Source organism: Ascaphus truei, chromosome 6 (genome assembly GCF_040206685.1).
Source record: "Ascaphus truei isolate aAscTru1 chromosome 6, aAscTru1.hap1, whole genome shotgun sequence".
Taxonomy (NCBI): Eukaryota; Metazoa; Chordata; class Amphibia; order Anura; family Ascaphidae; genus Ascaphus; species Ascaphus truei.
The window spans coordinates 46,527,242-46,671,420 of record NC_134488.1 but is presented as its reverse complement, the minus strand read 5'-3'; the positions used below and the strand labels follow the sequence as shown (position 1 = coordinate 46,671,420).

Below are 144,179 nucleotides of genomic sequence, written 5' to 3'. Positions count from 1 at the left end.
TATGTGTTGGTGGGGTATATTCAGTGTGCGTTGGTGGGGTATATACAGTATGTGTTAGTGGGGTATATACAGTATGTGTTGGTGGGGTATATGCAGTGTGTGTTGGTGGGGTATATACATTATGTGTTGGTGGGGTATATACAGTGTGTGTTGGTGGGGTACATACAGTGTTTGTTGGTGGGGTATATATAGTGTGTGTTGGTGGGGTATATACAGTGTGTTGGTGGGGTATATACAGTGTGTGTTGGTGGGGTATATACAGTGTGTGTTGGTGGGGTATATACAGTGTGTGTTGGTGGGGTATTTACAGTGTGTTGGTGGGGTATATACAGTGTGTGTTGGTGCGGTATATACAGTGTGCGTTGGTGGGGTATATACAGTGTGCATTGGTGGGGTATATACAGTATGTGTTGGTGGGGTATATACAGTGTGTGTTGGTGGGGTATATACAGTGTGTGTTGGTGGGGTATATACAGTGTGTGTTGGTGGGGTATATACAGTGTGTGTTGGTGGGGTAGATACAGTGTGTTGGTGGGGTAGATACAGTGTGTGTTGGTGGGGTAGATACAGTGTGTGATGGTGTGGTATATACAGTGTGTGATGGTGGGGTACATACAGTGTGTGTTGGTGGGGTAAGTGTGTGATGGTGGGGTATAAACAGTATGTGTTAGTGGGGTATATACAGTGTGTGTTGGTGGTGGGATATATACAGTGTGTGTTAGTGGGGTATATACAGTATGTGTTAGTGGGGTATATACAGTGTGTGTTAGTGGGGTATATACAGTATGTGTTAGTGGGGTACATACAGTATGTGTTAGTGGGGTATATACAGTGTGTGTTAGTGGGGTATATAAAGCGTGTGTTAGTGGGGTATATACAGTGTGGCAGGTTATACGTGTCTGTTATTGGGGGCAGAGGGAGAGGATAATGGAAATGGGAGATAGAAGAAACGAGCCTGACACAGTAAGGAGAATAGGGCCCGCACTGTTAATAGGACCGCACTGTTAATAGGACCGCACTGTTAATAGGACCGCACTGTTAATAGGACCGCACTGTTAATAGGACCGCACTGTTAATAGGACCGCACTGTTAATAGGACCGCAATGTTAATAGGACCGCACTGTTAATAGGACCGCACTGTTAATAGGACCGCACTGTTAATAGGACCGCACTGTTAATAGGACCGCACTGTTAATAGGACCGCACTGTTAATAGGGCCCGCACTGTTAATAGGGCCGCACTGTTAATAGGACCCGCACTGTTAATAGGGCCGCACTGTTAATAGGACCCGCACTGTTAATAGGGCCGCACTGTTAATAGGACCCGCACTGTTAATAGGACCCGCACTGTTAATAGGGCCGCACTGTTAATAGGACCCGCACTGTTAATAGGACCCGCACTGTTAATAGGACCCGCACTGTTAATAGGGCCGCACTGTTAATAGGACTGCACTGTTAATAGGACCCGCACTGTTAATCTGAGTGACGTCTCATGGAATCTTTCCAGAAATAGCTCATTTTTTCCCCAGGAAAATGCACTTTTTATCCCTCTTTCTGCTGTTGTTGGGAGCATTCTCTGGAAGTCAGACTGTGGCTCGGTCCCAGCTGGGCTGTAATAGAGAGGTCCGGAGGAGTGACGCTCTGCAGCACAGGGAGGGAGGGGGAGGGGGGTGCAGTCATTTCATCGCTCATGTGATACTGTGAACGCTTTGAAGTTTGAGTTAACCCCTTCGCTGCGAGACGCACCATCCAAATACTGGCAGCGTGTCATGTCTCTCTCTCGCTGAGCGGCACAGGCGGTGAACGCAGAACAGGCCTGAGGTGTCTTATGTATTAGCACCACTTAGCCAATCTGGCCCATAATATACTCTCTATTAACCACGGTCCATATGCGCATTATTGCATGATCGCCGTCTGGTCAATTGGTGTTTGGGGTGTTACAGTATACGCAGGGAACTTGCACTAAATGTCTCACAAGAGAGCAATGGTGCTATAACCCAGGAGGTGCTCAACTCCAGTCCTCAAGCCCTCTCCCCCCCCCCCCCAACAGGTTAGGTTTTCAGGATATCCCAGCTTCAGCACAGGTGGCTCAATCAGTCTCTGCTTCAGCACAGGTGGCTCAATCAGTCCCTGCTGCAGCACAGGTGGCTCAATCAAAGGCTGTCTTCAACTCCTGAAAACCTGACCTGTTGGGGGTTGGGGGGGGGGGGAGGAGGGCTTGAGGACTGGAGTTGAGCGCCCTGCTATAAGTAAAACCTCGGAGCATCCCTGTTGTGTGTCAGTGCAACATTAGCAGGTGGAGGAACCAGTGAAGCTCAGGATGATGAGATAAAGCACCAGTGCCCGGCTAGTGCCACACCGAGACCTGAGCCCGTGCTGTCACACTCAGGTCCCAGGGTATCCTGGCTGGCAATAATCTTGCACTTCTGTGGACCGTGGAGACTTACAGAATCTGATATTTCTCACTGAAAGTCTGTTTTTTGGGCAGTCTAACTGATTTTTTAGCATCTTATAGACTTCAGTGGAGTCTTCTAACCCGATGAACCAACCTGCTCTTTGCTCTGGAACTAGAAGGTCCCCAGAGGCTGCTCTCCACTCTGGAACTAGAAGGTCCCCAGAGGCTGCTTTCCGCTCTGGAACTAGAAGGTCCCCAGAGGCTGCTTTCCGCTCTGGAACTAGACGGTCCCCAGAGGCTGCTCTCCGCTCTGGAACTAGACGGTCCCCAGAGGCTGCTCTCCGCTCTGGAACTAGAAGGTCCCCAGAGGCTGCTCTCCGCTCTGGAACTAGAAGGTCCCCAGAGGCTGCTCTCCGCTCTGGAACTAGAAGGTCCTCAGAGGCTGCTCTCCGCTCTGGAACTAGAAGGTCCCCAGAGGCTGCTCTCTGCTCTGGAATTAGAAGGTCCCCAGAGGCTGCTTTCCGCTCTTGAACTAGAAGGTCCCCAGAGGCTGCTCTCCGCTCTGGAACTAGAAGGTCCCCAGAGGCTGCTCTCCGCTCTGCAACTAGAAGGTCCCCAGAGACTGCTCTCCGCTCTGGAACTAGAAGGTCCCCAGAAGCTGCTCTCCGCTCTGGAACTAGAAGGTCCCCATAGGCTGCTCTCCGCTCTGAAACTAGAAGGTCCTCAGAGGCTGCTCTCTGCTCTGGAACTAGAAGGTCCCCAGAGGCTGCTCTCTGCTCTGGAACTAGAGGGTCCCCAGAGGCTGCTCTCCGCTCTGGAACTAGAAGGTCCCCAGAGGCTGCTCTCCGCTCGGGAACTAGAAGGTCTCCAGAGGCTGCTCTCCGCTCTGGAACTAGAAGGTCCCCAGAGGCTGCTCTCCGCTCTGGAACTAGAAGGTCCACAGAGGCTGCTCTCCGCTCTGGAACTAGAAGGTCCCCAGAGGCTGCTCTCCGCTCTGGAACTAGAAGGTCCCCAGAGGCTGCTCTCCGCTCTGGAACTAGAAGGTCCCCAGAGGCTGCTCTCCGCTCTGGAACTAGAAGGTCCCCATAGGCTGCTCCCTGCTCTGGGGGAAACTTTAATTCAGTGGTCAAATAAAATCAAACAATAGTGAGCCGGCAGGACAGCTACTTTATAATACCATTTATTTTAGTTCAGAACCCCAAACTTCACTGATTTGTGACCTTATATGTCACTATATCTTTGATGACACAGAATGTAGGGGTGCCAGGTGTCCAGTATTGAACCACACTGTCCTGTATTGGGACACCCAGTCCAGTAATTAGAGATAATTATTACGTATGTATTACGTTTCTAGACATAGTGACCTGAATATGGATTTCCACAAGCAGGGCTGTTGCTACGGCATTGGGCAGCTTCATCCATCTTGATTGGCTGCTGCGTAATGCAGCCAATCAGGAGAAGGTGTCAGGAGCCTGGGGCTGGGGCCAAGGAGAGGAGGAAACGGCATGGAGCAGAGAGGTGAGAGGGGGGAGGGGGTGTTTGTGTTGAGTTCGTTGCACCTTTCACCATGGTGACCAGTATTTTTGGAGAAGCCACCAGGCAACCCCTACATAGAGGTTGGTTGACAATTCTGCACAGATTTAAAAAGGTAGTAAGTTTGGAATAAGTTGACCGAGCGCATTGGGACCATCTTGTGTTTTGTGAACCCTAATAATACACAGAAAAGACATACTGTTAGCTGAAATCTTTTTCTAAGAAATACAGTTAGGCCGGAAAACGCGTTTCATTTTCTGTGTTTCTGGCTCACTAGTGACCTCCATTATTAAGGGTCAGCCCCACGTAGCAGGTAAAAAAAAGAAAAGTGGAACAACGTATTCAGTGTAACAAGCTCCGATTTATACCTTACTTAAATACGTGCTCTTTTCTGCTGAATAATGCGCGTTTTGCTTTTCTCCGGGAATTCACCCATATCACTGCCTTTGTTTACCTGTCTGACTAATAACGCCTCCTTCATTACTTTGCAAACATCGGAACAGAGCTAAGCTAGCAATTTTCATGAGTGACAGGCTTTTCACCAGAAGACATTGGATAAAGTATGTAAAAACCCAACCAAAGCTTCTTTTTTTTTTTTTGGTCACCATGGCAATGTTACAAGTTTCAAATATTATTTTCAAATATTTATACTTGGTTACTGTGTTTATATGTGAACTAATTTATTCTGCACTATCGCAACTGGACTAACACAGCTATTTCCGTTTTATTCATATATATATATCCTGACAATGTTGGTATTATATGAATGAGATGAAATTTCTATACCACCATATCTAGTTCACGATATTTTATTGTGATGCTCTGAATGGGGCCTTTATATTTCTACGAGGAAATAAGAAATCGTAGACCTTGTTCCTCTGATTATCTGTAATGAGCGTGACTTCCTGATGAAGCACAAGGCCATGCGAAACGCGTAGTGGTCGTGTTTCACCACAGCTGTTCTTGTCCGCTTTTCCACGTAGCTCCATCAGACACGTCAGCGCCTACCACGTCGGAGTTTCCATCGCTGAAGCACCCAGGAAGAGCTGGATTCGTCCCAGCGCACGGGAGGCAGAGCCGCTCAGCGTCGCACCACCCTGGATGTCTAGCCGGCCCGGCGAGTAGCGAGCAGTGACTCGCTCTCCACACATTACCCCATTGGACGTGTCCACATACTTTTATCACTGTCGATACAATGTTATACTTACCTCCCGTGCACTTTGTGTTTCTTTTCCATTTATACTTGTCTGATTAATTTTTTTAAAGCGTCGGTCAGCTGCCTTTATTATTAACCCTGTCACTGTCCTACGGTTACTTTTGTACAAGAATGAACGGCTGTGCTGCAATATGTTGCAGGCCTCTGTGGCTGCGAAGGGGTTAGCTGAGGGTAGCCTAACTGCTGAAGTGCCTTCCCACAATGAGCTTCATTTCTTAAGGTTGGTCTCATTAAACTGTAAGCCTGTCTTAAGACCTTGTGTGTATGTACAAGCCCCTCTGTTCCCCCGGCCTGAGCTGTCTGTACACCCCTCCCCCCGTGTGTGTATGTACAAGCCCCTCCGTGTCGTCGTCCCCCCCAGCTCTGTCTGTACACCCTGTGTGTATGTAGAAGCCCCTCTGTGCCCCCACTGGTGCTGTCTGTACCCCCTCTGTGTATGTAGAAGCCCGTCCGTGCCCCCAATGGCACTGTCTGTACAGCCCCCCATGTGTATATATAAGCCCCTCCCCCACCCCCCGGCTCTGTCTGTACCTCCTGGGTGTATATAGAAGCCCCTCCATGCCCCCCCCCCACATTGTCTGTACCCCCTGGGTGTATATAGATGCCCAAACGCAACCTCCCCCACCCCCTCCCCGGCGCTGTCTGTAGAAGTGTGTCAGTGGGACCGCTCCCCGGCCCCACATTGGCTGTTCCAGGAGGCAGGACAGTAACGTGTTAGTTTTTAGCTTGAATAACTCCCTTTGAACTCGCTTTGAATTAATGTCACCATGGCAATTGGGACTGCAAGTCCTGTCTCATGTGGCCTCAGTCTCACCCTGCGCCGCCGTGAACTTATCTTCCAACACGGCCCCTTTAGTTGGATAAAACTCTTCTCTGCCAGAGTCCAGCAACACTTAGTTCTGCGTGTTCTTATATCGCTCTGCGTGTTCTTATATCTCTCTGCGTGTTCTTATATCGCTCTGCGTGTTCTTATATCTCTCTGCGTGTTCTTATATCGCTCTGCGTGTTCTTGTATCGCTCTGCGTGTTCTTGTATCGCTCTGCGTGTTCTTGTATCGCTCTGCGTGTTCTTATATCTCTCTGCGTGTTCTTATATCGCTCTGCGTGTTCTTATATCTCTCTGTGTGTTCTTATATCTCTCTGCGTGTTCTTATATCTCTCTGCGTGTTCTTATATCGCTCTGTGTGTTCTTATATCGCTCTGCGTGTTCTTATATCGCTCTGCGTGTTCTTATATCGCTCTGCATGTTCTTATATCGCTCTGCGTGTTCTTATATCGCTCTGCATGTTCTTATATCGCTCTGCGTGTTCTTATATCGCTTTGTGTGTTCTTATATCGCTCTGCATGTTCTTATATCGCTCTGTGTGTTCTTATATCGCTCTGCGTGTTCTTATATCGCTCTGCGTGTTCTTATATCGCTCTGCGTGTTCTTATATCGCTCTGCGTGTTCTTATATCGCTTTGTGTGTTCTTATATCGCTCTGCGTGTTCTTATATCGCTCTGCATGTTCTTATATCGCTCTGCCTGTTCTTATATCGCTCTGCGTATTATATTATATCTCTCTGCATGTTATTATATCGTTCTGAATGTTATTATATCGTTCTGAATGTTATTATATATCTGCATGTTATTATATCGTTCTGAATGTTATTATATCGTTCTGAATGTTATTATATCTCTCTGCGTGTTCTTATATTGATCTGCGTGTTCTTATATTGCTCTGCGTGTTCTTATATTGCTCTGCGTATTATATTATATATCTCTGCATGTTATTATATATCTCTGAAGGTTATTATATCTCTGCATGTTTTTATATCTCAGTTATTATATCTCTGCGTGTTATTATATCTCTGCGTGTTATTATATATCTCTGTGTGTTATTATATCTCTGCGTGTTATTATATCTCTGCGTGTTATTATATCTCTGTGTGTTATTATATCTCTGCGTGTTATTATATCTCTCTGCGTGTTATTATATCTCTGCGTGTTATTATGTCTCTGTGTGTTATTATATCTCTGCTTGTTATTATATCTCTCTGCGTGTTATTATATATCTCTGTGTGTTATTATATCTCTGCGTGTTATTATATCTCTGCGTGTTATTATATCTCTGCGTGGTATTATATCTCTCTGCGTGTTATTATATCTCTCTGCGTGTTATTATATCTCTGCGTGTTATTATGTCTCTGAGTGTTATTATATCTCTGCGTGTTATTATATATCTCTGCGTGTTATATCTCTCTGCGTGTTATTATATCTCTCTGCGTTTTATTATATATCTCTGCGTGTTATTATATCTCTCTGCGTGTTATTATATCTCTGAGTGTTATTATATCTCTCTGCGTGTTATTATATCTCTGCGTGTTATTATATCTCTCTGCGTGTTATTATATCTCTGCATGTTATTATATCTCTCTGCGTGTTATTATATCGCTCTGCGTGTTATTATATCTCTCTGCGTGTTATTATATCGCTCTGCATGTTATTATATCTCTACGTGTTATTATATCTCCCTGCGTGTTATTATATTGCTCTGTGCGTTGTAGCTCTGTGTGTTATTATATCGCACTGCATGTTATTATATCGCTCTGTGTGTTGTAGCTCTGTGTGTTATTATATCGCACTGCATGTTATTATATCGCTCTGCATGTTATTATATCGCTCTGCGTGTTATTATATCGCTCTGCGTGTTATTATATCGCTCTGCATGTTATTATATCTCTACGTGTTATTATATCTCCCTGCATGTTATTATATCGCTCTGTGTGTTGTAGCTCTGTGTGTTATTATATCGCACTGCATGTTATTATATCGCTCTGCATGTTATTATATCGCTCTGCGTGTTATTATATCGCTCTGCGTGTTATTATATCGCTCTGCGTGTTGTAGCTCTGTGTGTTATTATATCGCACTGCATGTTATTATATCGCTCTGCATGTTATTATATCTCTACTTGTTATTATATCTCCCTGCGTGTTATTATATTGCTCTGTGCGTTGTAGCTCTGTGTGTTATTATATCGCACTGCATGTTATTATATCGCTCTGCATGTTATTATATCGCTCTGCGTGTTATTATATCGCTCTGCGTGTTGTAGCTCTGTGTGTTATTATATCGCACTGCATGTTATTATATCGCTCTGCGTGTTGTAGCTCTGCATGTTATTATATCGCACTGCATGTTATTATATCGCACTGCATGTTATTATATCGCTCTGCGTGTTCTTATATCGCTCTGCGTGTTCTTATATCGCTCTGCATGTTCTTATATCGCTCTGCCTGTTCTTATATCGCTCTGCTTATTATATTATATCTCTCTGCATGTTATTATATCTCTCTGCATGTTATTATATCGTTCTGAATGTTATTATATATCTGCGTGTTATTATATCTCTCTGAATGTTATTATATCGTTCTGAATGTTATTATATCTCTCTGCGTGTTATTACATCTCTCTGCGTGTTCTTATATTGCTCTGCGTATTATATTATATATCTCTGCATGTTATTATATATCTCTGAAGGTTATTATATCTCTGCATGTTTTTATATCTCAGTTATTATATCTCTGCGTGTTATTATATCTCTGCGTGTTATTATATATCTCTGTGTGTTATTATATCTCTGCGTGTTATTATATCTCTGCGTGTTATTATATCTCTGCGTGTTATTATATCTCTGCGTGTTATTATATCTCTCTGCGTGTTATTATATCTCTGCGTGTTATTATGTCTCTGTGTGTTATTATATCTCTGCTTGTTATTATATCTCTCTGCGTGTTATTATATATCTCTGTCTGTTATTATATCTCTGCGTGTTATTATATCTCTGCGTGTTATTATATCTCTGCGTGTTATTATATCTCTCTGCGTGTTATTATATCTCTGCGTGTTATTATGTCTCTGAGTGTTATTATATCTCTGCGTGTTATTATATATCTCTGCGTGTTATATCTCTCTGCGTGTTATTATATCTCTCTGCGTTTTATTATATATCTCTGCGTGTTATTATATCTCTCTGCGTGTTATTATATCTCTGAGTGTTATTATATCTCTCTGCGTGTTATTATATCTCTGCGTGTTATTATATCTCTCTGCGTGTTATTATATCTCTGCATGTTATTATATCTCTCTGCGTGTTATTATATCGCTCTGCGTGTTATTATATCTCTCTGCGTGTTATTATATCGCTCTGCATGTTATTATATCTCTACGTGTTATTATATCTCCCTGCGTGTTATTATATTGCTCTGTGCGTTGTAGCTCTGTGTGTTATTATATCGCACTGCATGTTATTATATCGCTCTGTGTGTTGTAGCTCTGTGTGTTATTATATCGCACTGCATGTTATTATATCGCTCTGCATGTTATTATATCGCTCTGCGTGTTATTATATCGCTCTGCGTGTTATTATATCGCTCTGCATGTTATTATATCTCTACGTGTTATTATATCTTCCTGCGTGTTATTATATTGCTCTGTGCGTTGTAGCTCTGTGTGTTATTATATCGCACTGCATGTTATTATATCGCTCTGCGTGTTATTATATCTCCCTGCATGTTATTATATCTCTCTGCATGTTGTAGCTCTGCGTGTTGTAGCTCTGCATGTTATTATATCGCACTGCATGTTATTATATCGCTCTGCGTGTTGTAGCTCTGCATGTTATTTTATCGCACTGCATGTTATTATATCGCTCTGCGTGTTGTAGCTCTGCATGTTATTATATCGCACTGCATGTTATTATATCGCACTGCATGTTATTATATCGCACTTAATGTTATTATATCGCACTGAATGTTATTATATCGCACTGCATGTTATTATATCGCACTGCATGTTATTATATCGCACTGCATGTTATTATATCGCACTGCATGTTATTATATCGCACTGCATGTTATTATATCGCTCTGCATGTTATTATATCGCTCTGTGTGTTGTAGCTCTGCATGTTATTATATCGCACTGCATGTTATTATATCGCTCTGCGTGTTATTATATCGCTCTGTGTGTTATTATATCGCACTGCATGTTATTATATCGCACTGCATGTTATTATATCGCACTGCATGTTATTATATCGCACTGCATGTTATTATATCGCACTGCATGTTATTATATCGCTCTGCGTGTTATTATATCGCACTGCATGTTATTATATCGCACTGCATGTTATTATATCACACTGCATGTTATTATATCGCACTGCATGTTATTATATCGCTCTGCGTGTTATTATATCGCACTGCATGTTATTATATCGCACTGCATGTTATTATATCGCACTGCATGTTATTATATCGCACTGCGTGTTATTATATCGCTCTCATGATCCTTCATCGGATAAGTTGAGGATCCCCCCACCGCAGACCCATGGACGGGGCTCGATTAGAAATAGACAACTTGGCCTTTGGACTGCAAATAAGCCAATGGGCCTGGATTGATATTTGGGGGATTTATATTTTTTTATTCTTTTTTGTCTTTCGAGCTTTCGATTAATGTAAAGTTTCTTTACATTTTTGTATTTATTGGCCATCATGCTTTGGCTTAATAAATTGTTATGGGTTTTGTATGGATGGATATCGGCCCTTTTTGTTGGATTGTCTCCGGGGGTCAACGGGCCCTAAAGATGGGGATGACCTTGCTCATGAATAGGGTGTGTCAATGTTTTATTACTGGCTGCCATTAAGTGCCAATGTGGCGTTCTAGGCTCCCGTTGAGTGGTCTAGAACATTTGGACATGGACGTTTTGTCACAGCAGTTCATAATGCTGCTGCTCCACTGCCGGGAGATTTGGCTGCCACAGGTAATGTGTATTCTAACCCCTTACCCTAACCCTATTAACCTTAACCCCTTACCCTAAAAACCTTAACCCTATTGCCTTCTTATCCTAAAAACCTTACGTGTTAGCCCCATATCCTAAGTACTTATCCTAAAAACCTTACCCGTTAACCCCTTACCCTAAAAACCTTAACCTGTTACCCCTTACCTAATAACCCTAAGCTTAACAGAACTCAAAGCTTTGACCCTCATCCTAGCGCTAATCACCTACCTTGTGCCGAAATAACGCCGGACAAGTGTCTAATAGTCCCATTCCACCATAGGTAACCACAGTGACAATCAATGTGGTAATGTTTACAATGCTTTTTTAAATGATGCTTATATAGTATATTATTCATGTTAATATTTGATTGTTGGATGTTCAATTAATTGTTTTGTAATTCTAATGGCCACAAAGCGCTATTAGCCACATTTGGTGTATTACTCTACAAGGGGGAGGGGGTTTTGTCTGTTGAGGGATGAGTAAGGGAGGGGGGTGTTTTGTGTAGTTGCCCCGGAAGGGTAATTAGGACCCTCGGGAGGTCGTAGTAGAAGTTAACCCCTTGTTTGTCTCTGCATGTCAGAGCTTTGCTAGCCACTGGGGGGTAAGTAGTATAGTTTAACTTGAATTGTAACCCCTTTGGTGCCTGTGGTATGCCGTGGGAGCCAGAGGCAACTGCCACCCTACATACAGTAGACAACCTTAGAAAAGGTGGGACTTCAGCCCATAAAAGTTGAACTTTGCCATTTTGTTCCAAGAAAGCCTTTGTATGCTCAGGCAGACTTCACAATTCCCGATAATGCGGAATCTCCTGAACTTTGTCCCTTGAAACTCAGCCACAAACGTGACTGTGTGGGATCGTTTCTAACGCAGCAGCGGAAAGGCAGATACAAAACACACACGTTACAAAAACACACGCAAGACACAAAACACACACAAGATACAAATACACACACAAGTTACACATACACACGCAAGTTACAAAAATATACTAAAGATACAAAAACACTCAAGTTACAAATACACATGCAAGTTACAAAAATACACAAAAGATACAAAAACACACGCAAGACGCAAATACACACACAAGTTACACATACACACTCAAGATACAAAAACTCACAAGATACAAAAACACACAAGTTACAAAAACACACAAGTTACAAATACACATGCAAGTTACAAAAATACACAAAAGATAAAAAACACATGCAAGACACAAAAACACACACAAGAAGCAAACACACACACAAGTTACACACTCAAGATACAAAAACTCACAAGATACAAAAACACACAAGTTACAAATACACACGCACGTTACAAAAATACACAAAAGATACAAAAACACAATCAAGACACAAAATCACACGCAAGACACAAAAACACACGCAAGATACAAAAACACACGCAAGTTACAAATACACACACAAGCTACAAAAACACGCACAAGCTACAAAAACACGCACAAGATAGAAAAACACACGCAAGCTACAAAAACACGCACAAGATACAAATACACACGCAAGTTACAAATACACACACAAGTTAACCTGCGTCTCTGCCGACCCCTGTAAGAGCCCCAAAGTGATGCAGACTAAGGGACATAAAATATAGAAATATAAAAATGCTGAAACACGCACGGGAAAATACTATTAAACAAACAAATAAAAAGCATTACTGGTGCTCAAAATAATAAAAGCTCTTCACTCATATCAAGACACCTTTAACAGCTAAAACACCCAATTATGACCTAAATAAAATTAACAGCCTTATGCAGACAGGTAATAGGAAGGGGTAAAACCTTCTGTCTGTCTCAATCATATTGGCTGAAACATGAAACCTTCAGCTTAGGGTATTATATATACTGTATAGGAATGTATTGTACATTTGGGAATTTATCACCATTCCTACATACTGTATATGTACTTTCCCAGAAATAAAGCACCTTCCTTGGCCAGGGATTGGTACCGGATAACAAGGGATATCAAAAGACCAAGATGACGACGAAAAGTAAGATGGGAGAAAGCAACATGGAGAAGAGGGGCGGAAACCACAGTACCCGGGAGATCATTGGGGGGGCTTCATCCAGCATTGGGGAGACAGGGACTGGGGATGAGATATATATACAGTATATACACACACAATATGTTCCCACCCGGAAGAGCGTCAAGGAAGAGACGGCACACAGAAACTGACGTTTCAATCCCACAGAGGGATCTTCTTAAGGTGTGTGTGTGTATATATATATATATATATATATATATGTTGCATGTCATTTCCCAGAATCCCTTCCTGCAGTGGAAGTGCTGTATGCTGGGTGATAATGGGGAAAGGCGGGGTTGCAGACCTGCCTAAGACAAGCAGATGAGCATACAGTTGTATTTGCATATATATATATATATATATATATATATATATATGTGTGTAACTTTTTGGACTTTGTTACTGTCTCTGGCAGGGGTCCTGCAAACTTGGGAAGCTGTTTCTCTCCCCGACGTGGGAGGGATTCGCAGCTGGGACTTTCTGCTGGAATGTGAGATGCTACCTCCAAACAGTTCTTTCTGAATCAAAAGAGCCAGCGTCATCCGTGGATGAAACTGTGGGAGGGGAAATGTGTGCAGCAGCGGGGACAGACAATAACAGTGTTCTACTTATATAACAGAAAGGTCACTGGGTAGGGGAGCAGGACTTTGTGCTAGGGAGGGATACACGGTTTGTAGAAACCAAGGGTGGCCAACACCAGTGCTCAAGGGCCACAAAGAAGTCAGGTTTTCAGGATATCCCTGCTTCAGCACAGGTGGCTCAATCAGTGGCTCAGTCAAAGACTGAGCCACTGATTGAGCCACCTGTGCTGAAGCAGGGATATCCTAAAAACCTGACCTCTTCGTGACCCTTGAGGACTGGAGTTGGCCAGTTGCTGACTGAGCCGCTGATTGAGCCACCTGTGCTGAAGCAGGTATATCCTTAAAGCCCGACTTGTTGGTGGTCCTTGAGGACTGGAGTTGGCCGCTCCTGCACTACGTTATCGTGACTGGGAGGCCCGCGACGTCGTGACAAAGGAGGGATTTTTGTTCCGCTTCGGTCATGTCCTGAGTGACCCACGCAGTGCCAGACGTGACCTGCCCACTGAGGAAACAGACGAAGAGTCTTCTTCCATTTCCTGACAAAATGGCCACCGGGGTCACATGACCACACTGTGCCGGAGGGGCGTGGCGTACTCGGGTACTGCGGCCTCTCCAGCGCTCAAAGGGTTATAATTCACTAGCCGTTCTCCCATTAAAATACAATCTCTGTTCCATAGCCTGAAATATATATTTTGTTTTGTGGAGGAGAAAGCTCTGTTACGTCCGAATATAAATGCGCTGGGGAAATCCCCCAATTTTGTTAGAACTTAGGCAAGTTCCTGCAGCAGTTTCCGAACGTTTGGGCCGAAAAAGTTTGAGGGAACGTCTTGCGAATTTGCGAACTTTTTGAAAACGCTTCAGTGGAAAGGAATCTCTGCCAGGTCCCCCGTCTCTAAAGATCCAATCATCACATATGAGATATCAAGAAAATATAATGACTCAGAGCCTTTAAATAAAATATATTAAATGCTGGGCCTTTCTGATAGTTTGATGCGGAAAATGAGCTTTTGTTTCGCCAAACATGATGAACGTCACAATGTTTTGGAGTTGAGATGAGTTCAGATTTCAGTTGAGATAAGCGTCGCGATCCGAGTTAAGATAAAAGTTAAGATTTCAGTTGAGATCCGAGTTGAGATAAGAGTTGTGATAAGAGTTGAGATTTCAGTTGAGATCCGAGTTGAGATTTCAGTTGAGATCCGAGTTGAGATAAGAGTTGAGATTTCAGTTGAGCTAAGAGTTGAGATTTCAGTTGAGATCCGAGTTGAGATAAGAGTTGAGATTTCAGTTGAGCTAAGAGTTGAGATAAGAGTTGTGATAAGAGTTGAGATTTCAGTTGAGCTAAGAGTTGAGATAAGAGTTGTGATAAGAGTTGAGATTTCAGTTGAGATCCGAGTTGAGATAAGAGTTGAGATTTCAGTTGAGCTAAGAGTTGAGATTTCAGTTGAGATCCGAGTTGAGATAAGAGTTGAGATTTCAGTTGAGCTAAGAGTTGAGATAAGAGTTGAGATAAGAGTTGAGATAAGAGTTGAGATAAGAGTTGAGATTTCAGTTGAGATCCGAGTTTAGATAAGCGTTGAGATTTCCGTTGAGATTTCCGTTGAGATAAGAGTTGAGATTTCAGTTGAGATCCGAGTTGCGATACAGTAAGAGTTAAGATTTCACTTGAGATAAGAGTGAGCTAAGAGTTTTGTACTATGCGCGCTGCATTGATAGTTAATCCTTCAAAGAGTTCTCTTCTGAGAACTTTCTGCGCAGTGTTGAACATGTGGAACGGACGTGAGCTGGGATTGCCACATCAGCAGAACACTTGTCACTCACCCGGCCAGTGTCATCTCTATAGGGAACACATTGTCTCCTGGCCGCGTGACAAGCGGTCCCAACATAACAAGCGAGAGAGCCAGAATCTGAGATAATAAAACAGAGAAGTGCAAAATTCCACCACGGCAAAAGCTGGAGGTGTAACTCCTGCAGTGCCTGAGGGACCGTGCAACCCAGTAGTACTACCTTATATGATACAGCAGCCTCTAAAAGAATGAAATAGCAGGAAGGGTATTATTGGGGCTGAAGGGCCAGCATTAGGGGTGAGTGCCCAGTGGCTGCCCGTCCGAAGCCAGAACTTTGGTCAGACAGGAAGTAGGTTGTGATTTCTGGGACCTCTGCACAGTCCCTTCCTCTGCTGGGAGAAATGCTCCCCCCACGCTGAACAAGCTGTCAGCCCCCTGCGCTCATTCATTGGGGGCTCCTGGCCGGTGGCGGGGGGCATTTTAGATGACTGCAACATATACTGTATAATCATGTATTTTTTCTCATGTAATGATGTATTAAGATTTTGTTACTGGCACAGTCAGTCTGCCCCACAGAGCGTACAATCTAACATATGAGACACAGAGGAGTAAGGGGACTTGCCCAAGGTCACAGCGAACTGAGAGGTTTCAAACTGGTCTCACCCACTTCAAAGACAATGGTATTCCTGCTGCGCTGCTCCCCTGGCCATACATGTTACTAAGTAGCAATGCTTCATAACGCCACCCTGATCACTGCATCTTTGGGGCGGTTGCTAGAGGTAGGAAAAACATTCCTGCACCTTCCCAAAATGTGTGACATCATGTGACCGCACAGGATGTGAGATATATTGCGCTCCAGCCCGCTGCGGATTGTCAGACATCTGGGAAGCTAAATCCCCTCCTACAGCTTTCCATGCAACGGCCAAAGCAGTATCCTACAAGTACCAGTATCCATGCTACAGCCAAAGCAGTATCCTACAAGTACCAGTATCCATGCAACGGCCAAAGCAGTATCCTACAAGTACCAGTATCCATGCAACGGCCAAAGCAGTATCCTACAAGTACCAGTATCCATGCTACAGCCAAAGCGGTATCCTACAAGTACCAGTATCCATGCAATGGCCAAAGCAGTATCCTACAAGTACCAGTATCCATGCAACGGCCAAAGCAGTATCCTACAAGTACCAGTATCCATGCAACGGCCAAAGCAGTATCCTACAAGTACCAATATCCATGCAACGGCCAAAGCAGTATCCTACAAGTACCAATATCCATGCAACGGCCAAAGCAGTATCCTACAAGTACCAATATCCATGCAACAGCCAAAGCAGTATCCTACAAGTACCAGTATCCATGCTTTCCTAGAATGGTGTATGGAAAGGACCACATGCCCTGGAGCGAATGCACTGACCCCATAACCTTGCCCTAAGAAAGATACAACAGTATGTTATCTATGCAAAGTGCTGAGTACACTGTCCGACACTATATCCATAAAAATACAATACAACTGTAAGTACTGTATACAGTATTAACTGTGTCTTATGTGAGGGTTTGTGCAGAAGCCGGATTCCTTGGCATGCCATTTAGTCAGTGATATGCGGACAGATGTGAGTCTCTGACTTCACTGCTCAGCAATGAGACCACCGCCCCGCCATGAGACCACCTCCCCACCATGAGACCACCTCCCCGCCATGTGACCACCTCCCCGCCATGAGACCACCTCCCCGCCATGAGACCACCTCCCCGCCACGAGACCACCTCCCCGCCACGAGACCACCTCCCCACCATGAGACCACGAGACCTCCTCCCTGCCATGAGACCACCTCCCCGCCATGAGACCACCTCCCGGCCATGAGACCACCTCCCCGCCATGAGACCACCTCCCGCCATGAGACCACGAGACCACCTCCCCGCCATGAGACCTCCTCCCCACCATGAGACCACGAGACCACCTCCCCGCCATGAGACCACCTCCACGCCATGAGACCACCTCCCGCCATGAGACCATGAGACCACCTCCCCGCCATGAGACCTCCTCCCCACCATGAGACCACAAGACCACCTCCCCGCCATGAGACCTCCACCCCACCATGAGACCACCTCCCCACCGCTCATTCTTCTGTTTGGGGGGAGTTCTGGGAATAGAAGATTCTGTCCCTAAGGATTTAAAAAATGCTATAAAACAGCTTCTTCCGTGCAGGGTTTCTGTATATTTTTTTGTTGCTTTTCTCATGCTGATCATCGCAGTTTCTCTGTAACACAACCATGATCACTGCATCACTGGAATAGCTGCCGCGTCATTTCCTCTGGGAACCGCAGGGTGAGTGCTGAAAACGGTTGTCTGGTTACAAGACCAAAGAAAAAAGTGCGTTTCTAGATTTATTTATTTTTAACGCGTAAAACTTTCTACTTTTTGGCGAAACTCACAAGGAAATATGATGTACGTTTGTACCGAAGTCGGCGTTAAAAGTAGCCCCCGCGGGTCAGATATTCGGGGGTTGGCATTTTTCACCATTCTCAAATGACCGTGATTCACTGTTAGTGAGACTCTGCGCAAATCCTGTTCACGCCCCGTTTTAAAATAGATCAATCTGCCGTTAAAAATGTCAGAAAGAAGTTGTTATTACATGGGTGAGAATGTTCACCTCTTGTCCTGAATGGGTTCTCCGCTCTGCACCTCCCAGTCTCCCACACCCCCTGTCCCAGGGCAGTTCTCGCAGGACACAGCACAAAGGCTTCAGCTCACTGACTCAGTGCTATGTGAGGCCTGCCTGCTGTAGTTAAATCCAGATGTGAAATGCAGAATATGATTCAGGTTTGGCACAGCGAGAGAGAGAGAGAGAGAGAGAGAGAGAGAGAGAGAGAGAGAGAGAGAGAGAGGGGAGGGGGGCTTGTATAAGTTAAAGGCGCAGCCCCTCCTAAGTGACCTAATGGTAGTACTGTGTTTCATGGGGTGAATATGGCTTAAATAGTCCTCAAGACCCACCAACAGGTCAGGTTTTCAGGATATCCCTGCTTCAGCACAGGTGGCTCAATCAGTGGCTCAGTTGAAGACTGATTGAGCCAACTGTCCTGAAGCACGGACATCCTAAAAAAAAACCTGATCTGTTTGGGGGGTCTTGAGGACTGGAGATGAGCCCCCCTGGCTTGAAACGTCTAATTTTTTTATTTTTTTTGTGGGCTTCACTGCAAACAGAAAAGGCATCTGCCGTATTTATTGGGACCTGCACATAGTATTACCCCCCCCTGTCTGCCTCCGGGGACCTGCACATAGTATTACCCCCCCCTGTCTGCCTCCGGGGACCTGCACATAGTATTACCCCCCCCTGTCTGCCTCCGGGGACCTGCACATAGTATTACCCCCCCCTGTCTGCCTCCGGGGACCTGCACATAGTATTACCCCCCCCTGTCTGCCTCCGGGGACCTGCACATAGTATTACCCCCCCTGTCTGCCTCCGGGGACCTGCACATAGTATTACCCCCCCTGTCTGCCTCCGGGGACCTGCACATAGTATTACCCCCCCTGTCTGCCTCCGGGGACCTGCACATAGTATTACCCCCCCCTGTCTGCCTCCGGGGACCTGCACATAGTATTACCCCCCCCTGTCTGCCTCCGGGGACCTGCACATAGTATTACCCCCCCTGTCTGCCTCCGGGGACCTGCACATAGTATTACCCCCCCCTGTCTGCCTCCGGGGACCTGCACATAGTATTACCCCCCCCTGTCTGCCTCCGGGGACCTGCACATAGTATTACCCCCCCTGTCTGCCTCCGCGTGTTGGTGCTTATCTGGTATATTATGCCGTTTATGTAACTGAAGTCGCTCTGTGTCCCCACGGACTGCGCTGCGGTGATAAGGAGGCGCTTTGCAAACAGACGGTTATAGGAATAATATTACTATAAGGTGCACTGCCGGGTGTGAGACCGGCATCGTACGGGCACAGTGTTTGTACAAGGATTTCCACTCCATTATCGTGGGTGCAGTTCCCCTACAACACGAGGAGTGGAAGATTTCCCATTAGGCCCGATACTGGGCACAATGATGAAAGGTGCCACGCCATGGCCGCGCCCCCACCACACCCCCCTCCCCCCCACCGGATCTCCTGCTCTCCACTGCAAGCGCAGCCACAGACCACAGGTCACGGCTGAAACGCGTGCATGCGCCGCCAGGCGCTCCGGCCCGTGTGCACCTGCGACCACTCAGGCCGAAGCCTAAGGCCACGTTATAGTGCCGACGTCACCACCGGCGAAAGTTGCACTTTAGTTTTGAGCGACGTCGCTGGTGACAAGGCCTGTGATGTCACGAAGGGGGCGGGCAGAGTGCAGTATGCGCTCTGTGATTGGTGTAGAGACAGTCTCATGTGGCGACTGTCTCTCCCAAAATCACATTTCAATGGCTTCCAAATTTTTTGTAGCTCCGTCGTTCCGTCGCCGTCCCGCTTACTATAAGCGCATGCGACGGATTCAATGTATTTGTTTTGGCGCGACGCGGCGGCGCCGTTGCAAGGCACTATAAGCGCAGCCTAAAACTTTACTATTCTATTTGTAAATTGTATACAAGCGCGGTGTATTTTCCTATTGACTTATTTACAGTACACCCCTACGTCAATATCCTGTAGAGTCTCTATTTAGAAGTAATAAACAACCTGAATATTTCACAGAACTAAGTACATTTTTTCCATGTTGATTCAATCACTTGAAAGAAGCCAAGTGCTGTGACTACTTGTATATATGTATGTGTGTATGTATGTATGTATGTATGTATGTTTGTGTGTGTGTATGTATGTATGGATGTATGTATGTGTGTATGTATGTATGTATGTGTGTATGTATGTATGTATGTATGTTTGTGTGTGTGTACTGTATGTATGTATGGATGTATGTATGTGTGTATGTATGTTTGTGTGTGTGTGTGTATGTATGTTTGTGTGTGTGTATGTATGTATGGATGTATGTGTGTGTGTGTGTGTGTATGTATGTTTGTGTGTGTGTGTATGTATGTATGGATGTATGTATGTGTGTATGTATGTATGTATGTATGTTTGTGTGTGTGTGTGTATGTATGGATGTATGTGTGTGCGTATGTATGTATCTATGTACGTACGTATATATATATATTCTTGGTGTATTCTGCTAAACCAGACCAGTCTCGAAATGTTCCGCTTGCAGCATAATAATAAGGTGGTGTCTTTTCTACATGAATTGTTCTGAAAACCTTTGGAGGAAGTCGGGAAAAAGCTTATTTTCTGAGGCTCGTCCACAAAACCTTATTGTTGATTAATTCTCTTTTGTCCGACGCAAAGAATGAGTTTATTGAAAGAAATGGCGGAAACCTGACACGCACCGAAGAGGAAGAAAAGATCCCGCTCGTGTATACAGGATACTCTTTGCACGTAAGGACACCGCGTTGATGCCAGCACCGGGCGCAGGTGTGTCACCTGGCGCCGCAGCAGAGAACTCAGTGAGGAGCAGTGTGAATACAGCGTGTGACTCTGTGAGTTATGTGTATGTCCCTTAATACCCCTGCCTGGGTATGTCTAGTCCTCTCACACAGAGTCTAGAACAGGGCGGCCAACTCCAGTCCTCAAGGGCCACCAACGGTATTAGGGATTTCCCTGGTGGCTCAATCAGTGGCTCAGTGGTTTTGCCTCTTTAAATGACTGTACAGTACATTATTGTACGTTTAAACAGGCAATCCAAGCAGCTTACATTTTTTGTAAATGTTTGTTTTAATATATGCAACATTTGATTATGTTTATTGAAAACTAATTACCTAAGCATGCCGATCAATCTCCGGGGGTCAGCACAATCCTGCTTCCCAGGGTTCACTAAATGGCTGCATTTCAGTTTCAAATCAATCCTTCAGTCAGTGTAACTCAGCAGCTACAATGTATTCTTATATTACTAAGCTAACATTATCTGTTACAGTTTGCAGCTCCAACTGCGGGGAATATTGGCAACAAATGATCACAAACAGGAAAGTGTTGCAAAGATCTTGCACTGCTGGGGAGGTGGGTTAAACCTGCTATAGAAATCAAAGGATGCTCAGGGTGTTAAAACTCATTAAAAATGTAATTAAGAGTTGAATTTTAAAATAAAGAATAGGTAGCACGTATTATCTAATACTACAGAACGGATTTATTTAAAACACACATGTAGGATACTGCACGGATTGTTCCTCTAATACACATTGGTTGACATTACTAGAAAATCCTATTCCTTAAATTATACACGTCCTATGTAAATGAGAATGTCTCAGCATTAGGGCCTGGTGGGATCGGACAGAGGCACCCTGGAGTCACATTCCAGGGCAGGGACTGTAAATGGAGCAATATTCAATAATTAGATGCCTTAGGGGTACCTGCAATAGAATGCTACCCCTAGAACTATCCAATATCTAAACTTAGTTCCCAGCATTCAAAACAAGAACATTTGCTTTAGCAAAAATATCTCTTTAATGCAAAAAAAACCCATATAATGATACAAACAGATACAGAGGATGGACTAATAAAATAGGTATATCAATAGCTCCATATTCCCAAAATGGAATATCTCCTCCATCCTCAGGCACCCACCACAGGAGAACAGGAGGAAGAGGGGAAGACTTCTTCTGCAGAGAGAAAAAATAGACTGGTGCCTTAACTATACAAGTGTGCTACGATTGCATACAATTCCCTGAAGAAGTAACCTAGTGTTACGAAACGCGTTGGAAGAGAGGTGTCTATGCTCTTCTCCCCCCATCCTGAGTGATCGTGGACACTGTTTATTAGCCGCCTGCCAAGTATCCCTTCCCGCTGCCAAGCACTGCTGAACTGACACGCACGCTGTGCGTTCCACGAGAAGCATCGCGGAAGCTGCGGAGCGACTCGTGACGTCATCGCCGAGCGCACAGTGAGGAAGTGGCGGCAAACGGTACAGAGATCTACGGACGCTGAATCTTGCGGCTCCATTACCATCCAGAGAGCTGTGTGCTGTGGGGCTTTCTTTACAAGAGACTTACCCACACTACCCCCAAACGGAGGATGCTGCAAAGGGACAGATAAGACGCTTCCTGATCCTCTGCATGCTGAGATCCATCCGAGGGTGCTGCACAGTGTCATCTTCTGGTGTGGTAAACCAATATACCAACTGCTTGTTGATTCATACTTGATGTACGCAGATATATTTACTTTTAACCATAAAGTCACTATTTTAACCGTATTACACTATGTGCGTTGTGCGCCTTGTCTTTTTGTTTTTTGACAAGTGTGCTACACCCTCTCTCTCCTCCCCCCTCCCCCCCCCAAATAAGGCTGAGTCCATGGACACATATACACGGGGAGGGTCGTGTTTTGGGGAGAATCCCGTCTTCTTGCCTGTTTCCACAGTTCTAAAGGTGAGCGTGGTTCTTCTCGTACAATTATTACAGGGAAAAGGTGTCCAGCAGACAAGGCGCGCTACTCTCTGCTCGTCTGAAGGGAACGTCCTGTGCGGGGCGCGGGACGTCCCGGGAGTATTTATTAGCCCTTTATTAAGAGGTTGTTGCCCTCCAGAACGGATGGCAGAAGTAGCTGAAGGAGACAGAATCTTGCCTATAAAAGGCTGCTATAAACCCGGGGTATTTGCCGGCGGTTTCACGGTGTTTGGGCCCCTGGGTCAGTTTGCTGGAATAGAAAACAATCAAGGAGAAGATGGAGGAACAAATTCACTTTATCTCAGTGGGACTCGGACACCAAGATTAGATTGTAAGCTCCGCAGTCCCGGGACTTGTGCGTGCACAATTCTATGTACACTGTCAGCCCTAAATAAGAGACAAATGTTCTGAATATAGTGATGGGGGATGGGAGGAGGGGAACTCCAGTCCTCAAGGGCCACCAACAGGCCAGGTTTGCAGGACATCCCTGCGTCAGCGCAGGTGGCTCAATCAGTGACTCTGTCGAAGAGCCACCTGTGCTGAAGCAGGGATATCCTGCAAACCTGCCCTGTTGGTGGCCCTTGAGGACTGGAATTGACCGCCCCTAACATAGAGTCTGCATGTTACTCAGAATCCGCCTCCTCGTGATCTGGGAGAAACCAGCTACAAGCTTTCCGCTTATTTACACAGGTGCAGCACAGCTCCCTTAAAAGAAAGCTTTTTCCGCTGTGCAGAACGTGACATTATGGATGTTGTACAGTAAAGAGCGGCAAAAAAATGTTACAATGTAAAATGTTCCTGGAGCCAGACAGCTGTTTGTAGCTTCTAAGTGCACAGCTGTAAATTCCCCTGGAGTAGCCTGCTTCTGCATTATATTCAGGTCCGCAGAGCGCTGGGGGACAAGGGGGAATTAGGGGCACACACACACTGACACACACACACACACACTGACACACACACACACACACTGATACACTGACACACACACACACACACACACTGACACACACACACACACACACACTGACACGCACACGCTGACACATACATACACACACTGACACACACACACACATATACACACACTGACACACACACACTGACACACACACACTGACACACACACACACACACACTGATACACTGACACACACACACACACACACTGACACACACACACACACACACTGACACGCACACGCTGACACATACATACACACACTGACACACACACACACACACATACACACACTGACACACACACACACACTAATACACTGACACACACACACGCTGATACACACACACACACACACACACACACACACACACTGACACCCACACTGACATACACACACACACACACACACACACACACTGACACACACATACATACACACACACTGACACACACACACACACACACTGACACACACCATACACACACAGTGACACACACACACGTTGTTTATTTCCCTGAAGGAAAGGAATGTTACCAGGTGTGTATATGTGGACAAGAAGAAGCATAAATAAGACATGTGGAAGTCAACAACAACTTCTCAGAATGACACATCCCACCCTCGCCCCTCTAACAAAAGGCCGCACCACCATGAGGCCAGCCATAGAGCGCGCTACTGCGCGGCAGATTTTTTGCAAGACGAAAAAATTTGTTTCTGTCGTGCGATGGTCGGGTCACGTGGGCGGTTCAGCCAATGAGGGAGAAGCAGGCTCGTGATGTCATGGCCCCGCCTCCGCCCCTCCTCCGCTATGCCTCCCCACCGTGCACGTCATAAAAATCCCAAAGGCCACGAATCGCTCAAGCTATAGGCTTGACAGGGAATTACAGGGAAGCCCTGAGGAAGCATGATAGCGAAACGCATAGGATAGATCCTCACAGGCCACCATACCTTTGTGAAAGCGCTCCGAACTCAATCTGCCTACCCTGCTCTGACGCCCGGTGTAAACGAAGCTGACGCGCACCCCTCCGGAGGAATCCGACACCGGTCAGACCGCCCCCATCTGTGCACGAGCTGGGGAAGGAGAGACAAGGTGAAGGTAATCCCCACCAGTTACATCTGGGAGGAACGGGAGACGCGAGACAGCAGGATCGTAGTAACCCAGACAGAGCAGCTCCCACGAACACTGACCGAAGGCAGGTCAGGAAGAAGGGAGATTTGAACGGCTCTCTGGCAGATTAAGCTATTTCGGAAGCGCAACAACAATTAGGTGGCTGTGAGTGTAACTCATTTTATATAGTTTTATATTTACAGTCTTTTATTAAATATGCAATATAACAAGTGGTGTTGTAGTGCTCTAAGGAATCAGATGTGGCTTGTAATAAGATAAATCAATCCAATAACTGTCCAGATGGTGATGAAGTGTTCATACAGTATAATGCCACAAATAATGACACACACACATATATATATATATATACCCAAGTACAAAGGAATATAAAGAACAATGTCCAAGTAAGACAGGAATAATTACATGGCACTGATGCTCATTACCTGTACAATGCTGGAACACTCAGCACATCCACAGCGTGCAGTCTGTAGACAGTAGAATCCAGAGAGTAGTGTGCCAGACAGAGCACAGCCAGCGACGTGCAAACCTGACAATGAAGAAACCCCAGGCAAACTCCAAAAATAAGCAGATTAGCTGTTTATTGCAAGCTTCCAAAAAACATGGGTTACATGAACGCACCTACGCATTTCATGCCGAAGCACTTTACCAAGGGTTATTGAAGATACGATCTGGCATTAAGTATACAGAAGAGAACACTGTGGAAATAATTTTTTATTATATTATCACTTTGTCGTTTCTCTTCCTTTCTTCCGCATATGCAATTTTTGATGAACTGAGTCTACGGGCTGGAGGACATCATTGTCTACCACTGTTTCTATTTTGGAGGGACGAGGAACCCCCCTTTTGGACTCTGGCTTCTGGACTTAAGTATCAATCTGCACTAAGGTTGCAGCCCCAGTGCCTGCACTGCACTCGCGCCTGCAAGGCTGGCGGCGTGTGCAGCTGAATTCTCCGGTCTGCAGGGGGAAAGACAAGGGGGGGCGTGGCCATGACGTCACCCGGCAGGTTCGCCCTCATTGGCTGAACCGCCGGGGGCGTGGCCTAGCGCTCTGTCGCCCGTGGCCATCTCCATTTTCAGGTGTTCCAGAAAAACTCGGCGCGCGGCGGCCCCCCCTCGCAGCCGGCCCGGCCCCATTGAGGGGAGGGCTCTTGTCCCTGCAGCGTCCTCCACAGCGAGGACCTGGCCTAACACTTTCATACGACACTTTCTATCCAATAACGTTTGGGATTTTGATTTTAATTTATTTCAGTATATTCTGCTTAGTATTGTAATTTACTTATTTATTGAGATTATATACACTAATCATTTTATTTAATTGGTAGTTGTGGCTGGTGCAGCATATTTTTCTTTTGCACAGATGAATTAATGTGTATCTCTACCAAGCCAAAAAGCAAAGAAGGGATTTGTTTGGTTAAACCTTTTTTGTTTACCTGTAAATGTCTCGTTCTAGGGGGTGATTTTAATTGTTTGACCTCGAATCTAGACCGGGGCAGTGGTAGAGATGTATTGGAATATGATATTGTGTTCCTAATGATATTTGTGGGAAAAAGGCTGATTTTAGGGGTGTATATAGACTTTATAACACAAATACCACAGGATACACATATGTTTGTGGGGAGAGAGAAACCAGAATAGACAGGTTATATGTTAGGAGCAATGTAAATACTGCCAGCTGCAGATTATCAGCTGTAGAATATTCTGATCATACTATTGTACAAATAACCCTACACTTAGGGGCCTATTCTAGTAGCTTCGGGAACCAACTCATCGAGGATTTTGCGCAGTTCTCACGCAATTTGCAGATTTGCTATTCAGAAAGCCTCGATGAGTTGCCAAATCGTACGGGGAAGGCATTTTCCCGCGACTTTTTGCTCCTATCCAAACTCACCGAGCGGGAGCTTCAAAAATCAAAATAGCGCATCAGATTGAAGCCGGAGGTCTCCGGAGATGATACACATTAATATCAGCTCCGGAGACCCCCGCATTAATACCAGCTCCGGAGACCACCGCATTAATACCAGCTCCGGAGACCCCCACATTAATACAAGCTCCGGAGACCCGCGCATTAATACCAGCTCCGGAGACCCTCGCATTAATACCAGCTCCGGAGACCCCCGCATTAATACCAGCTCCGGAGACCCCCGCATTAATACAAGCTCCGGAGACCCCGCATTAATACCAGCTCCGGAGACCCCCGGCTTTCACCCGATGCAATAAAAAGACATTTACAGGCATCTTCATTACCTGAGCGGCTAACCGCTAAGGCAATGAAGGAATTAAACACTAGTGTTCGGTTTATTGTGGGTTGCATGGGGTGGGTGAAGGTGGTATTTGGCCCATGGTGGGTGTTTAGGCCTTGCGGGTGGGGGTGGCTGGCTGCGGGAGGAGTTATCCCCTTCATTACCTTAGCGGTTACTACTAAGTAGAAACATTGATCCTGTAGAAATGGGCAGTTATCTGGAGTCTATCAATATCCATCAGTTTCTGTGGATGACGTGATAGGCTTGGACTCCCCAAGCACAACAAATGAGGAATGCAATTAAGACCCTCTCAGGTAATAAAACCCCCGGGGCAGATGGAATCACTGCTGAATCTGATAACGTTTTCAGTGAGGTTTTAGTGGAAGAATTGGCTAATGTTTATAATTCTTCTCTCAGAGGCATAGGTCTCTCTCACTCTCAGCGGGAATCACCTTTGGCCTTATTATATAAGAAAGGGGATCCGAAATATTTAAAAAGTTGGCGGCCAATTGCCTTACTAAATAATGATTATAAAATCTTGGGGACGATCCTTATAAATTGAATGAGTAACATTGCAGAGAAGGTGATAACAAGTTCCCAATCCTGTGCCATTAAGGGAAGGAACATCGCTAATAATTTAGTTAACATCAGGGAGATGTTTGAGATGGGCAGGAATGGAGGTCTGTCGGGGTACCTGTTAAATCTTGACCAGGCCAAAGCCTTCGATAGGGTGGATCATGTCTATCTTTTTAAAACTCTGGAAATATATGGTTTCCCAGATACATTTGTGGAGAAACTGGCTCTGCTGTATGAAGTAGTTTATGGAAGACCGGTCATTAATGGCTGGGTGGGGGAATCTTTTCCCATAAAGTCGGGTGTTAGACAGAGCTGCCCGCTGAGCCCCCTATTATACATCTTCTCCATAGACCCCTTTTTAAGACACCAGGAACAGAATATTCTCATCCAAGCCGTACCCTGTGAGGGTTCCTAACACGAGGGGCGAGTTAAGTGCCAGGCGTATGCAGGCGATGTTTGTACAGTATATATGTGACTTTTAAAAAGTCCTTTAGAAGTATAAGCGGAGAAATACATAAATACTCAAATGTTTCTACTCCCTGGGGAATCGGGAGAAGTCTGTAGCTTGTTGGTTGGAACAAGAAGGAAATTATTTTGGTCTACCCGAGGATATTAATGCTTCCTGTTAAAGTTTTAGGAATTGATTTTGGAAAAGAGAATCCCGGCGTTCACATCTGGGAGGAGAAATGATATCTGTAAAGTGAAGGGATAACGGTGGAAAAATGAAATTCTCTTTTAGACAAAAAGTCAATGATTAAGAATTTCCCAATTCCTATTTTTGTCTATTTAAATTTTTTGTATCTCCTCCGAAGTTACAATCACTTTATATACTGTAGCATTTTTTTTCAGTTGCTCTGGGAAAACTGTTTAAATGTGTTGAAGAGAGACATGATATATTTGCCCAGAAAGAAAGGAGGTTTGGGAACGGTGAACCCTGGATTATTTGTTTCACTCATTTTTGCCTGTTTTCATTTCCAGAATTTTCTTAATAGAGGTGACCAGATTTTACATGTTTTTTTTTTTTTAGGAAGTGGGTATCTCCCCTGAAAGGCTAGCTAGATGGTAGAAAAATCTAAATAATTATTGTGAGAGGCATATACATGCCGAAATATATGAAGATCACCTAGAAGTTTTTAAATATGGATACAGTTTCAGGATATAGTCATATAGTATATGGTTAGGTTTTCAGGATATCCGTGCTTCAGCACGTGTGGTTCAATCAGTGGCTCAGTCAACGACTGGTTAACTCCAGTCCCCAAAGGCCACCAACAGGTCAGGTTTTCATGATATAAATGATATCCATGTAAGGTCACAGTTTCAGAAGTTACTTCTGTTCCCAGGAAAAAAAACTCTACTGGGTGGTATTGAGTAGGGTATGTGTCCGAGGGTTAGTTCTGAAACATTGTGGAGTAGTGGACCAGAAAGAATTCTTGCAGAATCTGTTAGATCCAAGAGTCCCTTATAGGATTCAGGATAGTTTCTGGTGGTCTTCCATGGGTGTTTATATGTAATGGCAAACCTCAAATATAAAAACATTGATGACGGGAACTGCCCCAGGAATTCCTGTGCTGGGATCTTGGAGACGATGGAGCACCTCCCTCCTGGAGTGCCCCTACGCAGTAGAGATGTGGGAGCGTATGGCTGCCTCCTTACGCATGACAGAATAAAATGCCAAATGTATAGGGAAGTGGTGTATGGTTTGTTTAGGGATCACTTGCAGGGTTACAGTGAGAGCACAGGGGTGTTAATTAATGGGCTGGTTATGTACAGGTTGTGGATCACCCGCTGTCTTCTCCCCACAGAGCGGGATCTCGTGCCTGTAACCTGTGCAGGGGAACAGGTTATAGAGCAGGTAAAGCAAATAAAGCAGGGGGAGAGACAGGTGGGATATAAAGTCCTGGGAGAGAAGATGGGCGGGTGTCAGATATAAGTATGAAAATATTTTTCTGTTTTCTGTATATGGTGTAAATAATATGTAAATTGTATATTTTAATTGGTGTAAAGGTATCTGTACTGTGTTAGCCGAGTTATTTATATATATATATATATATTGGAAAAAGAGAAGAGAGAGCGCACGCCCCATAGCGTAAAATAGTACATTTATTGGAAGGAGGGGAAGGGGAGTGGGGGGGGGGGAATGAAAATTCACTAACAAGGGTAAATTTAAAACAATCAATTTGTGATAAAATCACCGCCAAACTGGTCACTCAGCATGCAGATCCTGCAGTCCAACTCTCACTTGAAGCTGCTGGCAGATGGCGTCTGGTGCAGGCATCCAAAGGCTCCTTTCAGTAAATAGATGCAGTCTTTGAGTTCAAACTGTTGCTCCTGTAATAGCTGGCCGCAATGTAAATCTGCGCTCGATGCGGCCCGTCATGCGCATGCGTGATGACGCACTTCCGTTCCCTGACGCGTTTCGTCACGTGACTGTGACTTTCTCAAAGGGTTGCTGGTAAATCATACCCTAGCTGGAAATGTGTGCCCACACGGTTGCTAGGCAACCCGTTCGTATCTTATGATAGGTCCAAGAGAAAAATGGATAATCCTATCATATCTGGTTTAAGCATTGGGTGGACTAAAGCTGGCATAATGATAAAACAAATATACTTAAGGAGGGGGCTATCAAATGAATAAAAGACCAAAATTGACATGACAATAAATAACTAAACATATGGGTAATATTGGAAACATTGCAATGTATATATACAAATATATATAATAATTAGGACAACGGAATCATACACAATCCAGTCCTACACCTTCATAGTGCATACATCATAGTGTGGAGCAATGTGCATGCCCAAAACTAATCAATTATATTACTACTAAATATGATGTTCAAAAACTTTATTGATCGCTTGAACACTGCTCCACACTGTGCTAGATCTGGTTAAATAAAAGAAAAATGGATGTGTACTGTATGATAAATTGATGAATGGAGGAAGGATCAGAGAAATTGATCTGTATCACTGTATTTTTACTAACAGTATAGCTAATAAATCGGGGGACCATGAGAGAATAGTGCTAGATCCAAAATGAAAAGTGTAAAAATGTGTATCTACAGTATATCATCAATTTGATAACTATATATATATATATATATATATATATATATATATATATATATATATATATTTATTTATAATACCCTACATTAGATATAAACCCAGGACTGTCTGAGCCTGTCCCTGATACTCTGCAGTCAGAGGGTCATTTTGCATAATATATAAACCCAGCACTGTCTGATCATGTCCCTGATAATCTTGTGTCTGTAGATTACGCATACTGTATATAGTGGTGCCAACTGGCAACACATCCATATTTTCACCCATGAGCACCAAATCTCACCAGTTTCCCCTCTTGGTAAGTACAGTAGGCGGTTGGTGAGGAACGAGGCGCTGTCAGGGTAACCAGGTTACAGTATATTGTCTGCTCTGGAAATAGAATTCTTTTTCAAGAGTTAACAAGCACTTAGCACCTTTACAGTAATGTTCTGAGGGTTTCTGGGCAGGAATCCAGGCCGGCCACCTCCCACTGTTACTGTAATAGGAGTGTGTTACTGTCAGCCACTTCTCACAGCATTCTGTCACCTCTCCCTGTGTATTACACGCATTGTAAGAGTGGTCACCTCTCCCTATGTATTACACGCATTATAAGAGGGGTCACACTGGGTCCCTGTACCTTTAAGTTAGGGCGCTGTGCTGGGTTGCACTGTGACACTTTGTGTCCTGTCCCTTTAAGACAGGGGTCTGTGCTGTGTTACACTGTTACACTTTGTGTCCTGTCCCTTTAAGTCAGGGGTCTGTGCTGTGTTACATTGTGACACTCTGGGTCCCTGTCCCTTTAAGTCAGGGGTCTGTGCTGTGTTACACTGTGACACTCTGGGTCCCTGTCCCTTTAAGTCAGGGGTCTGTGCTGTGTTACATTGTGACACTCTGGGTCCCTGTCCCTTTAAGTCAGGGGTCTGTGCTGTGTTACACTGTGGGTCCCTGTCCCTTTAAGTCAGGGGACTGTGCTGTGTTACACTGTGACACTGTGGGTCCCTGTCCCTTTAAGTCAGGGGACTGTGCTTTGTTACACTGTGACACGCTGGGTCCTGTCCATTTAAGTCATGGGGTTGTGCTGTGTTAGGCTTTGTCCCCGCTGGTGCTGAGCGCGCTCATGCATGGAGAGCTCACCAAGCATGAGCGCTGGGTGTCCTTTAAATTTTTGCAAGCGCTCGCGGGGCGGGGGGGGGGGGGGGTGGGGGGGGTGCCGGGGGGACGCTGCAAGGGAAGCTGAGCGTGCTAGAAAGTTTAAATAATTTGCTAACTTAAGCGCAAGCGCCGGTGAGCAGAGACTTGCATATATATATATGCAAGTCACCTCGCCAAGCGCCGCCCGCTCAGTGAGCTCAGCGCTAGCGGGGACGCAGCCTTACACTGTGACACAGGGCCATCTTAACAGCATTTTAGGCCCCCGGGCAAAGCAGTGCACTGGGCCCGGCCTACACAACCCCTCACAGGAATACAAATGTAAATTATCGATAAAATAAACTTATATTTCTTGGTACCTCCAGACATGAGATAAGCTATAAATGGCACACCACTGTTTAAACAAATTTAACAAAATATTCACTTTTGGTGCTTACCTCCTGCTGATCTCGGCGTCCCAAAGCTGGATCCTATGTAACAGTAATGAGCAAAAAAATAGGAGCACACAAAAGATTGTGGTAGTGTCAAAGACTTCCAAGTGTATTAATACATCAGAGTCAGTACAGGTAACGTTTCTGGACACAAGGTCCCTTCCTCAGACCAAACACCTCATAAGTGACAAGCTACAAACATATATATATATATACCCACCATCCTAGGCTACTGTAGGGACACAGCCTTTCCCTGTGCCCTTGTCTGGGCTGCTGCTAGGTGGAGTGACGTCGCTGTGCGTCGTGACGCGGTGCCGCGTGGTGACGTCAGACCACGGGGGTGGGCCCAATTAGGCTGCAGAATGGCTGCAGCCCTGAACCACAGGTGTTGCTGGGGGTAGGTAAATAATTTTGCTTTGTGGGGGTATATATATATATGTTTGTAGCTTATCACTTATGAGGTGTTTGGTCTGAGGAAGGGACCTTGTGTATAGAAACGTTACCTGTACTGACTCTGATGTATTAATACACTTGGAAGTCTTTTGACACTACCAAAATATTTTGTGTGCTCCTTCTATTTTTTTGCTCATTACCGGTACCTCCAGACATGCAATGCAGACATGCCATCTCTCCGCTACAAGTCGTCATTTTTCTCCTTCTACTGAGTTAGCGGGAGATTTCAATGTTGAGGCGGGAGATCGGAAAATTAGTGTTAAACTCTGGTCTGTGCATAGATTAGCATGGGACCTCTTATGCTCGTGGGGGCCCCGGGCAACTGCCCAGCGTGCCCATGCGTCAAGACGGCACTGCTGTGACACTCTGGGTCCTGTCCCTTTAAGTCAGTGGGTTGTGCTGTGTTACACTGTGTCACTCTGGGTCCTGTTCCTTTAAGTAAGGGGGCTGTGCTGTGTTACACTGTGACACTCTGGGTCCTGTCCCTTTAAGTCAGGTGGCTGTGCTGTGTTACACTGTGACACTCTGGGTCCCTGTCCCTTTAAGTCAGCGCGCTGTGCTGTGTTACACTGTGACACTCTGGGTCCTGTCCCTTTAAGTGAGGGGGTTGTGCTGTGTTACACTGTGTCACGCTGGTCCTGTCCATTTAAGTCAAGGGTCTGTGCTGTGTTACACTGTGACACTATGGGTCCCTGTCCCTTTAAGTCAGGGCGCTGTGCTGTGTTACACTGTGACACTCTGGGTCCCTGTCCCTTTAAGTCAGCGCTGTGCTGTGTTACACTGTGACACATTGGGAACTGTCCCTTTGAGTCAGGGGATGTGCTGTGTTACACTGTGACACTCTGGGTCCCTGTCCCTTTAAGTCAGCGCGCTGTGCTGTGTGACACATTGGGAACTGTCCCTTTAAGTCAGGGGCTGTGCTGTGTTACACTGTGACACTCTTGGTCCCTGTCCCTTTAAGTCAGGGCGCTGTGCTGTGTTATACTGTGACACTCTGGGTCCTGTCCCTTTAAGTAAGGGGGCTGTGCTGTGTTACACTGTGACACTCTTGGTCCCTGTCCCTTTAAGTCAGGGGGCTGTGCTGTGTTACACTGTGACACTCTTGGTCCCTGTCCCTTTAAGTCAGGGGGCTGTGCTGTGTTACACTGTGACACTATGGGTCCCTGTCCCTTTAAGTCAGGGCGCTGTGCTGTGTTACACTGTGACACTCTGGGTCCTGTCCCTTTAAGTCTTGGCGCTGTGCTGTGTTACACTGTGACACTCTGGGTCCTGTCCATTTAAGTCAGGGCGCTGTGCTGTGTTACACTGTGACACTCTGGGTCCTGTCCCTTTAAGTCAGGGCGCTGTGCTGTGTTACACTGTGACACTATGGGTCCCTGTCCCTTTAAGTCATGGCGCTGTGCTGTGTTACACTGTGACACTCTGGGTCCCTGTCCCTTTAAGTCAGCGCGCTGTGCTGTGTTACACTGTGACACATTGGGAACTGTCCCTTTAAATCAGGGGATGTGCTGTGTTACACTGTGACACTCTGGGTCCCTGTCCCTTTAAGTCAGCGCGCTGTGCTGTGTTACACTGTGACACTCTGGGTCCCTGTCCCTTTAAGTCAGCGCGCTGTGCTGTGTGACACATTGGGAACTGTCCCTTTAAGTCAGGGGCTGTGCTGTGTTACACTGTGACACTCTGGGTCCTGTCCCTTTAAGTCAGGGCACTGTGCTGTTTTAGAGTGTGACACTCTGGGTCCCTGTCCCTTTAAGTCAGTGGTCCGTGCTGTGTTACACTGTGACACTCTGGGTCCTGTCCCTTTAAGTAAGGGGGCTGTGCTGTGTTACACTGTGACACTCTGGGTCCTGTCCCTTTAAGTCAGGGTGCTGTGCTCTGTTACACTGTGACACTCTTGGTCCCTGTCCCTTTAAGTCAGGGGGCTGTGCTGTGTTACACTGTGACACTATGGGTCCCTGTCCCTTTAAGTCAGGGAGCTGTGCTGTGTTACACTGTGACACTCTGGGTCCCTGTCCCTTTAAGTCAGGGCGCTGTGCTGTGTTACACTGTGACACTCTGGGTCCCTGTCCCTTTAAGTCAGCGTGCTGTGCTGTGTTACACTGTGACACTCTGGGTCCTGTCCCTTTAAGTGAGGGGGTTGTGCTGTGTTACACTGTGTCACGCTGGGTCCTGTCCATTTAAGTCAAGGGTCTGTGCTGTGTTACACTGTGACACTATGGGTCCCTGTCCCTTTAAGTCAGGGAGCTGTGCAGTGTTACACTGTGACACTCTGGGTCCCTGTCCCTTTAAGTCAGGGAGCTGTGCAGTGTTACACTGTGACACTCTGGGTCCCTGTCCCTTTAAGTCAGGGCGCTGTGCTGTGTTACACTGTGACACTCTGGGTCCCTGTCCCTTTAAGTCAGCGCGCTGTGCTGTGTTACACTGAAGTCAGGGGATGTGCTGTGTTACACTGTGACACTCTGGGTCCCTGTCCCTTTAAGTCAGGGCGCTGTGCTGTGTTACACTGTGACACATTGGGAACTATCCCTTTAAGTCAGGGGATGTGCTGTGTTACACTGTGACACTCTGGGTCCTGTCCCTTTAAGTGAGTGGGTTGGTCCCGGAGGAAGTGACGGGCTGTGGGAGCCGCCGGGGGGAGATCCAGACACAGAGAGACTCCCCCGGGCGGACAGTCTCTCCCCCCTCATGTAACTCACAGACTGTCACATTTCCTGGGATCAGGTCAGACTCTCTCATACCCCAGTCTCTGCTGTCTCTCCCCCCCCCCTCTCTCATACCCCAGACTCTGCTGTCTCTTTTCTCACCCCAGGCTCTCTCTCCTCTCATACCCCAGGCTCTGCTGTCTCTTTTCTCATCCCAGGCTCTGCTGTCTCTTTTCTCATCCCAGTCTCTCTTTCCTCTCATACCCCAGGCTCTGCTGTTTCTTTTCTCACCTAGTCTCTCTCATACCCCAGGCTCTGCTGTCTCTCCTCTTACTCCAGTCTCTCTCTCATCTCATACCCCAGGCTCTGCTGTCTCTTCTCTCACCCCAGTCTCTCTCTCCTCTCATACCCCAGGCTCTGCTGTCTCTTTTCTCCCCCCAGGCTCTCTCTCCTCTCATACCCCAGGCTCTGCTGTCTCTTTTCTCATCCCAGGCTCTGCGGTCTCTTTTCTCATCCCAGTCTCTCCCTCCTCTCATACCCCAGGCTCTGTTGTCTCTTTTCTCATCCCAGGCTCTGCTGTCTCTTTTCTCATCCCAGGCTCCGCTGTCTCTTTTCTCATCCCAGGCTCCGCTGTCTCTTTTCTCATCCCAGGCTCTGCTGTCTCTTATCTCACCCCAGTCTCTCTCTCCTCTCACCCCAGTCTCTCTCCTCTCATACCCCAGGCTCTGCTGTCTCTTTTCTCCCCCAAGGCTCTTGCCTCTCATACCCCAGGCTCTCTCTCTCCTCTTATATCCCAGGCTTTGCTGTCTCTTTTTTCACCCCAGGCTCTCTTTCTTATGATAGCAGGGTCTGTCTCTCAGATCCACAGACTCACAGTCCCCCCCCCCCCCCTTTTTATCTCCTTTACTCCTAAAGCAGTGGGGTTCAGTTCCAGCCGCCCTTCCCACGATCTCTCTATGTCCTCTATTCAATATAGGGAGAAGCACGGCAGCTTCAGGTGAGTGGAAGCGGATGCATTCTGATCTGTGCATTACCCCTCACATTGCTGCATTGATTGGGGGGGGGGGGGGGGGGGGGGGGGGATCTCCCTCCTTGTCCCTGTCCCTGTCCCTCTCCCTCCTTGTCCCTCTCCCTCTCCCTCCTTGTCCCTCTCCCTCCTTGTCCCTCTCCCTCCTTGTACCTCTCCCTCCTTGTCCCTCTCCCTCCTTGTCCCTCTCCCCCTCTCCCTCCTTGTCCCTCTCCCCCTCTCCCTCCTTGTCCCTCTCCCCTTCTCCCCCTCTCCCTCCTTGTCCATCTCCCCCTATCCCCCTCTCCCTCCTTGTCCCTCTCCCCCTCTCCCTCCTTGTCCCTCTCCCCTTCCCCCCCTCTCCCTCCTTGTCCCTCTCCCCCTCTCCCTCCTTGTCCCTCTCCCTCCTTGTCCCTCTCCCTCCTTGTCCCTCTCCCTCCTTGTCCCTCTCCCTCCTTGTCCCTCTCCCTCCTTGTCCCTCTCCCTCCTTGTCCCTCCTTGTCCCTCTCCCTCCTTATCCCTCTCCCCCTCTCCCCCTCTCCCTCCTTGTCCCTCTCCCCCCTCTCACCCTCTCCCCCTCTCCCTCTCACCCTCTCCCCCTCTCCCTCCTTGTCCCTCTCCCTCCTTTTCCCTCTCCCCCTCTCCCTCCATTTCCCTCTCCCCCTCTCCCTCCTTGTCCCTCTCCCCCTCTCCCTCCTTGTCCCTCTCCCCCTCTCCCTCCTTGTCCCTCTCCCCTTCTCCCCCTCTCCCCCCTTGTCCCTCTCCCCATCTCTCTCTCGCCCAGCCTCTCCTCGCCCCTCACTTTGTCTCTTACTCGCTCTCCTAGTTTCTGTTTCGTCCCATGATCTCTCTCCCCTGTCTGCCTCTCGCCCCTTCTCTCTCTGCTCTCCTCACCCTTCACCGTTTCTCACCTCTCTGGTGTCTTCCCCCTCAGTTCTTTGCCACGACATATCTTTTTTTCCCTTTTCCACGACATATCTCTCGTTCGCTCAGACTCTCTCTCGTTCGCTCAGACTCTCTCTCGTTCGCTCAGACTCTCTCTCTCGTTCGCTCAGACTCTCTCTCTCGTTCGCTCAGACTCTCTCTCTCGTTCGCTCAGACTCTCTCTCTCGTTCGCTCAGACTCTCTCTCTCGTTCGCTCAGACTCTCTCTCTCGTTCGCTCAGACTCTCTCTCTCGTTCGCTCAGACTCTCTCTCTCGTTCGCTCAGACTCTCTCTCTCTCGTTCGCTCAGACTCTCTCTCGTTCGCTCAGACTCTCTCTCTCTCGTTCGCTCAGACTCTCTCTCTCTCGTTCGCTCAGACTCTCTCTCTCTCGTTCGCTCAGACTCTCTCTCTCTCTCTCGTTCGCTCAGACTCTCTCTCTCTCGCTCAGACTCTCTCTCTCTCGTTCGCTCAGACTCTCTCTCTCGTTCGCTCACTCTCTCTCTCTCGTTCGCTCACTCTCTCTCTCTCGTTCGCTCACTCTCTCTCTCTCGTTCGCTCAGACTCTCTCTCGTTCGCTCAGACTCTCTCTCTCTCGTTAGCTCAGACTCTCTCTCGTTCGCTCACTCTCTCTCTCTCGTTAGCTCAGACTCTCTCTCTCGTTCGCTCACTCTCTCTCTTTCTCGTTAGCTCAGACTCTCTCTCTCGTTCGCTCACTCTCTCTCTCGTTAGCTCAGACTCTCTCTCGTTCGCTCAGACTCTCTCTCGTTCGCTCAGACTCTTTCTCTCTCGTTCGCTCAGACTCTCTCTCTCGTTCGCTCAGACTCTCTCTCTCGTTCGCTCAGACTCTCTCTCGTTCGCTCAGACACTCTCTCGTTCGCTCAGACTCTCTCTCGTTCGCTCAGACACTCTCTCTCGTTCGCTCAGACTCTTTCTCTCTCGTTCGCTCAGACTCTCTCGTTCTCTCTCTCTCGTTCTCTCTCTCTAACCCTCTCACATCACTCCTCTCTCGCCTGACCCCCTCTCTTCCCCCTCTTCTCCCCTTTACTCTCCTCACTCCTCTCGCCCTTTTCTGCCGCCTGGCCCATCTCTCCCCTCACTCCTCTCTCTCCCCCTCAGCCCTCCCTGGTGCCTCCCACCTCTCCCTGCCCTGGGACCTGCTGCCCGGTAATGTTTCCTGCGCCGGTTCCCTGGCGGTTCGTGTGGCTGCTCCTCCCGTTGCTGTGGCATTGCCGGCCCGGGCTGGCGGAGCTCAAGGTTCGGGTGCGCCTGGAAGACGGGCAGCTGACGGAAGAGAGTCTCCAGGCCGACAGCGAGAGAGACTGCATCACGCTGGAGTTCAGGAAGGCCGACGGCACAGTCATCACATACCTGGCTGACTTCAAGCAGGTGAGAGGGGGGTCCCTGACCTTGTCTGGGGGTCCGGCCCCGCAATGTCAGGTGAGAGGGGGGTCCCTGACCTTGTCTGGGGGTCCGGCCCCGCAATGTCAGGTGAGAGGGGGTCCCTGACCTTGTCTGGGGGTCCGGCCGCGCAATGTCAGGTGAGAGGGGATCCCTGACCTTGTCTGGGGGTCCGGCCCCGCAATGTCAGGTCTCTCTCCTCCCCATACATATGGCTGGTTCTGGTGTGGTCCTACGTCAGAATTCTCTTAGAGATATTATCCTCGGTGTGGCCGCGCTGCTCCGGTCCCGCGCTGGGGGTTCCTTCCCGGTGCTGCTCCGGTCCCGCGCTGGGAGCACCTTCCCGGTGCTGCTCCGGTCCCGCGCTGGGGGTTCCTTCCCAGCGCTGCTCCGGTCCCACGCTGGGGGCTCCTTCCCGGCGCTGCTCCGGTCCCACGCTGGGGGTTCCTTCCCGGCGCTGCTCCGGTCCCACGCTGGGGGCTCCTTCCCGGTGCTGCTCCGGTCCCACGCTGGGGGTTCCTGGTGCTGCTCCGATCCCACGCTGGGGGCTCCTTCCCGGTGCTGCTCCGGTCCCACGCTGGGGGCTCCTTCCCGGTGCTGCTCCGGTCCCACGCTGGGGGTTCCTTCCCGGTGCTGCTCCGATCCCACGCTGGGGGTTCCTTCCCGCTGCTGCTCCGGTCCCACGCTGGGGGTTCCTTCCCGGTGCTGCTCCGATCCCACGCTGGGGGTTCCTTCCCGCTGCTGCTCCGGTCCCACGCTGGGGGCTCCTTCCCGGTGCTGCTCCGGTCCCACGCTGGGGGTTCCTTCCCGCTGCTGCTCCGGTCCCACGCTGGGGGTTCCTTCCCGGTGCTGCTCCGATCCCACGCTGGGGGCTCCTTCCCGGTGCTGCTCCGGTCCCACGCTGGGGGCTCCTTCCCGGTGCTGCTCCGGTCCCACGCTGGGGGCTGCTTCCCGGTGCTGCTCCGGCCCCACGCTGGGGGCTGCTTCCCGGTGCTGCTCCGGTCCCACGCTGGGGGCTCCTTCCCGGTGCTGCTCCGGTCCCACGTTGGGTTTCTCCCCTTGGCCACGCCCCTGTCCCACGTTGGGTTGCTAAGTGAAGGTGAAAGAAACGGCGCTAACTCTATTAGTGTACACTTTAACTTTATAGTGAATTTCTTGATAAAATCTATTTGATTTTTCAACAATAATATTGTGCTTAAATAACGTGCAAATGATAATAAAAAGTTCAAACCCCCAGCTGGTAGGGACTGGTTTCACTAGTCCCACAAATCGTCACTTTCGTTGCAATCCAGGGGGAGCATGGAGGGAAATAGAACAAAAAAGACAAAAAACAATCTAAGTGTAGACAGTTTCAAATTAGTGTTGTGCCAACTTACATCTTGTAAGTAGGCACAACATATGAGCCAAGACAAGACATAGAGTTTTACACTAATTTGAAACTGTCCCACGTTGGGTTGCTCCCAGTGGCACCTGCCTCAGCTCGCAGTGTCCTTTTATGTCCCCGTGTTTGCCCAGGTGCGCACACCTCATTCCTGTCCTGGCCCCGCAGCTGCTCCCAGAGGAGGCCTCCGTGGCAATGACTCTGTGAGTCCCACAAAGCTGCCGTAGCGTTCACATCGGGAATGTCTCGGATCCGGCAGCCACGCAGTAGCGGGGAAACGGTTTAATCTGCGCAGATCAGGGGGGTGGAGGTTACCGCTGTCACGGTGACGGGAGGTTAGCAGACATTGCTAATGTGGGGGCTCCGGGTTTTAGGGGAGAAAGCAGTTTAAAAAGAGATAATGTAGCAAGAAAAAGTGGAGAAGTGAGAGCGGTAATGTGCGCCACTCGCAACGTCTCTATAAATTACAGGCAGCAGGGGGTGAGCGGGCGAGGATTAGGCGGCAGGGGGTGAGCGGTCGAGGATTAGGCGGCAGGGGGTGAGCGGGCGAGGATTAGACGGCAGGGGGTGAGCGGGCGAGGATTAGACGGCAGGGGGTGAGCGGGCGAGGATTAGATGGCAGGGGGTGAGCGGGCGAGGATTAGGCGGCAGGGGGGTGAGCGGGCGAGGATTAGGCGGCAGGGGATGAGCGGGCGAGGATTAGGCGGCAGGGGGTGAGCGGGCGAGGATTAGGCAGCAGGGGGTGAGCGGGTGAGGATTAGACGGCAGGGGGTGAGCGGGCGAGGATTAGGCGGCAGGGGGTGAGCGGGCGAGGATTAGGTGGCAGGGGATGAGCGGGCGAGGATTAGACGGCAGGGGGTGAGCGGGCGAGGATTAGACGGCAGGGGGTGAGCGGGTGACTGGGCCAGGACATTTCTCTGTGGCTCCCTGTCCCGTGACTCAATCTGGACTTTGTCTGCAAAGTTGTGTTTTTTTTTTTTCTTGTTTTTTTTCTTTCTCTCCTCTTTCTCTCCTCTTTCTCTTCTCTTTTCTCCTCTTTCTCTCCTCTTTCTCTCTCTCTCTCTCTCTCTCTCTCTCTCTCTCTCTCTCTCTCTCTCTCTCTCTCTCTCTCTCTCTCTCTCTCTCTCTCTCTCTCTCTCTCTCTCTCTCTCTCTCTCTCTCTCTCTCCTCTCCTCTCCTCTCCTCCTTTATATTGCATTCTCCATGAATGGAGATTTTCCTGGCAGCTTTGTCCTCTATTATTCTGAAGCGAAAAGCAGAAGTACAGCAGGGAGTGAGATGAGGACATGAGACTTCAGGAGGCTGGCGTTGGAAGTGGAGATTCCCGTGGCTTGTGTCCTGGAGAATGCGATGTAGGGAGATATGCAAGAGAAAGAGACGGGAGTTATAGGGAGCGGTTATATGGGGCAATAGGAGGTTACAGGGAGCGTTTATATGGGGTAATAGGAGGTGTTATATGGGGTAATAGGAGTTATAGGGAGCGGTTATATGGGGCAATACCTCTTTAAATAAACATGTTGCACCTTCATAAGGTCTTACTCCCATGGACCAAAATAAGGGCCCTAACTGCCAGTCCTTGCCACATTAATAGCTGCTGCCTTTAAAGGGTCACTTATAGAAACAGACCTTCTTAGCCATACAAAATGCAATATTACTTCTTTTTCCCTAAATTATCCCCCAATGACCCAAAGCTCGGACAGATCATGTACGATTCTGTCACTGTAGAAACGTCCATATTGTGCTCCTATTCAGATAAGGGTCTTAAGCTCTTGAACCCCAATCCTTCCTAAGATCAGTTAAACGATTTTGTACAGCCACCTGAGAAACTTTACCAGCAGGATCTGTAGGAAGTCGAAGAGTCCCTCCAAGTCTTTACACCGTGCCCTTCCTTCTTTTAGCCTGTATCCTGTATTCTGTTTTTATCTTTCTTTCCCACCTGGATTACACTCTTAGTAAGATCATACATTGTTTTCCCCAGACTGTTCTCCTTCTGGAAGTGAGTTTGAGGAGGTTCCCTCGAAGGGATCTTCTAATATTCCCTGGGCCATGTCTACACAATCTGTGAAAGCTTCTTCCGCCGGCAGCTATGGGCAAACTCCGTCCACAGGTGGATCTGGGCAAACCCCAGGCTGATCTGGACAAATTCTGTCTGCAACTTTCAGGACACGATCATAAAGTGCTTAATTTTCATCATTCCACTTCCTGTTCCCATATTCCTGAAATATTATGCCAGGCTTCTGCACAACTCCGATAGGAATGTCCAAATTTATCACATAAATTACATTTAATCTTTGTACAACTTGCCCTCTCGTGGGCCAAGGACTGGCACAAGTTGTATTTTAGAACATCACATGTATTGCTTAACTGTCTGGCAGAACCACATCTATTGCACAACGTTGGCTGATCATTGTAAAAACTGTTTCCTTTTTCTCTTCCATTGATGAAAGAGTTGGGTAGATGTTTTGTAACATTGCCATGTCGCCAAAGTCTGGCTTGCACTTTCCAGCCTCCTATCCAGATGTCCTCTTCATCTATGATTCTTGTAGGTGGAGCCAGTACTTCACATTGTCTGCCATGCCATATCAGAATATCTGATATTGGGACTGACTTGTGTCTGAAGAGAATTGTTACAGACTTTATTTCCAGTTTAGACACAGGAATAGCTGCAAAAGACTTCTACAATTCAGTGTTTTTAATACTCTCATATCTTGTCCAGAAATAGTCCAAAGCTTGAGGTCTCTTAAAGCTGACATCATACTCACATGTGCCTGGAACATGGTTACGTGCATACATTTCATCTGCTCTGAAGCCCAAGGATTCTTTTAATAGATGTCTTCCAATATAAATCCTGTTGGGATTCATCTCTTCTCCGCCTCTATACCTCACCTCATCTCCTATATACCTCATCTCCTATATACCTCATCTGCTCTCCGCCTTTTTTATACCTCAACCTTTCCACATTTCTCCTTTTCAAACGTTGAGCATTTCCGGCTAGAGGACTCCCAAAGGATCTCCCACAACAGGCTGAATGAGGTGCTGTATGAACTGGGGTTACCTTAATACTATTACTCTGCTTTACCCCAACTTCTGATTGGGCCAGTCCTTTATCAGGACAAATCTGCATAGGAGCAGCAATTTCAGTCTCTACAACCTTCATTTCACTCCCAGGCACTACAGGGTTAATGCTGTCTCCATTACTGCTAATTACCACCTGCTGTTCTCCCCTCTCGGGGTTCTGAATCACAGGACCTGCTAATAAGCTGGGGATGGTTCTGTAAGTCCAGGTGAGCATGGGTTCTCTGGCTCACTGCTCTCGGGTACAAACTCCATTTCCAGCTGATCTCCTCCCAGAGTTTCTAGGTTCTTACTTTACTGCTCTCCAGAGTTCTTTGTAATCTCTGTAACTTCTCCCAGCGTATGAGTCTGAGATAACCCAACATCACAGGTGTCTGCTGCTTTCTTTCCATGCAATGGGCTTTTAACCAAATATTCTGCTATTAACCCCTGGGGTGCTGGACCTCTGGAACAGATCCTTGCTCACAGCCTGATTCACCCTGAGGTGAGTCCCCTTCCCTGAAGTCTCTGGACCCTATTTCTGGGCTGTTACCTTCTCCTGAAGAAACTTTTAGCCGCCGGTCCTTTTTTGCTTTCCTTTTGAGAGAGAAAATTGGCAAATAGCCAAAGCGCCACACCACAAATCAGATAGTGAACAGGGTAGACTAAACTATTTTAATGCCAAAAAGGAGAGAAATTACACTGATATATACACTTTAATAAAGCTCTGCTGAGCGAAACATGTCGGTGTAATTTCTCTCTCTTTTTTTTTTTGGCATTAAAATCATTTAGCCTTCCCTCTTCATTATCTGGTTTGTGGCGCAGGAGTTTCTTCTCTCTGCTGTATCTCCTGCACTTTGCACACTGGACTCCTGCACCCGGCAAGTGAGGATTCTTATTCCGTCTGGAACCCACAATAGGAAAAAGAATACCATCTCTCTGTGATAAATACCTCATTATTGCTGGACTATCTTGATGCACGTATGTATGTATGTATGTATGTATGTATGTATGTATGTATGTATGTATATATATATACATTGGGACACGTGGCTCCATATACTCTATTTAGTGTGGGACCTTAGTCCAATATTAACCTCCTAAACAAGATTATTCAATCAAATATATCTACACGGTTATTGCTGGCAAAAAGGGGTTATCCACATTAGTCACACTATGACTTAAAGGAAGAAACTGAACAACTGCTACAATCTGTTTATTTTTTCCCTTTTATGCACCCCACTTCTTGGAGCCCCAGTCCTCCCTATCCCAGGGAATCTCTTTGCTTTCCTTTTCTTTAGCAGCTTTACCCTTTGGGGTTTTCCTGGCAGTTGATTGAATTAAACTGTCAGTATCTGAGTCTTCCTGGGATAAGTTCTCTGTTTTATCTTTAGACTTTGCAGACTTGTTCTGGGATCTAGTTTCTCTCCCACTTCTTTTAGGCGTCACCAAACTTATCTTTTCTTGTGAGCTTTTAATGTGACTCTTACTGGGGTTCTGGCTTCTTGTTCCACAACATGGCTCTGCGCCCCGCTCTGCGCCCCGCTCTGCGCCCCGCTCTGCGCCCCGCTCTGCGCCCCGCTCAGCACTGTGGGTTAGCATTTCAATTGTTTTCAAAATGGAACGTTTCCGTTTGACTGGATCCACCGCTATTTTAGCAATCTCACCGTCCAACCAGGTTAAATTATCACGCAGACAGTTTATTTTTATTTATGTAGAACGTGTTACCAGGAAGTAACACATTGAGAGTTATCTCTCGTTTTTCACGTATGACCTGGGCATAGAGTTATTATGACATACATAGTTACAATGAGTGAATAGGGTTACACATTCTATACAGGACATTGCTTGCACAGTTAAAGATAGTATATATATATCGGGTGCTCAAAGTTTTTGGCTGCGCCCTCCCATGTCTCAGTCCCTGTGCTCGCGCCCCCAATCCCGAGTGATCCGGCGTCAAATGACGCAGAGGGTCACGTGACATGATATCACGGGACACAGCAGCGTCATTTGACACGCGTTGTCAAGAAGACGCGGCACGTCGCATGACCCCGCGGTGTCATGGCGCCACGTTGTCATGGCGACGTGAGCAGAAGCCGGCTGAATTCCAGTAAGTACAGGTTGCAGAGACCTCGCGCTGTCCCCTGGCATTTAATTTCAATGCCTCGGGGAAGTGCGCCGGGCCTCTGCATCCGCCAGCGCCCCCCCCCCACAAAAATCCCGGCCCTTCAGTTTGCGCACCGCTGATATATATTATAGGCGTATATAATAGTTACAGACCAGATTAAAGTGTGAAACAGCCTTAGTTTTGAAAGAACTTAAACTGATGGTGGATGTGAGAGTCTCCGGCAGACTGTTCCAGTTTTGGGGTGCACGGTAAGAGAAGGAGGAACGGCCGGATACTTTGTTCAAACTTGGGACCATGACCAGTCTTTTGGAGTCAGATCTCAGATGATAGGTGCTGCATGTGGTAGGGGTGAGGAGCTTGTTCAGGTAGACGGGTAGCTTGCCCAGAAAGTATTTGAAGGCAAGACAGGAAAAAGGAACTTTGCACCTAGACTCTAGTGATGACCAATCTAGTTCTTTGAGCATTTCGTAGTGATGTGTGTTGTAGTTGCATTGGAGAACAAAATGGCAAATTTTTGCTAAGGTGAGTTTGGGGTGCCGAGCCGTTTACTATGTCCCTATAGTCTATAATTGGCATTAGCATCTGCTGTGCGATGCGCTTTCTGAATTAGGGAGGATTTGTTCCTATATAGTAAACCTAGTTTGGCATAAGCTTTGGATGTCAAGGAATCAATGTGCAAACCAAATGTTAAATGGGAGTCAAACCATATGCCCAAATATTTGAAACTAGTAACAGTAGCTCGGATAGTATAAGAGTTGGTTCAGATCTGTAGCTCCTTCATTGGATGCTTTAGAAATTTAGCCTTGGTCCCAAATACCATTGTTACAGTCTTGTCAGTGTTTAGAAACAGTTTGTTTTGGGAAATCCAATTTTCAAATCTCAAAAAGTCAGACTGAAGTATGTATTCAAGGTCGGAGAGGCTATAGGGCTGTGTGCATATAGGATTGTGTCATCTGCATACATGTGTATTGAAGCTTCCTTACAATCTGTGGGAAGATCATTGATGAACACTGAGAAGAGTAGGGGCCCCAGAACAGAGCCTTGCGGGACGCCACAGGTGATATCCAGGGGGTTGGAGTTAGAGCCCGAGAGACACATGTTGGGATCTACCTGATAGGTAGGACTGAAACCAGTGTAGCCCTGCTTCCTATAGAACGCAGGCCACTACCATATGCTGTATTACCTGTAGGCTCACAGGGCCTAAGTCTCTGCCACGGAGAGCCTGGGGTACTCACACGATAGTTATACTGGGTGCAGCGCCTCCACCTGCGACAGCTTCCGCCAGAGGGGAAGTGGGTCTTCGCAGGACTTATATAATGTACACACAACCACGCAACAGGATACCTTAACCAATTGACTTTACTTGCAAGCAATACCTTCACATACATATATCAACGGCCCTCCATAGAGGAGACACTCTCATCAGCGTCATACGACCGCCTACCCTCCCGTCTCCCTCCACCGGGTGATCCCACCCCGTGTCCAATCCCCTTGGGATAAGTCCTCCCACCCTCAAGTGAGTCCGATCTCTATATGTTGAGTGTGACTGCGCAGCCACTGTGTCCTGAATGAAGGATGGTACCGTTGGTGCACTTTAGAATTACCTGCCGGGCACTCCAGTACCCGGTGCGGCTACAATCTTCACAATGGATCAGTGAGGTGAAGATGATGTCACCCATCGGTGTCTAGGGCGATCCCACCCAGACACGCTGCGTCCTGACCTCCCGACAACGTAGAACTGTCCCAGCGGTAATAATGTGGCAATAAGGGAACCGGAACCTGACTATGGCCAGTCCATAGCTCGGCTTGTCTCTACGGGGACTCAGGGCCTAACTGGGCCTGGGGCATGCGGCCTACGTGGGGGGGGGCGTCTGTCTCCCCACACCGAAGCTCCTTCTCCTCTCCACCCAACTCTGAACACTCGTGTGCGCAACCACTTCCTTTTCCTCTTAGTCTCGCACCTCATTGGCCCAGGCACATCACGAGGACCCGCAGGGGCTGCTGGGACATGTCGTGCGCTACCTCCTTTGCGGGCTTTCTTTCACCCTCGCTCTGCGCCTGTGCAACCTCTGCTAGGCTAAGTCTGTGCTGGCGCCAACCACAACATGGCGGCTCCCTTGCGCGGAACCTCCGTTATCGGAGTGTTCCCTAACTGCAACATTCCCAACCATAACAACAAAAGGGTGGAAAAAGGGGGTCCCGGCTACATCCTCCCCCCTGCGGATTCCAACGTCCCCGCTTGGACGATACCGTTGAACTGCTACAACTTTATATAATGAAAAATTGCATAACATAAGGCCTCGGCCATGTTACGTGCTTGCTGGCGGAAGCGCGCTGAGGCGCGCTCCCGCTCAGCACTGAGCCCCTACAGCCGCAATTAGAGCGGCTTTAGTAGGGGCTCACCTGCGCTTACGCGCGCTTGCGGAAGCGCAGGTCTTGGGGGAATTTAAAATTCCCCCGCTTGCCGGCGAGACAGGCCGGTCACGTGAGCGGTTCGCCCAATGAGGGCGAACCAGCTCCGTGACGTCACTGGCCCGCCCCCGGCCAGTGACGCGCCCGCCCCCGGACCGCCCCCGGACCGCCCCCTGACGGCTGCTGAGAGCGCTTGCGGTAAGCAACCGCAAGGCCAGGGAAAGCACCCGTTTTCCCTGCGCCTCAGCGCGCCTCAGCACGCCAGCAGGGACCGTGGACTCGGCCTAAGACACATCCCTCGCTTAGATCAGATTGTACATTTCACTGAACATCACAATTACTGATTGTATGCGGCTGCGGGCCCACTGCTGAGCCTCATAGTGGGGTGCCCCAAACTGATCGTAGGCCATCCTCATGGGAGGTTGCCCGTTCCTTTGGCTTCACCTTAACAACTGTTCGGTCACCCCCTTTGGGGAGTGACTTTTTTGGTCTTGAACCTCGAGCTCTTCCCTTGAGGGGGTTACAGTCTCTAAAGTATCCTGACTTGGTGCAAAACATGGGCTCAGTGGGTCCAGCAATGAATTTTCCGGAGCCACCCCCTGGGGCGAGCGCTCCTGTAGCCCTTTCAGTTTTTCAGCGGATCTTTCGGCTTGTACGTATGCCCGCTGTAGGTTCTCTTGCAATCTTTGTACATAGCGGAAGTGGGTAGTATTATGTACTCCATCAGTGGAGACTCTCAACTGTACAGTATGTCCACAGGCAGTCTAGCTTCACGGCCAAACATGAGGAAGTATGGCGAGAACCCTGTAGAATCATGTCGTGTACAATTGTAAGCGTGGACTAGGGTTTCCACATGGCGACTCCATTTAGTCTTTTCCACTCCTGTTAATGTGCCCAACATATCTAGTAGAGTGCGGTTGAACCGTTCCGGCAAGGCATCCCCTTCGGGGTGGTAGGGCGTGGTACGGGACTTTTTGATATGTAAGAGGTTCAGTAGTTCTTTTATTAATTTGCTTTCGAAGTCCCGTCCTTGATCGGAGTGGAGGCGTTGAGGAAGCCCATAATGCATAAAATACTTCTCCCAGAGCACCTTAGTCACCGTAATGGCTTTTTGATCTTTGGTCGGGAAGGCCTGAGCGTAGCGGGTGTAATGATCGGTAATGACCAGCACATTTCCTATGCCATGGCTATCGGGTTCGATGCACAGGAAGTCCATACAGACTAAGTCAATAGCGTGTGACGGGAGCTTTGTGACAGGCTATGAATAATACACCACCAAGAATATAACTGGGTTGAACTGGACGAGACTTTAGATATGATAAAATATAATTTATTCCTTGAAAAAGGTGAACACACGAGATATACAGATAACAGACAAAATATGGACACTTATTTAAAGGTTAGGACAAGAAAAGCCATCAAGATACAGGATGGGCCATTTCTTCCATAATTCAGTTTCAGATGTAGACATCACAGCAATACATGAAGATCATGAAGACATTTGAGTAAGGGTTGACTCTGACTTATATACCATTTCAACTCTTCTCTTGCACTCAAGGTGCTGAGCTGTCTAGCAAAAATCTCTTTGATGGAGATTTTGGCTTCCCTGTAAGTGTGAAGACCGACACTTAAAAACACTCAGCCCCTTTGTTCCTGCCCTTAGCATAAACAATCAGGACAGTTAGCTTTTGATCACCGGGCTATGTTAATTCTTTAGGATGCCCTTCCTGACTGATTTAACATAGGAGATGGAGTCTGCATTTTTCAGAGCAGATCCAAAACCCCATATACATTTTAATACCTACACATATTAAAATACCCAGTTCTGGTAGGTCCAGTGGGTCCAAACTTTCCAGACCGTAATGCCGGAAGTGGTACACTATAAGGTCCAAATTTCAGCCCGCTACGACCTTCGGAACCGGAGTTATACAAATATCACATAAACCGTTTCATATTTTATTATAAAAATCTCCGCTAAAAAGAAATCTCAGCATTTCACTAAATCTCCATTGAAAACAACGGGCTCCGCCGCCATGGGTTTCAATGGAGCAACTCCGCCGTTGTAGTCAATGGAGTTTCCCACCATAGACTTTCAATGGGGAAACCGTCGCCATTCAAGTCTATGAGAAAATTCACAAATCTTTACCTTCGTCCACACTCCGTCTGGTTGGTCTGAGGGGGCTGGGAAGGGGCATTCATTAAAGCCGGAACCTTGGCTATATGCCATCCAAATCCCATCCCTCTGGTCATTCCAGAACCGGAGATATGGACTTACACATTTCAACATTTTACACTTAGTCGTTTTTTCGCCATGCGGCTTTTCCCCATTGGAATCAATGGCCGGCGCCGCCATTGACAATGCATGGCGCCCGCCGCCATTAGATTCAATGGTACGACCCTCCTTCTCCGCTCGACTCTTTACGGGGGTCCCTCATTCCCGGACCCGGTGTGGATCGTGTGTGGGGGTTCCTAGGGGTTAGGGACAAAAATAACTTTATTCCCAGGGGCCCTAGAACCCAAGATTTCCACGCCAATTGTTGTTGAACTTGACCGTAGTGATTAAACTCTTTTAAAGACATTGTATCCGCTTTTGCGGTCTGCGGTTTGGATGTCTGCCAACCTGTTCCTCGAGGCCGGCGTTGAGGAATCTCCATTAAAGTCAATGAGCCCATTGACTTACAATGGGAAACCGCCGCTCCTCCTCTCGGACGCCACCTGCTGGTCGTCGCTGGAATACAGGTCCAAAACCGCTACTTCTGCCATTAGAGAGCATGGAGGCTCAATGGTGACCTATGGACGGCTGCAAAATGGAGCCTGGAAAGGCGGGAAAATTACACAAAGGGCTATAATCACTATTTTAACATTAACCCCTTCCCTCCCGCATCAACCCTAGTGTCTGTGTGAGTGCAAACACCAGGATAACACAATACATTTACACAGGGGAATAAACATTTGGATATTGAAGCAAGGCAAAACACATTACTGGACCTCAGTCCAGTTAACCCCTTGCTTGCCTGATGAGAGTAGAGGGTGGCCAAATGGGGGTGTAACCCCTTTAATCCCGGGCCAAATCCTCTCTATCTTGACACATAAGTCCCGTACTCTTTAGGTGGCCCATTGGGGTAGCCCTAGTGGGCAAAGTCTTGCGCTGAATGCACCGCACACACAGTCGACAGTGATGCTCTACAGCTTCTCTCATTTTGGGCCAGAAAAACCTATCTCTCACGAGTCCAAAAGTCTTGTCTACCCCCAAATGACCATGTTCTTCATGTAGAGCTTTCAATACTAGATACTGCAGTCGTTTTGGTAGCACTAATTGTCGTCGATTCGGGTGGTTATGATATTCTACAATTCGGTATAACAAATTGTCTTGTATTTCGAATTTGTTCGCTTCCCGCATCAGTATACCTCCTACATCCCCCGGAGTCTGACGAAGGAGGGCCCGGCGATTGTGTCGGATAGCATAACGAATGGCCCCTGCGACCGGGTCTTGTTCTTGGTATCGTACCATATCTTTCCAGGCTATAATCTTGTCGGGTGTAACATGCATGCCACTAGGGTCGCTATAGGCTTCGGGTATAGCGTTGGAAGTACACCCTAGGGAGTCGGCCACTCGTAATTCTGAGGATGCTACCTGATCATTTACTATGGCGGCTGTGCAACATAGAGCCCTTATTCCGGGTCCCGGGATTTCTTCCCACTGATCCTCGTCGGGGGTAGTGGCCAACCCTGGTCGCCTAGACAGGCGTCCGCTACAATGTTCAAGGGGCCAGGCTTGTATTTCAGGGTGAAATTGTAATTAAAGAGAGCCGCCAGCCAACGATGGCCGGCCGCATCGAGTTTGGCGGAAGTCATGATGTAGGTGAGAGGATTGTCTGTCCGCACCTCGAACGACACTCCGTACAGGTAGTCCCGAAGTTTGTCCACAATGGCCCACTTAAGTGCCAAGAACTCGAGTTTGTGCACTGGATAATTCTGCTCGCTGGTAGTAAGACTGCGGCTGATATACGCAACGGGTCGTAATCCCTCGGGATATTTTTGATGCAACACTGCTCCTAGGCCGCTCAGGCTAGCATCCTCATGTAGTATGTATGGCTGTTCGGGATTGGCGTAGGCCAGTACTGGAGCCGCTGTCAGGCTCTGTTTCAGGTCTTTAAAAGCTTGTTCACACTCTGGTGTCCATTTGTCCCCAAAGGGCTGTCGGGCAGGGTTGGCCTTCTGGCCGTGTCCACCGGATATATCTTGAGTAGGCCGTTGAGGGCTTTGGCCCGGCGGGAGTACCCCTCCACAAATCTGCGGTAGTAGCCGCAGAACCCCAAGGACGACCGCAACTCTCCCACATTGTCAGGGCGGGGCCAGTTGACAACAGCTTCTATTTTGGCGGGGTCCGTGGCAATTCCCTCACCGGACACGATGTGTCCCACGTACATCACTGAGGTCCGGCAGAACCGGCATTTATCCAACGAGAGTTTGAGCCCTTCCTGTGCTAATCTATCCAGTACCTTCAAGAGTCGAGCCTCATGCTCTTCCAGGGTTTTCCCAAAAACTATGATGTCATCTAAAAACACGAGGCATTCTCGGGGGTTCAAGACCCCTAGAGTCGTCTCCATTAGCCGCTGGAAGGTGGCAGGCGCCTAACATATGCCTTGGGGCATACGGGTGAATTGATAGAACCCTAGGGGACAGACAAACGCTGTCTTCTCTTGATCCTCGGGCTCATGGGGACTTGGTAGTAACCCGACCGAAGGTCCAGTACATGGAACCATTTGCTCCCATGTAAGGTGTCTAGGATCTCTTCTATGCGGGAAAGATTATACTGGTCCGGTACCGTTCGATTGTTCAGCGTCCGATAATCCACGCATAATCTCACGGTCCCATTCTTCTTTCGCACGACTACTATAGGGGAGGTGTAAGGGCTTCGTGACTCCATGACAATTCCAGCTTCTTCCATTTCGTTGATAGCAGCCCGTACATCCTCTACGTCCCTAGTGGCGAGCCGACGGGAACGCTCCCGAAAGGGTTTTGCATCAGTCATCCGAATGGTGGTTGGGCATTGCGACTACACCCCACATCCATCTCGCTGGTAGAGAACACTGATCGTCTTTTTTTTAGCTGTACTCGTAATCGTTCCTTCCAGGTTTCCGGCAGTTCGGATGAGTCAAAGTCTAATGGCGTTTCGGGATCTTTCACTCTGGTCGTGTTTACCTGCACGGCTTCGTCCACCGAGCTGACGGGATAGATTCTCCCTATTCGTTGGCCCACATCGATGGCCATGGGGAAGGGCAATAGATTCTGTACCATTACAAAAATTCGACGGGGAATGGCGACGGGCCAACTTCAGAATTCTGGTACAAGGCGATATCCCCGGCGAACATCCTCTTCTGGGGTGCTTTCTAAAGAAAACTGCTGCTCTTCGTCTAATCGGTCAGCGTAGGCACACCAGGCTGGTATCCTCTGCGTCTCTCCGTGTAAGAGTTGGGTCAGCCCTCCCCGCCCGCAGAACAACAGGCCATAGTCGTCCGGAGGGGACTGGGGAGGAGCTGGATCGGCCTGAACCAGCTGTAACTGTAGGCTGGACATGGGTAGTTCGTTAGTTTCGTGTAAGTAGGCCCGGATAACGGCTTGCACAATGTCAGCATTCATACCGAGGATGATTGGGTACTTGGGCGTATCTTTGGGTTCGGGGCACACCAAGGCGTCCACCTTCATGGGGTGAGATTTCCCCGTGTTGAGCTGTTGTATCTCCAGGTCTACGATCACCAGGCCGTCGATGGGGTAGTCGTCATTACTTAGCCGCGTACCTTGATATGTTTGGCGGGTCTCAGAGGCCGCTTTTGGAGATGGCGATCATAGAATCCCCGGTATATGATGGTGACTTGGGACCCCGTGTCTAGTAGGGCGGAGGAGTAGATTCCGTCCACTAGCACCCGGATCAAAGCTACCGGTCCCACGCGGTTACCCTCCTCCGTTGAGTCTTCTCCATCTTGAGGGGCCCCGGGAGTTTCGGTATCGGCCGCATACACCCCGCAAACCATGGCCCGGGGGGTGAACTTCTTGGGCGATGGGCTCCGATGCCGAGATTCGCCCATCTGACAGTCGTAAGATATGTGTCCTTTCTTTCCGCATTTGTAGCAGGACATATCCCTGGGGGTAGCACGGCGGTCGTACGGAGGCGAGGTCCGTCCCGCGTATGGCAGCCTTTCGGAGCTGGGTTTGTCCGGTGGTTCCTCCTTCTCAGCACTTCCTTTTGGTTTAGTGCTGCTGCTGGCCTTAGCCCTCTGAGGTGAGTGCAACATCAGATGCGTCTCGTGCTCTTTGACCTGCTGCAGGAGTTGGATAAACGAGGGGGGGGGGTCCCCTAGTGAGGCGGTCGCGAATCATGCTGGCTATAGGGTGAGTAGGACTGGACCCTCGTAGGTATTGTTTGCGGAGATATTCATCCATCTGAGAGGGCGTCACATATTTATGATGCAGCAGAGGTCCGAGGGAGATTTGTACTCGGTGTATATACGCAGACAGATCTTCCCCCTCTTTTTGATTTATGGCATAGTATTTGGCCCACAGGGCGCCATCATCCTGTTTTGCGCTATAGGCTTCCACTAGGAACTCGATCATCATGCGAGAGGTTAGGTCAGGGTATTGTTCCCGATGAATGCTGATTAAAGTGGATGCTGGGGGTCGCAAGCACTCCATGAGTCGTTGCCGTTTTACCACGTCGGTGCAAGACCATTCTTCCCTTACTCCCCTAGTGTGCTCCTTCCATGCCTCTATCCCATCCTCCCCCGTGGGCACGGGTATCGTCCCCGAGAAGGCCTTTAACTTCCGGTAACTTTGGGCATGGGTGGCTAAAGTAAGTGCTTTTACTAGCGGCGGTAAGCTGGTGGGGGTGGTTAACTGGTCTATCTTGTCATTGAGTTTCTGTAGCATATCACTACGCACCCCTGCTTCCGCGGAGGCGCTCGACCCGGGATAGCTGGATTCTGACCGGCAGCTAGCCGCCTCGCTCTCGGGGTAGTGAGCAAAGGGGAGGGTGGGGGTCGTCACCATCTAGTTCCCTTACAGGGGGGTCCCGAAGGGGGTAGACAAAAGGGCTACCGCCAGGTGGTGCATTGGGCAGCGGTAGATATTGGGGAACGGCGGGCTCGAGTACTACTAGATCTCGCCGGCAGTTCACTAGCAAGGTGTTCCATTTAGAATCTTGGTCTATGAGCACATCTACCAGGCGGGCTTTAGCAAAACCCGGGAGCTGTCGTAAGGCCGTTTGCAAAGTCTCTAGGGGTAAGGCCATGGGTACTCTGGTCACAGCTACGGCACGACGGGCAGGCGTGCGCATTTGGTGCGCCCAGTCGTGTATTTCCTGCCGGATAGGAGGGGCCATGGCGGCGGTAATTTAGTCTCGAGGGGGCACCCCAGGTCTAAGATCTCAGCAGCGACTCCAAATGTAGCCCTGCTTCCTATAGAACGCAGGCCACTACCATATGCTGTGGTACCTGTAGGCTCACAGGGCCTAAGTCTCTGCCACGGAGAGCCTGGGTACTCGCACAATAGTTATACTGGGTGCAGCGCCTCCACCTGCGACAGCTTCCGCCAGAGGGGAAGTGGGTCTTCGCAGGACTTATATAATGTCCACGCAACAGAATATCTTAACCAATTGACTTTACTTGCAAGCAATACCTTCACATACATATATCAACGGCCCTCCCTAGAGGAGACACTCTCATCAGCGTCATACGACCGCCTACGCTCCCGTCTCCCACCACCGGGTGATCCCACCCTGTGTCCAATCCCCTTGGGATAAGTCCTCCCACCCTCAAGTGAGTCCGATCTCTATATGTGTGAGTGTGACTGCGCAGCCACTGTGTCCTGAATGAAGGATGGTACCGTTGGTGCACTTTAGAATTACCTGCCGGGCACTCCAGTACCCGGTGCGGCTACAATCTTCACAAAGGATCAGCGAGGTGAAGATGACGTCACCCGTCGGTGTCTAGGGCGTTCCCACCCAGACACGCTGCGGCACGATAGCGGGGCCTGCGCCCAGACCTCCCGCCAACTTAGAACTGTCCCAGCGGTAATAATGTGGCAATAAGGGAAACGGAACCTGACTATGGCCAGTCCCTAGCTCGGCTTGTCTCTACGGGGACTCGGGGCCTAACTGGGCCTGAGGCATGCGGCCTACGTAGGGGGCGGTCTGCCTCCCCACACCGAAGCTCCTTCTCCTCTCCTCTCCAACCAACTCTGAGCACTCGTGTGCGCAACCACTTCCTTTTCCTCTTGGTCTCGCACCTCATTGGCCCAGGCGCATCACGAGGACCCGCGGGGGCTGCTGGGACTCGTCATGCGCTACCTCCTTCGCGGGCTTTCTTTCACCCTCGCTCTGCGCCTGCGCAACCTCTGCTAGGCTGTCTGTGCTGGCGCCAACCACAACATGGCGGCTCCCTTGCGCGGAACCTCCGTTATCGGAGTGTTCCCTAACTGCAACATTCCCAACCATACAACAAACGGGTGGAAAAAGGGGGTCCGGCTACACCAGTTTAAAGCATGCTTCCCTATTCCAGAGCTCTGGAGTTTGTTAAGCAGGATAACATGATCAACAGTATCAAAAGCCTTTGCAAAATCTAGGAATATTGCACCAGTGAGTTGTCCCCGTTCCATTCCACACTGGATCTCATTGCAAACTTTTAGCAGGGTAGTTACCGTGGAGTGTTTGGGGCGGAAGCCAGATTGGAATTGGCTAGGGAAATTTGTCTTGGTGTAGTAATCGCTTAGTTGGGAGTGGACACATTTTTCCATGACTTTGGATAGGATTGGGAGAAGGGAGATTGGCCTGTAGTTTGAGACAGTGTTTTTGTCCCCACTTTTGAAGATTGCGACAACTCTGGCAGTTTTCCAGGTCTTAGAGATATGGCCTGAAGACAAGATAGTTAATTAGGGAAGCAAGAGGTTTGGCAATGGCTGGGGCACCAAGTCGCAGGGCATGTGCTTCTTGCGCACGCACACCTCTCTCAGAACTCAGACATTTCTTTAATTTAATGTTTTCTTCTTCCAACTCAGCTTTCTTCCTGTTATACCTCTGCAATAAAGCTTGGTTCTCTTCTTTCTTAAGCAGTTTCTGTTCTTGCCTTTTTCTACAAACTCTCCTGTACCTTGCAATCAGCCTCACAAGGCCTACACCACTGCTGCAGCCTGCGGCCTCTCCTACTTCCATCTCCAACTCACAGCCACCAACCCCTGGGTCTAAGGCTATCCTGGCTCCCCTGCAGCTCATCCTGGAGGAGTTATAGGGAGAGGTTATATGGGGTAATAGGAGTTATAGGGAGGGGGTTATATGGGGTACTAGGAGGAGTTATAGGCAGCGGTTATATGGGGTAATAGGAGTTATAGGGAGGGGGTTATATGGGGTAATAGGAGGAGTTATAGGAAGCGGTTATATGGGGTAATAGGAGTTATAGGGAGTTGGTTATATGGGGTAATAGGAGTTATAGGGAGTTGGTTATATGGGGTACTAGGAGGAGTTATAGGAAGCAGTTATATGGGGTAATAGGAGGAGTTATAGGGAGCGGTTATGTGGGGTAATAGGGTTAATGTTCCCTCTGGTCGTGCGGGGGTTAATGAGTGAGCATTCGCTACGCGCAGTGCACATTCCCTCAGACGTGACACTCGGAGCGTCCACGTCTCCGTGAAGCCACACAGCCGCACCGCCCGCACGCCGGGGATACGGAACGGGGAATGTTTACTTTGGCACAAATGTCACTGGGTGTCAAATGTCACATCTCAGCAGGGTGCGTGCATGGCAGGAGGGAGGTTACCAGCTGACTGGGGGGCACGGCAGGTTAGGAGGAGAGGGGGGCACGGACCTTTCTGATTCGGGGACATGTTGTTGTGGAAGTTATATTGGGAATGGGATTGTAAAAAATGCACTGTGACTGCGAGGGGGACCCCTTATATATGCACTGTGACTGCGAGGGGGACCCCTTATATATGCACTGTGACTGCGAGGGGGACCCCTTATAGATGCACTGTGACTGCGAGGGGGACCCCTTATAGATGCACTGTGACTGCGAGGGGGACCCCTTATACTGTAGATGCACTGTGACTGCGAGGGGGAGCCCTTATAGATGCACTGTGACTGCGAGGGGGACCCCTTATACTGTAGATGCACTGTGACTGCGAGGGGGACCCCTTATATATGCACTGTGACTGCGAGGGGGACCATTATAGATGCACTGTGACTGCGAGGGGGACCCCTTATAGATGCACTGTGACTGCGAGGGGGACCCCTTATAGATGCACTGTGACTGCGAGGGGGAGCCCTTATAGATGCACTGTGACTGCGAGGGGGAGCCCTTATAGATGCACTGTGACTGCGAGGGGGAGCCCTTATAGATGCACTGTGACTGCGAGGGGGAGCCCTTATAGATGCACTGTGACTGCGAGGGGGACCCCTTATATATGCACTGTGACTGCGAGGGGGACCCCTTATATATGCACTGTGACTGCGAGGGGGACCCCTTATATATGCACTGTGACTGCGAGGGGGACCCCTTATAGATGCACTGGAGACTGCGAGGGGGACCATTATAGATGCACTGTGACTGCGAGGGGGACCCCTTATAGATGCACTGTGACTGCGAGGGGGACCCTTATAGATGCACTGTGACTGCGAGGGGGACCCTTTATAGATGCACTGTGACTGCGAGGGGTACCCCTTATAGATGCACTGTGACTGCGAGGGGGACCCTTATAGATGCGCTGTGACTGCGAGGGGGACCACTTATAGATGCGCTGTGACTGCGAGGGGGACCCCTTATAGATGCACTGTGACTGCGAGGGGGACCCCTTATAGATGCACTGTGACTGCGAGGGGGACCCCTTATAGATGCACTGTGACTGCGAGGGGGACCCTTATAGATGCGCTGTGACTGCGAGGGGGACCCCTTATAGATGCACTGTGACTGCGAGGGGGACCCCTTATAGATGCACTGTGACTGCGAGGGGGACCCCTTATAGATGCACTGCGAGGGGGACCCCTTATAGATGCACTGTGACTGCGAGGGGGAGCCCTTATAGATGCACTGTGACTGCGAGGGGGACCCCTTATAGATGCACTGTGACTGCGAGGGGGACCCCTTATAGATGCACTGTGACTGCGAGGGGGACCCCTTTTAGATGCACTGTGACTGCGAGGGGGACCCCTTATAGATTCACTGTGACTGCGAGGGGGACCCCTTATAGATGCACTGTGACTGCGAGGGGTACCCCTTATAGATGCACTGTGACTGCGAGGGGGGCCCCTTATAGATGCACTGTGACTGCGAGGGGGACCCCTGATAGATACACTGTGACTGCGATGGGGACCCCTTATAGATGCACTGCGAGGGGGACCCCTTATAGATGCACTGTGACTGCGAGGGGGACCCCTTATAGATGCACTGTGACTGCGAGGGGGACCCCTTATAGATTCACTGTGACTGCGAGGGGGACCCCTGATAGAAACACTGTGACTGCGAGGGGGACCCCTGATAGAAACACTGTGACTGCGAGGGGGACCCCTTATAGATGCACTGTGACTGCGAGGGGTCCCTTATAGATGCACTGTGACTGTGCAGGCCCCCTTATAGATGCACTGTGACTGCGAGGGGGGACCCCTTATAGAGTCACTGTGACTGTGCAGGACCCCCTGCCCATGTATGTTTTGTATATAGTGTTTGTATATAGTGGTATTCCTATGCTAGGGTTTCTATTTGTATTGTGTGATATTTAATGACCTTTCTCCCCCCTGTACAGCCCGGGTTACAGTAACAGGAAATATTACACATGCTTATCCCATTAATACCTCTGCCGATCTTCTACGCGCGCTCACTACAGCTGTGCCCACGTGATCTTCCACGCGCTCTCACTACAGCTGTGCCCACGTGATCTTCCACACGCTCTCACTACAGCTGTGCCACGTGATCTTCCACGCGCTCTCACTACAGCTGTGCCCACGTGATCTTGCACGCGCTCTCACTACAGCTGTGCCACGTGATCTTCCACGCGCTCTCACTACAGCTGTGCCACGTGATCTTCCACGCGCTCTCACTACAGCTGTGCCCACGTGATCTTCCACGCGCTCTCACTACAGCTGTGCCCACGTGATCTTCCACGCGCTCTCACTACAGCTGTGCCCACGTGATCTTGCACGCGCTCTCACTACAGCTGTGCCACGTGATCTTCCACGCGCTCTCACTACAGCTGTGCCACGTGATCTTCCACGCGCTCTCACTACAGCTGTGCCCACGTGATCTTCCACGCGCTCTCACTACAGCGGTGCCCACGTGATCTTCCACGCGCTCTCACTACAGCTGTGCCACGTGATCTTCCACGCGCTCTCACTACAGCTGTGCCACGTGATCTTCCACGCGCTCTCACTACAGCTGTGCCCACGTGATCTTCCACGCGCTCTCACTACAGCTGTGCCCACGCGATCTTCCACGCGCTCTCACTACAGCTGTGCCCACGCGATCTTCCACGCGCTCTCACTACAGCTGTGCCCACGCGATCTTCCACGCGCTCTCACTACAGCTGTGCCCACGTGATCTTCCACGCGCTCTCACTACAGCTGTGCCCACGCGATCTTCCACGCGCTCTCACTACAGCTGTGCCCACGCGATCTTCCACGCGCTCTCACTACAGCTGTGCCCACGCGATCTTCCACGCGCTCTCACTACAGCTGTGCCCACGCGATCTTCCACGCGCGCTCACTACAGCTGTGCCCACGCGATCTTCCACGCGCTCTGACTACAGCTGTGCCCACGCGATCTTCCACGCGCTCTCACTACAGCTGTGCCCACGTTGCTCAGTCTCCCCTCCGACAAAATTACTTACTGGTTACTCCAGCCTTTTAACCCCTTTCCTGCCAGATCAGCCTGCGTTTCCGGGTCACTGCGCCCCACAACGTGCTGCTACACGTGTAATATGAAGGGTATATCTGATGGATGTTTTATAAGACGTGCCGTGCCGTGGCGTACCGTGGCGTGGCGTGCCGTGGCAACATTGTGTGCAGCTATAAAAAAAATCACCTTTCGAGCACATTCACAGGTCTGCAACCCCGCCCTTCCCCATTATCTCAGCACACAGCACTTCCACTGCAGCTAGGGATTCTGGGAAACGACATGCAAATGAGCGTCTCTTGACATCTATTTTAACACGGAGCCCTATACTGTCTGTGCGTAGGTTACTGGCTCTGCACTTCTGTAAGCCAGGCTGTGCTTTGCAGCTCTGTAATACGCAGGCAGAAGCTTGAAGGGCTCCCATGTCAAAATGGACAAGGAGCAAAGAGTGACACGGTGTGCTCATTTGCATGCCATTACCCAGAATCCCTGGCTGCAGTTGAAGCCCTGCATACTAAGAGATAATGGGGAAAGGCAGCGCTGCAGGCCTGAGCCACGTCTACGTGGTTTATATTTGCGGTAGAATTGTACATACACGCCCGGGAAGCTCGGGCTTGCTGGCCATCGGAGGAGTTGCGTTAATCGGCGCTGTCTCGTTTTTCAGGACGTGAAGATTTTCCGGGCCCTGATCCTCGGGGAGCTGGAGAGAGGCGAGAGCCAGTTCCAGGCGCTCTGCTTCATCACGCGCCTGCAGAGCAACGAGATCATCCCCAGCGAGTCCATGGCCAAACTACGGCAGGTGAGAGGGGCCACGCGGGCCGGGGCGCCTCCCCTTCCTCGCACACCGTGACGCCTCCCCAAGCCCTGCGTCCGAGAGCCCGCACACCGTCCTAATCTGTACACGTCCTGCGTTTCATTTCTAACAGCCCCAAACCCCTTTGTTTTCGTCAGTAAACGTTGGCGAACTCGGATTCGTTCAAACTTTTTCCCCGTTTTCTGGGACGATCGGCGACTTTGTTTCGTTTTTCCAGATGTTCGCATTTTTTGAGAATTTCCCCCCCCGGCCGCGGATGTCGTTAATTCCCCATGTTTGGTAAATGAGTGTACAATTTGCACACCCCCTGCCCATTCCTTCACCCACACTTCCTTGGCATGGCTGGGTTGTAGAGAATAGGATGGGGTGTGGGTCTCCATACCCGCTGTGAGACATATTTAAGCTGTAAATGAAAAAAAAGGTGAATTTTTATTATCCCCCCCGCCCCCCCTCCCCCCGCCCCCCCCTTTTTTTTTTCTTTAGAAAGTGGAATTTATTTTTTTTATTGAAAAACTTTCAAACAAAGAGGAAGGGGTATTTTGTGTGTACAAATAAAGCTGTGTCATTTCTGTACCCGTTAGGACACTTTGACCCCCGACCAGCACTGCTGGGAGGCTGTTGAATGGATCCACTACTCCTGCAGAGGGGATGTTTTAGTGCTGAGATGTCGCTTGTAGCTGTGACGGCCTGTTTGTCTCTTACAGAAAAACCCGCATACGGTGAGGCAGGCGGAGGAGCTGAGAGGCCTGGAGCACCTGCACATGGACGTCGCTGTTAATTTCACCAAAGGGGTCCAGCTGAGCCCCCACATCCACAGCCTCTGCTCCGAGGCCCGAGAGGCCATTTACACGCGTGAGGAGGACGTGCGCGCCTGGCTGGAGAGAGGTGAGGGGGGTGGGGCGCCGGTGTTCTGGGGGGGCAGCTCCGTCCTCATCCCGTTCACTCCCCTTCTATAAAAGGGGGTCTCACACCCTTATGGTGTCTTGGAGCGTGAATGTTATGTGGGAATAATGCGAGGGGTCCCGGGGGAGGGGGAGCAAAGCGGGGCGTCGAGGGGGAGCAATGCGGTGCATCCTGGGGGAGGGGGAGCAATGCGGAGTGTCCCGGGGGAGGGGGAGCAATGCGGGGTGTCCCGGGGGAGGGGGAGCAATGCGGGGTGTCCCGGGGGAGGGGGAGCAATGCGGGGTGTCCCGGGGGAGCAATGCGGGGTGTCCCGGGGGAGGGGGAGCAATGCGGGGCGTTGAGGGGGAGCAATGCGGGGCGTCCCGGGGGAGGGGGAGCAATGCGGGGCCCATGACCTGATTATATGGTGCAGCTGACTGAGACACCACAGCTATGAGATGAGGGATACACCGGTTATATCATCTGCCACTTCTCAATTGTATGTTCGTTCTCTCTTTTTTTTTTTTTTTGTGTCCTAGATTGTTCTCTCGCTCGCTCGTTCCTCCTCTCTCTCACCTCCTCGTCTCTCTTACCTCCGCTCTCTCACCTCTCTCTCACCTCCTCTCTCTCACCACCTCTCTCTCACCTCCTCTCTCTCACCTCCTCTCTCTCACCTCCTCTCTCTCACCTCCTCTCTCTCACCTCCTCTCTCTCACCTCCTCTCTCTCACCTCCTCTCTCTCACCACCTCTCTCTCACCTCCTCTTTCTCACCACCTCTCTCTCACCTCTTCTCTCTCGTCTCCTCTCTCTCGCCACCTCTCTCTCGCCACCTCTCTCTCGCCACCTCTCTCTCGCCTCCTCTCTCTCGCCTCCTCTCTCTCGCCTCCTCTCTCTCGCCTCCTCTCTCTCACCTCCTCTCTCTCACCTCCTCTCTCTCACCAGGTGTGGACGGCTCCATGTTTGAAGTTCTCCCCAAGTCCTCCGACATGCCAGACCTGCGTGCGTGCCGGCTCTGCTCCCGGGACTGGAGGCCCTGCCTCTGTGCATACCGCCTGAGCCTGGAGTGGTACCCGTGCAACCTGAAGTACTGCAAGAGCCGCGATACCACGGGCAAGGTCACCTCCTACAAGTGTGGGATCCGCAGCTGCCAGAAGGCCTTCAGCTTCCACTTCTATGTGACCCAGAAACAGCTCTGCCTCTGGGACGAGGAGACCTAGAGCAGGCCCTGCTGGGTACCCCCAGTCACACCTCGAACATCTCACGGCTCCAACGCAGTGCTAACCAATAAAGGGGACCACAGCCTTGTTGCACCAAAGTCTCTGCCTGCCCCCGAGCATCACCGCCTTCCGCTTAACATTGCCTTATACTGTGAAGCCAGCCATTGCTCCCCCAGTGCAGCCGCCTCCCCTGGGCGTCCGTGCTGACGCTGCACGGCGCTTGGCGCGTCTGCGCGTAGCGTCTCTTGCACAATGACTGAGTGTTTGCCCGCGTGCCTTAACACGAAAACCAAGCCGGACCAAGTCTTTGCTTCTGGAAGTGCCTTATTGCCTCTGCAGACTCTGCCCCTCACGCCACTGCACAGTAGGAACTGGCGGAGCCTTTAACCCAGTATTAGAAGACACTGTGAACCCGTGTGGCCGGGGCTGTTTAACGTCACACTGTCGTGCCTTTTTTTTGTTCCGCGCTGTCACCTCCGAGCATTTCAATATAGAAGTCCAGCTATTTTTGTACGGAACCGACGAGAACAAACTTTGAACAAAATATTTATCATTTGTAAGATGAATAAAAAGATTTTTAACAGCGTCGCTGTAGAACCGGTTTACGTGTGCGGATCGGCATTTAACGTGTCCACACGGACGCTGTGTAAATTGGGCGGTGCTGCCCCCTGCTGGAGAGCAGGAGATTTTATTCCTGATCATTGCAAAGCGTTGGACTCCGGATGTCACTGACGCTCTCTGCATAAAGTTGGTGCAATGCTGAGACAAAATGATTTTACGGGGATTTCAGGGAAACCACACTTTTTATGGGTTACCAGGGGTTCTCAAGCACAGGTGGCTCTCGGGCACTAACATTAGATTGTAAGCTCATTGGGTAGGGACGTCTATATCCTTACACGTATATAGTGATACAGCACCTCCCATGGTGCCTCAATAGTCAGATTTTGCGGAACTACTGCCCTCTGCTGGTCGCTGGAAGGTATAACAGACACTCATGTTCTCTATGGACACAAATAGCATGGGTGAAATCGCTTATAAACCCACTGACCGAGCCACCTGTGCTGAAGCAGGGATATCCTGAAAACCTGACCTGGTTGGGGGGGGGGGGGGTGTTGAGCACCCCTGCTGTATCCGTTGCCAGCTGTTGGTCGGTTGCTGAGATACTGAACCCCTGTATGAAGAGTATTATTACAGCAAACTTCATCCGAGATGAAATGATTTGTATTCAATGATTCGGTGCAAACTGCTCCTCGGGCTCCTGAAGAAGGTTCCATTCTCGCATGCGTTATGTATATCTAACTATATCCGTCCAAAGGTGGGTGCCGCACGTTACAAACTGTGCAAGGTGAAGAATGAACAATGGGGAGAAGTTCATTGTGCTGCTATATTGTAATCTCCCAGCAGTGTTAGAAGCCCCTCCCAGGGCCGGGGTGCTGCGGTCCTCAAGGGCCTCCAACAGGTCAGGTTTTCAGGATATCCCTGCTTCAGCACAGGTGGCTCAATCAGCGACTGCACCCTTGCTATTTGTATCCATAGAGAACATGAGTGCCTGTTATATCTTCCAGCAGAGGGCAGTAGTTCCTAGCAATCTGACTATTGAGGCACCACGAGAGGTGCTGTATCACTACATATGTGTAAGGATATAGACGTCCCTACCCAACTGAGCTTACAATCTAATGTTGGTCCCTGAGAGCGAGGGAGACGATCTCGTTTGCCAGGGTCACGGCGAGGGCTGATATTGGGATTTTAACTGAGTACAGCTACTTCAAAGATGGTGCGATTGCAGCTGAAGTGAGCTCTCGCCCAATCTCACTGCACAAGTAGGGTTACCAGGTGTCCAGTATCACACGGGACTGTCCTGTATGTGGGGGCACTCTCCAGTAACAAAATGAGAAGTAATACTGGACATGTACGTGTATACCGGTATTACCTCTCTGCGCGTGTATGTGTATACCGGTATTACCTCTCTGGGTGTGTATGTGTATACCGGTATTACCTCTCTGGGTATGTATGTGTATACCGGTATTACCTCTCTGGGTGTGTATGTGTATACCGGTATTACCTCTCTGGGCGTGTATGTGTATACCGGTATTACCTCTCTGGGCGTGTATGTGTATACCGGTATTACCTCTCTGGGCGTGTATGTGTATACCGGTATTACCTCTCTGCGCGTGTATGTGTATACCGGTATTACCTCTCTGGGTGTGTATGTGTATACCGGTATTACCTCTCTGGGTGTGTGTGTGTGTATACCGGTATTACCTCTCTGGGTGTGTATGTGTATACCGGTATTACCTCTCTGGGCGTGTATGTGTATACCGGTATTACCTTCTCTGGGCGTGTAGGTGTATACCGGTATTACCTCTCTGGGCGTGTACGTGTATACCGGTATTACCTTCTCTGGGCGTGTACGCGTATACCGGTATTACCTTCTCTGGGCGTGTACGCGTATACCGGTATTACCTCTCTGGGCGTGTACGCGTATACCGGTATTACCTTCTCTGGGCGTGTACGCGTATACCGGTATTACCTTCTCTGGGCGTGTACGCGTATACCGGTATTACCTTCTCTGGGCGTGTACGCGTATACCGGTATTACCTTCTCTGGGCGTGTGTACGTGACCGGCTTGTGGGGGGGGGCTGTTGCTAGGGGCAGCTTCCTCCCTCCTGATTGGCTGTATTACCCAGCAGCACCCAATCAGGAGGAGGTGTCAGGAGCTTGAGGGTGGGGCCAAAGAGAGGAAACCGCGTGGGGCGGAGAGAGGGAGTGAGCAGTTGAAGACTGAGCCACTGATTGAGCCACCTGTGCTGAAGCAGGGATATCCTTTAAACCTGACCTGCCGGTGGCCCTTGAGGACTGGAGTTAGCCCATCCCTGCTCTAATACACCAAGTCACTGGGATAAGTCCATACAGGCATACCCCACATTAACGTACGCAATGGGACCGGAGCATGCATATAAAGTGAAAATGTACTTAAAGTGAAGCACTACCTTTTCCCTCTTATCGATGCATGTACTGTACTGCAATCGTCATATACGTGCATAACTGATGTAAATAACGCATTTGTAACAGGCTCTATAGTCTCCCCGCTTGCGCACAGCTTCGGTACAGGTAGGGAGCCGGTATTGCTGTTCAGGACGTGCTGACAGGCGCATGCGCGAGCTGCCGTTTGGGCGATATGTACTTACTCGCGAGTGTACTTAAAGTGAGTGTCCTTAAACCGGGGTATGCCTGTGTACTACATCCACCGTTTAACCTGAAGTATATGCGACATGTTCTAGTACATGAAACGGCCGTGCGGGGTGTCACAGGGGCAGCAATCTTCCAACAAGTACTTTTATCCTTAAAAAGAAAGTCACAAAGTGTAAGTTTGTGACTAGAGAGCAGTGGCCCGCTGCTCCTCCACGCTGCTCCTCCACGCTGCTCCTCCACGCTCCCTCAGCCACGGCTGGGGGTTCCATGAGTGTGGATCCTGCCCTGACAGGTGGTAACTGCTCCGTGTTGGTGGACAGGTGAAGCGTTTGGGATCCACGTGTCACACCTGCCAGCTGCTGCTGCTGCTTCCTCTTTCTGCCGCAGTCACTGTATGCAAATCCGTGCTTTGCATGGGCCCGGGGCCAAATGCTCAGGATCTTGGGCTCTCACCAGGAGAGGTGCGGTGGTTTCGCCGGTGTATTCCTACCCGTCCTCCTGGCAGTGCCAGCTTTGCCTCCCTGCCACTCTGAGCGAGCTGAGGCACTGCAGCAGGAAGGCAACCGTGGTCTCTCCCAGGCAGGATGGTGAATTTGGAATACACCCACCCAGGTAATAACCCCCCCCCCCTTATTATTATTAGACTGGAGCTGTCCCTGAAGAGGTTGGCTTTAGACACTGGAACACAAACTATGACCCATGGGTGAAGGTGCAGAGGGACACCGAAGTCCTTTTTTATTCGGAAACGTACAATTCTGGCTTCTTTTTACAGAAAAGGGGGATTTTTTTGGAGAAAGCCTCTCGTTCCTATTTCTACAGAATAAATATTGCTTAAATCGAAACGTAGTCCAAAGGGCTTTGACCCAATAACAGGAAGTCTTATCTCCGGGAACGTAAGAGGATCTCGAACCAACGTGTGATGCGTCCGTGAGTTTTAGGATAAAGTTTAAGCGCTGAATGAGGCTGTGACACATATACATATATTTTTTATTTTGGCCATTTGATTAAAATGTTTACAGTCCGCCAATGCCTCGCCAAATGCCCGACACTCTGCATCCTTTTTTTATTTATTTTTTTTACTATTTTATCAATCGCTTCAGGGGTTGGGTTACCCTCGGGCGATATAAACTGGGAATCGGTGCATTGGGCCCAATGATATTTCAAAGCCGCACAGATATTCTGGGATCCGCTATATATCGGGGACAAATCTTTCCATTTTTAGTGCGCGCTTTGTTTACTCTCCGACGAATATGATGCAGCATTTTTGCAGCCGGGAGACGTAGATAAAAGAGAACATGGTACTCAGGCAGGGATATGTGTTCCACCTCTAACCTGTCGGGCGCATTGTGACCCGTTCCGTGTGTCCGGTTACCGGTCCGTGTGTCCGGTTACCGGTCCGTGTGTCCGGTTACCGGTCCGTGTGTCCGGTTACCGGTCCGTGTGTCCGGTTACCGTTCCGTGTGTCCGGTTACCGGTCCGTGTGTCCGGTTACCGGTCCGTGTGTCCGGTTACCGGTCCGTGTGTCCGGTTACCGGTCCGTGTGTCCGGTTACCGGTCCGTGTGTCCGGTTACCGTTCCGTGTGTCCGGTTACCGGTCCGTGTGTCCGGTTACCGGTCCGTGTGTCCGGTTACCGGTCCGTGTGTCCGGTTACCGGTCCGTGTGTCCGGTTACCGGTCCGTGCCACGCAGAGACGCAGGACAAAATGCCAACATGTTATCAGGGTCATGCGTTTCATAGAAAGGTCAATAAAGCGCGGTATAAGGAGCGGGTATATGGGGTAATAGGAGTAACAGGGCACGGGTATATGGGGTAATAGAAGTAACAGGGCACGGGTATATGGCCCAATAGGAGAAGTTATAGGGGCGGTTATATGGGGCAATAGGAGGAGTTATAAGGGGCGGTTATATGGGGCAATAGGAGTTATAAGGGGCGGTTATATGGGGCAATAGGAGGAGTTATAAGGGGCGGTTATATGGGGTAATAGGAGGCGTTATAGGGAGCGGTTATATGGGGTATTTGGAGGTTATAGGGAGCGATTATATGGGGTAATAGGAGGAGTAAAGGGCACGGGTGTATGGGGTAATAGGAGGAGTTATATGGAGTAATAGGAGGAGTTATAGGGAGCGGTTATATGGGGTAATAGGAGGAGTTATACGGAGCGGTTATATGGGGTAATAGGAGGAGTTATATGGAGTAATAGGAGGAGTTATATGGGGTAATAGGAGGAGTTATAGGGAGCGGTTATATGGGGTAATAGGAGGAGTTATATGGGCTATTAGGAGGAGTTATAGGAAGCGCCTTTTTCAATACTATATGCCAATCTGCATCTCTTCATCTTTCTGTTTTTAATACCCTTTCGTACAAACACACGTGCACACACACACACATGTGCACACACACACGTGCGCACACACGCGCGCACGCGCGCGCACACACGTGCAAACAAACATGCACACACACACGTGCACACACACACACGTGCGCACACACACGTGCACATACACACGTGCAGACACACACACACACACACACACGTGCACACACACGCGCGTGCGCACACACGCGCGCACACACACGCGCACACACACGCGTGCGCACACACACACACGTGCGCACACACACGTGCACATACACACGTGCAGACACACACACACACACACACGTGCACACACACGCGCGTGCGCACACACACACGCGTGCGCACACACACGTGCACACACACACACACGATGCCACCAGATCTGCAGCTGTAAAACTTTCATCACATTTTCTTCCATGAGCTGCAAATATAAGTAGGATAGTGAGACCCTCTCTGTGTCCACGCCGGGCGGTGTCACTAAGCCACGTGTGCCCAGACACTGCTCAGTGGGTCTGCTCCTCCGCTGCTAGCCAAACTGTGTGTGTGTGTGTGTGTGTGTGTGTGTGTGTGTGTGTCTGTGTCTGTGTGTGTGTGTGTGTGTGTGTGTGTTTGTGTATGTGTGTGTGTTTGACAAAGAAAGACAAGTCCTGAGATCCGGGCTCCGCGCCCGTCCCCACCGCCCCGGGTCGCGCCACGCACCTGTTTATTACTTGTGGGAGATATAATCCAGGATGGGAACACATGGGAATCTGTCACACGGACTGATCACAGATTCACGCTGCAGAAGGGTCAATATTACAGGCAGTAACGCGGCAGTATTATAGCAATGGTACTGCGGAGTACTGATCTCTTACAGAGTACCCTTATTTATTATGGATTTAGTACCACGATTTGTTTCCTTTGCACATTCCTATGTAAAGTGGGAATAGATATTATTTTTAAGCCTGTTTGTGAAGGCTTTTTTTTTATTGAAAGCAAACATTTTTTTATTTAACCCTTTCTACAAGCAGGTTTTAGACCGGGGGTGGGTAACTCCCGTCCTCAAGTGTCACCAACAGGTCAGGTTTTCAGGATATCCTTGCTTTCAGCAGAGGTGGCTCAATCAGTGGCTCTGTCACAGACTGAAAAGCTGACCCCCTGTGCTGAAGCAGGGATATCCTGCAAACCTGACCTGCTGGTGGCCCTTGAGGAGTGGAGTTGATCAGTCGTTGACTGAGCCACTGATTAAGCCACCTGTGCTGAAGCAGGGATATCCTAAAATCCTGATCTGATGGTGGCCCTTGCGGACTGGAGTTGCCCGCCCCTGTCAGACTCTTTGCCACATTGAAGGATATCACAGATTAGCAATGCTCACATTGCCACTGCTTTAAAAGGACACTTCTAAACCCGATAAAGAGACTGCTGGGACCTGGTAGCTGTAACACTGATACATTCGTCTGAAACGTGTGCTTAGCGAAGCGTTATCACACCAAGGGCCCAGTCTAGCCGCTCCGATAACCAACTCACCCAGCTTTCTGAGCCGTTCCCCAACGATTTGGCAGGTTTGCTATTCAGAAACCTCTGAGAACCTCGTACGGGAAGTGCATCTCCCCGAGCGGTAACGCGTCTCCCCGAGCGGTAACGCGTCTCCCCGAGCGGTAACGCGTCTCCCCGAGCGGTAACACAACTCCCCGAGCGGTAACTCGTCTCCCCGAGCGGTAACGCGTCTCCCCGAGCGGGAACGCATCTCCCCGAGCGGTAAAGCATCTCCCCGAGCGGTAACGCGTCTCCCCGAGCGGGAACGCGTCTCCCCGAGCGGTAACGCGTCTCTCCGAGCGGGAACGCGTCTCCCCGAGCGGGAACGCATCTCCCCGAGCGATAACGCAACTTCCCGAGCGGTAACGCGTTTCCCCGAGCGGTAACGCGTCTCCCCGAGCGGGAACGCGTCTCCCCGAGCGGTAACGCGTCTCCCCGAGCGGTAACGCGTCTCCCCGAGCGGTAACACAACTCCCCGAGCGGTAACTCGTCTCCCCGAGCGGTAACGTGTCTCCCCGAGCGGGAACGCGTCTCCCCGAGCGGTAAAGCATCTCCCCGAGCGGTAACGCGTCTCCCCGAGCGGGAACGCGTCTCCCCGAGCGGTAACGCGTCTCCCCGAGCGGTAACGCGTCTCCCCGAGCGGGAACGCGTCTCCCCAAGCGGTAACGCGTCTCCCCGAGCGGTCTCGCTCCTGCCCAAACACACCGAGCGGGAGTTTAAAAACAAACAGTGTTTTTTTGTTTTTTTTAAATAAAATCACCCTATTCTAGTAGCCCGAAGGATGACATCATCTCCATGAGATTTACGGAACGACATAGAAAATAAAATGTAATTTTTCTGCCTCGGATTGAAGCCGGAAGTCTCCAAAGCTAATACACATTAATACCAGCTCCGGAGACCCCCGCATTAATACCAGCTCCGGAGACCCCCGCATTAATACCAGCTCTGGAGACCCCCGCATTAATACCAGCTCCGGAGACCCCTGCATTAATACCAGCTCCGGAGACCGCCGCATTAATACCAGCTCCGGAGACCCCCGCATTAATACCAGCACCGGAAACCCCCGCATTAGTACCAGCTCCGGAGACCCCCCCATTAATATCAGCTCCGGAGACCCCCCCATTAATATCAGCTCTGGAGACCCCCGCATTAATACCAGCTCCGGAGACCCCCCCATTAATACCAGCTCCGGAGACCCCCGCATTAATATCAGCTCCGGAGACCCCCCCATTAATATCAACTCCGGAGACCCCCCATTAATACCAGCTCCGGAGACCCCCCCATTAATATCAGCTCCGGAGACCCCCCCATTAATATCAGCTCCGGAGACCCCCGCATTAATACCAGCTCCGGAGACCCCCCCATTAATACCAGCTCCGGAGAACCCCGCATTAATATCAGCTCCAGAGACCCCCACATTAATATCAGCTCCGGAGACCCCCCCATTAATACCAGCTCCGGAGACCCCCGCATTAATACCAGCTCCGGAGACCCCCCCATTAATATCAGCTCCGGAAACCCCCGCATTAATACCAGCTCCGGAGACCCCCGCATTAATACCAGCACTGGAGACCCCCGCATTAATACCAGCACCGGAGACCCCCGCATTAATATCAGCTCCAGAGACCCCCTCATTAATATCAGCTCCGGAGATCCCCCACATTAATACCAGCTCCGGAGACCCCCCCATTAATACCAGCTCCGGAGACCCCCGCATTAATACCAGCTCCGGAGACCCCCGCATTAATATCAGCTCCGGAGACCCCCGCATTAATATCAGCTCCGGAGACCCCCGCATTAATACCAGCTCCGGAGACCCCCCATTAATACCAGCTCCGGAGACCCCCGCATTAATACCAGCTCCGGAGACCCCCCCATTAATATCAGCTCCGGAGACCCCCGCATTAATACCAGCTCCGGAGACCCCCGCATTAATACCAGCACCGGAGACCCCCGCATTAATACCAGCACCGGAGACCCCCGCATTAATATCAGCTCCAGAGACCCCCACATTAATATCAGCTCCGGAGATCCCCCGCATTAATACCAGCTCCGGAGACCCCCGCATTAATACCAGCTCCGGAGACCCCCACATTAATACCAGCTCCGGAGACCCCCGCATTAATATCAGCACTGGAGATCCCCCGCATTAATACCAGCTCCGGAGACCCCCGCATTAATATCAGCTCCGGAGAACCCCACATTAATACCAGCTCCGGAGACCCCCCCATTAATACCACCTCCGGAGACCCCCCCATTAATATCAGCTCCGGAGACCCCCGCATTAATACCAGCTCCGGAGACCCCCGCATTAATACCAGCTCCGGAGACCCCCGCATTAATACCAGCTCCGGAGACCCCCGCATTAATACCAGCTCTGGAGACCCCCGCATTAATACCAGCTCCGGAGACCCCCCCCATTAATATCAGCTCCGGAGACCCCCGCATTAATACCAGCACCGGAGACCCCCGCATTAATACCAGCACCGGAAACCCCCGCATTAGTACCAGCTCCGGAGACCCCCGCATTAATATCAGCTCTGGAGACCCCCGCATTAATACCAGCTCCGGAGACCCCCGCATTACTATCAGCTCCGGAGACCCCCGCATTAATACCAGCTCCGGAGACCCCCGCATTAATACCAGCTCCGGAGACCCCCGCATTAATACCAGCTCCGGAGACCCCCGCATTAATACCAGCTCCGGAGACCCCCGCATTAATACCAGCTCTGGAGACCCCCGCATTAATACCAGCTCCGGAGACCCCCGCATTAATACCAGCTCCGGAGACCCCCGCATTAATACCAGCTCCGGAGACCCCCGCATTAATACCAGCTCCGGAGACCCCCCCATTAATACCAGCTCCGGAGACCCCCCCATTAATATCAGCTCCGGAGACCCCCCCATTAATATCAGCTCCGGAGACCCCCGCATTAATACCAGCTCCGGAGACCCCCCCATTAATACCAGCTCCGGAGACCCCCGCATTAATATCAGCTCCGGAGACCCCCCATTAATATCAGCTCCGGAGACCCCCCCATTAATACCAGCTCCGGAGACCCCCACATTAATATCAGCTCCGGAGACCCCCCCATTAATATCAGCTCCGGAGACCCCCGCATTAATACCAGCTCCGGAGACCCCCCCATTAATACCAGCTCCGGAGACCCCCGCATTAATATCAGCTCCAGAGACCCCCACATTAATATCAGCTCCGGAGACCCCCCCATTAATACCAGCTCCGGAGACCCCCGCATTAATACCAGCTCCGGAGACCCCCCCATTAATATCAGCTCCGGAGACCCCCGCATTAATACCAGCTCCGGAGACCCCCGCATTAATACCAGCACCGGAGACCCCCGCATTAATACCAGCACCGGAGACCCCCGCATTAATATCAGCTCCAGAGACCCCCACATTAATATCAGCTCCGGAGATCCCCACATTAATACCAGCTCTGGAGACCCCCGGCTCCAATCCTATGCAATAAAAAGACATTTACAGGCAGCTTCATTGCCTTAGCAGTTCATCGCTAAGACAATGAAGGGGTTAACTACCAGTGCCCGGTTTATTGTGGGTAGCGGGGGTGGGTGAAGGTGGTATTTGGCCCGTGGTGCGTGTTTAGGCCTTGCGGGGGGGTTGCCGGAGGAGTTAACCCCTTTATTAACTTAGACGTTACTACCGCAAAGGTAATGAAGGTGTTAAACCCTCCCACTCCCCACCCCCCTAACACATACAGTACACTAATGGGCAAAATAACTATTATCCAGATCTTGATAATAGCTCATTAGCCCATTAAATAAAACATTATCCAGCCAGCATAAAGTAAATTAAAGTTCTACTTATCCATGCTGGGATGAAGGCCGGCCTCATCGCCGTCCTCCATGTCCATGTCCTCCGTGGGCTGCAACATTACAATCAAAAAACAAACTAATGGCCACTAACCCCCTAATCACCTTAGCAGTTAGAAACCGCTATAGTAATTAAGGGGTTAACCCCCCTACCCCGCTACCCACCTGGGACGCCAAACCACTGTCCATGGGGCAACTAGCCGATTGGTGCAGTGTTAAACAATGGTTTGCGACTATAGCAATGAATGTGCAATCTACCAATTAAAAAACAAGCACTGAATAAAATAAATAACATTGCCAAAAACAAATTACAAATGCCAATAAACAAATTGATTGGCACAGTGGTACACCATATGGGCATGGTTTGCCACTATAGCAATGAATGGGCATGCTAAAAAAAAACAGGCACTAAATAAAACACATGATATTTAAATAAAATAAGCATTTCACAATAAAGCCACTGATTGTGACTGTGGTAAACCATGCCCACCATATATGGGCATTGATTGCCACAGTGACAACAAATGATACTGTATCAGCGCAGGAGAGGAGCGGGCAGTACAGTATTTATCAGTACAGGAGAGGAGCGGGCAGTACTGTATTTATCAGCGCAGGAGAGGAGCAGGCAGTACTGTATTTATCAGCGCAGGAGAGGAGCGGGCAGTACTGTATTTAACAGCGCAGGAGAGGAGCGGTCAGTACTGTATTTATTAGCACAGGAGAGGAGCGGGCAGGACTGTATTTATCAGCACAGGAGAGGAGCAGGCAGTACTGTATTTATCAGCGCAGGAGAGGAGCGGGCAGTACTGTATTTATCAGCGCAGGAGAGGAGCAGGCAGTACTGTATTTATCAGCGCAGGAGAGGAGCGGGCAGTACTGTATTTATCAGCGCAGGAGAGGAGAGGAGCGGGCAGTACTGTATTTATCAGCGCAGGAGAGGAGAGGAGCGGGCAGTACTGTATTTATCAGCGCAGGAGAGGAGCGGGCAGTACTGTATATATCAGCGCAGGAGTGGAGCGGGCAGTACTGTATATATCAGCGCAGGAGAGGAGCGGGCAGTACTGTATTTATCAGCGCAGGAGAGGAGCGTGCAGTACGGTATTTATCAGCGCAGGAGAGGAGCGGGCAGTACTGTATATATCAGCGTAGGAGGGGAGCGGGCAGTACTGTATATATCAGCGCAGGAGGGGAGCGGGCAGTACTTTATTTATCAGTGCAGGAGAGGAACGGGCAGTACAGTATTTATCAGCGCAGGAGAGGAGCGTGCAGTACTGTATCAGCGCAGGAGAGGATCGGGCAGTACTGTATTTATCAGCGCAGGAGAAGAGCGGGCAGTACTGTATTTATCAGCGCAGGAGAGGAGCGGGCAGTTCTGTATTTATCAGCGCAGGAGAGGAGTGGGCAGTACTGTATTTATCAGCGCAGGAGAGGAGCGGGCAGTACTGTATGTATCAGCGCAGGAGAAGAGCGGGCAGTACTGTATTTATCAGCGCAGGAGAGGAGCGGGCAGTACTGTATTTATCAGCGCAGGAGAGGAGCGGGCAGTACTGTATTTATCAGCACAAGAGAGGAGCGGGCAGTACTGTATATATCAGCGCAGGAGAGGAGCGGGCAGAACTGTATTTATCAGCACAAGAGAGGAGCGGGCAGTACTGTATTTATCAGCGCAGGAGAGGAGCGGGCAGTACTGTATTTATCAGCGCAGGAGAGGAGAGGAGCGGGCAGTACTGTATTTATCAGCGCAGGAGAGGAGCAGGCAGTACTGTATTTATCAGCGCAGGAGAGGAGCGGGCAGTACTGTATTTATCAGCACAGGAGGGGAGCGGGCAGTACTGTATTTATCAGCGCAGGAGAGGAGAGGAGCGGGCAGTACTGTATATATCAGCGCAGGAGAGGAGCGGGCAGTACAGTATTTATCAGCGCAAGAGAGGAGCGGGCAGTACTGTATTTGTAAGCACAGGAGAGGAGCGGGCAGTACTGTATATATCAGCGCAGGAGGGGAGCGGGCAGTACTGTATTTATCAGCGCAGGAGAGGAGCGGGCAGTACTGTATATATCAGCGCAGGAGGGGAGCGGGCAGTACTTTATTTATCAGTGCAGGAGAGGAACGGGCAGTACAGTATTTATCAGCGCAGGAGAGGAGCGGGCAGTTCTGTATTTATCAGCGCAGGAGAGGAGCGGGCAGTTCTGTATTTATCAGCGCAGGAGAGGAGCGGGCAGTACTGTATGTATCAGCGCAGGAGAGGAGCGGGCAGAAATGTATTTATCAGCGCAGGAGAGGAGCGGCCAGTACTGTATGTATCAGCGCAGGAGAGGAGCGGGCAGAACTGTATTTATCAGCGCAGGAGAGGAGCGGGCAGTACTGTATTTATCAGCGCAGGAGAGGAGCGGGCAGTACTGTATTTATCAGCACAAGAGAGGAGCGGGCAGAACTGTATTTATCAGCACAAGAGAGGAGCGGGCAGTACTGTATTTATCAGCGCAGGAGAGGAGCGGGCAGTACTGTATTTATCAGCGCAGGAGAGGAGAGGAGCGGGCAGTACTGTATTTATCAGCGCAGGAGAGGAGCGGGCAGTACTGTATTTATCAGCGCAGGAGAGGAGCGGGCAGTAATGTATTTATCAGCACAGGAGGGGAGCGGGCAGTACTGTATTTATCAGCGCAGGAGAGGAGAGGAGCGGGCAGTACTGTATATATCAGTGCAGGAGAGGAGCGGGCAGTACTGTATTTATCAGCGCAGGAGAGGAGCTGGCAGTACAGTATTTATCAGTGCAGGAGAGGAGCGGGCAGAACTGTATTTGTAAGCACAGGAGAGGAGCTGGCAGTACAGTATTTATCAGTGCAGGAGAGGAGCGGGCAGAACTGTATTTGTAAGCACAGGAGAGGAGCGGGCAGTACTGTATTTGTAAGCACAGGAGAGGAGCGGGCAGTACTTTATATATCAGCGCAGGAGAGGAGCGGGCAGTACTTTATTTATCAGCGCAGGAGAGGAGCGGGCAGTACTGTATATATCAGCGCAAGAGAGGAGCGGGCAGTACTGTATTTATGAGCGCAGGAGAGGAGCGGGCAGTACTGTATTTTTCAGCGCAGGAGAGGAGCGGGCAGTACTGTATTTATCAGTGCAGGAGAGGAGCGGGCAGTACTGTATTTATCAGTGCAGGAGAGGATCGGGCAGTACTGTATTTATCAGCACAGGAGAGGAGCAGGCAGTACTGTATTTATCAGCACAGGAGAGGAGCGGGCAGTAATGTATTTATCAGCGCAGGAGAGGAGCGGGCAGTACTGTATTTATCAGCGCAGGAGAGGAGCGGGCAGTACTGTATGTATCACCGCAGGAGAGGAGCGGGCAGTACTGTATTTATCAGTACAGGAGAGGAGCGGGCAGTACTGTATGTATCAGCGCAGGAGAGGAGCAGGCAGTACTGTATTTATCAGCGCAGGAGAGGAGCAGGCAGTACTGTATTTAACAGCACAGGAGAGGAGCGGGCAGTACTGAATTTAACAGCACAGGAGAGGAGCGGGCAGTACAGTATTTATCAGCGCAGGAGAGGAGCGGGCAGTACTGTATGTATCAGCGCAGGAGAGGAGCGGGCAGTACTGTATTTATCAGCGCAGGAGAGGAGCGGGCAGTACTGTATTTATCAGTGCAGGAGAGTAGCGGGCAGTACTGTATATATCAGCACAGGAGTGGAGCGGGCAGTACTGTATTTATCAGCGCAGGAGAGGAGCGGGCAGTACTGTATGTATCAGCGCAGGAGAGGAGCGGACAGTACGGTATTTATCAGCGCAGGAGAGGAGCGGGCAGTACTGTATTTATCAGCGCAGGAGAGGAGCGGGCAGAACTGTATTTATCAGCGCAGGAGAGGTGTGGGCAGTACTGTATTTATCAGCGCAGGAGAGGAGCGGGCAGTACTGTATATATCAGCACACGAGAGGAGCGGGCAGTATTGTATGTATCAGCGCAGGAGAGGAGCGGGCAGTACTGTATATATCAGCGCAGGAGAGGAGCGGGCAGTACTGTATATATCAGCACAAGAGAGGAGCGGGCAGTATTGTATGTATCAGCGCAGGAGAGGAGCGGGCAGTACTGTATTTATCAGCGCAGGAGAGGAGCGGGCAGTACTGTATTTATCAGCGCAGGAGAGGAGCAGGCAGTACTGTATTTATCAGCGCAGGAGAGGAGCGGGCAGTACTGTATTTATCAGCGCAGGAGAGGAGCGGGCAGTACTGTATGTATCAGCGCAGGAGAGGAGCGGGCAGTACTGTATTTATCAGCGCAGGAGAGAAGCGGGCAGTATTGTATTTATCAGCGCAGGAGAGGAGCGGGCAGTACTGTATTTATCAGCGCAGGAGAGGAGCGGGCAGTACTGTATTTATCAGCGCAGGAGAGGAGCGGGCAGTACTTTATTTATCAGCGCAGCAGAGGAGCGGGCAGTACTGTATTTATCAGCGCAGGAGAGGAGCGGGCAGTACTGTATTTATCAGCGCAGGAGAGGAGCGGGCTGTACTGTATTTATCAGCGCAGGAGAGGAGCGGGCAGTACTGTATTTATCAGCACAAGAGAGGAGCGGGCAGTACTGTATTTATCAGCGCAGGAGAGGAGCGGGCAGAACTGTATTTATCAGTACAAGAGAGGAGCGGGCAGTACTGTATTTATCAGCGCAGGAGAGGAGCGGGCAGTACTGTATTTATCAGCACAAGAGAGGAGCGGGCAGTACTGTATTTATCAGCGCAGGAGAGGAGCGGGCAGTACTGTATTTATCAGCGCAGGAGTGGAGCGGGCAGTACTGTATGTATCAGCGCAGGAGAGGAGCGGGCAGTACTGTATTTATCAGTGCAGGAGAGGAGCGGGCAGTACTGTATTTATGAGTCCAGGAGAGGAGCGGGCAGTACTGTATTTATCAGCGCAGGAGAGGAGTGGGCAGTACTGTATTTATCAGCGCAGGAGAGGAGCGGGCAGTACTGTATTTATCAACGCAGGAGTGGAGCGGGCAGTACTGTATGTATCAGCGCAGGAGAGGAGCGGGCAGTACAGTATTTATCAGCGCAGGAGAGGATTGGGCAGTACTGTATTTATGAGTCCAGGAGAGGAGCGGGCAGTACTGTATTTATCAGCGCAGGAGAGGAGCAGGCAGTACTGTATTTATCAGCGCAGGAGAGGAGCGGGCAGTACTGTATTTATCAACGCACTGATGGGGCGAGGAGGAGCTACGATCCACACCAACAACATTTCTGCTTTTTCTCCATTGGGGAGAGAGGGGACTTCTGGGTGTCCAGTGATTAGAGGCCGTATTGGCCCCAGGCCTTCTTTTGCCCTACAATGGTCTAGATACTGTCTATTATTATAGAAGGATTTATCCTGCAATATTCACTGCCATGAGTTTGGGGTGTACGATCGCTTAGTGGTATTTCTGATGGTGGGCATGAGGTGTATGATTAGGGGCGTGTAGGGTGTTTTTTGGGAATGCACATCGTATGATATGAGTATAGGGTGCGTGTTGGAGTGAGGCTCGTACGATGGGATGTATAGTGTATGTGTTGGGGTGAGGATTGTATAATAGGTTGTATAGTGTGTGTGTTGGGGTGAGGATTGTATAATGGGGTGGAGGGTGTGTGCTGGGGGTGAGGATTGTATGATGGGGATGTATAGTGTGTGTGTTGGGGTGAGGATTGTATAATGGGGATGTATAGTGTATGTGTTGGGGTGAGGATTGTATAATGGGGTGGAGGGTGTGTGCTGGGGGTTAGGATTGTATGATGGGGATGTAGGACGTTTGTTGGGGGTGAGGATCATATGACGAGATGTGTAGGGCGTGTGTCAGGAGTGAGAATAATATGGTGGAGGGTGTGTGTTGGGGATGAGTATTGTGTGATGGGGTCAAAGGTGTGTACTGTAAGTGAACGAATGTGGTAAAAAAATACAATTTCCATGTCTTTTCATCACTTGCTGGTCCCTCTTCTTACAGTATCTCCAGACCAGTTTAAATGCCCCAAACCCATTGTTATCTTATGCAAATTCCCAGTGACAGCTTGCCATGCGAGTGGCCGCCTGAGGTGTATGCAAATTGTGAGCTTTATGTGTTTAGATGAGCTGCCTCCAAAGAGTTAAAGTCTCCTGGGGGAGGGTGGGGAGGTCAGTGTAATTTGTATAAAATATTCCTTCTTTCCAACTGACTCCTGTCTTGTGGGTCTCACCTGGGCAGGAGGTATTGGGAACAGGTTACACCTTAACTTCCTCTTACTCCAGATCCTTTCCAGAGCAGCCAAATCACACGGTATACAGTTCACAGGAATATATACCTTGGAGGGTGTGGAGTATAAACCCCAGGACAGGTGAGAAGAATGGGGGGGCTCTTAGCTAACCTCAGAGCAAGGGGAGCTGTGAAGAGAGATAGAGAAGTCTGGGGATATGGAAGGAGAGGACCTGTTCTGCATGGGGAAGGAGAGCTCCAGCTCAGGACAAAGGAGAAGAGGGATCAGCGCAGGGGGAAGGAAAGGAGTGGGGGGAAAGTGTCAGCTCTTGGGGGTGAGGGAGAGCGCATTCATCAGGGAGAAGCATCAGTTCCGAAGAAAGGGGAGACGTTTCAGCTCTTGGGGTGATGGAAAGAAGCCTCAGCAGGGAAATGCCAGCTCTTGGGACGAGGAAGAAAAGTGTCAGCTCTTGGGGCGAGAAGTGTTAGCTCTTCTGGCGAGGGGGACAGACGTGTCTGCAGAGAGGTGAAAAAAAGTTGTGACAAGTTTTTAACGTCGGTGAAAGGTGTCACCTCCACCCACCTTATGAATATGATAATGGGATGTGTGCTCAGAAATTTGAAAGTCGAATGGGTTTTATTGTAATGGAATTTTCTTGTCCTGGGACAGCCGGGTAATGTCCCTGCATGGAAACATCCTTTTATTAAAATCAGTTGTTTTTTTCCCCCTGACTCCTCTCAGATATTAACATGAGCCGGGAGCCTGATTCCACTGATCATCAGCACCACGGAGCCGGACAGCTGGACCATGGTAAGGCAGGGGGCACCGTGCTTCCCAAGAGGAGATCAGGACACGGGGGGAGGGGGGGGGTCTTTATACCGGGACCCCAAACTAAGAAAACCATTATCTATATCCAAATTACAAGAAATAATACAGCTTTATATACAGAAATGTGATATATGGATGGGCACTTTTTTTGCTGGAACTCAACTGGTTTTTGTTTTGTGATTTAAAAAAAAAAACTTTGGGAAAAATCTCACATTTTTATATTTTTGCAACTCATCAGTTTGCCTAGTTTAGTTAAAAAACAAACCAGAGTTGGATTCTTGGGGGAACTTCGGCAAAGTTGGGATTTTGAACCTAAGAACCTGCCCTAAATAAGGAGAATCTCATCTCCCCCCTCCCACCCCCGCCAGGCAGTGTCCGACCCATGTCCTGGTTCTGTTATAATCATGGGAGGGGGGTTTCTTGTTAATCTCTATGAAAATAAGTTGCAGGAACTCAAAAGTAGTGGTACTGAGTAGTAATGACTAATGGTTATCTATTCAGGTCACATTTATATGGTGATGTATAGCGCTTACCCTGTGTGTCTGTGTTAGGAACTTACAATGAAGAAACTGGGGAATGACAGACAGATGGATAAAAAGATGAAAGATAGATAGATAGATAGATAGATAGATAGATAGATAGATAGATAGATAGATAGATAGATAGATAGATAGATAGATAGATGATATAGACAGGAGTGGCCAACTCCAGTCCTCAAGGTCCACCAACAGGTCAGGATTTCTGAATATCCATGCTTCAGCACAGGTAGCTCAATCAATGGCTCAGTCAGAGACTGAGCCACTGATTGAGACACCTGTGCTGAAGCAGGTACTGATTGAACCACCTGTGCTGAAGCTGGGACTGAATAAGCCACCTGTGCTGAAGCAGGGATATCCAGAAAACCTGACCTGTTGGTGGCCCCTGATATTGGATCTCACCCAACAAAATTGCCATAGAAATAATGACACTTAACTGTTTCATCCCCAACCTCCTCCCGAGTCCTGTTTGCAAAACTAGGGCATCGGGTTTAAAAAAAAAAATTTAGTGGCATTTATTTGACGTATTATTATATGAATCTGTTGTTGTTTTTGCCCCCCCCCGGGAGACCTTGGTATATACTTGGTATATGTGGTAACTATTCCTCACAGAATAACCTCGTCTCCTCGCTGCAACAAAAAAAAATCACACTGCATTCAATCGAGATTGGAGTTCTTTATATCCGGTGATACTTGTTACTTTTGATTTGCAGCCTTTGATGATACGGTAAACCAGTGGTGCTCAACTCCAGTCCTCAAGACCCCCCACCTCAAGTCAGGTTTTCAGGATAGCCCAGCTTCAGCACAGGTGGCTCAATCAGTGGCTCAGACTGCTTGAGCCACCTGTGCTGAAGCAGGGAGAATCCTGAAAACCGGCGTGTTGGGGAGGCTTGAGGGCAGGACAGGAGTCGAGCCCCCTGCTGTAAGTCGTGGCCTCTTTGCGAAAAGGAAACCCTGGGTACTATTTTGAACGTTCCGACGGTTTTCATCGTAATACTTTATTTCCAGCGTCGAAGTCTTATTTCCCTCCGCTCCGCTCGTCTTTCTCACGGCTAATTAACATATTGTTGGTTTATCTGGGGAGGGGGGGAGGGGGATGTGGAAGGGACCTAGGGAAGGGGTTGGTGATGTAATGAGAAAGCAGACAACACGAAGCTTTAGTCTTGCTGAACATGAAATGCTTCAGGTGTGGACCACCAACAGGTCAGGTTTTTAGGATATCCCTGCTTCAGCAAAGGTGGCTCAGTTCAGAAAACCTTGCCTGCTAGTGGCTCTTGAGGGCTGGAGTTGGCAAGCCGTTGACTGAGCCATTGATTGAGCCACCTGTGCTGAAGCAAGGATATACTGAAAATCTGACCTGTTGGTAGATCTTGAAGACTGGAGCTGGCCACCCCTGGTATATATATCTTTTTTTAGAACCAGAAACAAAACCGCCATGAAAGTGCCCACCTGTAATATATATATATATATATACACACACACACAAACACACAGATATTACATGTATAATGTATATGCATACACACAGCTATCTATCTATCTATCTATCTATCTATCTATCTATCTATCTAGACAGACAGACAGACAGATATCTGGTGAGGTCATATATGCATCATTCTGTAGCTGTGTGTATGCATATACATTATGTAATATCTGTGTGTTTGTGTGTGTATCTATCTATCTATCTATCTATCTATCTATCTATCTATCTATCTATCTATATATATATATATATATATATATATATATATATATATATATTACAGGTGGGCACTTTCATGGCGGTTTTGGTTCTGGTTCTAAAAAAGGACGGGCTCTATTTATCGAATTTTTCCTTTTGTTCTGTCTTTAACGCGATATATGTATGAAGTGTATTTCAACTGTAGTAGAATTTGCGCTAATATTCTGCGCTAGAAAAAAGACGCACACCACCTACAAGGGGAGGGAGAAAACCGGCGCGGAAAATAAACATTCCGTAATACAATAACCTGCGCCGATATCCAAGTGTGGCTCCTCCCTCTTGCGCCATCGCTCCCTGTCGCTGCAGACAGACGCAGATGTCTGTCGCAGGTATATATTAGTGCGGATTGCGACCTTTGTGTATTCGTGGAATGCCCTCATGCTCTGGCTTTTGCTGGAAAGGCGATTGCTTTTGGATTTTTTTTACATTTTCAAGTCAGGAGAGAGAAAACCGCGAAACGCGCAGGAAATATTTTGGGGAGGGGGCTTTCTTCGTGTCTTGAACTTTTTTGCATAAGTTTGCCCCGTTTATATAAAGAAAACAAAACGATTCTTAGGAGGAACCTTTCTTGCGGAGTTCAGATTTCTGTTTGTCTACTGTATTTCTCGAACTGTATGTGTGTATCGTGTGTGTGATGTGTGATATATATACACACACACAGATACACAATCCATTGCTACAGTGTGTATATATGCATATTTTGTGTGTGTGTGTGTGTGTGTACAAATTACAGCAGGGGTGGCCAACTCCAGTCCTCAAGGGTCACCAACAGGTCAGGTTTGCAGGATATCCCTGCTTCAGCACAGGTGGCTCAATCAGTGGCTCAGTCTTCGACTGAACCACTGATTGAGCCACCTGTGCTGAAGCAGGGATATCCTTGAAAGCTGACCTTGAGGACTGGAGTTGCCCCCCCCCCCCCCTGTGTTACAGTATTTATGCATGCACAGTATCTCTAGTAACTGAAGTATGAGTTGCAAGCAGTTGAATACCCTTACAATGATTGTGGGGCAGTGGGGTGTCTGATGTTTCTGGGGTGGGCAGCGTTCCCAAATCATGAGTGAAGTGCAGCATTTGGGCCAGTGGCGTCGCAACTCAAAGTGCCTCTCGTGGACCATGTTGCAGTTGAAACAGCCACACGCCCCGTCCTGGCGCCAGGAGCCACGCGGGGGATACGGAAAGTTGCCACGTAAAAATATTTTTGCCAACAACAGAAGTAAAATTGATTGACATCACTAATTACTAATTAGAATAAGTCATGGATTGCCCAGTAATAAGAGTTATACTATTAATAACCCGCGGATTCTCACGCAGTCGGCTGGCTGCTTTCTCCCAACGCGTTTCTAACCTCCAGGAGAAGCAGGGGTCAACCTGGGTTGTGTGGATTGTGGTTCGAAGATCATGGTAAATAATCCTGTGATATACAAAAGCAGCTATGTTCCCTAACGAGCTCATTATGACAAGGATGTGATTGTAGATACAAATGCTAAACACAAACAGTTCGGTATTTTCCGCCTGCAGACAGTTTTATAGGCACTTTAATTAACAAATTAATCATAAACTGATCGGGCGTCTCAGCAATGAAATTGTATAAATTGGGAATTTATGCAATATGCTACATATATATATATATATATTATATATATATGCGCATTTTATACGCTTCACCAGCCCTGCAGGGTCAGAAACGCTGTGCAGCGTATTCTCATAATCTAAAGAGCCAACGCAATGCAGAGCCATATACTGTAATAACATACAGGGCAATGCTCTGCAGACCAATATAACATCAACAGCAATGTTCTGCAGAGCGACATAACATACAGAGTACTGCTCTGCAGAGCGATAGAATAACATACAAAGCAATGCTATGCAGAACAATATAACACATAGCAATGCTCTGCAGAGCAATATAACATACAGAGCAATGCTCTGCAGAATAATATTACACAGAGCAACGCTCTGCAGAACAATATAACATACAGAGCAATACTCTCCAGAACAATATAACACATAGCAATGCTCTGCAGAGCAATATAACATACATAGCAATGCTCTGCAGAATAATATTACACAGAGCAACGCTCTGCAGAACAATATAACATACAGAGCAATGCTATGCAGAACAATATAACACATAGCAATGCTCTGCAGGCCAATATAACATAAACAGCAATGTTCTGCAGAGTGATATAATAACATACAGAGCAATACTCTCCAGAACAATATAACACATAGCAATGCTCTGCAGAACAATATAACATACAGAGCAATACTCTCCAGAACAATATAACACATAGCAATGCTCTGCAGAACAATATAACATACAGAGCAATGCTCTGCACAATAATATTACACAGAGCAATGCTCTGCAGACCAATATAACACACAGAGCAATGCTCTGCAGAGTGATATAACATACAAAGCAATGATACTCACAGACCCACACCTGTATATATACTGTTATATAGATACACACAGTCCCACACCTGTATATATACTGTTATATACATACACTCAGACCCACACGTGTATATATACTGTTATATAGATACACACAGACCTACACGTGTATATATACTGTTATATAGATACACACAGACCCACACCTGTATATATACTGTTATATAGATACACACAGACCCACACGTGTATATATACTGTTATATAGATACACACAGACCTACACGTGTATATATACTGTTATATAGATACACACAGACCCACACCTGTATATATACTGTTATATAGATACACACAGACCTACACGTGTATATATACTGTTATATAGATACACACAGACCCACACCTGTATATATACTGTTATATACATACACACAGACCCACACGTGTATATATACTGTTATATAGATACACACAGACCCACACCTGTATATATACTGTTATATAGATACACACAGACCTACACCTGTATATATACTGTTATATAGATACACACAGACCTACACCTGTATATATACTGTTATATAGATATACACAGACCCACACCTGTATATATACTGTTATATAGATATACACAGACCTACACCTGTATATATACTGTTATATAGATACACACAGACCCACACCTGTATATATACTGTTATATAGATACACACAGACCTACACGTGTATATATACTGTTATATAGATATACACAGACCCACACCTGTATATATACTGTTATATAGATATACACAGACCCACACCTGTATATATACTGTTATATAGATATACACAGACCTACACCTGTATATATACTGTTATATAGATACACACAGACCCACACCTGTATATATACTGTTATATAGATACACACAGACCCACACCTGTATATATACTGTTATATAGATACACACAGACCCACACCTGTATATATACTGTTATATAGATATACACAGACCCACACCTGTATATATACTGTTATACAGATACACACAGACCCACACCTGTATATATACTGTTATATAGATATACACAGACCCACACCTGTATATATACTGTTATATAGATATACACAGACCTACACGTGTATATATACTGTTATATAGATACACACAGACCTACACCTGTATATATACTGTTATATAGATATACACAGACCCACACCTGTATATATACTGTTATATAGATATACACAGACCTACACCTGTATATATACTGTTATATAGATACACACAGACCTACACCTGTATATATACTGTTATATACATACACACAGACCCACACGTGTATATATACTGTTATATAGATACACACAGACCTACACGTGTATATATACTGTTATATAGATACACACAGACCTACACCTGTATATATACTGTTATATAGATATACACAGACCCACACCTGTATATATACTGTTATATAGATACACACAGACCTACACCTTTATATATACTGTTATATAGATACACACAGACCTACACGTGTATATATACTGTTATATAGATACACACAGACCTACACGTGTATATATACTGTTATATAGATACACACAGACCTACACGTGTATATATACTGTTATATAAATACACACAGACCTACACCTGTATATATACTGTTATATAGATATACACAGACCCACACCTGTATATATACTGTTATATAGATATACACAGACCCACACCTGTATATATACTGTTATATAGATATACACAGACCTACACCTGTATATATACTGTTATATAGATACACACAGACCTACACCTGTATATATACTGTTATATACATACACACAGACCCACACGTGTATATATACTGTTATATAGATACACACAGACCTACACGTGTATATATACTGTTATATAGATACACACAGACCTACACCTGTATATATACTGTTATATAGATATACACAGACCCACACCTGTATATATACTGTTATATAGATACACACAGACCTACACCTGTATATATACTGTTATATAGATACACACAGACCCACACCTGTATATATACTGTTATATAGATACACACAGACCCACACCTGTATATATACTGTTATATAGATATACACAGACCCACACACATATATATACTGTTATATAGATACACACAGACCTACACCTGTATATATACTGTTATATAGATACACACAGACCCACACCTGTATATATACTGTTATACAGATACACACAGACCCACACCTGTATATATACTGTTATATAGATACACACAGACCCACACCTGTATATATACTGTTATATAGATATACACAGACCCACACCTGTATATATACTGTTATACAGATACACACAGACCCACACCTGTATATATACTGTTATATAGATACACACAGACCCACACCTGTATATATACTGTTATACAGATACACACAGCCCCACACAGGTATATATACTGTTATATAGATACACACAGCCCCACACCTGTATATATACTGTTATATACATACACACAGACCCACACGTGTATATATACTGTTATATAGATACACACAGACCTACACGTGTATATATACTGTTATATAGATACACACAGACCTACACCTGTATATATACTGTTATATAGATATACACAGACCCACACCTGTATATATACTGTTATATAGATACACACAGACCTACACCTGTATATATACTGTTATATAGATACACACAGACCCACACCTGTATATATACTGTTATATAGATACACACAGACCCACACCTGTATATATACTGTTATATAGATATACACAGACCCACACACATATATATACTGTTATATAGATACACACAGACCTACACCTGTATATATACTGTTATATAGATACACACAGACCCACACCTGTATATATACTGTTATACAGATACACACAGACCCACACCTGTATATATACTGTTATATAGATACACACAGACCCACACCTGTATATATACTGTTATATAGATATACACAGACCCACACCTGTATATATACTGTTATACAGATACACACAGACCCACACCTGTATATATACTGTTATATAGATACACACAGACCCACACCTGTATATATACTGTTATACAGATACACACAGCCCCACACAGGTATATATACTGTTATATAGATACACACAGCCCCACACAGGTATATATACTGTATATAGATACACACAGACCCACACACCTGTATATATACTGTTATACAGATACACACAGCCCCACACAGGTATATGTAGCCATGTCCCCTTACCTCCCGGTCCGTCTGGTGGTGAGACGGCTGCAGAGCTGCCCGGGTGCCGCCTGAGCTGCGGGCGGACCTGGATAGGAGTAAGGAACGCTGCGGTAGAGGTAACGTGGCGAGCGGGTCGTGGGAACTCCGCGGCGGTCCCGATATGCATGGTGCCGCCATCTTGGATAGTTGCGCATGCGCGCCAGAGGTCTCGCGCATGTGCAGAGTGCAGAGAGTTGCAGCAGGTTTTAGGCAGGCTCCCCAAGGGACTACACGTCCCAGCAGCCCCAGGGGTTGCTCATCACATGGGCCTTCACATCCAATAGGGCTCACGGATTGGCGCAGAGAGATATACAGTTGGCGCACTGAGGAGACCATGCCAGTCGGAGCAGAGACAGCAAGCGGTGAGGATGTGTTCAGGGTGCCTGTGGCCCCTGAACTAGGCCAGAGATCCCCACAGATCCCAGCTAGGCCTCGACTCCCTTCAGCTTGTGGCTGCTACAGGGAAGGCCCATAGATAGGGACGCTTCCCCAATAACAAGCAGTAGTAGTAGTGCACCGGTGACGGACGCCACGCGGTGTGCGCGGCCTGCGGTCTGGGACCAGACCACAAGCACCTAATAATAGACATTAAGGTACACCCTCCAGCGAGAGCTCCCTCAAGAGGCGGAGGGCACAGACGTGAGAGAGAGGATCCGGTAGACCGTGTCGTGGGACCACTTTGCGGTTCTGCGGAGTCACCATCCAAGTAGGCCTGGTGTGGCCTAAGACCAGGAAGGTACCCAACCATGACCATAAAGAAAGCCATCGGAAACTTCGGCCCGGAGACGCAGTTCTCCTGTGGAATTTAGGAATACCAGGAAAGCATAAGTTAGCGGACCGCTGGCAAGAAACTCCCTTCGAGGTGGGGTCGCAGATGCCGGGCCTCCCTGTATATCGCATCTGAGATTCAGAAGGAAGGGTAAGGGTCTGGCATCAAAATTACTTGTTACCTATTCCTCAAGTGGGGGAAAGTGAACCTGAACCATCCTCAATAGAGCCGGCAAGTGAACAGGAGGAGTCCAGAGAAATCCCGAACGGAAAATAATCAGGATCCTTTGGAAGGAACCTCTACCACCAAAAATGGAGACTGGTGGGCACCACCAGAAGAAGTAGCGGGTAATGGGCCTGGCCTCCCCAGCGGCTTCAACAAGCCGACCACTCGACCCAAGGAGTCCGAGTTTCATTTCCACTAGAGACTATGTAGCTCAAGAGTGACACCCTATGAGAGGGCCAGGGCCTCAAGCCGATGGTAGCCTCTCCACCCAAGAAGACGTCGGAGAAGAGACTCGTCAGAGTCAAAGAGTGAGGCGCCCTCCAATGAGAATGGCGTATGATTCGTTAGGGGCACCTCACTATGATTCTCAGCAGCTGTCTCAGAGCTGGTTTGCCTCTATATTGACTGTGTTCACTGAAGTGTTTAATATGGTTTAGATGGTATTGTATAAGTTAAGTTATGTGTATAATATGCATTTTCCATTATATAAAGTAGCTGTACATACTGTATGTTGTTCCCAAGAGGGGTTGTTGGATTCTCCACCAGGGGAAGGATGTAGCCGAGTCCCCCTCCTTACCTCCAGTGAAGGGGGAACTGTGCTGGTCCGGCCAGAGCTCCGCACGATCGGGAATGGCCATATTGCTAGTTGCGCATGCGCAATGCGTTGAGGCGCGCATGCACAGTCAGGAGGGCAGTGGCCATTTCAGTTTTGGCTCCGCACACACAGCAGCCTGACTACATGTCCCAGAATCCTCCGGGGGGGGGAGGGGGGGACTGCACACATGGGACTGTCCCAGCCAATGGGATTAGAGCTTTTGGAGAAACAAGGAGCCAGCATGCTCAGTGGTGGAGGAGGCAGCAAGACCGCAGGTAGTGTCCAGGGAGCAGTGCCTCCTGGACTAGGCCTAGATCTTGCCCCTTAGGCCCAAGCTGGGCCCTGAGCCAACCTAAGTCCAGTGTTAAAGGGAAGGCCCCTGATAGGGACTCTCCCCTTTAGTACCAGTGTTACGCTGGTGGACGGACGGCCACACAGCGCTCTGCGACCAGGGATCAGGCTGCAGTACCCCAGAACATTCAGGTGTGACCCTCCGGCTAGAGATCACCTCACGAGTAGGATCAGGACCCATAAGGAGAGAGGGGATATGTGTTAGAGGCCCCGCTGCGTGGGACCGGCTTCAACTCACTACGCCAAGCAGCACCCTTAAGCATAGGGAAAGGGCGCTACTGTATATATACTGTTATATAGATACACACAGACCCACACACATATACTGTATATATATAGATATAAATATAGATACACACAGACCCACACCTGTATATATACTGTTATATAGATACACACAGACCCACACACGTATATATACTGTTATATACATACACACAGACCCACACGTGTATATATACTGTTATATAGATACACACAGACCCACACACATATACTGTATATATATAGATATAAATATAGATACACACAGACCCACACCTGTATATATACTGTTATATAGATACACACAGACCCACACACGTGTATATATACTGTTATATACATACACACAGACCCACACGTGTATATATACTGTTATATAGATACACACAGACCCACACCTGTATATATACTGTTATATAGATTCACATAGACCCACACCTGTATATATACTGTTATATAGATACACACAGACCCACACCTGTATATATACTGTTATATAGATACACACAGACCCACACCTGTATATATACTGTTATATAGATTCACATAGACCCACACCTGTATATATACTGTTATATAGATACACACAGACCCACACCTGTATATATACTGTTATATAGATACACACAGACCCACACCTGTATATATACTGTTATATAGATTCACACAGACCCACACCTGTATAAATACTGTTATATAGATTCACACAGACCCACACCTGTATATATACTGTTATATAGATTCACACAGACCCACACACGTATATATACTGTTATATAGATTCACACAGACCCACACCTGTATATATACTGTTATATAGATTCACACAGACCCACACCTGTATATATACTGTTATATAGATTCACACAGACCCACACCTGTATATACTGTATACTGTTATATAGATACACACAGACCCACACCTGTATATATACTGTTATATAGATACACACAGACCCACACACGTGTATATATACTGTTATATACATACACACAGACCCACACACGTGTATATATACTGTTATATAGATACACACAGACCCACACCTGTATATATACTGTTATATAGATTCACATAGACCCACACCTGTATATATACTGTTATATAGATACACACAGACCCACACCTGTATATATACTGTTATATAGATACACACAGACCCACACCTGTATATATACTGTTATATAGATTCACACAGACCCACACCTGTATATATACTGTTATATAGATTCACACAGACCCACACACGTATATATACTGTTATATAGATTCACACAGACCCACACCTGTATATATACTGTTATATAGATTCACACAGACCCACACCTGTATATATACTGTTATATAGATTCACACAGACCCACACCTGTATATATACTGTTATATAGATACACACAGACCCACACACGTGTATATATACTGTTATATACATACACACAGACCCACACACGTGTATATATACTGTTATATAGATACACACAGACCCACACCTGTATATATACTGTTATATAGATTCACACAGACCCACACCTGTATATATACTGTTATATAGATACACACAGACCCACACCTGTATATATACTGTTATATAGATACACACAGACCCACACCTGTATATATACTGTTATATAGATACACACAGACCCACACCTGTATATATACTGTTATATAGATACACACAGACCCACACCTGTATATATACTGTTATATAGATTCACACAGACCCACACCTGTATATATACTGTTATATAGATCCACACAGACCCACACCTGTATATATACTGTTATATAGATTCACACAGACCCACACCTGTATATATACTGTTATATAGATACACACAGACCCACACCTGTATATATACTGTTATATAGATTCACACAGACCCACACCTGTATATATACTGTTATATAGATACACACAGACCCACACCTGTATATATACTGTTATATAGATACACACAGACCCACACCTGTATATATACTGTTATATAGATTCACACAGACCCACACCTGTATATATACTGTTATATAGATACACACAGACCCACACCTGTATATATACTGTTATATAGATACACACAGACCCACACCTGTATATATACTGTTATATAGATTCACACAGACCCACACCTGTATATATACTGTTATATAGATTCACACAGACCCACACCTGTATATATACTGTTATATAGATACACACAGACCCACACCTGTATATATACTGTTATATAGATACACACAGACCCACACGTTATATATATTGTTATATAGACACACAGGCACACACATGTATATATACTGTAATATAGATACACACCGAACCACACCTGTATATATGCAGTTAAATGGATACACACATACCCATACTGTACATGTACAGGTAGTCCTCATTATCCAACATTTCACGTTACAACGAATGGCATCTCCAATGCTTTACAATGCAACCTTACGGGCCGTTTTTCGACGCCGGAATGCGTTATCCAACGCTCACCGCCACTGATTAACATGGGACTCACTTTACAATGGTTTCACTATCCAACGCTACTCCCAGCACGGATCCCGTTGGATACTGTTATATAGATACACACAGAACCACACTCGGGGGAGAGAGAGAGAGAGAGAGAGAGAGAGAGGGAGAGGGAGAGGGAGAGGGAGAGGGAGAGGGAGAGGGAGAGGGAGAGGGAGAGGGAGAGGGAGAGGGAGAGGGAGAGGGAGAGGGAGAGGGAGAGAGAGAGAGAGAGAGAGAGAGAGAGAGAGAGAGAGAGAGAGAGAGAGAGAGAGAGAGAGAGAGAGAGAGAAGAGTGTGTGGGTGGGGGTGGGAAGTGTGTGGAAATTGTGTGTGGGGAGTGTGGCGGGGGGGTGTGTGGGGAGTGTGGCGTGGGGGTTTGTGGAGAGTGGGTGTGTGTTTGGTGGGTGTATATCATTATCTGCACCTGTTTGTTTCAAAAGGTGGCTTATGAAATGAATCCTGGCACAGACACGCAAACAGCACAGGATTTATCAGAGGAACATTCATCTGATTATTTTATATATACAGTACATCTGGTGCTGGTTTTCCCATCAGGGCCGCTGCTTTGGTATTGAAAGGGGTTACGTATTGGCGAGAACAGTCCATATCCCCCTCCCCCATTAATAAAACCAGTGTGAATCTCTCAAACGGTCAATTTAAAAATGAATTAACTTGTAATGTGCTGGCAAAAAGAAATAAAACCAGAGACTAGAATACTTGGAACAGAGTGATACATGTGGTATTTAAATTGTTGTTTACTGTGTTATATTGTTACCAATGCTGTCCCTTCCCTCCCTTCCCTGATCTCCCTCCCTTCCCTGATCTCCCTCCCCTTTATTGTTCCACAACCAGTTTATCTGTACAGTATAATTGCATCCTCCCCCCTCCCTTTTCTGTTTTGTATACCCTATTTCTTTATGTATATAAAATGATCAATAAAAATCTAAGTAACAAAAAAAACCATGTATATTTATATATATATATATATATACACGCCAACAATCTGGCTAGCGCTTTACAAGAGGGATATACAGTAAGGCATTATAATCCTATAAGTGCAACAAACATAAGAATAGGAAATGGGGATCCCTGGCCCAGAGAGCTTACAATCTAAATTCTATTGTTCAGCCGCATTACTGCTATTTTTGGACACTGATTGTGGAATGTTAACCGCGTGGTTGCTGGTGGAGAGAGGACGCCTGCTCCGTTCCCCTATAATGTGTCAGGCACCTGTGTATAAGGAGAGTTAGAGGCAGGTGCCTGTGTATAAGGAGAGATAGAGGCAGGTGCCTGTGTATAAGGAGAGATAGAGGCAGGTGCCTGTGGCACAGACTCAGCCCTTTGTTGCTATTTCTTTGCCATGGGGACACAATGGCCCTAATTTGAATTTCAAACAAACTCCTTTGCTCCTCCATCCCATGAACTGCGAGCCTGGGTTTTGGAAATGTGCAATATGGAAATAAGCAGGTTATGCAAATAGGCAGAGATCTCTCTCACTGACAGCAGGGTGAGGGAGGAGAGAGGAGAGGGGAGAGGGAGAGGGAGAGAGAGAGAAGGAGAGGGGGAAAGAGAGTGTGAGAGGAGAGGGAAAGAGGGGGAGAGAGAGAAAAGGCGAGATGAGAGGAGGAAAGAGAGGGTGAAAGAAGAGAAAGTGAGCAGGAGAGAAAAGAGAGCGAACAGGAGAGGGGAGAGAGAAGGAGAGGAGAGAGAGAACAGGAGAGAAGGAGAGGGGGAGAGAAGGAGAGGGGGAAATAGAGGGAGAGGGGGAAAGAGAGTGAGAGATAAGAGAGAGTGAGCAGGAGAGTGAGAGAGTGGGAAAGAGAGAGAGAGAAGAAAGAGCGAGTAGAAGAGGGAGAGAGTGAGAGAGGGGGAAGGTTGAGAGAGAAGAGAGAGGAGAGAAAGAGAGGGAGGGTGGTAGAGGGAGAGAGAGAAAAGGAGAGAGATAGGGGGAGAGAGAGAGCAGCCTGCTCAGATTAGAAATAAGTGCTTTTATTAAAGGTTGTCGTCTTTCTCGCCAATAGGACCTTTATCAAAAAAAGATACACATCGACCTTTATTAAAAACACTTATTTTTCACCTGAGTGTGCTGGTTCCTATATATAGCATCACCCAGCATGTGGTAAGGGCTAATGGCCTGAATCGTCATATTACTGCTCCAAGTAATACAAATAACAGATCATGGGTATAAGTGCTTCGGACATAAAAGTTACATTTCGGAACAGGAATCCCTGCTCCGGGGAGCTTACAATCTAATTTTGTATTTGTTGTAATTTTTGCATTGTTCTACCCTTATAATATCCGGTATTATTTAATATAATGCTTCATTTACGGAGCATATTTGTGGGTGCAATGTCCTTTATTATTCTTTCGCTGAGTGTCTGACCGGGAATCGGACACTCACACTTGTGGTCACACACACTGACACTCGCAATCACACTCGCAGTCACACTCACACTCGTGGTCACACTCACACTTGCGGTCATTTTAATGGAGCTAAACTCTTTTCCAGCGCGGGAAAAACACTTCCCAACATGTGACACCCGGTATGCTCATCTTCCACAATGGATATACATGGGAAAGAAGGGGGGGAGGGAGGGGGAGAGGGGGAAAAGGAGAGGGAGGAGGGAGAAGGAGGGGGAGAGGAGGGAGTGGGAGGATGAGAGGGATGGAGGAGGGGAGGAGAGGTAGGGGGGAGAAGGAGAGGGGGAAGGGAAGGGGAGAGGGGAGGGGGAGAGGAGGAGAGGGGGAGGAGTGGGAAAAGAAGAGGAGAATGGGGAGGGGGCAGGGAGGGGATGGGAAGAGAAGGAAGAGGGGTAGAAGAAGAGGAGGGGAGAGGGGTCAGGGAGGGTAGAGGGGGAGTAGAAGAGGAGAATGGGGGAGAGGGGGCAGGGAGGGGAGAGGGGGAGTAGGAGGAGAATGGGGGAGAGGGCAGGGAGGGGATGGGGAGAGAAGGAAGAGGGGGAGAAGAAGAGGAGGAGAATGGGGGAGCGGGGTCAGGGAGGGGAGAGGGGGAGTAGAAGAGGAGAATGGGGGAGAGGGGGCAAAGATTACAACGTGGAATGAGAGAGCAATGTGCTGTGCGCCCACCCAACAGCAAAGGGTTAAATGAGGTATAGATGTGAGTGAATGTGGAAGGGTGTAATACACAGATCGTGCTCTGTGTTACTGTCCGCTGCCTAAAGCACATGATGCAGATCCTGCACAGAAGGACGCAGCCCGTGTGACCATGTTCTGTATATACTGTACCACACACATACACACACACACATATACACACACTCACACACACATATACACACACATCAGGCTGGGGGGTTAGAGGTGTTTGTATTTCGGAGAGATAGGGTTGTTTGTATTGGGGGGGTAGAGGTGTTTGTATTTGGGAGAGATAGGGGTGTTTGTATTGGGGGGGTAGAGGTGTTTGTATTTGGGAGAGATAGGGGTGTTTGTATTGGGGGGTAGAGGTGTTTGTATTGGGGGGGTAGAGGTGTTTGTATTTGGGAGGGATAGGGGTGTTTGTATTGGGGGGTAGTGGTGTTTGTATTTGGGAGGGATAGGGGTGCTTGTTTTGGGGGGTAGAGGTGTTTGTATTTGGGAGGGATGGGGGTGTTTGTATTGGGGGGGTAGTGGTGTTTGTATGTGGTAGGGATAGGGGTGTTTGTATTGGGGGGTAGAGGTGTTTGTATTTGGGAGGGATGGGGTGTTTGTATTGGGGGGTAGAGGTGTATGTATTTGGGAGGGATAGGGGTGTTTGTATTGGGGGGTAGATGTGTTTGTATTTGGGAGGGATGGGGTGTTTGTATTGGGGGGTAGAGGTGTTTGTATTTGAGAGGGATGGGGGTGTTTGTATTGGGGGGGTAGTGGTGTTTGTATGTGGTAGGGATAGGGGTGTTTGTATTGGGGGGTAGAAGTGTTTGTATTTGGGAGGGATAGGGGTGTTTGTATTGGGGGGTAGAGGTGTTTGTATTTGAGAGGGTGGGGGTGCTTGTTTTGGGGGGTAGAGGTGTTTGTATTTGGGAGGGATGGGGGTGTTTGTATTGGGGGGTAGAGGTGTTTGTATTTGGGAGGGATAGGGGTGCTTGTATTGGGGGTTAGAGGTGTTTGTATTTGGGAGGGATGGGGTATTTGTATTGAGGGGGTAGAGGTGTTTGTATTTGGGAGGGATAGGGGTGTTTGTATTGAGGGGGTAGAGGTGTTTGTATTTGGGAGGGATGGGGGTGTTTGTATTGGGGGGTAGAGGTGTTTGTATTTGGGAGGGATGGGGTGTTTGTATTGGGGGGTAGTGGTGTTTGTATTTGGGAGGGATGGGGTGTTTGTATTGTGGGGGTAGTGGTGTTTGTATTTGGGAGGGATGGGGTGTTTGTATTGTGGGGGTAGTGGTGTTTGTATTTGGGAGGGATGGGGTGTTTGTATTGGGGGGTAGAAGTGTTTGTATTTGGGAGGGATGGGGTGTTTGTATTGTGGGGGTAGAGGTGTTTGTATTTGGAAGGGATGGGGTGTTTGTATAAAGAAGGTAGTGGTGTTTGTATTTGGGAGGGATATGGGTGCTTGTTTTGGGGGGGTAGAAGTGTTTGTATTTGGGAGGGATAGGTGCGTTTGTATTGGGGGGGTAGATGTGTTTGTATTTGGGAGGGATGGGGGTGTTTGTATTGGGGGGGTAGTGGTGTTTGTATTTGGGAGGGATGGGGGTGTTTGTATTGGGGGGGTAAAGGTGTTTGTATTTGGGAGGGATGGGGGTGTTTGTATTGGGGGGTAGTGGTGTTTGTATTTGGGAGGGATGGGGGTGTTTGTATTTGGGATTAGAGGTGTTTGTATTTGGGAGGGATATGGGTGCTTGTTTTGGGGGGTAGAGGTGTTTGTATTTGGGAGGGATGGGGGTGTTTGTATTGGGGGGTAGAGGTGTTTGTATTTGGGAGGGATAGGGGTGTTTGTATTTGGGGATTAGAGGTGTTTGTATTTGGGGGGGTGTAAGAGATGTGTGCAGAGGTTCATATAATGGAGACCGATTTGGGTGAAATGATATCATGACTTTATTGAGCTTGTTCCTTTATCCAGGCAAAACATACAAAAACAACAAAATAACAAACCCCTACCCCTTTGTAAGGGCTAACTTACTTCCCCAGACCCTATCTGCAGGACTGGAGGGATATTCCCATTACCAGCCTATTACCCCAAAGTCTCAGGAGGTACCTTAAGCAGGTGCCCTCCATGTCAGTCTCTGGGAGGTTCCTGGGTCCTCTGTGTCCAGGAAATATAGGTCTCTGGGTGTCTTGATCTCAGCACAGCCTTTGTGCTCAAGACAATGTCTGTGTGCAGGCTTCTCTGCTTTCCTGTGTAAGCCCAATTGTGAGCTAAAGAATCTCTCTCCTGTTTCTCACATCAGGCTTTTCTAGTCCTAATCAGCCAGGTGGAGTCTGGTTGATTGCCTGTGTGCAATTAACCAGCACACTGCTGCATTTAGAGGCAGTTTCTCTCCAACATTGATAAGTCCCTGTTACATACCTCCCGTTTGTGGGAAGCTTGGGCTTACCACGGCCAAAGCCCATCCTCCCACTCTCACTAGATATATCCCTGCGGCTCGAATGAGAGTGGATGGAGAAGGAGAACCCTCAGTCCCGCTGGGATTAGAGCCGTTTCTCCAGGTCAGTATTGTCTCCTCAAGAAGGTGCTTGAGCTCAGCACTCTTCAGTCGCTCGAGGAGGACTTTTCCTTCGTCTGACCACTCGGTCACGTATTTTCCCCGCTGTTGGGCGATCCTTTCTTCCTTGAGTTTAGGGTGACCACCTGCATTGGTTTCTGTAGCCATATTCACGGGTGGTTCAAGCTGGGCGGAGTTTTTATCCATACCGATTGACTCCTGTGGCGTCTCAGTTTGGTAGTTACCTAGTGTTGTACCTGTAGAGGTATGAACACCGAAACAGTTCTACCTCAAGCTAGCCAAAGACTGTATCTTTCTAACGGCTATCTTCATTGTGAGGAAAATGGCTTGGGCCCTGGGGCCACAGTAGCATAACTGTATTGGTATTGCACTTCTCAGTCGTAATTCGTTTTTTCTTTCCTGATTTGTGTGGAAAGCCGATCGTAGTACTGAGATGCATTGTAGGTGCGCTTATAGCAACGCACAGCTTGCTTGGTTGCAATCTAGAACCTATATCTGGATTGAATCACACCAGCAGCTTTCTTCATTTTTTTTGTAGTATCTTTGCTGCAGACACTTCCTAACATTTGACTGGATAAGATTACACACTGCTTCAAATGTTCATAATTCTTCCTTTGATGTTGCATTATCCATATGGATTGGAGAAGGCAGGCTGCTGTATTCTGGCTATTTAGCTGACGAGTTTTCATTCCTCTGTAGGCAGCCTGTATGGTCAGCGCTGCAGAGCGTTTGCGCATCTTTTCCATGGACTCCAATTTAGCACTGTCCATTCCTTGTAACCCTTGCTCAGGTCTTGCAAAGCCTCTGTAAGCGTACTTTTGAATTCTCTATGATGTCCGGAATCTATTTCTACTATCCAAGACTCGTGCCATTTCATGGTATCACTTAAAGAGCATTTCATGAACAGCCATTTGAGTTTTCAGCTCTTGAAGCTGTCCTTCTGCACTTCTTTTCCCACTCAATGCAGTTGCCAGTTCAGCTTCTTTGGAGTTGAGTCGCGATTCTACATTTCCCAGTAGACTCAGAGCAAGGCTTAAATCTGTTTCCTTTTCTCTATTTCTGACCTGCAGCTGCTGGTGCTCCTGCTGGACATTGTCCAACTCCAGCCAGGCCCTCTCATTGCCCATGTGGTCCAGTGCTACGCAGAGAGTATGAATTTCATTCTGCGACATGTCCACCTCTGTCCGGACACTGTTGACCTCCTCGTGTGAGGCATTCAGTTCTATTCGGAGAGTATGAACCTCATTCTGAGAGACTTCCACCTCTCTATGGCACTTACGAACCTCTTGCTGAGAGAGTAATCTCTTTCAGTGCCTCCTCATACTTCTGTTTCAGATTAGCAATCATTCTATCAGATTGGCTCTCCTTTTCATCCATGGTGGTAATAGTAGCGTTTGCTGTCTTCATCTCAGTCATCCGGTTCTCTAAGTCACTACGTAAGCGACGCTCCATGTTCATCACTGTCCCACAGTCAAAGGCGATTGAGAACAGATCACTATGTAGGCTGGCATTAGCTTCCATCTCCTGTTTCAATCATTTGCAGATCAGATCACAGTTATGCATGGCAGCCTGCAGTGCATCTTCAGGGCTGGTCAAGGGATCGTCACGCACTGGTTCTGGCTCCGCTTCCCTGGTCTGGTCGGTTTAGGGTTCCTCATTGTTGGCACCGGACAGACACTTCTTTGGGTTACATGACTTCTGCTTTGAGCCCTCTGGATATTCTGTCCTCTGTGTGACGAATCCTCCATTTTCTCTGGGCTGCTGGGCATCTCGGTCCCCCTTTTCCTCCGCGGGATCTGCGGACGTGTCTGTTCCTTCCACGGTAAGTGAAGAACTGCTTTTCTTTTTCTGCCATTTTGTTTTGGACGACTCCGTCCCATCAGGGATACTGGGGTCTCCGTCTTTATTTAAAACTTCAGCAGCTTCACTATATCTGCCAGGATTTTCTTTCTGTTGCATTAGCTGGCAGGAATATTCTGGGTCATAGAGACCTGTTTGTTTAGGCACATCCACCATTCTTGGGGTGTATGTGATTGTGACTCGGTTCAAGTTCCCCATTAGAGATATCTTCATCCTTCTCCGTATCCTCATAGGACCGGCAGGGCCACTCTTCCATGGGGTCGGGTTCATTACAGGAATGTCACATCTTGCCCTCCATTTTGGGGCAATCAGGTGCATTTTTCTTCCTGACCTCGGGAGGCGCTATTGAAGCTGTTTTCTCTGTATTTGCTAGATCCCCAGCTGGTAGTCCTACAGGTGGTCAGACTTTGCTTGCAGAGTTCGTAGCTCTCACAGGCGTCTCTGTAGACATTTTCTTCTTTACTGTGGTAGGTTCTGAGACATCAGCTGTACTGTGCACACATTCCTTCCCATAAGTGATACTGGATGCACTTGCTAAGAAAAAGTTCTGCATTTTTCTTGTGACCACAGCGCATTGCTTGCTGCTGCAGATCCTTGGCACGTTGAAAAAAATATTCCTCTGGCTGCTGCCCTTTTTCTGGGGCCACATAGGATCGCCCTCATCATCCGAATAAGGTCTGAAGGGACACTGCTCCGTGTAGATGAGCTCTTTACACCAGGAACACATTTTCTTCCCCATTCTTGCAGAGTCTGTATTTGACTTCAGCTGGGCGGCCATTTTAAAATCCAATGCAGGTTTTTTTTTTCCACAAGTGGTGGGGTAGACTCTGGTCACAGCATCAGTCCCTTGTGTGGGTCACTGTCTGTCGCAGTCCTCCCAATCAAACTGTGGCGTTGTGGCTTTCTTCAGTGCAGTGTAGTTTTCCTGCCTGGATGTGAAGCCCTTTCATTCTGGTGTGTGTCTCAGGGAGCTACGCCACCATCGGCTGTGTCCCCACTCACCTTCACTGCCACGGGCTAGTCCGCGCCGCTCACTCCCGCCTCCTCCCACGCCGGGCGATCACCGCTGCACTGGCGCACTCGTGCGCCTTCGCTTCTTAATAGTGCCAATCACGGACGAGCACGGTGCGCACACGCACTCTAACTAGATCCACCTCCTCACTCAATTTGGCCCTCGGCACCTGCACCCTGCCCTACCACAGTCCTCACCTTGCACACTCATTGGGCGCTCTCTCCTATATATGCTCAGCTGCCCCACTGGCAAATCGGCTGAGCATAGTTCCAGTTGCGTTGCACTCACCTCTTCTCCGTCTCCACAGTCTTGCCTTGTCTTGCTGCTTACCTTCCTGTGTACCGATCTGTCTTTCCACGACTATCCACGCTTCTCCAAACCTGACCTCGGCAAATGGACTACAGCGACTCTGCTCTCTCCAAACCCAGACACGGATAATAGTACCTGCAACGTTCCATACCTCTCCTCCCCGACCCGGCTACCCCGACCAACTCTACAATCGAGAAGCGCCCCAGTGGCGGTGGGTGGCGTACTATCCTTTCCCACCTCAGCACCGTGGTCCCGTCTTTTTGTGGTGAGCACAGCGTGACATCTGGTCACTTCTGCACATGATTTCTGTATGCAGGCAAAAGCACAAAAAATTCAAAAGCAGTCTCCGGGGCCCCTTTAAACTTCAAGGGCCACCTCTCATCCCACTTCTGATGCCATATGTAAGAGATATGTGCAGAGGTTCATATAATGGAGACCGATCAGGGTGAAATTATATCTTGTAAAACATACAGGACACCTACTGTACAAGCTCATATTGAACCCCAAAAAAACCCTTGTAGGTATCCTGTATGTTTTACAATTCTTGTTCAGCTAGTCTTAGCTGATTGGAGGGTGGCAACCTCCTACCTAATTGAAGCTCACCCCCTCCCACATTTAAATGGTTAAAAGCTCACTCCATAGCATCTCCCACTCTCAGGGGAACTTGCTTGCTTGCAGTATGATTGTGACAAATCTAATACAGAGTGCTTTTCCTGGTAATGTACAGGTTAATAAAAGCTTCAATCAGACTTAGAACTATGCATCTAATTTTGACAGATTTATTATAAATCATTCTTCCTGGTAATGCACAGGTTATTAAGAATTTATATTAGTGTTAGGGACACTTGAGATGTGGTCTGCCGTGTAGTGGCTCAGGGGCTTACAACAATTTGGCCAAAATGTTAAACTAAAAGGCCATTTTATTTAATAGATATCTATACATATATATTTAGGCACTGTACCGTGTATAAGTTTCACTGGATGTGCACTGAGCTCTGTCTGTGTTTTATGTTCTGTCTCTGGTTTGAAATTCGATCTTGGCTTTATTGAGCTTGTTCCTTTATCCAGGCAAAACATACAAAAACAACAAAATAACAAACTTCTATCCCTTTGTAAGGGCTAACTTACTTCCCCAGACGTTATCTGCAGGACTGGAGGGATATTCCCATTACCAGCCTATCACCCCAAAGTCTCAGGAGGTACCTTAAGCAGGTGGCCCTCAATGTCAGTCTCTGGCAGGTTCCTGGGTCCTCTGTGTCCAGGAAATATAGGTGTCTGGGTGTCTGGATGTCTTGATCTCAGCACAGCCTTTGTGCTCAAGACAGTGTCTGTGTGCAGGCTTCTCTGCTTTCCTGTGGCAGGAATCACTCCCCTGTTTCTCACATCAGGCTTTTCTAAGTGTCCTAATCAACCAGGTGGAGTCTGGTTGATTGCCTGTGTGCAATTAACCAGCACACTACTGGATTTAGAGGCAGTTTCTCTCAAACAGTGATAAGTCCCTTTTACAGGGCGGTAGAGGTGTTTGTATTTGGGGGGGATCGGGGTGTTTGTATTGGGGGGGGTAGTGGTGTTTGTATTTGGGGGTTAGAGGTGTTTGTATTTAGGGGGCTTAGAGGTGTTTGTATTTGGGAGGGTTTGGGGTGTTTGTTTTGGGGGGGGTGTTGGTGTTTGTATTGGGGGGATTAGAGGTGTTTGTATTTGGGGGTTAGAGGTGTTTGTATTTGGGAGGGATCGGGGTGTTTGTATTTGGGGTAGTGGTGTTTGTATTTGGGGGGTTAGAGGTGTTTGAATTTGGGGGGGTCGAGTGTTTGTATTGGGGGGTAGATGTGTTTGTATTTGGGGGGCTAGAGGTGTTTTTATTTGGGGGTAGAGGTGTTTGTATTTGGGGGGGCTAGAGGTATTTGTATTTGGGGGGACTAGAGGTATTTGTATTTGGGGGGTAGAGGTGTTTGTATTTGGGGGGTCGGGTGTTTGTATTGAGGGGTTAGTGTTTTTTTGTACGTGAGACTGAGAGATGTTTCTGTTTTGGTTTCAGGAGGTGAGCGGGACACATTGGACTTCAGCAGACAGGTGAGGTCCGGGACCCCTGCAGATTTCTTTTAATAAACGCTCACGAGGCAGGAAGATTATGGAAAAGTCTGAGGTGTTCTGCAGCAACGGCACAAGCCTGCAGTTATATAATAAATAATAATAATAATAACTTTATATAGCGCTTCAATAGGACTCAAAGTGCTTCCCAGTAACAAAAGGGGAAAAGAAGAAAACATTTAAGGTTATAAAAGAGACCACACACAAGGAAAGATTTCATTACGGGACGGGACGGTACTATAGCTATTAAATATGGGGCAGGTTGTGGGTCAGTAATGAAATGCCTGGGTAAGCAGGTCGCTCCTGAGCCTGTTTCTATAGATTCCCGGAGAGGGGGTCTCTCGCGCTGTACGTGGCAGACTGTTCCAGAGAGTGGGAGCAGCGTGGCTAAAAGCTCGGGCGCCAAAGGAAGTCAGGGGGATTCTGGGAACTGTTAGGAGTCCTTCATCTGCAGATGGAAGTGAGCGAATGGGAGTGTAGAGAACTAGACACTCTCTCAGATAGCTGGGACTCTGGTCATGTAGTGCTTGGAATGTCACCAACCAATCTTTAAATAAATTCATCATTTTATAGGCAGCCAGTGCAGAGAACAGAGACCAGGTGATCCCCTCCCCTCCCCCCCCCCCCCCCCCCACTTCTGTCTGAACAGGAAAGCTTTTATCAAGAAGATATGGAAGGAAAGTAGGGGGGGGGGACCTCTTTGTTATTTCATTGGCTCACATTCGGACGTGGGAACTTTCTTCAGGGAGCAAGTGGGAATGATGCACTGTTTAAGCTACTTAGTAGGGAGTCTCCTTGAAGAGTTGGTAATTGTTATATCTCTCTGTGTCTAGACAAGTCTTTCTCCCCTCCCACCATCCCTCCATGTCCTGTGGTTTTTTTCTCATTCTCTCCTTTTCCAACCTCCTCCGCCTCTCCTCTCTCCCCCCCCTGGCTCTATGGATCACAGTTTCAGTAAAGAGCACGCCCTGTGTGTATTTTTCGGGTGCTGTTGCAGCCAGCGCAAGCTCAGGCACGTTGAGTGTTATCTTACATTTGAAGTCTTGTGGGATCAGATACAGTCAAGCACAGCAAAGATACGACGTCCGTGCCTTATTCATGCCATTGTCACGTCCGTGGTTAAGCTGCAGATGAGGATTCTGGGTAATGACTTGCCGATACACTCATGGATTACCTATCTTTGCTGCACTTTTGAGAGTTACCCACCATGGCTGTGTCTGGTTTGCAACTAGTACCGGCTCCACCATACAGAATCAGTGACCAAAATCCAAATGATGAACCCAGTAAGATTAAAGAACTGTCTTTGAGGGGGTCTACTGATTCTGCCTTCCGCATCACAGGCTTAGCTAAACAAGCTGTATAATGAGAGGTGGGCGAATCCGCCGAAATCCGTTTCCCTGCATTTTAAATGATGTGTAAATGACTTGCTCAGTAAAGTACCAAACTTGTTATTCTCAGTGGGCCTCCTCATTATGTGAAGCTCACTGACAAGACGTAGAGACGCTCCACAGAGATCTCAATGATCATTATTCTAATTACTGGTCCTCGTTTTCTACTGTACCAGAGTATGGTAACATGTACTTTTTGTTGTGGTCTTCACACCCCTACTGTACTGTATGTATATACAGTATATTACTTATATAGCGCTACCAATGGTCTCAGCACTTTACAAAAGAGACAACACATTACAGGGAACAAGCGTAAAATCAGAATATAGAAAAAATAAATCCCTGTCCCGGAAAGCTTACAATCTAAGTGGTATGTTGGGAGACTTATAGAGGCAGCAGGTGAGGGAATAAGTGCAGTAGATGGCAGTGCCTGGCCTTGATGGTGGGTAGGTGCAGTAGACGGCAGTGCTTGGCCACCATGGTGGGTGGGAGTGACTGTGGGTGTGGGACAGTAGCCATGAGTGCAGGCTATTGGGGTACTTCATTTAAGAGATGAGTTTTAATGTGAGTCTTAAAGGTGGGGAGAGTGGGTGCTGGCGTATACTGTGTGTGTGTGAGAGTTCCACAGGTAATGGGCAGTGAGGGAAAGGGTTTAAGGTGAGATAGAGCAGTCGAGGTGAAAGGGGCGGAGAGGAGACAGTTATGGGCAGAGCGCAGGAGATGAGCAGGGGCAAAACAGGACATCAATGCTGAGATGAGCAGAGACTGTTTTGTGAGAAAGTGAATTTATTCTAGCAGCAGAGTTTGGGATAGTTTGCAAAGGAGAACCTTGCGAGGCCGGGAGGCCTGTGAGCAGTATGTTACAGTAATCCAGGCGGGAGAGGATACGGGCAGGCATCGCAGCTTTAGCAGTAAATTCACAGAGGAAAGGGCGGATGTTGGCAATGTAACAGTAGAAGTGGCAACATGTTTTAGCCTGAGCGTGAGACTGAAGGAGAAGAAAAGGGAGTCAATTTCTGTGCTACAAATTATTTTAGCATGGTGTACATTAATAACAGTAGTAATAAGTATTATTATATTTATAAGGCTCCACCATATTCTATTGTCCAAAAGAGATACAATTACAATATACCAAAATATTACATTAACACAGACTGGTATTATACACAGAGAAGTTAGGGCGCTGAAGAGCTTACCCTCTAAAAGGCGGAAGGTGGTGGATGCAGGGTGAGGGTTCTGTGACTGTTCAGTGTATGTTTAATAGTGGGGGGCACAGGAGGAGGGGTGAGGTCAGGCTTCTTTTTTAGGGACCCTTTAGGCAAGTTTCTCTCTCAGCAAAGAGCAGAGAGGGTTCATTAGCCAATTCTGCTAAAATAATGCAAACAAACAGCACCTGAATTTCATTACCACCCCACAAAGAGCTTTAAAATAGGGTTGGTATATCAGTGATACGCTAGAAAGTCGCAGAGACGGTGAAACTGGGGGGATTTTGGACGTTTGCAGCTGGTGAAAAAGATTTAAACCTCTTCATACAAGCCAACAGCTAATATCTGACTTGGAAATCACCATAACACCGACTCTCGTGAAAATGGTGCTACAAATGTTGGTGAATATTGGTGCAAGTATTGTCGAATATTTGTAAAGAAACAAAGGGTGCTAGATTACCACTTATATAGACACCCCCCACCCCCCACACAAGTCAGGTTTTCAGGATATCCCTGCTTCAGTACAGGGGGCTCAATCAGTGGCTCAGTCTTTGACTAAGGCAAAAATAAAAACACACCTTAACAGATAAAAGTTTTAAAAAAAAATGGATGCTCTCTTGGGCCCTTATTCACTAAATGGTGCTGTGCTTTAGCACGCCCTAACACCCATTCAAATCACTGGGAGATAAGCTCAGCACGTTTCAGTGAACAGGGGCTTCTGTACTTCCTGCGAAAAACACACAAAAAAAGAATCCAGAAATCACATAAACACAAGGTTTCACACCAAATGTAACAAATCAAAACAAAGATTAACTCCCATGAAGAGCAAAATACTCCAATATATATAAAATATGCAAAGAGAAATGTCTTCCTATTGCAGTCAATTGATGGCCATTTCCAACGTCCCCGGCATGTTCCATAAATCTCTCTGTTTTCCCGCAGAGGTGGAAAGGATCATATCAATGGGAACACCGTCTCTCCTCCGGCACCTCACTCTGCCCTCCCAAATTGCTTTTTCTGTTTACTGTTTCCTCACTCCTTGGTGAACGTCTCTGTTCTCTCCATCCCCACTGCCCACATACTTATTTATACACCTCTCTCCCAACAACTTCTTTACCCATCAATAAAAAACACCCACACAAATCCTCTACTCACACCCTCTATCTACTCCTTCCTGCTGCTGGGGATCTCCCCTAAGCCTGAATGAAGCCAGACATACACACCTGCTCTCGCCCACTCCTCCCTGTCATCTCTTCCCCTGAAAATGATGTTAACCTTCTGATTTAATACTGACTAACCTTAAAACTCGCCCCACAAATCAAGCATCCCAATAACCTGCACTTATGCTACTGTCCCATAGTCACTGTCACTCCTACCACCCACTGTGACCAAGCACTGCCACCTACAGCACTTATTCCCTCACCTGCTGTCCCTGTAAGTTTCCCATCAACATCTTAGAGTGTAAGCTCTTCCGGGCAGGGATTTCCTTTCCTATTGTCTGATTTTGCTGCACTTATCGAATTATTATAATTCCCTGTACTGTATTCTTTGTGCAGCGCTGAGCTCACTTTTGGCGCTATACAAATAAAGACATACAATACAATACCCACCATACAGCTGGTATAATGCTGTATATAATATTCTCCTCAGAATCCCTAAATAAATGTCATATCCCAAACACGGATGTCACACATTTACACATTCCCAATCTCTTGCTGCGTTTGCTGCGTGTGACATTCTCTGGACAATACGCGGTACGGCTGATACATGTGCCAGTGTGCTCACTGCTTATCCAGCTGCGGCATGTGCCAATGTGTCACACACAGGTTCTATCGTAAACCATCTACTTCCGTCTGCACAGTGTTCCTCGTTCCCTGCTGCACGTCTGGCTGCTTCCCCATGATGAGAAGGGACATCACTGCGCCAGCTTCTCAATATTGTTCCACGGGGGTTATCCACTAAAGCAGGGGTGGCCAACTCCAGTCTTCAAGGGCCACCGACAAGTCTGGTTCTAAAGATATCCCTGCTTCAGCACAGGTGGCCCAATCAGTGGCTCAGTCATTATGAATGAGCCACCTGCGTTGAAGCAGGGATTTCCTTAAACCTGACCTGTTGGTGGCTGGGGTTGGCCGCCCCTGCTCTTAAGCTCCAAAATTAGGGGGGAGAAACCCAGCGTCAGATGTATCAAAGGGAAAAACTATTCTCAGCGGGATTCCTTCTCTTTGACCGATCTGGTGCTATTGTTGCACTGCTTTTGCTCCAGTTGTGCAGCCCGGGAGACCCCAGCGACCCTTTTGGTGCTATAACTCCGAGGTGCCGGATACGCTGCTTTTCTTGGCCGCGGCGCTCCCGGAACTTTGGATTGATCCCTGTAGGGGATTCAGTTCAACAAGCTGGGTCCTGTCCTGTTTGAGGTGTGGCTGTCCCGGAACGGCCTGGGGGGGTGAGGGGAAGGGGGCCCCACTTCTGTAGTTTGTTGGTAAACAAGCAAAGACGCGCGTGTAACCCTTTCAGTGCTAGAAAGTACAATGAGAATGTTCATGATTATGGTGCAAAGATTGTGACCTGCTGTGCAAACACCAGAGGACAAAATGCGCCGTGCACCGCAGCGCAAAGTCTGCACCGCAAAGTCTGCACCGCAGCGCAAAGTCTGCACCGCAAAGTCTGCACCGCAGCACAAAGTCTGCACCGCAAAGTCTGCACCGCAGCGCAAAGTCTGCACCTCAGCGCAAAGTCTGCACCGCAAAGTCTGCACCGCAGCGCAAAGTCTGCACCGCAAAGTCTGCACCGCAGCGCAAAGTCTGCACCGCAGCGCAAAGTCTGCACTGCGCAAGTTTTATAGGTGCACTGCTGCGTAAAGTCTGCACTGCGCAGGTTTTATAGGTGCACTGCCATGTAAAGTCTGCACTGCGCAGGTTTTATAGGTGCACTGCCGTGTAAAGTCTGCACTGCGCAGGTTTTATAGGTGCACTGCCACGTAAAGTCTGCACCGCGCAGGTTTTATAGGTGCACTGACGCGTAAAGTCTGCACCGCGCAGGTTTTATAGGTGCACTCCCGTGTAAAGTCTGCACGCGCAGGTTTTATAGGTGCACTGCCACGTAAAGTCTGCACTGCGCAGGTTTTATAGGTGCACTGCCGCGCAAAGTCTGCACCGCGCAGGTTTTATAGGTGCACTGCCGCGTAAAATCTGCACCGCGCAGGTTTTATAGGTGCACTGCCGCGTAAAATCTGCACTGCGCAGGTTTTATAGGTGCACTGCCGTGTAAAGTCTGCACCGCGCAGGTTTTATAGGTGCACTGCCGCGTAAAATCTGCACTGCGCAGGTTTTATAGGTGCACTGCCGTGTAAAGTCTGCACCGCGCAGGTTTTATAGGTGCACTGCCGCGCAAAGTCTGCACCGCGCAGGTTTTATAGGTGCACTGCCGTGCAAAGTCTGCACCGCGCAGGTTTTATAGGTGCACTGCCGCGTAAAATCTGCACCGCGCAGGTTTTATAGGTGCACTGCCGTGTAAAGTCTGCACTGCACAGGTTTTATAGGTGCACTGCCGCGCAAAGTCTGCACCGCGCAGGTTTTATAGGTGCACTGCCGTGTAAAGTCTGCACCGCGCAGGTTTTATAGGTGCACTGCCGCGCAAAGTCTGCACCGCGCAGGTTTTATAGGTGCACTGCTGTGTAAAGTCTGCACCGCGCAGGTTTTATAGGTGCACTGCCGCGTAAAGTCTGCACCGCGCAGGTTTTATAGGTGCACTGCCGCGTAAAGTCTGCACCGCGCAGGTTTTATAGGTGCACTGCCGCGTAAAGTCTGCACCGCGCAGGTTTTATAGGTGCACTGCCGTGTAAAGTCTGCACTGCGCAGGTTTTATAGGTGCACTGCCGCGTAAAGTCTGCACTGCGCAGGTTTTATAGGTGCACTGCCGTGTAAAGTCTGCAATGCGCAGGTTTTATAGGTGCACTGCCGTGTAAAGTCTGCACTGCGCAGGTTTTATAGGTGCACTGCCGCGTAAAGTCTGCACTGCGCAGGTTTTATAGGTGCACTGCCGTGTAAAGTCTGCACTGCGCAGGTTTTATAGGTGCACTGCCGTGTAAAGTCTGCACTGCGCAGGTTTTATAGGTGCACTTCCGCGTAAAGTCTGCACTGCGCAGGTTTTATAGGTGCACTGCCGTGTAAAGTCTGCACTGCGCAGGTTTTATAGGTGCACTGCCGTGTAAAGTCTGCAATGCGCAGGTTTTATAGGTGCACTTCCGCGTAAAGTCTGCACCGCGCAGGTTTTATAGGTGCACTGCCGCGTAAAGTCTGCACCGCGCAGGTTTTATAGGTGCACTGCCGCGTAAAGTCTGCACCGCGCAGGTTTTATAGGTGCACTCCCGCGTAAAGTCTGCACTGCGCAGGTTTTATAGGTGCACTGCCGTGTAAAGTCTGCGCTGCGCAGGTTTTATAGCTGCACTGCCGCGTAAAGTCTGCACTGCGCAGGTTTTATAGGTGCACTGCCGTGTAAAGTCTGCGCTGCGCAGGTTTTATAGGTGCACTGCCGTGTAAAGTCTGCACCACGCAGGTTTTATAGGTGCACTGCCGTGTAAAGTCTGCACCGCGCAGGTTTTATAGGTGCACTGCTGTGTAAAGTCAGCACTGCGCAGGTTTTATAGGTGCACTGCCGCGTAAAGTCTGCACTGCGCAGGTTTTATAGGTGCACTGCCGCGTAAAGTCTGCACCGCGCAGGTTTTATAGGTGCACTGCCGCGTAAAGTCTGCACTGCGCAGGTTTTATAGGTGCACTGCCGCGTAAAGTCTGCACAGCGCAGGTTTTATAGGTGCACTGCCGCGTAAAGTCTGCACCGCGCAGGTTTTATAGGTGCACTGCCGTGTAAAGTCTGCACCGCGCAGGTTTTATAGGTGCACTGCCGTGTAAAGTCTGCACTGCGCAGGTTTTATAGATGCACTGCCGCGTAAAGTCTGCACTGCGCAGGTTTTATAGGTGCACTGCCGTGTAAAGTCTGCACCGCGCAGGTTTTATAGGTGCACTGCCGCGTAAAGTCTGCACCGCGCAGGTTTTATAGGTGCACTGCCGCGTAAAGTCTGCACCGCGCAGGTTTTATAGGTGCACTGCCGCGTAAAGTCTGCACCGCGCAGGTTTTATAGGTGCACTGCCGTGTAAAGTCTGCACAGCGCAGGTTTTATAGGTGCACTGCCGCGTAAAGTCTGCACCGCGCAGGTTTTATAGGTGCACTGCCGTGCAAAGTCTGCACCGCGCAGGTTTTATAGGTGCACTGCCGTGCAAAGTCTGCACTGCGCAGGTTTTATAGGTGCACTGCCGCGTAAAGTCTGCACTGCGCAGGTTTTATAGGTGCACTGCCGTGTAAAGTCTGCACTGCGCAGGTTTTATAGGTGCACTGCCGCGTAAAGTCTGCACTGCGCAGGTTTTATAGGTGCACTGCCGCGTAAAGTCTGCACTGCGCAGGTTTTATAGGTGCACTGCCGCGTAAAGTCTGCACCGCGCAGGTTTTATAGGTGCACTGCCGCGCAAAGTCCGCACTGCGCAGGTTTTATAGGTGCACTGCCGTGTAAAGTCTGCACTGCGCAGGTTTTATAGGTGCACTGCCGCGTAAAGTCTGCACTGCGCAGGTTTTATAGGTGCACTGCCGCGTAAAGTCTGCACTGCGCAGGGTTTATAAGGTGCACTGCCGTGTAAAGTCTGCACCGCGCAGGTTTTATAGGTGCACTGCCGCATAAAGTCTGCACTGCGCAGGTTTTATAGGTGCACTGCCGCGCAAAGTCTGCACTGCGCAGGTTTTATAGGTACACTGCCGCGTAAAGTCTGCACCGCGCAGGTTTTATAGATGCACTGCCGCGTAAAGTCTGCACTGCGCAGGTTTTATAGGTGCACTGCCGTGTAAAGTCTGCACTGCGCAGGTTTTATAGGTGCACTGCCGCGTAAAGTCTGCACCGCGCAGGTTTTATATATGCACTGCCGCGTAAAGTCTGCACTGCGCAGGTTTTATAGGTGCACTGCCGCGTAAAGTCTGCACTGCGCAGGTTTTATAGGTACACTGCCGCGTAAAGTCTGCACCGCGCAGGTTTTATAGGTGCACTGCCGCGCATAGTCTGCACCGCGCAGGTTTTATAGGTACACTGCCGCGTAATGTCTGCACCGCGCAGGTTTTATAGGTACACTGCCGCGTAAAGTCTGCACCGCGCAGGGTTTATAAGGTGCACTGCCGTGTAAAGTCTGCACTGCGCAGGTTTTATAGGTGCACTGCCGTGTAAAGTCTGCACCGCGCAGGGTTTATAAGGTGCACTGCCGCGTAAAGTCTGCACTGCGCAGGTTTTATAGGTGCACTACCGTGTAAAGTCTGCACCGCGCAGGTTTTATAGGTGCACTGCCGTGTAAAGTCTGCACTGCGCAGGTTTTATAGATGCACTGCCGTGTAAAGTCTGCACCGCGCAGGTTTTTTAGATGCACTACCGTGTAAAGTCTGCACCGCGCAGGTTTTATAGGTGCACTGCCGCGCAAAGTCTGCACTGCACAGGTTTTATAGATGCACTGCCGTGTAAAGTCTGCACCGCGCAGGTTTTATAGGTGCACTGCCGCGTAAAGTCTGCACCGCGCAGGTTTTATAGATGCACTGCCGTGTAAAGTCTGCACCGCGCAGGTTTTATAGGTGCACTGCCGTGTAAAGTCTGCACCGCGCAGGTTTTATAGGTGCACTGCCGCGCAAAGTCTGCACTGCGCAGGTTTTATAGGTGCACTGCCGTGTAAAGTCTGCACTGCGCAGGTTTTATAGGTGCACTGCCGCGTAAAGTCTGCACTGCGCAGGTTTTATAGGTGCACTGCCGCGTAAAGTCTGCACTGAGCAGGGTTTATAAGGTGCACTGCCGCGTAAAGTCTGCACCGCACAGGTTTTATAGGTGCACTGCCGTGTAAAGTCTGCACCGCGCAGGTTTTATAGGTGCACTGCCGCATAAAGTCTGCACTGCGCAGGTTTTATAGGTGCACTGCCGCGCAAAGTCTGCACCGCGCAGGTTTTATAGGTACACTGCCGCGTAAAGTCTGCACCGCGCAGGTTTTATAGATGCACTGCCGCGTAAAGTCTGCACTGCGCAGGTTTTATAGGTACACTGCCGCGTAAAGTCTGCACTGCGCAGGTTTTATAGGTGCACTGCCGCGTAAAGTCTGCACCGCGCAGGTTTTATAGGTGCACTGCCGCGCATAGTCTGCACCGCGCAGGTTTTATAGGTACACTGCCGCGTAAAGTCTGCACCGCGCAGGTTTTATAGGTACACTGCCGCGTAAAGTCTGCACCGCGCAGGGTTTATAAGGTGCACTGCCGTGTAAAGTCTGCACTGCGCAGGTTTTATAGGTGCACTGCCGTGTAAAGTCTGCACCGCGCAGGTTTTATAAGGTGCACTGCCGTGTAAAGTCTGCACTGCGCAGGTTTTATAGGTGCACTGCCGCGTAAAGTCTGCACCGCGCAGGGTTTATAAGGTGCACTGCCGTGTAAAGTCTGCACTGCGCAGGTTTTATAGGTGCACTGCCGCGCAAAGTCTGCACCGCGCAGGTTTTATAGGTGCACTGCCGTGTAAAGTCTGCACCGCGCAGGTTTTATAGGTGCACTGCCGCCTAAAGTCTGCACTGCGCAGGTTTTATAGGTGCACTGCCGCGTAAAGTCTGCACTGCGCAGGTTTTATAGGTGCACTGCCGTGTAAAGTCTGCACCGCGCAGGTTTTATAGGTGCACTGCCGTGTAAAGTCTGCACCGCGCAGGTTTTATAGATGCACTGCCGTGTAAAGTCTGCACCGCGCAGGTTTTATAGATGCACTGCCGTGTAAAGTCTGCACCGCGCAGGTTTTATAGGTGCACTGCCGCGCAAAGTCTGCACTGCGCAGGTTTTATAGGTGCACTGCCGCGCAAAGTCTGCACTGCGCAGGTTTTATAGGTGCACTGCCGCGCAAAGTCTGCACTGCACAGGTTTTATAGGTGCACTGCCGCGCAAAGTCTGCACTGCGCAGGTTTTATAGGTGCACTGCCGCGCAAAGTCTGCACTGCGCAGGTTTTATAGGTGCATTGCCGCGTAAAGTCTGCACTGCGCAGGTTTTATAGGTGCACTGCCGCGTAAAGTCTGCACTGCGCAGGGTTTATAAGGTGCACTGCCGTGTAAAGTCTGCACCGCGCAGGTTTTATAGGTGCACTGCCGCATAAAGTCTGCACTGCGCAGGTTTTATAGGTGCACTGCCGCGCAAAGTCTGCACCGCGCAGGTTTTATAGGTACACTGCCGCGTAAAGTCTGCACTGCGCAGGTTTTATAGGTGCACTGCCGTGTAAAGTCTGCACTGCGCAGGTTTTATAGGTGCACTGCCGCGTAAAGTCTGCACTGCGCAGGTTTTATAGGTGCACTGCCGCGTAAAGTCTGCACCGCGCAGGGTTTATAAGGTGCACTGCCGTGTAAAGTCTGCACCGCGCAGGGTTTATAAGGTGCACTGCCGTGTAAAGTCTGCACTGCGCAGGTTTTATAGGTGCACTGCCGCCTAAAGTCTGCACTGTGCAGGTTTTATAGGTGCACTGCCGCCTAAAGTCTGCACTGCGCAGGTTTTATAGGTGCACTGCCGCGTAAAGTCTGCACCGCGCAGGTTTTATAGGTACACTGCCGCGTAAAGTCTGCACCGCGCAGGGTTTATAAGGTGCACTGCCGTGTAAAGTCTGCACTGCGCAGGTTTTATAGGTACACTGCCGCGTAAAGTCTGCACCGCGCAGGGTTTATAAGGTGCACTGCCGCATAAAGTCTGCACTGCGCAGGTTTTATAGGTGCACTGCCGTGTAAAGTCTGCACCGCGCAGGTTTTATAGGTGCACTGCCGCGCATAGTCTGCACCGCGCAGGTTTTATAGGTACACTGCCGCGTAAAGTCTGCACCGCGCAGGTTTTATAGGTACACTGCCGCGTAAAGTCTGCACCGCGCAGGGTTTATAAGGTGCACTGCCGTGTAAAGTCTGCACTGCGCAGGTTTTATAGGTGCACTGCCGTGTAAAGTCTGCACCGCGCAGGGTTTATAAGGTGCACTGCCGTGTAAAGTCTGCACTGCGCAGGTTTTATAGGTGCACTGCCGCGTAAAGTCTGCACCGCGCAGGGTTTATAAGGTGCACTGCCGTGTAAAGTCTGCACTGCGCAGGTTTTATAGGTGCACTGCCGCGCAAAGTCTGCACCGCGCAGGTTTTATAGGTGCACTGCCGCCTAAAGTCTGCACTGCGCAGGTTTTATAGGTGCACTGCCGTGTAAAGTCTGCACTGCGCAGGTTTTATAGGTGCACTGCCGCGCAAAGTCTGCACCGCACAGGTTTTATAGGTGCACTGCCGCGCAAAGTCTGCACCGCGCAGGTTTTATAGGTGCACTGCCGCCTAAAGTCTGCACTGCGCAGGTTTTATAGGTGCACTGCCGCGTAAAGTCTGCACTGCGCAGGTTTTATAGGTGCACTGCCGTGTAAAGTCTGCACCGCGCAGGTTTTATAGGTGCACTGCCGCGCAAAGTCTGCACTGCGCAGGTTTTATAGGTGCACTGCCGCGCAAAGTCTGCACTGCGCAGGTTTTATAGGTGCACTGCCGCGTAAAGTCTGCACTGCGCAGGTTTTATAGGTGCACTGCCGCGTAAAGTCTGCACTGCGCAGGTTTTATAAGGTGCACTGCCGTGTAAAGTCTGCACCGCGCAGGTTTTATAGGTGCACTGCCGCATAAAGTCTGCACCGCGCAGGTTTTATAGGTACACTGCCGCGTAAAGTCTGCACCGCGCAGGGTTTATAAGGTGCACTGCCGTGTAAAGTCTGCACTGCGCAGGTTTTATAGGTGCACTGCCGTGCAAAGTCTGCACCGCGCAGGTTTTATAGGTGCACTGCCGCCTAAAGTCTGCACTGCGCAGGTTTTATAGGTGCACTGCCGTGTAAAGTCTGCACTGCGCAGGTTTTATAGGTGCACTGCCGCGCAAAGTCTGCACCGCGCAGGTTTTATAGGTGCACTGCCGCGCAAAGTCTGCACCGCGCAGGTTTTATAGGTGCACTGCCGCCTAAAGTCTGCACTGCGCAGGTTTTATAGGTGCACTGCCGCGTAAAGTCTGCACTGCGCAGGTTTTATAGGTGCACTGCCGTGTAAAGTCTGCACCGCGCAGGTTTTATAGGTGCACTGCCGTGTAAAGTCTGCACCGCGCAGGTTTTATAGATGCACTGCCGTGTAAAGTCTGCACCGCGCAGGTTTTATAGATGCACTGCCGTGTAAAGTCTGCACCGCGCAGGTTTTATAGGTGCACTGCCGCGCAAAGTCTGCACTGCGCAGGTTTTATAGGTGCACTGCCGCGCAAAGTCTGCACTGCACAGGTTTTATAGGTGCACTGCCGCGCAAAGTCTGCACTGCGCAGGTTTTATAGGTGCACTGCCGCGCAAAGTCTGCACTGCGCAGGTTTTATAGGTGCACTGCCGCGTAAAGTCTGCACTGCGCAGGTTTTATAGGTGCACTGCCGCGTAAAGTCTGCACTGCGCAGGTTTTATAAGGTGCACTGCCGTGTAAAGTCTGCACCGCGCAGGTTTTATAGGTGCACTGCCGCATAAAGTCTGCACTGCGCAGGTTTTATAGGTGCAGTGCCGCGCAAAGTCTGCACCGCGCAGGTTTTATAGGTACACTGCCGCGTAAAGTCTGCACTGCGCAGGTTTTATAGGTGCACTGCCATGTAAAGTCTGCACTGCGCAGGTTTTATAGGTGCACTGCCGCGTAAAGTCTGCACTGCGCAGGTTTTATAGGTGCACTGCCGCGCAAAGTCTGCACCGCGCAGGTTTTATAGGTGCACTGCCGCGTAAAGTCTGCACCGCGCAGGGTTTATAAGGTGCACTGCCGTGTAAAGTCTGCACTGCGCAGGTTTTATAGGTGCACTGCCGCCTAAAGTCTGCACTGCGCAGGTTTTATAGGTGCACTGCCGCCTAAAGTCTGCACTGCGCAGGTTTTATAGGTGCACTGCCGCGTAAAGTCTGCACCGCGCAGGTTTTATAGGTACACTGCCGCGTAAAGTCTGCACCGCGCAGGGTTTATAAGGTGCACTGCCGTGTAAAGTCTGCACTGCGCAGGTTTTATAGGTGCACTGCCGCGTAAAGTCTGCACCGCGCAGGGTTTATAAGGTGCACTGCCGTGTAAAGTCTGCACTGCGCAGGTTTTATAGGTACACTGCCGCGTAAAGTCTGCACCGCGCAGGGTTTATAAGGTGCACTGCCGTGTAAAGTCTGCACTGCGCAGGTTTTATAGGTGCACTGCCGCGCAAAGTCTGCACCGCGCAGGTTTTATAGGTGCACTGCCGCCTAAAGTCTGCACTGCGCAGGTTTTATAGGTGCACTGCCGCGTAAAGTCTGCACTGCGCAGGTTTTATAGGTGCATTGCCGCCTAAAGTCTGCACTGCGCAGGTTTTATAGGTGCACTGCCATGTAAAGTCTGCACCACGCAGGTTTTATAGGTGCACTGCCGCGTAAAGTCTGCACTGCGCAGGTTTTATAGGTGCCGATGCCTTTGAACGCTCACACGGGATAAACAGCTCATTTCCTTGTACTGCAGATTAAAACGGAAGACTTCAGTGAGACGCTACAGCCCGGGGTGCCGCCGCGGCCATGTCACCTATCACAAGCACCCATGATGGGTGGGGGGCAGATGAGTGGGGTAAGTAACACATTTTCCAATGGTCGCTGGGATAAGATCCAATCCCCTCTTAAAGTAAAATGTTTGCTTATTACGTGCAAATGATCCTGCTCCTATTTTATTTGGCTTATGATACACTTATCTGGTAATTAATGTGCTGCCCCTTTATCTCTTTGGCGGATGATGGCAGCATAATTAAAATAAAAAAAACACCAGCAGGAAAAAAGTCCGGATCAACGGTTTGCCTGCCTATACAGCCTTTTGCAAACAGTCTTATTACCAAAAAGAGAGACTGTAAAAGCTTTCCAAAAGTATTTTGTTACGATGGAGACAGCGAAAGTTACAAAATGATTTCAAAATAGTTGCCTGACTTGTGAAAATGGTGTCAGAAATCTAGGGGCCCGGTCTACTAACCGGAGCTAAGCCGTAGCAGCCCTCAGCACCCATTTATATGAATGGGAGTAAAGGTGGGCTAATGCATAGCACCGTTTTGTGGATCAGGGCCTAAATGAGGTAACAAGGCTGCAGGGACTCCCAAGGTGTGCTGTTAGGTGGGGGGGGGGGAGATTCCCAAGGTGTGCTGGTTAGGGGGGGACGGGGAATCCCAAGGTGTGCTGGTTAGGGGGTGGGGAGATTCCCAAGGTGTGCTGGTTAGGGGGGACGGACTCCCAAGGTGTGCTGGTTGGGGGGGGGGGTGAGTTGGACGGTGATATTTTAGGAAATTTTCAATGGTGGCCATATTAAATCTGCCCAGGCAATGCTCTTCGTTGTTACTAGTCAGGACTCTCTATATACCGCTCATGTGAGTGGAGCTGAAATCTCCCAAGCAAGAGGAAAGTGGCTGCCCCAGTGGCATCGTGGTCAGGGGGTGTAACTCTCGTATAACGCCGTCTTCATTCATTTTCTAATGAGTATTGTACGGATACTACAAATCTCACTGTTACATTGTAATAAACACGTGGATGGGAGTATTACAGTGAGAATAAACACGTGGATGGGAGTATTACAATGTAACAGTGAGAATAAACACGTGGATGGGAGTATTACAATGTAACAGTGAGAATAAACACGTGGATGGGAGTATTACAGTGTAACAGTGAGAATAGACACGTGGGTGGGAGTATTACAATGTAACAGTGAGAATAAACACGTGGGTGGGAGTATTACAATGTAACAGTGAGAATAGACACATGGGTGGGAGTATTACAATGTAACAGTGAGAATAGACACGTGGATGGGAGTATTACAATGTAACAGTGAGAATAAACACGTGGATGGGAGTATTACAATGTAACAGTGAGAATAAACACGTGGATGGGAGTATTACTGTACACTGTAACAGTGAGAATAAACACGTGGATGGGAGTATTACACTGTAACAGTGAGAATAAACACGTGGGTGGGAGTATTACAGTGTAGCAGTGAGAATAAACACGTGGGTGGGAGTATTACAGTGTAGCAGTGAGAATAAACACGTGGATGGGAGTATTACAATGTAACAGTGAGAATAAACACGTGGGTGGGAGTATTACAGTGTAACAGTGAGAATAAACACGTGGATGGGAGTATTACAGTGTAACAGTGAGAATAGACACGTGGGTGGGAGTATTACAATGTAACAGTGAGAATAAACACGTGGATGGGAGTATTACAATGTAACAGTGAGAATAAACACGTGGATGGGAGTATTACAGTGTAACAGTGAGAATAGACACATGGGTGGGAGTATTACAATGTAACAGTGAGAATAGACACGTGGGTGGGAGTAATACAATGTAACAGTGAGAATAAACACGTGGATGGGAGTATTACAATGTAACAGTGAGAATAGACACATGGGTGGGAGTATTACAATGTAACAGTGAGAATAGACACGTGGATGGGAGTATTACAGTGTAACAGTGAGAATAAACACGTGGATGGGAGTATTACAGTGTAACAATGTGAGCAATGTTAATAATGAAAACCGTGACCCATTGAAGAACAGAATAAATATATATACTTCTACCTGGATGTAAATCCTACAGTTGATGACACTGTATTTGCAGCTCTCGTCGTCGTGTTTCCCACAGGACATGACGTCTTTGCATCCTCTCCAGCAACTCGTACTGGTTCCCAGTCACCTGCAGTCAGCCTCCCAGTTCCTTCTCTCACAAACCCAGCCGGGGCAACAAGGTAATACCCCAAACCTGACAAGTGAAAAACAAAAATTGTGAGGCGCTACTTAAGAAGGTGAAATATATAAATAAATAAAAATAATATGTGATAAATCACAAGAGTGCTCAATTATAATAAAAAAATGGCAAACTTTGCTGCTCAACCCTCTTGGGAGAAGATCCAGTTTCTCCTATCTTGAATGGTAAAGAGAAGCTTGTGGGGAGCGCAGGTGTCACCATATATATGTAAGGAAAAAAATATAAAATAGTGTGGTATGTCTATGCTGTGTTTGTTTAGACATACCACACTATTTTATAATTTTTTCCTTACATAAATATGGTGACACCTGCGCTCCCCACAAGCTTCTCAATACCCCAAACCTGGGGGTACAGCATGTCTCTTACTGTCTCACCCGGGAGCGTGTCTCTCGCTGTCTCACCCGGGAGCGTGTCTCTTACTGTCTCACCCGGGAGCGTGTCTCTCGCTGTCTCACCCCGGAGCGTGTCTCTTACTGTCTCACCCGGGAGCGTGTCTCTCGCTGTCTCACCCGGGAGCGTGTCTCTCGCTGTCTCACCCGGGAGCGTGTCTCTCGCTGTCTCACCCGGGAGCGTGTCTCTCGCTGTCTCACCCGGGAGCGTGTCTCTCGCTGTCTCACCCGGGAGCGTGTCTCTCACTGTCTCACCCGGGAGCGTGTCTCTCACTGTCTCACCCGGGAGCGTGTCTCTCACTGTCTCACCCCGGAGCGTGTCTCTCACTGTCTCACCCGGGAGCGTGTCTCTCACTGTCTCACCCGGGAGCGTGTCTCTCACTGTCTCACCCGGGAGCGTGTCTCTCACTGTCTCACCCGGGAGCGTGTCTCTCACTGTCTCACCCGGGAGCGTGTCTCTCACTGTCTCACCCACTGTCTCACCCGGGAGCGTGTCTCTCACTGTCTCACCTGGGAGCGTGTCTCTCACTGTCTCACCTGGGAGCGTGTCTCTCACTGTCTCACCCGGGAGCGTGTCTCTCACTGTCTCACCCGGGAGCATGTCTCTCACTGTCTCACCTGGGAGCGTGTCTCTCACTGTCTCACCTGGGAGCGTGTCTCTCACTGTCTCACCCGGGAGCATGTCTCTCACTGTCTCACCTGGGAGCGTGTCTCTCACTGTCTCACCTGGGAGCGTGTCTCTCACTGTCTCACCCAGGGCTGGCCAACTCCAATCCTCAAGGGCCACCAAACAGGTCAGGTTTTCAGGATATCCCTGCTTCAGCAAAGGTGGCTCAATCGAAGACTGCACCACCTGTGCTGAAGGACACTTGGGACAAGTACCCCGTGGCATTAGGGTTGGAGTAACTAATTGGGAAATGGGGGTTCATCAGAAAACAGCATGAGCTGTATATGGGAAGCTGGGGCTAGCAGCTGTACAGTATAGGGGAATCTGGGACTAGCAGCTGTATAGGGGAAGCTGGGGCTAGCAGCTGTATAGGGAAATCTGGGGCTAGCAGCTGTATAGGGGAATCTGGGGCTAGCAGCTGTATAGGGGAAGCTGGGCCTAGCAGCTGTATAGGGGAAGCTGGGCCTAGCAGCTGTATAGGGGATGCTGGGGCTAGCAGCTGTATAGGGGATGCTGGGGCTAGCAGCTGTATAGGGGATGCTGGGCCTAGCAGATGTATAGGGGAATCTGGGGCTAGCAGCTGTAATGTGTCCCTGGTACAATGTATTATGGTTAAGTAATGCCACACACGTGGCTGCACTGCCACCTTGTGGCTGGATGATGTATGTATTAGACAATACTGTACAATAAACAGAACAAAAAGCAGAAGTGATAACTTTAACAGCAAACTAGTGGTTAAAAAGAGGGCAAAATTTTAGGGCCACTAAGGTCCCTTCTTCAGGCAAAAGTTACATTCTTTGCAGTCTCTGATATCTTTTTTATATTGCTGTTCCCATACACGAGTTTTCCAGCCCACACATGGAGTGGTCTTGGTTGGGTGGTCTTGGGTGGAGTGGTCTTGGGGTAATAGCGCTGCCGTTGAAGCGGTTGTTGACCCAGCTTCGAATTCTTGTACAAGTCACTTTCTCTCCCAGGGCCATGGCACAGAATACATCGGGTTTATGCTCTGCAGGGTGAGGACAGGTGCCAGGAAAACAGATCTGTGCACAGTGCTGTGATATGACCAACGGCACATATATTCTTCTTACATCTTGAAAGCTCGTGCATAAAAACATGTGTAACGTTGGTCAATTGTCTCCATCCGTGAGATGACTTGATAGTTGAGGTTGAGATTTTTCCAGGTATGACCAGTAACACTGGTGATCATGGAGGACACAATTGGTGTGTTGGTTAGTAATGCTTTCTCATTTCTTTAGGTCTTCTGCAATCCAATCTCCTCTCGCTCCCTCAGCAACAGGGGGGTCTCCTTCAGCCACAGGCTGGGATGGGACTGGCTTCTCAGGTAAATGGGTCTCCTGGAAGTATTAATACTCCCTGTTGTGCATGTGCTGGGGGAATCTGGTAACAGCTTGTCACGTGTGTACAATATTAATATGTTGAGTCCAGTATGAGATATCTTTGTTGCTCTGTGTTTATTGCGTGGGTAAGTGGGTCACGGTGAACCCACAGCTCCCTTGTGCTCTTCACACAGGCAGTAGGACGCCCTGGTCTTCCGGGGTCATCTCTAGAGCCACATCTGGAGATGGCACAACATCTGCATGTCCCAAAACTTCTGTCCGTGGCCCAAGATGAACCCAGTGACCTAGAGGAACTGGAGAAGTTTGCCAAGACGTTCAAGCAGAGAAGGATCAAGCTGGGGTTCACACAGGTGAGAGGCAGGGAGGAGTTGGGTGGTACCACACTCCAAGCTTAAGCTACACCTGCAGGGTACACCAGCTGGGGTCAGTAGGGATAATGACACACAATGTCTTTCAAACGACATATACTTGGGTTGAAATTCTCCAATGGCCATCAATTAAATATCAGCACAAAACACATGCACTCCGAGGTTTTGAAGAGCAAGCTTTTCTCCGGGGCTTTACGTTAATAGTTAAAGCAGAAATGTGGCAAAGTGTCCACACATCTACCAGCAAGTAGAGACAGGGAATCCATCTAAAGCCGTTGCCCGGATTTTCACTGGGGTTACCCACAAAATCCGTTTCACGGTGTAAAATTCGCAAATGGATTTGGGGCGGATTCATCAAAATCTGCCATTGGATATAACCCATGGACGGATTTGTAGAATTCAATACGCGGTTTCAGCGCTGGCAGATTCTCCAAATCCATCCACGGGTTGCAGAGTGTATTGGTAATTGTAAGAGATGTGGGCAGAGGTTCATATAATGGAGACCGATTAGGGTGAAATTAGGTGGAGTCTGGTTAATTGCCTGCTGCACTTCACAAGATCCCTTCTGGATTTTAGAGATGGTTTCTTCAACAGGGATAAGTCCCTGTTACAGTAATAATAATAAAAACATTTGCAAAACGCAAATCGCCCTTTTTGACATTGATCCGCTGAAATCCGCGGACCAAAGGAATCGGCCGATCCAAATCCGGCCCCAAAAATTCGACCATCTCTACCGGCAGCAAGATGCCTTCCAGGTTCTTTGGAAATACGGCGGTCGTTGGAAGGCATCTTGTGTTGGCAGAAGACACGGTCCGGAATTAGCGCGTGTCTATACAGATCGTCTCATTAACCTTCCTTCTGTGACTATCAGGGTGACGTCGGACTGGCCATGGGGAAGCTCTACGGGAACGATTTCAGCCAGACGACCATATCTCGGTTTGAAGCCCTTAACCTGAGCTTCAAAAACATGTGCAAGCTGAAACCCCTGCTGGAGAAGTGGCTCAGTGACGCAGGTACACGTGGCAGGGGTGTGGGGATAACCTGAGGGGCAGGGTCGGGAAGGTGGAAGTGGACGGCTCCTGCTGGGGCTCTACGCTTGCACCTTTCTCTGTTGATGCCACTGAGAAACCTTAACCTCGGCCTTAAGCGACGGCGTCACATGTCAGAAACGTGCATGTTTAGCGCAGCCCACGTAGTGCCGAGTGGGACATTGGGTCTCGCTTGTTTCGCCGCGAACAAATGACCGCCGGCGGTCGGCCGCAGAGGGACACTTCGGCGCAGCCAACCCGCCTCCGGAGCACCCGCCGCCAGCCGCTTCTAAAGTAAGTTTTATTGGTTAGACTAGGGCGTTAATTTAAGGGGTTATTAGTGCTTAGGGGGTTAATGTAAGGGTTTTAGGCTAAGGGGTTAAAGTTTTTAGGGCAAGGGTTTAGGGTAGGGGGTTTTAGAGTAAGGAGTAGCCTTAGTATTATGGGTTTTTAAGGTAAGGGTTAAGATTAGGGACTGAGCGTCCCGGCGGCGGGGTGAGTAGCAGCAGAGCTCTGGCGGTCATGTGATCGGCGGAACGATTGTACTAGACCGATGTTGTTTGCATTGCCGTTCAAGACATGGAGAAAGGTGGCAGAACGCGTCGCCGATATCTATATATTCCAATACCATGTGTGTATCAAGTAGCTCCTCCCCAGGCGCCTTGTATTGCTTGGTAAAAGCGCTGTGTGGAAGAAAGTAAAGACACAGGGCGGCCATGCGCTGACATTCCTGGGTGCATGTTACAATGAGTAATGATGGAACCGAGCAGCAGGTCTGGGATTATGATCCATAGACCTGTTATATTACTCTGCTGTGATAACCCTACTCCTGCCCTTCCAGAATGTGCCCCAGCGGACTCTGCCATGTCACCCAACGCCAACTACCCCCTGCTTAGCGAGATGTTTGGGCGGAAGAGAAAGAAACGGACCAGCATCGAGACCAACATACGTCTCACATTAGAGAAAAGGTTTCAGGATGTGAGTATACAGTTCCCGCGTCCCGTCTGTGTATTTCCAACCCCCGGGCCGCCATTGGACAGGAAGCTCCTGTGTTTCGCCGTATCAACGGCTCCAGTACTCAAATTTGCAAATGACATAGAAACTTTCCCCCAAATGGTTGGGCTGCAAACTGTAATAATAGATAATGTTACTATAGTAATATAAGAATACATTGTAGCTGCTGACTTACACTGACTGAAGGATTTATTTGAAACTGAAAGGCAGCCATTTAGTGAACCCTGGGAAGCAAGATTGTGCTGGTCGATCGGCAGCTTAGGTAATTAGTTTTCAATAAAGGTAATTAGGGGCTGCATATATTAAAACAAAAAATATGTTTTTTTGTTGTTTTTTTAACTACAGTACTTGGATTGCCTCTTTAAAATCCTTCTCATGCTCTTTTAAAACTTTAAGCACCAAACGGACTATACGTTATCAAAAAAGAAATGTCCCCCTCTTTTTACCATCGCACGATTCTGTGGGGGTATACCCTCTTTACATTCTGTAGCCGAATTCTGGAGAATTTGCTTTCTTGGGAGGATAAAATGGCTGCCATTCACACTCATTCGGGCAGGAGTGGCCAACTCTAGCCCTCAAGGGCCACCAACTGGTCAGGTTTTAAGGATATCCCTGCTTCAGCACAGGTGGCTCAATTAGTCTCTCAGTCTTCGCTGAGCCACTGATTGAGCCACCTGTGCTGAAGCAGGGATTTCCTTAAAACCTGACCGGTTGGTGGCCCTTGAGGGCTGGGTTGCCCACCCATGCATTAGGACAGAGGTTGCCATGGCAATAGCTGATGCCAGGGAAATGATAAACCGGTGAAAACTAAAAGGTACATATAGATCGGCACAAATTGTCGGGTTACACCGTTTTTGTGTGGCGTTTTGCAGGGATTGCCGTTTTTAGGCTGATACATGCCCGCCCAGAGTTGTCTTTTCTATCCCCTGCTTCTCTGTGTATGAATCACCAGTAATGGCCGCCGTGCGCTCTCCTGCACTTGTGATGTCATCCGCCCACGCCATTCTGACTAAACGTGTGTTATTCTCACTGGCATAAACATCAACTTCAAGTGCAAGAGTGTGTAAGCAGACAGCATCACGTTCACACTGTAAGCAGACAGCATCACGTTCACACTGTAAGCAGACAGCAGCACACTCACACTGTAAGCAGACAGCAGCACGCTCACACTGTAAGCAGACAGCAGCACGCTCACACTGTAAGCAGACAGCAGCACACTCACACTAAGCAGACAGCAGCACACTCACACTGTAAGCAGACAGCAGCACACTCACACTGTAAGCAGACAGCAGCACGCTCACACTGTAAGCAGACAGCAGCACGCTCACACTGTAAGCAGACAGCAGCACGCTCACACTGTAAGCAGACAGCAGCACGCTCACACTGTAAGCAGACAGCAGCACGCTCACACTGTAAGCAGACAGCAGCACGCTCACACTGTAAGCAGACAGCAGCACGCTCACACTGTAAGCAGACAGCAGCACGCTCACACTGTAAGCAGACAGCAGCACGCTCACACTGTAAGCAGACAGCAGCACGCTCACACTGTAAGCAGACAGCAGCACGCTCACACTGTAAGCAGACAGCAGCACGCTCACACTGTAAGCAGACAGCAGCACGCTCACACTGTAAGCAGACAGCAGCACGCTCACACTGTAAGCAGACAGCAGCACGCTCACACTGTAAGCAGACAGCAGCACGCTCACACTGTAAGCAGACAGCAGCACGCTCACACTGTAAGCAGACAGCAGCACGCTCACACTGTAAGCAGACAGCAGCACGCTCACTGTAAGCAGACAGCAGCACGCTCACTGTAAGCAGACAGCAGCACGCTCACACTGTAAGCAGACAGCAGCACGCTCACACTGTAAGCAGACAGCAGCACACACACTGTAAGCAGACAGCAGCACGCTCACACTGTAAGCAGACAGCAGCACGCTCACACTGTAAGCAGACAGCAGCACGCTCACACTGTAAGCAGACAGCAGCACACTCACACTGTAAGAAGACAGCAGCACGCTCACACTGTAAGCAGACAGCAGCACGCTCACACTGTAAGCAGACAGCAGCACGCTCACACTGTAAGCAGACAGCAGCACGCTCACACTGTAAGAAGACAGCAGCACGCTCACACTGTAAGCAGACAGCAGCACGCTCACACTGTAAGCAGACAGCAGCACACACACTGTAAGCAGACAGCAGCACGCTCACACTGTAAGCAGACAGCAGCACGCTCACACTGTAAGCAGACAGCAGCACGCTCACACTGTAAGCAGACAGCAGCACGCTCACACTGTAAGCAGACAGCAGCACGCTCACACTGTAAGCAGACAGCAGCACGCTCACACTGTAAGCAGACAGCAGCACGCTCACACTGTAAGCAGACAGCAGCACGCTCACACTGTAAGCAGACAGCAGCACACACACTGTAAGCAGACAGCAGCACGCTCACACTGTAAGCAGACAGCAGCACACTCACACTGTAAGCAGACAGCAGCACGCTCACACTGTAAGCAGACAGCAGCACGCTCACACTGTAAGCAGACAGCAGCACGCTCACACTGTAAGCAGACAGCAGCACGCTCGCACTGTAAGCAGACAGCAGCACGCTCACACTGTAAGCAGACAGCAGCACGCTCACACTGTAAGCAGACAGCAGCACGCTCACACTGTAAGCAGACAGCAGCACACACACTGTAAGCAGACAGCAGCACGCTCACACTGTAAGCAGACAGCAGCACGCTCACACTGTAAGCAGACAGCAGCACGCTCACACTGTAAGCAGACAGCAGCACGCTCACACTGTAAGCAGACAGCAGCACGCTCACACTGTAAGCAGACAGCAGCACGCTCACACTGTAAGCAGACAGCAGCACGCTCACACTGTAAGCAGACAGCAGCACGCTCACACTGTAAGCAGACAGCAGCACGCTCACACTGTAAGCAGACAGCAGCACACACACTGTAAGCAGACAGCAGCACGCTCACACTGTAAGCAGACAGCAGCACACTCACACTGTAAGCAGACAGCAGCACGCTCACACTGTAAGCAGACAGCAGCACGCTCACACTGTAAGCAGACAGCAGCACGCTCACACTGTAAGCAGACAGCAGCACGCTCACACTGTAAGCAGACAGCAGCACGCTCACACTGTAAGCAGACAGCAGCACGCTCACACTGTAAGCAGACAGCAGCACACTCACACTGTAAGCAGACAGCAGCACGCTCACACTGTAAGCAGACAGCAGCACACACACTGTAAGCAGACAGCAGCACGCTCACACTGTAAGCAGACAGCAGCACGCTCACACTGTAAGCAGACAGCAGCACGCTCACACTGTAAGCAGACAGCAGCACGCTCACACTGTAAGCAGACAGCAGCACGCTCACACTGTAAGCAGACAGCAGCACGCTCACACTGTAAGCAGACAGCAGCACGCTCACACTGTAAGCAGACAGCAGCACGCTCACACTGTAAGCAGACAGCAGCACACACACTGTAAGCAGACAGCAGCACGCTCACACTGTAAGCAGACAGCAGCACACTCACACTGTAAGCAGACAGCAGCACGCTCACACTGTAAGCAGACAGCAGCACGCTCACACTGTAAGCAGACAGCAGCACGCTCACACTGTAAGCAGACAGCAGCACGCTCACACTGTAAGCAGACAGCAGCACGCTCACACTGTAAGCAGACAGCAGCACGCTCGCACTGTAAGCAGACAGCAGCACGCTCACACTGTAAGCAGACAGCAGCACGCTCACACTGTAAGCAGACAGCAGCACGCTCACACTGTAAGAAGACAGCAGCACGCTCACACTGTAAGCAGACAGCAGCACGCTCACACTGTAAGCAGACAGCAGCACGCTCACACTGTAAGCAGACAGCAGCACACTCACACTGTAAGAAGACAGCAGCACGCTCACACTGTAAGCAGACAGCAGCACGCTCACACTGTAAGCAGACAGCAGCACACACACTGTAAGCAGACAGCAGCACGCTCACACTGTAAGCAGACAGCAGCACGCTCACACTGTAAGCAGACAGCAGCACGCTCACACTGTAAGCAGACAGCAGCACGCTCACACTGTAAGCAGACAGCAGCACGCTCACACTGTAAGCAGACAGCAGCACGCTCACACTGTAAGCAGACAGCAGCACGCTCACACTGTAAGCAGACAGCAGCACGCTCACACTGTAAGCAGACAGCAGCACGCTCACACTGTAAGCAGACAGCAGCACGCTCACACTGTAAGCAGACAGCAGCACACACACTGTAAGCAGACAGCAGCACGCTCACACTGTAAGCAGACAGCAGCACGCTCACACTGTAAGCAGACAGCAGCACGCTCACACTGTAAGCAGACAGCAGCACGCTCACACTGTAAGCAGACAGCAGCATGCTCACACTGTAAGCAGACAGCAGCACGCTCACACTGTAAGCAGACAGCAGCACGCTCACACTGTAAGCAGACAGCAGCACGCTCGCACTGTAAGCAGACAGCAGCACGCTCACACTGTAAGCAGACAGCAGCACGCTCGCACTGTAAGCAGACAGCAGCACGCTCACACTGTAAGCAGACAGCAGCACACTCATACTGTAAGCAGACAGCAGCACGCTCACACTGTAAGCAGACAGCAGCACGCTCACACTGTAAGCAGACTGCAGCACGCTCACACTGTAAGCAGACAGCAGCACGCTCACACTGTAAGCAGACAGCAGCACGCTCACACTGTAAGCAGACAGCAGCACGCTCACACTGTAAGCAGACAGCAGCACGCTCACACTGTAAGCAGACAGCAGCACGCTCACACTGTAAGCAGACAGCAGCACACTCGCACTGTAAGCAGACAGCAGCACGCTCACACTGTAAGCAGACAGCAGCACGCTCACACTGTAAGCAGACAGCAGCACGCTCACACTGTAAGCAGACAGCAGCACACACACTGTAAGCAGACAGCAGCACGCTCACACTGTAAGCAGACAGCAGCACGCTCACACTGTAAGCAGACAGCAGCACGCTCACACTGTAAGCAGACAGCAGCACTCTCACACTGTAAGCAGACAGCAGCACGCTCACACTGTAAGCAGACAGCAGCACGCTCACACTGTAAGCAGACAGCAGCACGCTCACACTGTAAGCAGACAGCAGCACGCTCACACTGTAAGCAGACAGCAGCACGCTCACACTGTAAGCAGACAGCAGCACGCTCACACTGTAAGCAGACAGCAGCACGCACACTGTAAGCAGACAGCAGCACGCTCACACTGTAAGCAGACAGCAGCACGCTCACACTGTAAGCAGACAGCAGCACGCTCACACTGTAAGCAGACAGCAGCACGCTCGCACTGTAAGCAGACAGCAGCACGCTCGCACTGTAAGCAGACAGCAGCACGCTCGCACTGTAAGCAGACAGCAGCACGCTCGCACTGTAAGCAGACAGCAGCACGCTCGCACTGTAAGCAGACAGCAGCACGCTCGCACTGTAAGCAGACAGCAGCACGCTCGCACTGTAAGCAGACAGCAGCACGCTCGCACTGTAAGCAGACAGCAGCACGCTCGCACTGTAAGCAGACAGCAGCACGCTCGCACTGTAAGCAGACAGCAGCACGCTCGCACTGTAAGCAGACAGCAGCACGCTCGCACTGTAAGCAGACAGCAGCACGCTCGCACTGTAAGCAGACAGCAGCACGCTCGCACTGTAAGCAGACAGCAGCACGCTCGCACTGTAAGCAGACAGCAGCACGCTCGCACTGTAAGCAGACAGCAGCACGCTCGCACTGTAAGCAGACAGCAGCACGCTCACACTGTAAGCAGACAGCAGCACGCTCACACTGTAAGCAGACAGCAGCACGCTCACACTGTAAGCAGACAGCAGCACGCTCACACTGTAAGCAGACAGCAGCACGCTCACACTGTAAGCAGACAGCAGCACGCTCACACTGTAAGCAGACAGCAGCACGCTCACACTGTAAGCAGACAGCAGCACGCTCACACTGTAAGCAGACAGCAGCACGCTCACACTGTAAGCAGACAGCAGCACGCTCACACTGTAAGCAGACAGCAGCACGCTCACACTGTAAGCAGACAGCAGCACGCTCGCACTGTAAGCAGACAGCAGCACGCTCGCACTGTAAGCAGACAGCAGCACGCTCGCACTGTAAGCAGACAGCAGCACGCTCGCACTGTAAGCAGACAGCAGCACGCTCGCACTGTAAGCAGACAGCAGCACGCTCGCACTGTAAGCAGACAGCAGCACGCTCGCACTGTAAGCAGACAGCAGCACGCTCGCACTGTAAGCAGACAGCAGCACGCTCACACTGTAAGCAGACAGCAGCACGCTCACACTGTAAGCAGACAGCAGCACGCTCACACTGTAAGCAGACAGCAGCACGCTCACACTGTAAGCAGACAGCAGCACGCTCACACTGTAAGCAGACAGCAGCACGCTCACACTGTAAGCAGACAGCAGCACGCTCACACTGTAAGCAGACAGCAGCACGCTCACACTGTAAGCAGACAGCAGCACGCTCACACTGTAAGCAGACAGCAGCACGCTCACACTGTAAGCAGACAGCAGCACGCTCACACTGTAAGCAGACAGCAGCACGCTCACACTGTAAGCAGACAGCAGCACGCTCACACTGTAAGCAGACAGCAGCACGCTCACACTGTAAGCAGACAGCAGCACGCTCACACTGTAAGCAGACAGCAGCACGCTCACACTGTAAGCAGACAGCAGCACGCTCACACTGTAAGCAGACAGCAGCACGCTCCCACTGTAAGCAGACAGCAGCACGCTCCCACTGTAAGCAGACAGCAGCACGCTCACACTGTAAGCAGACAGCAGCACGCTCCCACTGTAAGCAGACAGCAGCACGCTCCCACTGTAAGCAGACAGCAGCACGCTCCCACTGTAAGCAGACAGCAGCACGCTCCCACTGTAAGCAGACAGCAGCACGCTCCCACTGTAAGCAGACAGCAGCACGCTCACACTGTAAGCAGACAGCAGCACGCTCACACTGTAAGCAGACAGCAGCACGCTCACACTGTAAGCAGACAGCAGCACGCTCACACTGTAAGCAGACAGCAGCACGCTCACACTGTAAGCAGACAGCAGCACGCTCACACTGTAAGCAGACAGCAGCACGCTCACACTGTAAGCAGACAGCAGCACGCTCACACTGTAAGCAGACAGCAGCACGCTCACACTGTAAGCAGACAGCAGCACGCTCACACTGTAAGCAGACAGCAGCACGCTCACACTGTAAGCAGACAGCAGCACGCTCACACTGTAAGCAGACAGCAGCACGCTCACACTGTAAGCAGACAGCAGCACGCTCACACTGTAAGCAGACAGCAGCACGCTCACACTGTAAGCAGACAGCAGCACGCTCACACTGTAAGCAGACAGCAGCACGCTCACACTGTAAGCAGACAGCAGCACGCTCACACTGTAAGCAGACAGCAGCACGCTCGCACTGTAAGCAGACAGCAGCACGCTAGCACTGTAAGCAGACAGCAGCACGCTCGCACTGTAAGCAGACAGCAGCACGCTCACACTGTAAGCAGACAGCAGCACACTCACACTGTAAGCAGACAGCAGCACGCTCACACTGTAAGAGGAGTAACAAACAAAACAGGTTTACCTGGTGCTTACACACACCGAGTAGGACTACTCCAACCTACCCATAAATACCTACCCATTAATACTCAAGAGGAAAACATTGTATGTAGCATGGCAAATAACAAATCCCACGTGTGAGCACATTCACATGTGTCAGACACGTCTGCAACCCTGCCCTTCCCCATTATCTCTTAAGAACAGCACAAAGCAGCAATACTACTTTCTCCCTTTTTGTTTGTTTCTTCTTTGTATATGTACAGCGTGTGACGATGTATAATTCTACATTCTTACCTAAGCTGGCAATTGTTTGGTGCTCCTGTTATAAATCTGCCACAATCCTGATTGTGTGCCTAACATAATGGCCGCCTTTTGGTTTCTTTCAATCCTTCAGTCAGTGTAACTCATCGGCTACAATGTATCCTGATATTACTAAGGTCACATTATATATTGTTACAGTTTGCAGCTCAAACTGCTGGGAACATTGGCAACAAATGATCATAAACGGGAGTTACAAATATCTTGCACTGCTGGGGAGGTGGGCTAAAACCTGCTATAGAAATCAAAGGATGCGTTAAAACAAATTAAAAATGGCATGAAGAGATTAATAATAAAAAGAAGAAACAGTCACTATTTAATACTACAGAACTGATTTATTTAAAAAACACATAAGATTTCACGTTTTGTTGCTTCAATGTGGTCATTTGCATGTCATTACTGCGTCCCGCTAGTATGGCGTGGGAATGGGAGGAAGCAGATTGTGGGCACTGGGGGAAGACATTCCGGACGCACGCCTGCGTTTCTTATCTTCGCTGCCAGATGCTGCCCTTTGTTTTAGTACAGATGGGTGCGCGTGGGCATTACAAGGACGGTTGATCCCTTGCTTTACCAATTTGGGCACATTGGTTACCCCCATGTCTCTTCCATTGCAGAACCCGAAGCCGAGCTCAGAGGAGATCACCATGATCTCGGAGCAGCTGACAATGGAGAAGGAAGTGGTGCGGGTCTGGTTCTGCAACCGGCGCCAGAAGGAGAAGAGAATCAACTGTCCCATCAGCTTGCCCATGAAGTCCTCAATGTATAACTCCCGACTGGTGAGATGCTTAGAAGTAAAATCTCTGGGGGGGCCTGCAGTTATATAGGACCTTATTTACTCAATGGTGCCAAGGAGAAAGATGCCCCTTGGCATTTAAGTCAACGGACCGTGTGTCGCAGCACTGGAAGCTGTCGTGTGGCAGAACAATAAATATAAGCTGTAACGTCTTGCTATCCTCAAACAGGTGCCAACGTCCGGTGCTTTGGGTTCCCTAGGAATGACTCCAGTGCACAGCACAGGTGAGATACTACAGCAGCCTTTAACAATCCCTCCACATTAGCACCTCTTCGATATGGTGAGAAGTGAGAGTGATGCAGTACTTTCTTACTTGCAACTCAGTTAATGCATTGGCTTCCATTCACTTGCATGGAAGTTAATGCATAGTTAACACTGCATTACATAGCTCAGGGGTGAGCAACTCCAGTCCTCAAGAGCCACCAACAGGTCGGGTTTTCAGGATAGCCCTGCTTCAGCACAGGTGGGCCAATCAGTGGCTCAGCCTTTGACCGAGATAGGCACTTGTGCTGAAGCAGGGAAATGCTGAAACCCGACCAGTTGGTGACCCTTGAGGACTGGAGTCGCCCATCCCTTATATAACTTGTCTCCAGAATCACCAGAGGCCATAGACATTGAGCTGGTTTGCTGAAGGCGACAAAACCATACTAAGGATGTAGATTTGGGGACATGCCGTGGTCCGTGCGATGATGCTCTGTGATCAAATCGTTTCCACGTGCTTCATTCTGTCCCAGCTGGGTAGCAATAATCTCGTTTATCCCATCGCCACTCCTCACCTGCCAGTCAGGTGAAAGCACCAGGAACGTGTGCCCATGTTTCCACTCTGGAACTGGCTGCACGCGATCCCCCTGGAATATAACCTGCTGCACGATGGGTATTAAAAGTACATGTATAGTCACCTAGCCTCGTGGGAGCAGTTGCTGTACTTCCCAATGGGCAAGTGCTTGACGGCAGCCACCTGCCTTCCTACGGGACGGTTTGCATTGCAGCCGGCAGCCAATGAGGGGAAACCTCACGTCATACTCTTGTTACAGTGACGTCATCTTGTTCCCCCGGGAGCTCCAGCCGGCCACCTTCACCTGGCTCCAGTCTCCACTGCAGCAGCCCTGGGGTCTCCCTGAGCAGCTCCAAGCCCCCTATGAACGCACCCACCTACAGCTCCTGCGGGTAAGTCCTCGTGTTACTTCTCTGGCACTGCCTGAAAGCGTACTCGCTGCACCCGAGAGCTGTGTCCTATTAACCTATCACCAACAGCGGCACATCTCCCGCTATTTCAATACATCGCAACTATAGTGGGGTTTTTTTTGTAAATGAGCCTAGCAAATATAAAGTTTGTATGTATTCATTCAATGACCATACTCGCACTGCAGGGCGACCCTACTGGCCGGATAGAGGATAAAAGCTTTCGGCACCATGTCAGCTTACTTGTCACCTGGACAATGTGACTCCTTTTCTGTAAGTCCTACACCAGGGCTGGGCAACTGCCATCCTCAAGGGCTACCAACTGGTCAGGGTTTCAGGATATCCCTGCTTCAGCATAGGTGATGCAGTCTTCAACTGAGCCACTGATTAAGCCACCTGTGCTGAAGCTGGGATATCCTTAAAACCTGACCTGTTGGTAGCCCTTGAGGACTGGCGTTGCCTTCCTCTGTGCTACAGCGATTAAGTTCGTACGTCTGAAGGGTTATTCATTAAACTGCAATAGTGCCGATCAGGGCACTATAACACAGACGCATCCCATTAACTGTTTGCCTGCTATAGTACCCTAATCAGCACCATCGCATTTAAATGAGTAACCCGCTTAGAGGCTTAGTTTATATCCGCTGAAGCAGCTGTTTGGGTCGTTTTCAACTGAAAATCCCCATTGCCGAAAATGGCACAAAGTGCCTCTTCAGTGGATATAAAATGCCCCCTTAGCGTTACTGTCACATTGGTGAGGCTGTTGCAGACCTCTTGTTCTTCCAAAATGCTAACGGCAACACATTCTTATTCCCATGCAGATCGTGGTACCGATGGAATCCCACGTACCTGCACTGAGACGGCCAACCACCCAACCCCTCTATCTCGGCAAATAATGAAGCTGATGGTTTGACCAACACGGAATGCGTCGACGTGCATCACTCATTGGCCAGGGTGGGTACCGACAGCAATGCCATCACCAGGGGGAACGCGTCGGCTTCCATTAGCCCTTCACTGCAGACTTCAGCCGCAAATGAATAATATGGGAAGCCTATGCAAACCGCTCTACTTCTGTATGAGAACCCAAAGACAGCCCACCGAGTTACTTCTCTATCACCTTCTCTGATAGATGACCTCCAGCTACTGCCATTGTTGACATAGGAACCGAGTAGCCTGACACATTAAGATCCCGCGCTTCTTCCTCCCTTTGGTACCTGCTCCTCCTGTATCGGCTTTGTGATATTATGGTAAAATCCAAGCACTACCAGGTGGCATCTCACCCCTTCCAGATCTTCTGTTTCACCGTCTCCGTACTCGGCACATGTAAACCCGAAGCAGCTGGCACTGCCATTATTCTTCTCCTAGCAAGTTTACTTACCGCGTTCTCTCCTCGCTATATTTCCTTATCCTTTTCTCTTCTGCAATAGGTTTCTGGGGGAACTTGTGACCGGTAAATTATTTTGACTTGTAAATAATCTCCATGTTAGTTGCAGCTTCTGCGAGACGTTCGTCCTGGTGGAGTCGTTAAGAAGGGCTTTTAAACCTGTACTTTCAGAATGATGTGTTTAAGCGCTACAGATGGCAGTGATGTTAAAATATTCATATGGCTCTTGGGGAAAAGGGAGTCAGAAACTGTTAGAACTGGAACAATACACACTAATCATCGTATGTGCGCGGAAAGCTGGAGAATAAAAGTGTGATGTGAAAATGTATGTATATCTTTACATATATATATATATATATATATATATATAGCGCCTTCCCTGTACATAGCGCTTCCCAGCACACGGGACATAATAATATAACACATAATGGGAATAAGTGCTTCAGACATAAAAGTAACATTAGGAAAAGGAGTTCCTGCCCCGCAGAGCTTGCTATCTAAGTCATAAGAACGTACAGAGACAGTAGGGGTGTGTTCTGGTAAGTGTGTCTGCAGGGGGCCACGGTCGATGTATGAGGTGTAAAGTATCAGCCACGGAGCTACCCATATGCTGCGTTGCAGAGCTGGATTTTAAGATCGTTCTTGAAGTGGCAATCCAAGCCCACTTTAAAAAAAAATATATATATATATATATATATATATATATATATATATTGTGTTAATATATACAGCCTTTGATTACCTTTATTGAAAACTAATAACCTAAGCTGCGATCGATTCGTTCTCCCGTGGTCAATCATCAATGATCCTGCTTCCCAGGGTTCACAAAATGGCTGCCTTTCAGTTTCAGTCAATGTAACGCAGCAGCTACAATGTATCCGTATATTACTAAGGTAACATCTATTGTTGCAGTTTGCAGCTCAAACGGCTGGGAATATTGGCAACAAATGATCATAAAACAGGAAAGTGTTTCAAATATCTTGCACTGCTGGGGAGGTGGGCTAAAGCCTGCTATAGAAATCAAAGGATGCGCAATATATTAAAACTCATTAAAAATAAAATTGAGTTGAATAATTTTTTTTTTAAAAAGGTAAATATTATCTAATACAGAACTGATTAAAAAAAAACATGTAGGATAATGCATGGATTGCTTATTTAAAGGTGGATAGAGATGGCGCTAGTCGGGTACTGAGGGGAAGGGCATTCCAGAGGTGTGGGGCAGTCAGGGAGAAAGGTTTAAGGTGGGAGAGGGCTTTAGATACAGAAGAGGGTAGAGAGAAGACATCCTTGAGCAGAACGCAAGCAGGCAGATGCTGCACTAACTCACAGAAGCAGCACTGACAATAAATAAGCAGACAGGGAGCTGCTATGAGCCGGTGACTGGGCGTTGTGTACAAAAGTGAATTTACTTTGTACAAGGTGCATACAGAGCAGGTTAAAAATAGAAGCAGCAGGTGGGGCACAAAACAAACTTGTTTTTCGGTGGCTTCTTTTTTTTTACTCCTCTCAAAACCTGTCCTTTATTTATCAAGAAAACACAATGTGACGTCCCCTGCAGAGGAACATACACAGCACAAGTAGTGTAACCCTTCAGACAGGTAAAGTGGTCCTGTCATCTCAAGAGCACAATCCTATCAAGTTACAACTTGTAGGTATATATGCCTTATAAGACGAGAGAGAGAGACAGAGAGAGAGAAGCACTCAACTCCAGCCCTCAATGGCCACCAACAGGTCAGGTTTTCTGGATATCCCTGCGTAAGCACAGGTGGCTCAATCAGTCCCAGCTTCAGCACAGGTGGCTCAATCAGTGGCTCAGTCTTTGACTGAGCCACTGATTGAGCCACCTGTGCTGAAGCAGGGTTTTCCTGAAAACCTAACCTGCTGGTGGCCCGTGAGGACTGGAGCTGGCCACCCTTGCTTTAATTCATGCCCTTTGAGTGCTCTTTTTCCAGGGGACACCGGGTTCTGCATTCCAGAACGTGATCCGGAACGCAGGGGAACGGAACAGGAGACCTCTTCCACTTCTGTTTCCGGATTACCGGATGCCGCCATCATGCGATTTCTCCGACGCGTCCTCACGCAATCTGGATTTGCCATAAGAGGGCTACGGCCCTTCCGTCAAACAAAGAGTTAAACGAATAGGTGTAATGGGAAAAGGTAATGGTACTCAAAAGGGTTAATAATACATGCAAAGGGATAGCACATACAATGCCTAAAACGTGCAGGGAGGCCGGCCGTGCGGAGCTTGGTGTCTCTGGACAGACGTTGTAGGTTCACGGGGTCTTGTATCGGGATCAGGATAAGAGGCTGCAGTTGATGTGGTTCAGGCTCAGGGATTACAGCTTACTTTCCCCGGGCAATGCTAGAGAAAGCCGGCCTGGGATAGATATGCATTCTTTGTAGTGGAAATTATTGCGAGGCTGGAGCTAGTGGAATCAGCCAATCCGGAGTTCCCAATGGCAAACAGATGAGCTGGGGCTTTACACAATAGGCCAATCAGAGGTGAGGGTGTGTGGCCGGGTCATTCTGAACTGTCCAATAAGTTCAGGGCCTTAAATGGCCAACTGATCAGGAGCTGATGTCAAACAGCCGTCCAATCCATGCATATGTTGTTTTAAATAGCCAGCCAATTAGGAAGAACGCTGACCCAGTCAATCAAGTGGAGCTGCGTATTTAAACAGCTGGCCAATCAGGTTGCATGGGGCTTTAAATAACCGGCCAACATGGTGGATGATGCAGACCAGCCCTGAAAGGGGATTCAAAGAAGGCTCAGGAAATGGAGGCTCGGGATATCAGGGATGGAGCGGGAAATACAAAGCGCCAATCTGTTAGGGTCGCAGAAGCAGCGTGGAAAGATCATAGCTCTGCCAGGGAGAAGGTACACTGCGTGGGCCGATCTGGGGGTTAACGTGGCTTCCTAGACCAGTGTCCCCTCAGAGGTTCTGCGGCCATCAGTGGGGGAGAGCCGGGACAACTCTCCCATCTGTCCCAGACACCCCACACCGCAGTGACCCGGCGGCTCCCGAGCCCAGCATCAGCCGCCCGGTGACTGCTATCCTTCCTCTCCCTGGCTGATACCGGTCGGCGCCGGAAGTCGCGCAACTTCCGGCTGACAAGAGGGAGAGAAATGATTGGGTGGGCGTGTGTGTGTAAGTGGGAGAGTGTGTGTAAGTGTGTGTGTGTAAGTGGAAGAATGGGTGCATGTGTGTGTAAGTGGAAGAGTGCATGTGTGTGTAAGTGAGAGTGTGTGTGAGAGAGAGAGTGTAAGTGGGAGAGTGTGTGTGTATATGGGACAGAGAGTGTGAGTGTGTGTGTGTGTATGTGGGAGAGTGCGTTTGTGTGTAAGTGGGAGAGTGTGCGCGTGCGCTGATGGGGGAGAGGGAGCGCAAAGGGGAGAGGGGAGAGAGATAGGGGCGACGAGGGGGGGTGAGAGACGGGGCTACGGGAGGAGGGGAGAGACAGACAGGGCGGCAGGAGGGTGGGGAGAGAGAGATGGGGCGATGGGGGGAGAGAGACAGGTGATGAGAGGGGGGGGAGAGACGGGTGACGGGAGGGGGGAGAGAGAGATGGGGTGACGGGAGGGGGGAGAGAGAGATGGGGTGACGGGAGGGGGGGAGAGATGGGGCGATGGGAGCGGGGAGAGAGACGGGGCAATGGAAGGGAGGTTGCAGTTTTCAGAAAACAACCAAAATTCCATATTTACTGCAAATAACTTCGTAACTTCAGTTCAATAATACTTACTGGCAGGCGAGTAAAATTAATACATTCCGTCACACCTGACGCTCCCAGAGACCAAACATTACAGTGTAATATTAAAATTAAGAGAGATATTAATATCTGGCCCTTAGTGGCTGTTAGAGATCAAGTGATTAGACTCCCCAGGTGGGGCATGGTGTCACGAATACACATATGTAACTCTTAGCATGTTCAGCCAAGGACATCTCATAATATTCTTATATTTAATAAGGTCACTCATTCTGATTTCCTCCTTGGGTAGCCCCACCCTTGTCCCATCAATAAACCATTTGAAGTAGGGACCCCTGGGGGGGGGGGGTCATGTTCATTCCTGCAGGAAACCTTGGTGTGTAAGTGTGAGTTTTAACGCTCACCACCCAAACAGTCCCTGGGTCCCGCATAACCAATTAGGTAATTAGCCTTTGATCAGGGCTATGTAAATTCTAGCAAGCTGTCCTGCTTGCATACAGAGGGCAGGCAGAAACAATTAGCATTCTGCCTGTACATTTCAAACTGCAACATGAAGGCACTTTATCAAAAATATATGTTTCCCTTATGACAAAGTTATCTTTTTAATAGGGGTGTCCTTGGGGGTTTACGCTGAGGCTGTCCACCAAGAATCAGGGTGCTGGCTCACTCCCATTCCCAAATTACCCGTTTTCAGGAACGGCTCCTGTTATTCCGTACTGCATATAATATTAACCCCTTAAGCCCCAGTGTGTGTGTTGCAGACACTGATATAACAATAAAACATGGGGGAACAGGGGAATATACATTTAGACGCCTGAAAAATGGAGCATGAAAAGGCGGGGAAATTACACAAAGGGCTATAATCATTAAAGAACTATTAACCCTTGTGCTCCTGGATGGATTCTAGTGTGTGTGTGATGCAGACACTGATTAGACCAGATATTACAATGGAACAGGGGAACAGGGTAAAACAAATTTCATGTCATAACAGGGGTTAAATCAAATTTCTGGACCTCAGCCCAGTTAACCCCTGGTCTCCCTGGTGAGGTTAGGAGGTGGCCAATTGGGGTGTAACCCCTTTAATCCCGGGCCAAATCCTCACGAACGTCACACAAATGAACACAATATAATTAATAAAATGGCAAATGAGGCAAAAAGGAGCTATTTCACTACATAGTCTAAGGGAAAAGTGACCATCTAACACATAAAATCATGGAAAAGAGGTACAGGCTGGGCTAAAACCATTTTTAGTTCGCTGTGCTGCCAAGCAGACCTTCTGATGCAGATTAAAGAGAGGCCGCATGTAACACTATAGTATTCCCCCTGCTATAATATTCCCCATGCTATACTATTCCCCCTGCTATAATATTCCCCATGCTATAATATTCCCAATGCTATAATATTTCCCCTGCAATAATATTCCCCCTGCTATAATATTCCCATGCTATAATATTCCCAATGCTATAACATTCCGTATGCTATAATATTCCCATGCTATAATATTATAATATTCCCATGCTATAGTATTCCCCATGCTATAATATTCCCCCTGCTATAATATTCCCCCTGCTATAATATTCCCCATGCTATAATATTCCCAATGCTATAATATTTCCCCTGCAATAATATTCCCCCTGCTATAATATTTCCCCTGCAATAATATTCCCCCTGCTATAATATTCCCATGCTATAATATTCCCCATGCTATAATATTCCCAATGCTATATTTCCCCTGCAATAATATTCCCATGCTATAATATTCCCATGCTATAATATTCCCAATGCTATAACATTCCGTATGCTATAATACTATAATATTCCCATGCTATAATTTTATAATATTCCCCATGCTATAATATTCCCAATGCTATATTTCCCCTGCTATAATATTCCCATGCTATATCCCCATGCTATAATATCCCCACGCTATAATATTCCCATGCTATACTATTCCCCCTGCTATAATATTCCCACTGCTATAATATTCCCCCTGCTATAATATTCCCCCTGCTATAATAATATGCCCCACGCTATAATATTTCCCCTGCTATAATATTCCCCCTGCTATAATATTCCCCCTGCTATAATATTCCCCCTGCTATAATATTCCCACTGCTATAATATTCCCCCTGCTATAATATTCCCCCTGCTATAATGTTCCCATGCTATAATATTCCCCCTGCTATAATATTCACCACGCTATAATATTCCCCCTGCTATAATATTCCCCCTGCTATAATATTCCCCCTGCTATAATATCCCCACGCTATAATATTCCCCACGCTATAATATTCCCCCTGCTATAATATTCCCCCTGCTATAATATTCCCCCTGCTATAATATTCCCATGCTATAATATTCCCAATGCTATAATATTCCCTCTGCTATAATATTATAATATTCGCCCTGCTATAATATTCCCCACGCTATAATATTCCCCTGCTATAATATCCCCATGCTATAATATTCCCCTGCTATAATATTCCCAATGTTATAATATTCCCCGTTATAATATTCCCAATGCTATAATATTCCCCTTGCTATAATATTCCCCCTGCTATAATATTCCCCCTGCTATAATATTCCCTCTGCTATAATATTCCCCTGCTATAATATTCCCAATGCTATAATATTCCCAATGCTATAATATTCCTTCTGCTATAATATTCCCTCTGCTATAATATTCCCCATGCTATAATATTCCCCATGCTATAATATTCCCATGCTATAATATTATAATATTCCCATGTTATAATATTCCCACGCTATAATATTCCCCACGCTATAATATTCCCCCTGCTATAATATTCTCAATGCTATAATATTCCCCCTGCTATCATTTTCCCTCTGCTATAATATTCCCCCTGCTATAATATTCCCA

General features: G+C 48.8%; 2 protein-coding genes and 2 long non-coding RNA genes across 6 annotated transcripts; 3 read left to right on the top strand and 1 right to left on the bottom strand.

The window, feature by feature from the left end:
• The first annotated feature begins 10,362 nt into the window (after window positions 1-10,362).
• LOC142496463 (uncharacterized) lies at window positions 10,363-13,679 on the top strand. The gene is made up of 3 exons (XR_012801994.1): window positions 10,363-10,948; window positions 12,901-12,976; window positions 13,425-13,679. It is a non-coding gene; the product is annotated as an uncharacterized LOC142496463 (long non-coding RNA).
• A 21,654-nt stretch (window positions 13,680-35,333) lies between these two features.
• OAF (out at first homolog) lies at window positions 35,334-64,064 on the top strand. 2 transcript variants are annotated; one of them, XM_075604136.1, is made up of 6 exons: window positions 35,334-35,470; window positions 36,307-36,388; window positions 38,439-38,708; window positions 61,229-61,363; window positions 62,083-62,263; window positions 63,204-64,064. In XM_075604136.1, the coding sequence occupies exons 3-6, from the start codon at window positions 38,490-38,492 to the stop codon at window positions 63,476-63,478; spliced, it is 810 nt and encodes a 269-aa protein (XP_075460251.1). In that variant the 5' UTR covers window positions 35,334-35,470; window positions 36,307-36,388; window positions 38,439-38,489; the 3' UTR covers window positions 63,479-64,064. The 2 variants fall into 2 exon arrangements, with proteins under 2 accessions (XP_075460251.1, XP_075460252.1); XM_075604137.1 differs by having other exon boundaries at window positions 35,340-35,470; window positions 36,310-36,388.
• Window positions 64,065-67,136: 3,072 nt separating this feature from the next.
• Window positions 67,137-137,865, top strand: POU2F3 (POU class 2 homeobox 3). 2 transcript variants are annotated; one of them, XM_075604134.1, is made up of 13 exons: window positions 67,137-67,282; window positions 81,330-81,398; window positions 104,974-105,008; window positions 119,191-119,292; window positions 121,344-121,446; window positions 123,779-123,864; window positions 124,054-124,230; window positions 125,120-125,261; window positions 126,118-126,254; window positions 134,852-135,013; window positions 135,200-135,254; window positions 136,065-136,197; window positions 137,031-137,865. In XM_075604134.1, the coding sequence occupies exons 1-13, from the start codon at window positions 67,255-67,257 to the stop codon at window positions 137,065-137,067; spliced, it is 1,266 nt and encodes a 421-aa protein (XP_075460249.1). In that variant the 5' UTR covers window positions 67,137-67,254; the 3' UTR covers window positions 137,068-137,865. The 2 variants fall into 2 exon arrangements, with proteins under 2 accessions (XP_075460249.1, XP_075460248.1); XM_075604133.1 differs by having other exon boundaries at window positions 121,320-121,446.
• LOC142496978 (uncharacterized) lies at window positions 79,495-122,963 on the bottom strand. The gene is made up of 3 exons (XR_012802149.1): window positions 122,582-122,963; window positions 121,280-121,460; window positions 79,495-81,103 (listed from the first exon to the last, which is right to left on the bottom strand). It is a non-coding gene; the product is annotated as an uncharacterized LOC142496978 (long non-coding RNA).
• Window positions 137,866-144,179: the final 6,314 nt, after the last annotated feature.

What these genes read in the sequence shown, in the direction of transcription:
- POU2F3 (XM_075604133.1), top strand. Translation starts at nt 67,255, where the DNA reads ATGGTGAATTTGGAATACACCCACCCAG. An exon ending in AACCCAGCCGGGGCAACAAG is followed by an intron (nt 121,447 to 123,778) that starts GTAATACCCCAA and finishes TCATTTCTTTAG; the next exon opens with GTCTTCTGCAATCCAATCTC. An exon ending in GAAGTGGCTCAGTGACGCAG is followed by an intron (nt 125,262 to 126,117) that starts GTACACGTGGCA and finishes CTGCCCTTCCAG; the next exon opens with AATGTGCCCCAGCGGACTCT.
- OAF (XM_075604136.1), top strand. Translation starts at nt 38,490, where the DNA reads ATGTTTCCTGCGCCGGTTCCCTGGCGGTTCGTGTGGCTGCTCCTCCCG. An exon ending in ACCTGGCTGACTTCAAGCAG is followed by an intron (nt 38,709 to 61,228) that starts GTGAGAGGGGGG and finishes CTCGTTTTTCAG; the next exon opens with GACGTGAAGATTTTCCGGGC. An exon ending in CCATGGCCAAACTACGGCAG is followed by an intron (nt 61,364 to 62,082) that starts GTGAGAGGGGCC and finishes TGTCTCTTACAG; the next exon opens with AAAAACCCGCATACGGTGAG.